The sequence below is a fragment of the Cucumis sativus genome, chromosome 6, assembly GCF_000004075.3.
Source record: "Cucumis sativus cultivar 9930 chromosome 6, Cucumber_9930_V3, whole genome shotgun sequence".
Taxonomy (NCBI): domain Eukaryota; kingdom Viridiplantae; phylum Streptophyta; class Magnoliopsida; order Cucurbitales; family Cucurbitaceae; genus Cucumis; species Cucumis sativus.
This window is the reverse complement of record NC_026660.2, coordinates 11,786,908-11,890,990: the sequence shown is the minus strand read 5'-3', so window position 1 is coordinate 11,890,990 and position 104,083 is coordinate 11,786,908. Positions and strand designations below refer to the sequence as shown.

The 104,083-nt window shown below is 31.8% G+C and overlaps 7 protein-coding genes, 1 long non-coding RNA gene and 1 pseudogene across 19 annotated transcripts; 5 read left to right on the top strand and 4 right to left on the bottom strand.

Moving 5' to 3' along the window:
- The first annotated feature begins 2,174 nt into the window (after window positions 1-2,174).
- On the top strand, window positions 2,175-4,710 carry LOC101216169 (SWR1 complex subunit 6). Of its 3 annotated transcripts, none has more exons than XM_004143123.3 (5): window positions 2,175-2,366; window positions 2,551-2,682; window positions 2,806-2,908; window positions 4,181-4,284; window positions 4,370-4,710. In XM_004143123.3, the coding sequence occupies exons 2-5, from the start codon at window positions 2,578-2,580 to the stop codon at window positions 4,571-4,573; spliced, it is 516 nt and encodes a 171-aa protein (XP_004143171.1). In that variant the 5' UTR covers window positions 2,175-2,366; window positions 2,551-2,577; the 3' UTR covers window positions 4,574-4,710. The 3 variants fall into 3 exon arrangements, with proteins under 3 accessions (XP_004143171.1, XP_011657114.1, XP_031743058.1); XM_011658812.2 differs by having other exon boundaries at window positions 2,201-2,361; XM_031887198.1 differs by lacking the exon at window positions 2,175-2,366 and adding an exon at window positions 2,406-2,424.
- Window positions 4,711-5,665: 955 nt separating this feature from the next.
- On the bottom strand, window positions 5,666-18,403 carry LOC101216413 (N-terminal acetyltransferase B complex auxiliary subunit NAA25). Of its 3 annotated transcripts, none has more exons than XM_031887195.1 (19): window positions 18,054-18,403; window positions 17,438-17,594; window positions 17,230-17,348; window positions 16,977-17,051; window positions 15,817-15,910; window positions 15,565-15,683; window positions 14,816-14,886; window positions 13,812-13,953; window positions 13,527-13,702; window positions 12,599-12,801; window positions 11,742-11,872; window positions 11,286-11,362; window positions 9,687-9,761; window positions 8,937-9,129; window positions 8,305-8,424; window positions 8,070-8,208; window positions 7,648-7,688; window positions 7,165-7,413; window positions 5,666-6,824 (listed from the first exon to the last, which is right to left on the bottom strand). In XM_031887195.1, the coding sequence occupies exons 1-19, from the start codon at window positions 18,198-18,200 to the stop codon at window positions 6,114-6,116; spliced, it is 3,039 nt and encodes a 1,012-aa protein (XP_031743055.1). In that variant the 5' UTR covers window positions 18,201-18,403; the 3' UTR covers window positions 5,666-6,113. The 3 variants fall into 3 exon arrangements, with proteins under 3 accessions (XP_031743055.1, XP_031743056.1, XP_031743057.1); XM_031887196.1 differs by having other exon boundaries at window positions 6,114-6,824; window positions 17,230-17,345; XM_031887197.1 differs by lacking the exons at window positions 17,438-17,594; window positions 18,054-18,403 and having other exon boundaries at window positions 6,114-6,824; window positions 17,183-17,255.
- Window positions 18,404-19,199: 796 nt separating this feature from the next.
- LOC116404406 lies at window positions 19,200-21,324 on the top strand. Of its 3 annotated transcripts, XR_004217250.1 has the most exons (3): window positions 19,200-19,939; window positions 20,068-20,131; window positions 20,754-21,324. It is a non-coding gene; the product is annotated as an uncharacterized LOC116404406 (long non-coding RNA). The 3 variants fall into 3 exon arrangements; XR_004217249.1 differs by having other exon boundaries at window positions 20,068-21,324; XR_004217251.1 differs by lacking the exon at window positions 20,068-20,131 and having other exon boundaries at window positions 19,201-19,939.
- Window positions 21,325-23,366: 2,042 nt separating this feature from the next.
- Window positions 23,367-25,116, bottom strand: LOC101208400 (GDSL esterase/lipase At2g30310). Its single transcript, XM_004143177.3, has 3 exons — window positions 24,484-25,116; window positions 23,691-23,952; window positions 23,367-23,608 (listed from the first exon to the last, which is right to left on the bottom strand). Exons 1-3 carry the CDS (start codon window positions 25,114-25,116, stop codon window positions 23,418-23,420), a joined length of 1,086 nt encoding a protein of 361 aa, XP_004143225.1. The 3' UTR covers window positions 23,367-23,417.
- Window positions 25,117-29,877: 4,761 nt separating this feature from the next.
- LOC105435995 lies at window positions 29,878-31,645 on the bottom strand (annotated as a pseudogene).
- A 20,770-nt stretch (window positions 31,646-52,415) lies between these two features.
- Window positions 52,416-57,900, top strand: LOC101216657 (mitogen-activated protein kinase 20). 2 transcript variants are annotated; one of them, XM_011658810.2, is made up of 10 exons: window positions 52,416-53,040; window positions 53,544-53,952; window positions 54,193-54,320; window positions 54,460-54,519; window positions 55,099-55,248; window positions 55,404-55,559; window positions 55,752-55,963; window positions 56,072-56,173; window positions 56,744-56,913; window positions 56,991-57,900. In XM_011658810.2, the coding sequence occupies exons 1-10, from the start codon at window positions 53,017-53,019 to the stop codon at window positions 57,437-57,439; spliced, it is 1,860 nt and encodes a 619-aa protein (XP_011657112.1). In that variant the 5' UTR covers window positions 52,416-53,016; the 3' UTR covers window positions 57,440-57,900. The 2 variants fall into 2 exon arrangements, with proteins under 2 accessions (XP_011657112.1, XP_004143173.1); XM_004143125.3 differs by having other exon boundaries at window positions 52,417-53,040; window positions 56,988-57,900.
- A 1,770-nt stretch (window positions 57,901-59,670) lies between these two features.
- Window positions 59,671-61,941, top strand: LOC101216888 (peroxisomal and mitochondrial division factor 2). Of its 2 annotated transcripts, XR_004217672.1 has the most exons (3): window positions 59,671-59,831; window positions 60,104-61,166; window positions 61,485-61,941. XR_004217672.1 is itself a non-coding variant. In XM_004143126.3 (2 exons), the coding sequence occupies exon 2, from the start codon at window positions 60,112-60,114 to the stop codon at window positions 61,102-61,104; it is 993 nt and encodes a 330-aa protein (XP_004143174.1). In that variant the 5' UTR covers window positions 59,671-59,831; window positions 60,104-60,111; the 3' UTR covers window positions 61,105-61,420. The 2 variants fall into 2 exon arrangements, 1 of the variants encoding a protein (XP_004143174.1); XM_004143126.3 differs by lacking the exon at window positions 61,485-61,941 and having other exon boundaries at window positions 60,104-61,420.
- A 2,492-nt stretch (window positions 61,942-64,433) lies between these two features.
- Window positions 64,434-65,744, top strand: LOC101217126 (protodermal factor 1). Its single transcript, XM_004143127.2, has 3 exons — window positions 64,434-64,707; window positions 64,812-65,055; window positions 65,141-65,744. Exons 1-3 carry the CDS (start codon window positions 64,557-64,559, stop codon window positions 65,469-65,471), a joined length of 726 nt encoding a protein of 241 aa, XP_004143175.1. The 5' UTR covers window positions 64,434-64,556; the 3' UTR covers window positions 65,472-65,744.
- Window positions 65,745-66,197: 453 nt separating this feature from the next.
- On the bottom strand, window positions 66,198-68,198 carry LOC101217366. 4 transcript variants are annotated; one of them, XM_031887587.1, is made up of 3 exons: window positions 67,883-68,189; window positions 67,689-67,734; window positions 66,198-67,603 (listed from the first exon to the last, which is right to left on the bottom strand). In XM_031887587.1, the coding sequence occupies exon 3, from the start codon at window positions 67,599-67,601 to the stop codon at window positions 66,561-66,563; it is 1,041 nt and encodes a 346-aa protein (XP_031743447.1). In that variant the 5' UTR covers window positions 67,602-67,603; window positions 67,689-67,734; window positions 67,883-68,189; the 3' UTR covers window positions 66,198-66,560. The 4 variants fall into 4 exon arrangements, with proteins under 4 accessions (XP_031743447.1, XP_004143176.1, XP_031743446.1 ...); XM_004143128.3 differs by lacking the exon at window positions 67,689-67,734 and having other exon boundaries at window positions 68,064-68,198; XM_031887586.1 differs by having other exon boundaries at window positions 67,689-68,189.
- Window positions 68,199-104,083: the final 35,885 nt, after the last annotated feature.

The window sequence follows — 104,083 nt, the reverse complement described above, 5'->3', positions numbered from 1 at the left end:
AAAAATCTTCCATCTCGATCTCTCTCTCACTTTCCAATCTCTCTCTCCATCCATTATTTATTTCGTTTTGCATTGTTTTTCATATATTATATCTAATTATAATATATATTGAATAATACAATGTATATTTTACGAATGAAAAGTTCTTATATCAATTTGTTTATAGAAAGTGGACCGATAAGGAAAGAAATCAAGAATTTGGGTTATGGTTTAGATTTTTTTTTTTTAAAAAGGTAAAAGTTTCCTTCTTCAAATATGTTGAATATTGATTCCATTTTCTTCACAAAAGATGTCAAATAATAGAAGATTGAGAGAAGTATAAGCAGTGAAGAAGAACATCGGCGACCAACTGGTACAGTGATCTTTAAAAAAAAATTGGCAAAAATTTTAGGTTAGTAAGAATTTATATTTTGTATTCGAAATACATTAGAGTATATTGAGTATATTGAAGATAACATCATTTATGTATTATTGAATATATGAATTAGTATATATGTAACAAATCACATAAAATATATGTATTATGTAGATACATATATGTAAGAATTAAAAATAAATACTGATCGGATACATAATTTGTGTACATGAAATTACTCGATCTCCGTCAAGGGGGGTTTCACCCTAGCCAATGCGAAGCTCCAACGCCTTGACGCCTGTCGAGTTCAAGAGGTCGAAGAAATTTGGTGGGCGGATTTAGAAGGAGCAGCGATAAGAGTGTGGAGATGGAGATGACGATTGAGAGGAACCAAAATAGAGATGGAGATGGAAATTGAGAGTGCAGTCGAGAGAGATGGAGATGCCGATTGAGAGGGCAACGACTGAGACGGTAAGTTCTGCTTCTTCCTGCGTTTGCATTAAGGGAAAGAACGTGTTTTCATCTTACGGCTTTTGAAGGAATTAACACAATATTTTTTATTTATATACATATTTAATAACACTTGACGTTTTTAAAACATCAAGGAAAATGATCTTACTTGACGTTTTTAAAAAGGTTAAGAAATTTGGAAAATGACTCCTCTCTACCTTTTTTGTAAAATTTCTTGACGTTTAAAAAACGTCAAGAAATCTAAAAAATGGTCACCTCCCCCTTTTCATAAATTTTTTTGACGTTTTATCTTTAAAATCACCTCTTTTTATAGTAGTGAAGATGGCTCATAAAACTTTGGCTTATGTCAATTACTGACAATACAAATAACACAATCCATGCATAGTAACAACAAGGCGCATACACCTATAAGGTAAAAATATACACGATCTTGTAAGAGATGACCAAGGTTTATGCTTCTTTTCTTTGGGAGCGTGAGACATAATGTGAGCATTTTATGTTAATTATTTGAAAGATTTGAAAGTTTTGAGAGGTGTTGGTTTGATTAACAGGTTTGGGGTTATTGTGTGTGTGTGATAGTGTAATTAAATGAGGTGGAAGTATGTGAGGTGATAGAGTTTAGCTATTGTATTGCTATAATCACAAAGATAATTTCTCTTTCTAGTGCTTGAATTTCGTATGTGTAATTCTCTCTTATAATAAAACATATATTAACTTTCTCATAGAAGCAACACCCCGTCCATTAGATTCAGTAAAGCTAAACTTTGTGAACCTAAACCAAACATAAGCAAGTCTAGAAAAGGAGAGAAACATCTTGTAAGAGAAAATAGTGATGAGAGAGTTGTTCTAAAGCCATTGTAAGTTGGTTAGTTAAAAAGGTACTTCTTCTACAAAACAAAGCTAACTCTGCATAGATATCTTATTGGTAAAGATACTTTGATTTGATTCTTATTGGGTTTTACATTAATGTCATTAAGCTCTAGCTCTTCCTTGCAATTACAAGGGTAACATGTAGACCTTGAATATATTTTTTTAAAAGAATAAATAACACTTTTCAAAGTTTATTTTATATATATATTATCAAAAGAGAAAAATGTTCTCTATCCAAGCAAAACATGATCTTATTTTAAAGTATAATTTATGTTTTAAAAATTAAAAAAAAATTGGTATTTTGTATTAGATAATTTATAATACATATTGGTATTTCTTGATGTTTTGTTTTCATTTGATTGGAGATTTTAAAATTTAAAATTCAAAATTTTGATAAACATAGCAAATATAAAATAGTTTTCAAAAATAAAATTGAAGTTAAATGACAAAATGAATAAAAAAACATAAAATGATTATTACTAACAAAAATTAAATTGATAAATTCAGAATTTAATACCGGTGAACTCCACGCTACACTTTGGCACTCGGCCACCGTAGGCCTAACTTTCCAGTTTAAATAACGCCGGTCGCCGGAATTGACAACAGTCAACATTCACCGGAAGTCCATCCACTCTAATTCCCCCACTCTTCTTCTTCTCCGACTCGTAGGGTTTGGAACTTTCTCTCTTTCGCTCATTTCAGTTTCGTTCTTACTGCTCAAAATCAAAGTATTATGCGAAACCTAGGGTTTTTTTTTTTTTTTTTTTCTTTTCTTACTGCAACTCTTCTATTCTGATTTCTTATGAGAATTCTCTAATCGCGCTAATTTTAATCTTTCGTCTTTTCCATTCAAGGATCTGAGTGTGCGGTTGTAGCTATCAATGGATGATGATTCTACGAATCCATTCCGACGTATGTCGAGCCGTACTCGGAAGGTTGCTCCTAAGATGGTTGCTGCCCTAGCCAGCAGCGACAACCGTACGCAGGTTTGTTTGGTGAACTAGATTTTGCTTCTTTGTTGTGAGCTACTGGTGCTGTAATTGATTAGTTTAAGGTTGTACTCTATATTTACAATGTACGTTTTTAATTTTGGTTTTTCTGCTCTTCAGGCAGCACTTGCTCGTCTAGAGGCATTGGAAAATGACAATGCGGGAGTGGAAGTAGTCGAAAACATTGACGATGAGGATGCTTCTCTCGATGATGATGATCAAGGTTATTCATTCATCTTCTTTCAACTTTGGCCTTTTTCTTGTAGAGTGCCCTCTTCAATTACATCAATCAAATGTTAGACATCTAATATTTTCCCATTTTTTTCTGTTGCACTGATTATTCCCATCATCTAATCCAATGTGAAAGTAAGCCAGAATTGCTTTTGGTTCTTCGATTCCTGTTATCTGTTAAGCCTATTGACTTTGGTGTATGGTCGAGAAAATTTTCGTCTTCTCTGTCTTTAGAAATTCTGTAAAAAAACCAAGATGGCCAGCAACAGAACTCAGATATCGCATTGGCCATGGAGTTTTAGTACTCGTTAATTGCCCGATTTTCTGCTATGGTACCTGGATTACAATCAGCCACTGAGGGTGAGATTCCAGGTTCATTCGTATGGAATTTTTTAGGGATTTTACAATTCCTGAGTGTTGGGATGATAAATGGAGAAGGATGGAATCTGCATTTGGCAATGCAGCTTTCAGAACTAGAATTTGGTGATTGGGTTGGGCTTCCTTTCTACAAATTCTTGCCCACCTACTTGGCAAGAAGATAGGTGGAGAAGTAATTTAAAAGACTCTGGTGATATGATTCTCTGAATTCTTGGACAAGTTTCAGCTGATATTCGCTTTCCTTATTAGTCTGAACTGGTGGCTTTTGTGTACGATTGGTGCTGAAAAGACCAAGATCATGTTTTTCCAAGGGGTGCATAGCTTATAATTGTTGCACGGGAGTGTGGTTTGAGTTTGTGTCTTTCTCATAGTTCCTACGACAATATCACCAAGCCAACTGTTGTGTAGTCATCCTATTTGGTGAAGAGCAAAGTTGGTGTGGGCTAATTGCTGTCGACGCTATCCCATAGCATTTTGGGAAGGAATAATCCATAGGATTTTCATAGGAAAGTGTCACAATTTTGGGGAGATATGATATTTCATCAGTTTTTGGTTATCGTCTTGGCGAACTCTAATCGAATCATTTGAAATTGTCCTCTCTTTCTTGTTTTGTTTGTCCAACCCAATTTCTGTTGTTGTTTATAGGCTCCACATGCTTCAAAATCGGTTGATATATCATCTCTTTCATTCCTCCTTTTGTACTCTTGTGTTTAGTTTCGTATAGAGAAATCACTTTAAAATGAAATTCATTTCCAAGGAATAATAGAACCCGTCAACTTCAATTCTTGCATTGATTCAAACAGATTGAATTATACTCTTCTATACCTTAGAGTGTTGTTTGGTATTTAGTGTCACTAATCTTTACCCCTTTTTAACCCCAATGCAGCATACATAAAGCGGCAATCAAAGGGCACTAAACGGAAAACTAGACAGGCAAAAGCACTTGAAGCTAAGAAAGCTCCCAAAACTTTTATGGAGCTTCTGCACGAGGTTTGTATCAGAGCTTCTTCTACTTCGTGGCCTTATTAGATTGCAATAAAAAGTTTGTTTTGATGTTGAGCTACAATAAAAACAGGCAAATTTGGAGTCATTGCCTCCACATGTTCCATCATACTTGAAGGCGGCCGTTGGACCTCCAAGCTCTACCTCACGCCGGCATTTCTGCACAGTTTGCGGTTTTGCTGCGAGCTACACGTGCATAAGGTGTGGAATCCGCTTTTGTTCATCTCGTTGCCAGAATATACATAACGATACTCGTTGTTTGAAATTTGTTGCCTAATAGGTTGATAGCGATAGGCAGGTGGATCCACTCGAATTTTGTAGATTATATTGAACTCACTACTCAAATCTCTGTAAATTATAATGTAGTCTTAATACTCATTTTTCTCTTCATGGTTAAGCCTCACATCTTGTTTCCTTGTGTGTTTGTGGTCCACTACATGAATTATGCTTCTTCTCACGAATCTATTTGGAATGACCTCCTAAGTACTTGGATGCAATCTTGTGCATGCCACATGCCATGATATAAGTCATTTCATGGTGAGCACATGATCAAGAAAGTCGTTTTCCTCTTACTCCTAACAGTTCCCCAATGTTCTATTAAAGAAAAGGTTGGGAACAAAAAATCTAGAATTCTTTGTTTCAATATCCATCTTTGATTCTAATTATCATTTTCAAACAAAAACAGAAATTTTACCACATTTTACGTCTTCCAGAAATAGATATGGAAAATTTTGCTTTCATTGTCATCTTACCTTTGCTTGAACGTCTTTGAGTACTAAAGTTTCATAAATGTATTCTTTCCAAAAGATGAATTTTGCCACTGGCATCATCTCAACTACTCCCTTTCTCGGGGACTTTCTTGATAGGTAAATTTTGATGATTCCGTGAAATTTAATTATTATCATAAAGCTCAAGAATGTGGGAGAAAAGATGCGAATTACTTCAAATTTATATCCAATGGTTATCGACCAATTTTAGGTAAAAATAACAACAAAAAGGTGTATTAGACCAATGCTTCGGGCTCCTTCGCTCAAAAGATTTTCCATCGTGACGCACGGGTGAGGTAGGCTGCAGATTGAATATATAAAGAAGTGCTTGGGTATTCGACCAATGTCAAAAGACCCTCAACTTCTGAGAAGGCCACTCTCTTCGAACTTTCTATTCACATTCATGCTTCAAATGTGAATTTGCGTTCAAGTTTGGCTTTCTAGTCAAGACTGTTTATTTTAGTGAGGTATTCCCCTTTTATGGTTTAAGAATTCATAGCCACCTGAGGTAGGCTAACTTTTGTTTGTTTTGGTAATGATTCAGAGCCACCTGCTTTCACATTGTTCCACACACATTATTTGTAAATATTACATTTTAGGAATTCAGATAACCTTGGCAAGTCCAGTCATTGGCATTTTGGAATCTTTTTCTATACAAAATTAGTAACGGATTATTTCCAAAGCATCCTGCTTCCAATCTCTTATGAGCTGAAACCAAAACCAATGTGACAGACAAATTGGAACTTACAAAACTTAAGCTTCAAATCTCAAAATCTGTACCGAAAAGCTATCAATCAAATCTAAAACTCTCCTCAAATATAAAGCAAGAAAATTTTGTTTATTCGGTTTCAGCCTCTATCAAACTGTGGACGAACAATACAAATTCTTCGTATCAGCAGTCAATCACATCAACCACTTGCATGTTGTCACTGAGCAAAATCTTGATTGAGAAACATAACTCAACTCATCGTCCAATATGCTTCCGCGGACGAAAATTTTGGCTGAACGCAACAAAAGAGATGTGGCATCAATTGGAAATGGTCACCACCTTCAGACTTGAGATATTTGTTGTTTCAATTTCTGAAGTGATTTGAATTTTGATTCACAAATTTTTATAAACTCATTTAACATTACATGTTTTCCGGTAACAAGCTTCCTTGCAACGTCTACAGTATTCCAAGACTTCAATGCTTCGGTAATCCTATGACCAACTTCTGTACTGCTCATGGACGATGTCAAATTTTCGAGTGTGTGGAAAACTTGTCCAGGCCCATCATTCTTTCCATTGTTTCGAATTGATGAAAGTATAGCTTCTAATTTACTTTCCTCCGATTGGTTGACAAGCCCTTTCAACCACTCCAGCAAGACCTCTAGAGTAGTACACAAAGATTGTGTCGAATCCCGTACTGCTACAAATATTGGAGAAGAGAATAGCTCAGCAGCTGATCCTGTTTTCTTCTTTCTTTTACCAGATGGAAGAGAAGATCGAACGCAGGCCTGGAGTATAAGGCCATGCCAAGCTAATGGCTCTGAGACCACCTGCACGAGGGTGCGCATACTATTGTCGTAAGGAGAGAAGATTACGGACTCCAAGGATGCAACTGCTTCCGAGATGTACTTTTTCATAAGAGAATCAACAATATGCCAGGTACGAGACTGATATCCATCAGCATCTTTTCCTCCTAGCTCAGCAGAACAGAAGTTCCATGCACTTAGAAACACAGCAAAACTAAACCAATCAACCAAATTATGGCCAAAATCCTGCAAAATGGAATTCAAAAATGATTAATACGAAATTAACAAAACAAAGCAACTTGCATCAGCCCATGTCAAGATGCATACTTTAGGCATTAACGCCTAATGCTTCTAAACCTGAAGTGAAGACTCAAAAAATTAAAAACGTGATATGCTTATTAACAAAACAAGCAATCAAAAACCAAGAGTCACATAAGCCATCGATTTGAATATTTGCAGATAAGTTGCTGTTTTCATCAATGTCTCAGCGTACACAAAGCAGGCTTTGTAGCTCAAGAACTACCCTAAAAAATTATATTAGTGCAACTATGAATTTTCTCATGTTTAACGACAAACAGGAACATACCTTGTAGGAACTTAGTCCGTTGGAAACCGCTGTAACCAGTTCAACTGCATCCTCAAAAGTAGAATCCAACTTTTTTGCATAGCTCTCAAGCAGAAGTTTTAGCTCAGTGGAGATTTTAAGATCAGATTGGGAGATCTCAAAGTTCTCCTTGATTGATGTTGAAACACTCTGAATAGAAAGGTAAAGCAAGCGAGGAAGAAGGGATCTCCTCTCCACATTTCTCCTAACACCGACTTCCAGATTTTGGTTCTACATCAGTTTATAAAAGTGAGAAAAAGTCATAATTATGGTTTATGGGATACATTCATTTTTGTTAGTTTCACATGTTCTTAAAGTTAGAGATGCAGAACATGGATAGGGGAAGAAAGAAAAAGAAAACTAAAAAGCTGTAGAAAAGCAAGTTGGGGCAAGAATTTCCCTGCACTAGTCAGTTGAGATAATCAAACAAGGGAATATCAACAATGAAACATGGGAGTTCCTTACCAAGTTCTCTTTCGGACAATAGAAAATTCCTTCATAAGGACCTGAGAACAAATAATACCAGTCAACATAATCCAAGAAAATACTATGTGATCAGAAAGGAAACAAGAAAAACAAAGAAATCAGAGTGGGATTGCTTCTAAAATACGTTGTACAAAATTATGAGATTAAGATGGAACATAAATATTCAAGCCTAACAGAATATTCTGTTGCTTCTCTGGGCCTGTAATCAAATTTCAAATTATAACAGCTAACAAGCCTTTACTCCTGAATCAACCAATTTTACTGATGAACTTATCCCTAGAAATTTACCATCAAATTGCGCACCGTATTATAGTTTAAAAAAGGGACAAAACTGAAGTATAGTGCTCTAGCCTACTGACTTGCCTAAACTTAACTTGAATAAAAGATAAAAAAATATCAACCTAAGAGATAGTTTTTTTCTGATGTTGGAGTCCACCAGGGACGTGACTCAAAATCTTCATTGAATTTCAAAGGTTTAGAGGGGATCTCCTTAGAAAGCTCAGCCAAGGGAATCCCGGATTTCAGGTTCTCAAGAGTTACCTAAAAGAACGAAGAAATCTTTAATCAGCATCTCCCAAACACATTAAGACCAAATAAATTTTATATATAAGATGGCATGACTCATGAAAGTACTACCTCCTCTTCTTCAAGGCTATGTGCATGTTGCTTTAACTGTAAAACTTCTTCTTCAACTCTTGCAACTAGATACTGACTAGAGTGTTGCAACCGTTCTTTAAATTGAACAAATTCAATAACCTGAAGTACACAATAGAGAGAGATCTTTACATAACAGACACTAATACTAGATCAAGCGAAGACGAAGCATACAATGATTATTTATATTTTGTACTATGTGCAAAGGCCATGACCAGGAGCAAGACAGCAAGGTTCCAAAAGAAAAATCAGTTTGAATCAATTTTATCCCACAAGTATTGAGTGCATGTCTAAACTGATCATCATGACAGATTCTATTTAGTTTTATTTCTTTACATACATCGTACTATTAAGTTTACAGTGTACCATTGGTGACATTTCTTATCTGCACAAGCTGACAAGAGAAAGGTTGAAAATGCCAAAAAATAATAGCATCTAGCTCAAAGAAAATATAGAAAAACACCAAAACATGGCAACAAGTACATTCTTAGGCATGCAGAACACAGGGAAAGCACATTTTACTAATGTATTTGAGTAAATACCAATAGAGAAAACTGCCGTAGTTCTCACTTGCCAAGTTTTTGAAATATAAAATCAATGTAAGTTTTACTTACTTTTGAATAATTTCTATGGCGATATGCAACAAATGTAAGTTCAGCAGACTCTCTGAAGTGGTCATCCATAAACTTCAGGTAGTCCTTCAAAAGATTGCTTAGATCTACCCAAAGAGGAGAAACCAACATCTGGGGTAACATGTGGTGAGAAACAGTTTCCACCAGGATATTTTTTACATCCAACAATTTGTACCTAGAAGAAGAAATACGGTCAACTCTCTACCTAGCATAGCTAAACAAAGAGGAACTGGATATAAAACAAAAACAAAGAAGGCACTGTATTATTGTATGCAATGTTTAGAAGAGGTTTTTCCTCTTGACGAGGTGAGGGGAGGTGTAAGCCTCAATTTTAATTATAAACATTCTGCAAGTTGTAAATATGAATGGATTGTGTATCGCAAAACATGATAGTTACTTGGAAGTCTTTAACATCACTATTCTCATCACTGATAGGATTCACTTGTTGCATGAACTTGGCTTCAATGCTTTAAAGTCTAAGCAGAAAAAATATTGATAGTTCAAATTGTAGCAACTCAAAATTTTATATTTTAAAAAAGAGGTAAATTAATCTTATTTTCTGGTCATTATACAAGCCGTGGAAACTTTTAAGGTCTAGTGAATTTTCACACAAATGCAAGTCTCCTCCATATTGGACCATGAAGGCAAGACTACAGGCTAACCTTGAGGCAAGGCAAGCCTTCTAAAACATTGATCAGATAATTATAACTTGGTAACAAATGAGATACTGACCATTCAAAAGCTGGCGAAAGGGCACCTAAATAGGAATACAGATGCAACAATAAGATCTTGTACTGCCAAACAGATCTGCCAAAAATGAGAATTAGATTTACAGTTGGATAAGAGAATTAAAATCTGCCAATACATCAGCTTATACTGTGTGTGAGAGAGTGTGTGATTTGAACCGACCAATCATCAAATTATTAATTAGATTTTATTTAATAATTGCGATGTAATTTTAATGTTTTCCAGTTTAATATTTTTTAATAAGATTTAAGTAGGGTAAATTTAGTCTTTTCACAATGCATCAGGGTTTGATTGGGAGGCTGTTTAAGTCTTGCCTTTAAGTTGTTTCAAACTAATTTTTTTGGGGTAATTTCTATCAATAAAAATACTTCGGTAGATGATCGAGCCTCATCACCACCTTTTGCAATTCTTAATTCAGAGTTGCATGCCAAGAACATTAATGGAACACCATAATGTGTTCGTATTTATTGATATCAAACTAAGAAATACAAAGTAATCAAAGGAAACTCAAGAACATATCAATAGAACCCTAACCCTCTGCCCTTCCTTTCTTTCAAGGAATGTTGCAGCCCAATATCTTCACCAAAACCTTCATGCCTTTCTTCCCTCCCCAACTTCCTATTTATAATCATCTATCTACCTATATAACCAACTACCCTTAGCCCTATCTAAATCTAGGTTCTAACAAACATTCAAGTAAGTTCGATCACCTTACTTGTGGAGTGTTCAAACTTGGAATTAGGAACTAATTCTCCTTTATCTCTTGGTTTTCAATCAAAGGGTAATCTAAATCTAATCCATTCTTTGGGTTGTTGTCAAATTGATTTTGGGGTTTTAGAATTTGATATTAGGGGTTCACCAATTGGGTTCCTAATTTTCAAATCCTAGACTTTTCATATCGGAGAGAGAGAGAGAAAGCCCACAAGAATGCACAATCATTATCCTAGTAATTGTAATTGTAAGTAATACCCATGGTTAGGGAGACCGTTAGTATAATTTCAATACGGGTCCTTTCCTTGTTGCCCTCTCGTGTTACTTAAATATTAAAAGGAAAACAAGCCCCTTAGATTTCTTGCGACTGTGGCAGCTGCTTCATAGTGCACTTGAGAACCCAACTCTTAACAATTATTTTATTGGACAAAAACAATATTTGGATGGATGGTTTATCAGTTTTAAAAAACATAAATATATATCTTCACAGAACGATTCAACTTGTTGCCTTTCATGGAAACTTCCATTATGTTCGTTCATAAATATACATATGCATCCATGTATGTATATGTATGAAAGAATATAATAATAGATTTTCAGGTACATCTCTTTTTTTGATAGATTTTTGGATTCGGCTCTTACTAATGCTTTGATTGGTATAAATTTGGGTCTTATAATCTTCTTTTGCACACTATAATCTACCTTTTCTTCTTCTCCATTGAAGAGATTTCTTGTAATCACCTATAAGTGCATGGGTTATCCCTATTTCATTCATTCAATGAAATGTTTATTTATTCCAAAAAAATGTGTGTATGAATGAATGAATTATGATAATAGCTTTATTTGTAGATTCAAATAATAAGAATATCGAACCTTCTGATGGTCAAGCCCCACTCCAAAACCAGAATAGCTTCTATAATGTAGCCACATTTTTGTGTACGCCAAAAGAGCTACACCATTGTAAAACCAATATGTATTATCAATATAGAATATAGTAAACACAATAAAGTAGCTCAACTAAAAGGGTTGATGGCATGGTGATAAATGGTAAGTGGGCATGGGGTTCCCTTGGGCCACCTTACCAAAATAAAATTAAAAGGGTCAAAGACATTATTTCTAAATTTTTCCTGTTGAGCATAAAGTGGCTGGCAGGATTCTCCAAAGTACAAAAACGCAAAAAAAAAAAAAAAAAAAAAAAAAGAGTATTCTTGATTTAGACAAGAAAGCCGATTCATATCTTTGTTAAATTATATTAGTGTTGTACAATATATTGATAATTATCCGATATCACTTAATACATCACTTAATAATATGAACATATAAACAAACCTCAACCAGCAGATTGCATATCAGTGATAAAAGCTCTTCCCCATGCATACTTTCTTGAGGATCTAAATCTTTTGAAAGTGGGAGGTTTTCACAGTAGATCTGTGCCATCTGTACTACACAACGTTCAAGTTCTGGGGATGAACAGCATTATATGTCAATTTTTTTGACATAAACTTCAACTCCGTGATAAAGTTTGCATCAGAAATATGTTATGTGACATACAAAATAGGCCAGATTTTCAAGTGATTCAACATTCTACCACCCTAAAGTACTTCGGATTCATTGAAGAAATGGCATGATATTAAACAAAGTAAAGCTAACTTCTCTCAAGTATTTTATGAATTTGTAAGGCCTCCGATTATTCATACTTATAAGAGAAAGGATAGAAAAGTAATTACACAGCAATCCAATGATGAGGGAATGTCTGCAGAAAAAAATTGTGATTGATGGGGCCCATGGGTAGGAAAGAGAGAGTGCTATAAATGTTTTTATGGGAATTGTGTAGGTAGGGTTTCTTTTATTGAAAAGCTGCAGAGAGGTTTAGGAGAAGAATATCCCAGCCTCCTTGTAAAGGTGCTGGGTAAGCTTTGTTATTTCCCTTTATATTTTGTTGTTGAACTCTAGTGACCTTATATTTGGCTGAAAGTAATGTAAATAACAGAGTGCTGCCTCTGTTTTATCCCTTTTTGTTAGGACTGATTGTGATATTCGAGTTAGAATCCTAACAGAATTATCTTTTCATAATTATACATTGTTAGTGAGCACTGTAGCTCTTAGTGCATTGCTTGTAGGCCTTATCATATAAATACATAACGCAGAGATCACAAGAATCAATGGATTGAAATCAAAGGACGCACCAGAGACTGGAAGATGGAACATATTTCCACTCAGAACTTGAAGTTTTAAAAGTGTTATTGACTGCCCGAGAGCCTTAGTTGAGATGGTAGACGTGGAGGGAGTGATGTCCTTTAACTTCTCAAGTAATTCAGTCTTCTTATCAGGAGCTAACACCTCAAGGAACATTCCAACATCAGAAGGGAAGCAGGCTAGGTGACCAAATCTGAGATCAGATACAAAACATCATTTGTACATGAATAAAAGTAATGATATCATTCATGGATGAAATTAAAAAATAATTGGAAATCCTATAACCTCCTTTTACTCTGTGAGTGTGAGCCCCACCACTGGGTAATAAATATAAGCTTGGTCTCTCAATAAAAGTGCCGTTTCTTACTCCCCGCCCCCCCCCAAAAAAAAAATCCTATAACCTCCTGAATCATGATAACCAACCATCTAACTTTGACCAAATGGTTGAAATTTCACTATCCCTAGGTTGGTTTAACCTTTTCCCTCACGAGTCATGACACATTAAAAAGCAATATTTTGCCATTCAAGTTATTGATATCGTTCCCACAAAAGCAGTTCTTTAATCTTTCTTTCTTTTTCGTGAAACAATAACTTCATTAAGAAAACGGACAAAAGAACAGCCTCAAGGTCAAGGAGTCAAACTCACATACTAGCCTAAACTGAACAGAGAACGTCAAATTTAGAATTATAATATCAGTTCCAAACTTGCAGTATATAAGACTGAAGATCATGTTAGATTCTTTATATCTAAAAAAGATCTAGAATGGGTTGTAACAAAAAGAAGCCCCCCATCAAGAGAGATGCAGTCAGTTGAACAAAGACCTAATAAACAACACACAAAAAAAGAAAAGAAAAAAAAATTAAAAAATAACAATAGAATTTGAAATTTGAACTCTGGAAGTCAAATGTAAAATGTACCTGACATAATAATCAGTAAGAACCCCCAAGAACTTTTCATCATCACCCTTGCCATGCATGTGCTTTCTCCGTTCAATTTCAAGATTGGCCAAGAATGGACCTCTTAATAATTTATTATTACTATCTTCTTGTAATCTTTGTATAAAAGCCGATGCAATTGATATACGAGAGTCAAACTGCTTCACCAAATTTTTTAAATCGAATCAGAAAGAAGGTAGAGCTGCCTATTCTTAAAGCAACATCAATACAATAAGCAGAGAACTTCAGAGAGTTGAGATAATGTACCAATTCGTCTGCCAAAGGTGAAATCTTGCAAAGCACCTTTCTTAGTGGATGAATTGAATCAACACTCTGCTCAGTGCACCAGTTACTATCATCCTCCAGCAGACAGCCTAGATAATGTAGGAAGCCCTCCCAATCATCAGGGCTGTCAAACAGACGAATAATTGTTATGGGTGGTAAATGTAAGCAACGGTAATATTTCTATAAAGAAAGAATTAAGTACAGCAATATGGAGGTAAACCAACACTAGCATTCGTATATGCAGACAGGTACATACGAAAGAATGATCCTGGTTAGGGTTGGGATATGTTAACTGAGAATTTAGCATCACTTTAGAATGCTATGATGGTCTGACAATAATTGGCATCAAATATACTTAAAATGATTATGACAATAATTGGATGACTAATAAAAGCAAAATAATTGCTATCCAAAAATAGAGATGAAGAAAGAACACAAGGTCTATGTGGAAACCCTAGTACAGGGAGAAAAACCACAATATTAATGTTTCTTATTATTTTCTGATGATAATAAAGGTAAAAAGGAGAAATATTTATAAGCAAACAAGCCTAATTAAAATAATAAAAAATTAGAGCAAAGTAAATCTAAACTACCCTTGGACTTTCAACATTACCCAAGCCCGCTATTTCTAACAATTGTCATACTTGGATGAGATTTAGTAGTATATTAAGATGACGATTAATAAAATCAAATAACATAAGTGTTCTACAGTCGGGACATGACAAAACTAAACCACACAATAAGTAAGACCAAGAGAAGTGAGAAACACGTAAATAGCCCAATTTTGGTATCTACAAACTATCATCTTTATCACCAAATATTTCCATAATCAGATTTTATCCAACACGCAAAGCTTTAAGTTTAAACAACAACAAAAGAAGCGAAAACACAAAAATCTTCATTTCTCATTTTTGGGATCTATGAACTACCATCACCATAGTATTTCCATTTAGGTTCGATCAAAACATGTTGATTTGGAAGCATACCGTAATTCTAAGATTTTTTGAAATATATTGGCAGCATCTGCAAAATCACCTGCCCGAGCAAGAAGCCTCCCCTGTCAACTTGAAGCCAAAGTGCACTAATACAAATGAGCTCATTACTTTATGAATGCCTACTAGCATAGATTGCTAATCTTAAGATAATAACAGGTTTCCTTGATTGAATAATGGGGAAAAGGACACTGTGGTGGTTGGTGAGCTGCATTCACTTCATAAACCTTACCGCTTCAACCAAAACCAAGATCAAGACACACACACAAATACATCACAGGGAGAGGACAGGAAGGGGGACAAATCAAAATGCGTCAAAATGAATTCTAGTTCATCAACATCTTCTTGCAATGAATATAAGGGTAACTAAGAGAAAAAAATACCAAGACTCCCATCTAGTGTAGCGAATATATATTCTGCAATACTAGACTAAGCATAATCACACGGTCAATTTTTTTGAAGTGAGTTATCAAATGAAACAAAAAGTTGCCATATTACTGAATAGAACTTATAATCATAATAAATACTTAATGCTTGAGACCCTCTTTTTTTTGGACGGGGGGACTACAACTGATTTAGTTAACTGGTAATCTGCTAAAAACTTCCGAAATCATGAAAATTGGAAATGTTTGAACTGAATAAGTGGGATGGAGAAAGTCCACTATTATTTTTTATTGCATCGTGTTGTTCTCATATTACTTTGTAGCTTAAGGAGGTTGATGGAGAAAAGCTTTAGAAAATACCTGTATGCGCAGTCTATCAACTTCAACCGTTAATAATGAACCCAACTTCCCAGTTAGAACTTCCAAGGCATCTCCATACTTGGCTTGTTGTTCCAATATTGAAATGTAGACCATAATAGCTACAAGGATGGGTGAGAATTAATATGGATGTAAATCACTTTTGATTGTAAAGAAGGCACTTCTGTACAAGTTATTAGTATTAGAACAAGAATGGGAAAAGTAACAAAAAAGAAAAAAATATATATATTGCACCTTCAGGTTCGTGTAAGCTATGAGAGGCAATATGCTTTTTGAGTAAACCCTCAGCTAATAACAACAGCTTTTCCCCACCATTACCACAAAGCACCTGCAGGAATGTCAGTAACTGCAGCATAAGCAAATTGCTTGTGGATGCCATAATCAAGATCTAAGAATCAAATTCGCTTACTCGAGCAAATGATCGTGTTAATCCCCATGTTATAGTAACTGTAGAACAATCTTTTTTCTTTTTATGAAAACAACTTTCATTGAGTAAAAATGAAAGAATACAATGGCATACAAAAAAAAAAGTCAGCCCAACAAAATCACCCCATTAGAAAAAGGGAGACCAACTAACTAAAATATTGCCTACGGAATAATTACAAAAATTATCGAAGCCCAAAGAGACCAAATCTCACTATGCCCCTCTCTCTACCCGAAAACACCCTATCATAAAAGATTATATTGACTGAAACAAAGTGTGAACACTTTGATACAGCAGTCAATAGTATACCTCATATGTTTTAACTATAACAACTAACAAGTTTTTAATGTCACAAAATTGCAATGCTTCAAGAAGTCAGCACACTCAATATTCATCAGGGCTTTGACATAGGAATCAGACTAGTACTGATCCGTGACTTAACCTGGAAGCTCCAGCGTCCAAGAAACTAAAGTTTTAAGTCAGATACCAGGAAAAACAATCGGTGATAAGGCATGTGGGTTTATATATATGACCCCACCTAATGTGGAGCGATGAATTTCTAATGCCCTTTCTATTTCCTCTGTAATAATAATAATATGCAATAATCTGATCATGTATTCCACAGCCATGTACTTGTAAAATATCCTAAATCTTCCAATTGTACTTTCTAATGTGGAGCGATGAATTTCTGACGTCCTTTCTATTTCCTCTGTAAGAATAATAGTATGCAATAGTCTGATCATGTACTCCACAGCCATGTACTTGTAAAATATCCTAAATCTTCCAAATGTACCCTCCTACAACATATCTCTACAATTTGTTCGTGAATTTGTCCAGAATTCATTTGCACTTTCTAGTTTTCTGCCCCTTATTTATATTGTCATTTCTATTTTATAAGGAATAAGGATTAGGCTTTTTCTATTTTATTGAATAGAAGTAAATGCAAGAAGTAACAAACAGCCAGTAGAACCTGCAATTGGATGCTACAAACTGCCCAAAGCAAGAATCTTTCTTCACCTCCAAGTTTATACATCTTGATGGCTGTCTGCGGATGTAGAGAAAAAAAAGGTAAAATCAATTTTAAAAAAAGAACAACAAACTTAATACAAGAGAAAGGAGCACTCTGGTTGTTCAAGCATCAATAAAGAAATGACGTCGACAAATAAACCAACGTACAAATAAACTTTGGGGTTTGGAAAAGGTTGCAAGTGTGGGACAAGAACCTGCTGCTGTTTAACAAACGAATACTCGCGAAGATAGCAGTTGAAAAGCCCCGTCATCAGGTCAAGGTGATTTGGAAATTTTCCACATGCATATTCATAACAGCTAGTTGCCAAGTCCACTGATTGCACGTAGAACAATGAGATAACTCACAGTGAAGAACATGAAACCATGGATATACATCAACTGAATTAGGTGAATTCTACTAACTGTGGTCAAGTCGCTGGAAAACAATTTGTAACGTGCTCAGAGTAAGATCATCCATCAAGATAGAATCATTAGTATACAATAGCTCTTTGGCACTTAAACAGACAGATAAAGCTTCCTCAGCCTTTCCCATTCTTTCCAAAACCATCGCTTTAAGTGCCTGAAAAAATAAATTCAAGTAGCTCCATTACCTACGAACCTACTAGATAACAAAAGCTTCATTCATGGCCTCACATTCTATATTTCTAGTGCAGTAAGGAGTCCAATCAAGGAAACCTACAATCTCCTACATGCTTAAAGAACCTTATCAAGAATACTTAAAGAAGCAGCCTAAAATCTTATCAGAGTGATTTTCTTTTCATTTCTCGTATTGTGGCAGTGGACATAGTAGAAATAAGTAGCTTCCTAAGCTGTAGACGTAATCTAACGTACGTATTGAAACAATGCTAGTTACAGACAGAAATGGAAACAAAAAAGAAAGGATAAAACCGCTGAATACGCTTAAAGCTATTGAGAAATGTGAAACAAGAAAGCAAGAAATAACCATTAAGATACAAAAAAATTGAAATCAGAGGGATTCAGAATCAGGTGCAGAAAAAGAAGGGTTGTATTTCGTTACCAGAGCGTAAGGCGCATTCGGATACTTAGAAAGAAGAGTTGTTACAGCTTTGAGAGCGTTCTTGAACTGCCTTGAATCTATAGCATCCCATATGGGACGGACACGACGCTCCGGCAACCCGCCGGCCAAACCGAACTTGGAGGCCATTGAAAGGCGTGGAGAAAGGGGAAAGCGATGATCTACAGCGGAAATCGAGTGGGGAAATGGAATCTTGTCTGTTGTTGCAGCAGAATTGAGTTGAAACTTGGAAGTTGGAGAAGAATCGAGGAGGGGCTGGTTAATGGTAAACCTATTTTGAGCGTTTGGAAGTAGAGTGGCGCCCGCCCATAAAATAAAACTATTCCAACCAAATGATATACCTCTAGCTCTCTAGCTATCCATTGGCCACTCCAATCAGGTTTGTTGGGTCACCCTTAACCATACCCGACCCGCCAAACCTTGGCCCATCTATACTTTCTTTTCCATATGTAAAGTGAAAATTCACCTTTCTATTTAAGTTGAAATGGTATCTAATAATAATTAAAAATATAGCCACATTTGAAAAGAAATTGTAAATATAACGAAACTATGGATGATAGATTTGAATTATCTATCTAATATTTACAACATGGTCTGTCGGTCATATTTTATCATTGATAGAATTTGACAAATTTTGCTATATTTGTAAATTTTTTTAAGTATTGCTATATATTAAATTATTTTAAATTTAATGGGTAAATTTGCAACTATCCGTATGATTGGATAAAATGGCAATTTGGTTAAAACAAAGTTGTATCAACATAAATTTGATAAAAAAACAACATCAACACTTATGCAAGAGTAGTTGTATCTTCGTCAACACAATTTCATCAACACTTATGCAGCCATAGTCGTGTATCTTCGTCAACACAATTCCATTTTAGCCAAATGTCCTCTCACTTAGGTATACTTTTCTTATTCGTTCCAAACCCAACCTTTTTTATAAAATTATTGTAAAAATAGTGGTATTTTGAGGTATGAATAACATATTTTTTTTTAGATATAATTTTTAACATTTTAAAAAGTTCAATGAAACAATTTTGTAATTGCAATTACCACTAAGTGGTTTTTGCAATTTATTCAAAACCATGATTATCTAAAAAAGAAAAAAGAAATACAAACAAAAACAACAAAGCCATAAGAATGTGAGATAACTTTATTCATCAATCCATTTCATCATATCATGCAACATTGACCTGTCCAGTCAATTAGAACTTGAAACAAAAATTACATCAATTGTGGTTAGCTTTATAATTTATAAATATATCGAAGAAAAGAAAAGATCCTGCAGATATAATTCTAGTTTTCTAAATCAGAAATAAACTCTAGCGATTCTAATTAAGACGATCGACAAATTGCTTGAGAAGCGATTCCGTGATGAAATTGTAAGCTGCTTCAATGGGATGAACGCTATCCCAAAACATAAATTTTGATGGGTTTTCACATATTGCACTTGTTTTACTGTTACATAGAGGTCCTGCTTCCGCCATCCCAGTACCACAGCAGCCTACGTTAACGTGCTCAAAACCTGTTCGAGAAAATGTCCCAACGAGAAAATTCAGGTAAGGATGCGATTCGATACTTGGTTGTGTCCTTAAATGATTTATTGGCTTACCGTAATTGTGAGGATTATTGACCATGTCGATGAGGGGAGTGTAAATGTCACCATATAGAATTGTGCTTCCAGGAAGCTGTGGCTGTAAATTGCTAAGCAGATGTGCAAGCTTCTGATTGTAGGCTTTGAAATCTGAGTTTTGTTCTTCCAAACATTTTCGATCTTGGGGTTTTTGAAATGCTATGCTCTCTTGAATGGGAAGGCAACCAACTGGAGGAAGCCCAGCTACCACTATAGTGCGACATCCAAGTTGGTAAATTTCCTGTCCAATTTTCGAACAAAAAATGAGTTGAAAAGTGTTCTACATTCATGGGTTTGGTGGTAGAACTATAAAGAACCATGTTTAAACTAAAAATCTAACCTTTTTCTTCGTCTATGAAGCACAAACACTTCATATTGGGCAAAGTGTTCGTGTCAAACACATACATGTCCGGACATGCTTCGGGTACGTGCCCGACAAGCAAATTTGTGTGTCCTATTATTTATTTATTAATTTCATACGCGTGGGACATATTTAGGATAGGCCAACTTTTCATGTTAGACTCAAGTTTAAAGCTCAAATCAATAATATGTTAAATTTAAGGTAACCCCATTTCTTTTAACCAAAAAAAGAAAAGTAAATTTGAAACCTAAACATTTCATCTCCTATAATTATTGATTAACTTGGCATTTTATGATTTTTTAAGTGGAGTTGCATTTAGTATTTTATATGCTAAATTTATATACATGCTAAAAAAGTAACAATAAAAAGAGTCGTGTCCATGTTTGTGCATCTTAGTCGTTCTTTATTTTTATGTCAAATATTGATTTAGAACTATGGAGAATGCCTATCATATAACTTACCTTGATCAAGCTTTGTAGTCTGTTCTGTACAAAATCTTGGTAACCACTAATATTATACTGTAGCTGCCTTATGGGAAGGTCATAGAAATTGATGTTTACGTCATTGGTTCCTGCACTAATAACAACCAAAGCACTATTAAGGATTTTCCTACTTTCATCCACGCCTACTATCCCTTGAAGCCTTCGAGTGTAATTCTTGAACATATCAATTTGCTTCATCACAGAAATTACATTGGATACAGAAGCAGTGAGTTCGTCGAATCCCGAGCCGGCAGATGCAAAACCGACTCGGTTTTCACATCGTTGTCCACAATTTAGGATCTAAAAATGGAGGAACAAGCTCCTTTATCCCTAATTTAGAGGCCACCATATCAGGAATGAGTTTTCCATCGCTGAACCTTCTAGTAGCAACATGGCCAGGAAAATCTGTGCCATATGGAGAGTAATTGGCCTTAAAAATTGTTGAAATGAAGTTATTATTTCCAGTATCTACTGTGGAATCACCAAATATGAGAATGGAAAGAAAAGATCGAGTAATTTTTGGCTCTAAAGCAGTGCATGGTTTGCTAAGAAATAGCAGCCAAATCATGTGGAGTGATAGAGAAGCAATATGGTAAGTTGCTTTTGCCATTGTTGGTGTTCTTCAAGTTATTGTGTTTGATATATTCATGTTGCACACTGGTTGATGTATTTATAATGTTTGAAGGACATATGACTAAGCTCATTGTGATTTTTACAAAGAAACTGTTGAAACGAATGATAATTCTTTTACTAAAAGGCTGAGTTATTCTATAACTGCTAACCATTTATGGGATTTTAAAGCCGATGAAAGCCAATGTTTGAACGTAGGTTATTGTTGAAGCAAATTATGTTTATTTGGATTTTGTTTTTTTTCCACTACTGATTTAATTTTATTTGTTAATCCTGCCTTGCTCTAAATATTTCAACATTGTCAACAAACCCTTATAGCTAATTATGACATTCATATACATGTTTTAAGTGTTTTAAGATGGATATATAAGATAAGGTGAGTAGAACTTAGGGTGTTTTTAAAATAATATGTTTTCACCTTGCATCCATGTCAAACTTGAAATGTCTAATTTCAAATTAACTTTAAGTATGTTTTTGGTGATCTTTCGGTGGTTTTTACACTTGTTTTAAGGTGTTTGTTACTTTAGTGTGTTGTATCTCACACCCAGCTCACAACTTCCAAATATAAAATAATTTCTAACCCTAAATCAATTTTTTATTGTTTTAGGTGATCTTCCGTGGTTTTACTCATGTTTAGGCTTAAATTTGTATGCATTTAAACATAAGTTTGTATGCATTTTTTTGGGAGAGATCTTGCAACTTCCAAACTTGAAATATCCAAGACCAATTCCATTCCATATATAATTGCTTTAGGTGATCATTTAGGATTATTTTTCACATGTTTTAAGGAGTTTTGTAATTGACGTTTTTCTATTTCGAAGTATCTCACAAAAACCTCGAAATACTCAACTCTAAATCCTTTTTATGTAGTTTTTAGGTATTAATTTACATCTCGCACAAATATCTCACGATTTTAAAACACGAAATACAAAACTCCAAATTAATTTTATACTTATTTTAGGTGATTTATGGTGATTTTACACATGTTTATTATAAAATTTTGTAGTTGTTTTTTATATTGCAAATATCGAGCAACTTCAAATGTTGACATACCCAACTCCAAACCAATTATATACTTATTTTTTTTAGGTAATTTAGGGGTGATTTTACAACTTTTTTAAAGAGTACATTTTGTAGTTACGTTGGTGGTTTTTTATCTCGCAAACTTTCTCACATGCATCTCGGAAACATCTCAAAATTTCAAGACTCTTCAAATCTATTATAGACTTCTTTTAGGTGATTTAGGGTGACGTGTTTCATGGAGTATTCCAAATTTGAACACGGCAAGATATTTACGAAATATGTGCCAAATGCTTGTAAGAGATTAAAAACACAACCTATAACAAACTTTTCATCAAACACATTAAATGACCTAAAACAAATATATAATTAATTTGGAGTTTAGTATTTCAAATTTGGACAGTGCGAGTTATTTGTAAAATTTAAAATATAACTTAAAAAAAACTCATCAAACATATTATAACTAAATCATCTTGAATCACATAAAACAAGTATATAATTGATTTGATGTTCGGTTTTCAAGTTTAGACATTGTTAGATATTTGCAAGATGTATGTGCAAAGATGTTTGCAAGATTAAAAACATAGCTAAAAAGAACTCCATCAAACATGTTATAAAATCACTCTAAATCACCTAAAACAAGTATACAATTAATTTGAAGTTAGTATTTCAAGTTAGGATGTCGTGAGATATTTGTGTGATGTGTGCGAGATTGAAAAACAAAAAAGCTAAACTCCATCGAACATGTAAAACCACCCCAAATCATCCAAATCACTTAAACCAAGTATAAAATTAATTTTGGAGTTAGTATTTTAAATCCAGAGATAGTAAGATATTTGTATAATATGTGGGAGAGATACAAAAGTAGTAACTAAAAAGATCCCTAAAATATGTGTAGAAGTAGCTTATATAGCTCGTTTGTCCCAAAGCTCAATCTTTTAAAAAACAATATAAATTTGGAGTTTGATAACCTAATAGTTGTACTAAAGACAGGCATGTTTGGGTAAAATAAAGTAAAATAACTATTTTGATAATGTCCACCATCTTATTTCACGTAATTAGCGAAATACATGCAACTTTTTCCCTTCAATTTGAACTCTATAGATTATGACTAATTTAAAAAGAAATATTGGGCATACAATGAAGAACAAGTTAAATAAAAACTTTTAAGCCTTCAGAGGCAAAAACTGAGCTCAAAATCCTTCACTTGATCCAATTCAATTCAACCTATCGAAAAATTGATTGAGAAGCGACTCTGTGACAAACTTGTAGGTTGCTTCACTCGGATGTATGCTATCCCAAAACATAAATTTTGATGGGTCTTCACACGTTGGAGTTATTTTATTACATAGAGGTCCTGCTTCAACCAATCCAGTTCCACAGCAACCGATGTTCGTCTGCTCAAAACCTGTTCAACCAAATTTTAGCTTAATGATTTTTTCTTTTTCATAACTTGAGATTTTCATTAATTTTTTTTTTTACTGGCTTACCATATTTTTGAGGATTATTGATCATGTCCATGAGAGGAGTGTAAATGTCAGCATACAAAATTTGACTTCCTGGGAGTTGTGGTTGTAAACTACCTAACAACTTCGAAAGTTTCTGATTGTAGGCTTCGGCATCTTTGTTTTGATATTCCAAACATCTTCGATTTAGAGGAATCGGGGATGATATGGTCTCTTGAATGGGAAGACAACCAATTGGAGGGAGGCCAGCAACCACTATAGTGCGACATCCAAGCTGGTAAATTTCCTGTTCATTGTAATAACAGAGTTAAACAAGTGTTTATTTCAAGTACGAAGTAGTTGATAATTTTATTAGAACAAATAATCCAACGTTGAAGGTTATAAAGCTTTTCAAGAATAGAATTAAGCCAAGATTTTCAAGAATAGCATAATCCTATTCTTGAAAAGCTTACCAAAATGAAGATGTGGAACTTATCATTGAAGCATGACTGATTATTGCGTCTAAGGCTAAATTATAAACAATACTCCCCTTTACTCTTTCAAGAGTTGCTATATTATCTTTGAACTTTCATGAACATTTCAAAACTATTCAATGAAAATCATTACCTGAAATATGTAAAAATAAAAAAAATTGTTTTGAAACCCGGTGATGTCCAACTTGTAAAGAATTTCTAGTTTTGAAATGTTAATGTAAGGTCAAATATAATGCTGCAACTTTCGAAAAAGTAAAGATATTTTTGAAACCAAGAACAAGTATTTTTTTTATAAGTATAATTTATTGGTTAAGATTAATGAGTGGATATTGTATATCATTTACCTTGATCAAGCTTTGTAGCCTATTCTGTAGAAATTCTTGGTAACCGCTAATATTGTATTGCAATTGCCTGGTTGGGATATCGTAGAAATTGAAGGTTAAGTCATTGGTTCCTACACTAATGACAGCCAAAGCACTGCCAATAATCCTCTTACTTTCATCCACACCCACAATTCTTTGAAGCCTTTGAATGTAATTCTTGAACATATCAATCTGTTTCATCGCAGGAATGACTTTAGATATAGCAGCTGTCAGGTCATCGACTCCCGTCCCGGCGGATGCAAAACTGACCCCTGTTTTCACATCATCATCCGATAGTTCAGGATCCAGAAATGGAGGAACAAGCTCCTTTATCCCCAACTTAGATGCCACCATGTCAGGAATGAGTTTTCCATCACTGAACCTTCCAGTGGCAACATGACCAGGGAAGTCTTTTCCGTATGGCCAGTAATTAGCCTTGAAAATAGTGGGGATGAAGTTGTTATTCCCAGTATCAACCGTAGAATCACCGAATATGAGAACGGAGGAAAAAGATCGAGACGTTTTAGGTGCCAGAGCACTGCATGGTTTGCTAAGAAATAGCAGCCAAATTATGTGGATTGATAGAGCAGCAATGAGGTAATTAGCTCGTGCCATTGCAGGTATTGTTCAAAACTCTTGTGGTTCTTTGGTATTCATCTTTGCCAAATTTGTGCATGAATTTATAGGGAGCTGATGAATGTTAACACAAATCTTGTTAGTGTTTTTGCATTTATAACGAAATGAAAACGTTCCAAGGAAGAACGCTTTGTATTTTGATGAGTTATAGTATATAGAGACTAGAGAGAGTGAGCTGTTTATGCCTTTATCACCTCCAAAACGCCAGGAACTGAAAGCAAGTGTTTGAATGAACGTATGAAAGTGTATAATTGGCTGGAATAATTATGCTTACTTCGGTTTTACCCATCACCAATACATAGCAGGATTCATTATGACAGGAGCTTTTCCCCATGGAGCTATATTTTTTTATTAGAGATTACCATCCACGACACAATGAGGATAATGTATTGGCAAGAATGTTAGACTATAAACAAGCTATCACATTGCCATTCTAAATTTATAGAAATCATTCTATTACTATATTTTAATATTTGATTGTAACGAAATCTTTCATAATTTTATTTCGAGTTATCTTAATTTACTAAACAAAAAATTTCTAAAAAAATTAACTCATCTTGTTAGTCATCTTATGAGGTTGTAGTTTGTATCAAATGACGAAGATTTTGTTATTGTCTTTTTTAGTACAAAAAAAAAATTGAACTCTAATCTCTAAATCAAATTGCTAGCTGGATGGTTAGACGTAGAGTTAGGGTGCGTTTACCCTTAGGTCAAGGAAATTCGAACTCCATTCAATTTCAATGTGTTTTTATACTATAAAACAAAGTCACATTAATAGAAATCAAAATGAAATCTTTGACTTAGAGCTAGAGGGATGTTTTGAGCAATGTCTTAGAATGCATTTTCTCCATCTCTCCACCATTTTTTTGTGGCAGAGAGATTAAAAGAACTTGAGATTGTTACACCCAAGTTTTTTTATGTTGTTTTTTAGTGTTCAAAATGGAGTGGTTTGATTTCTTGCCCATGTAATTCTTTTAAATTCTTTTCTTGTTTTGTTATATTATTTTATTTATCATAGGCATATTTGTTAAAGTTTATGCACTAGTCAATTTTAAATTTAAGTTATCCCTAAAAAAAATTAAAATATGTGAATTAAGCGAGAAATTGAACCTTAAACTTAAAATTATCATACATACTTATAATATGTGGTTATTATACTTTGTGTTATAGTAGTTTATGAGTTATTATAATTTGTGTTTGGGGATAGATTATTATAGTTTGAGTTATTATAATCTATGTTTGGAAAGTAAGGAATAGTGAAATAAGAGAGTGAGGAATAGTGATATACATAACAGATGAGAGGTGAGGAATTGTGATAATCCTTGGGATTCATAATGTAGGGTCAAACGACCCCTTAATGTCACTCGAACTATACTCATTTTAGTTTTTATAGTAAAAAGTTGCATTAATTAAATTTATAATAAGCTTTTTTACTCCTTTTAATATTTCTATTAAGATTTTAACTATGCTCTCGAGAAAAGAAAATCTAGATCACCACAATTGTTACTACTACCATAATTTGTTGGGGAGACAAGTCATACCAAAAGAAATCGTAAATACAATAGTGATCAATAATTATATTTAAAAAATCAATTAATCGGTCCAACAGTTTATATATAAAGTATGAATTAAATTAGTACAATTTATCTCGAAAAAAAATGATGAAAGAAAATTATTGGTAGAAGTTTATCAATGTTTCAAGTCTCGTGAAAATCATTTTGATTTTTTTCGGAAAGATAGCTGATTATTGCATATATAAAAAAATCAATTATTATACCAAATAATCAATTAGCTAAGAGGATTTAGGGCATAAATCTCAACAATCTCTCACTTACATTGAAGCTTATAAGTGACGTGTATCCTAGAGCATACTCTACACTCATCATTATGTGTCGGGTCTAAATAGCATTTGACGTATGATTTTATCACGTAATCAGTATCTTATAATTTGAGTTGATGCTTAAGTTTACCATCATTCGATTACTTAGAATCACTACTACCTTTTTATCATTTTCCAATACTAGTAGATCATTTGTGAGGGATTATTGTTGGGAATGCCCCACGCATGTATACAATAGTGCCATTAGAGATGTCCACGGGGTTGGGAATGCCCCACACATGTACACAATAGTGCCATTAGAGATGTCCACGGGGCGGGGTTAGGGATAACACTCCCCGTCCCCGCCCCCTATCCCATTCTCCATCCCCACCAATTTTCCTATGAGGAACGGGGTGGAGATTTTATGCAGGAATTACACGGAAATCGGGTTCTCGCGAGGTCCATTTTTTTTAAAGTTTAATTTTCATTTTCCAATTCACATTTACTTAAATGTATATATATTTTCAATGTTGTTTTATTTTCGATAGAATATTATCAATTTTCTTATTTAAAATCATTAAAATGTCAAATTCTAACTCTTTGTTTATAAAAATAAAAATTCAATTATTAGAAAATACAATTAAAAATCCATCCATAAACTTAAAAAATTCACAAAAAAAAAAATCAATATAAGTATTCTAACAAAGCCTTCATTTACATCTTTAGACACAACAATATATTTTTTTAAGAAAAGTTTACAAATCACAAGTCGATGCACAATATATACTACGACATAAAAATTGGAATTAGAAAAAAAAAAAAGAATAGATAAAAGAAGGAAATGAAGAATATCAAAATATGTTTTTTTAAAATCTTTTACATATTGTTAATTAAATAAATATTTATGTATACATATACATTTAATTAATTATATTTTTAATCGGGGTGGGGATGGAAACAGGGTTGGGGCTGGGAATGTATTCCCCGTCCCCGGCCATGTGTTACCAACGGGGAAAAAGAAATTTCCACTCCCTCCCCCATTTCCCGTATATCTGGGGATTTTCTATCCCGCGGGTTAAATGAACATCTCTAAGTGCCATGACCCACGAGATAATCTAGTCACATAAAGAGCTTTCATATTTCAATTGTCTTACATCGGAGAATTCAAAAGTAATCGGCGAATATAAATGTGTGAGAGCATACTTAGGGACTTGCAAAAATGAAGATAGTGGAAGTAAATGGTCTTTTCTCGCTATTTGGGCGGGCATGGGCAACCATACTCGCTCTAAAGAAAAAAAATAACTTTAATTAATCTTTTTGTTTAACAACTCCATTCATCTTCTTGGTCTTCTTCTTTAAAAGACCAAAGAGCTACCGGATGATTATGACCAAACATTTTCTTTTGTTTTGATTCTAATTGACATTCATTCGATGAGTGCACATCTAAATGTGGGTATTGTGTAACTTTGGGGATCAACTAGAAATAATAATTCACACCTAAGTAATGTTGAATTTGGTTTCAAGGTAGTAGTTAATTTTTTTGGCACAATGAATTAACTTTAGATGTGATGACATATCACGATACAAAGTCTACGTCATAAAATAATAATAAATACGATGAACTAAATTAATTAAAAATCGAAAATAGATGGACTAAATAATTATAGACAAAGTAGATCAAATTTTTACTTCTACACAAGATTAGAGATGGTAAAGTGTTAAAAAAAGTTGGGAAACAAAAATAATAGAAATATGGTCAGAAAATTCTAAAATAAAAGGTCCAAACGAAAATTGGATACTTTTTTAAAACCAATAAAAAATGGTCTTTTACTTTTGCTTTTGTCCGGTAAAATTATCACTTTAACATTAAATACTTTCTATTCTTTGTTCTTTTTTCGTTTTCCTCTTCCTTTCTTCTTCATATTTTTTAACGATATTTTGTTTGCTTTTTATTTATTTTGCATTATCTTCTTTCGTTTTTATACATTTTTCTTTTGTATTTTATTGTCTCTAAATTTCTTCTTCCATTTTTCTATTGTTTTTATGCTTGTATGCACGTAATAGTAGAGGTTATCATGTGTTGAGTGGTCCGCTTGGTAGAAAGATTTTTGAATGTATCGTGTGGTCTATGTTCAAGTCAATAGCCCGAGTTGAATGAGAGTTTGTAGGGATATTAATGACGAAGTTGTAATCATCCGTTGAGGAAGTTGAATTTCTAGACGTTAACAAATAAATAGAGGCTAATGTAGTTATTCTTTTGTTTACCGTGTAGTGAGCTGTTAATAAGTTGTTTAAATAAGAAAGTTTTTATTATATGAAATTGTATTCTCCAAGTCTTATTTCTAAATTCTTGTCTTTTAAGTTTCCTCTCTCCAAGTTAAGCAAAGAAGTTTCAACCGACAAGGCGAGAGGAGGCTGTTGGAGATTGTCCTACTGCATACTAGAAACTTTCACCAATATTGTTAGTAAAAGGTTTTTTTTTCCCATACGCACGTCGAGAAACAAGAATCGAAAATCATTTTTCGACGAATTTGGAGGGTGGTGGACTGAATGAAAATTTGCGATCAAGCAATTGAGCCAGTGGCAGATCCATAAATTTTAGATAGGGGAACTACCACTGCACCAGACACGATATAGTAAATTAAAGTATTATTTAATATATAGTGATATGACACTTTAAAATTAATATTAAAATACCAAAATCGAGAATGGGAGGGCACGTGTCCTCTAGCCAAGCCTTTAGCCTTTAATAAATCTGCCCATGAATGAATCTCCTTTTGTCAAAGAAGTCTACCTTTACTTCCTGATAACTAATCTCCACCCCTTCCTTTCTAAAAATTTTCATTGATATTTTACTGTTTATGATTCAAGAACAACATTTTTTCACAAGAACTGACAAATCTCAAACATATTTCAAATGTCAACTCTTCGATGCCTTAGTGGGTAATGTTTAAACTATTTACATAAACGACTGAGGGAGAAGATGGATTCTAAATCAGATACGACCCTAGTTGCTTGACAATGTTGTCGTAGATGAAATTGTAGGCTGATTCAGTAGGATGAATGCTATCCCAAATCAAATATTTCTTAGACTTCTCACATGTTGGTGTCTTTGGATTACACAAAGGTCATGTTTCCCCCAAACCAGTCCCGCAACACCCTTTTGTCATATGTATGAAACCTGTTCGATGAAATGCGTCAAAAAATACTAGGTGAAGTTTACTAATGATAATGATAAGCGGGAATTTTGGGTTAGGTGAGGTAGCGTAGTTCCATCACTTACCGTATTTTTGTGGATTATTGATCATGTCGATCACTAGATTGTAAATGTCAATGTAGTGAATTTTGCTTCCGGGAAGTAGTTCTTGTAAATCGTGCAGTAACTTACTGAGGTTGTGATTGTAGTTTTGGGAATCTGAGTTTTGATTTTGAAGATATTTTCAATCTTTAGGATCCTGGAATGCTAGAGTCTCTTGAATAGGTATGCAACCAATTGGAGGAACCCCTGCTACAATGATGTTGCGACATCCGAGTTGATACAATCCCTATCCAATCTCCCAATAAATACTTAGCTGCTTAACTACACACAACTTGAAGCTCCTACTTACCTTTTGTTTTGGCTTAGTCATGTGCAGCCTGTTTTATTCCCTCCACTTGGTAAACTGGACGAAAGTTCACTAACACACTTTAGCCTTCTTGTTTAATTTTGGTAACATTTTGGTCCCATCATAATGGAAAATCGGCAGTCGGTACTAAAAGGCTAAAAAATCAAACTTGAGAGGTTTGAGGTTGAAACTCAAGGACTAAACTGCTACCAATTTCAGACTTGAAGGACAAAAGGTGTAAGTTTTTCTTGTTTATATTGACTGTTTATTATGCTTATATTGAAGAAAGATGTCAAGTCTACTGATAGGTCGATCATAAAGAATAATTAGAAACTTCTATCTATTTGTGTGAAGTTATATTTTCTCCGGAAATAATTTAGAAAGGTAAAAAATTGATGAGTGACAAATGGGTATGATAAGTGCTTATACTTGATGTGACTACAACTTTACTTCTCTCCTATCACAATGGAACTCTATTTGTAATCTTTCACAGCTGTTTTAGCCTTTTTATGATTTCATACCATCAATAAAATTCTAATTGAATGTAAGTTCTTATAATTGATGTTAACATTAGATATGCCCTGGTAATTAAATGCGTGGTATGCCCTTCAATTTTGGTAGACTGAACTTATTAAAATTTTGCACTATCATGGATATGATTGCATTTAAAAATTTGCATCAGTTGCGGTACCTGGATAAAACTTTGTAGCCTATCTGCACAAAGGCTTGGTAACCATTGATATTGTACTCCAATGAACTTCTAGGAATGCCATAGGAATTAAATAGGAAGTCATTAGTTCCTACACTCACAACAGTCAAACCATCACTGAGAATCTTTTTAGCCTCCTCTTCATCCACAATTCTTTCTAGTTTTTTAATGTAATTCTCAAAAAGATCAATCTACTTTAGCACTGGAATGACACCATATATAGTAGTAGTAAGATCATCATAACTTGACCCTGCTGACCCAAAACTGACACTGGTTCTTAGGTCATCGTCAAATAGATTAGGATCCAAAAAAAGCATGAACAAGCTCCTTTATCCCCAATCTTGATGCCAGGAGATCAGGAACGAGTTTTCCATTGCACCCCAAATTTAACGTTCAGCTTGAAGGCCTAAAAAAAAGAGGTTTACTTCATTTTTAGAGAAAAAAAGATAATGTTCGTTGCAGCAAGTATCGTAAAAAAGGTCACAATTGTAGGTCTTGTAAAGAACCCATACAACATTAAGTTCTCGTTTTAGCATTTCCCTTGGTTCTTAGTTATCATTTTTAAGTACTGGATTTTGTTATAAAATTGTTAATTCTTCATAGTATTCTCTATTATTATTGGATTTGATTGGTTGTATGAAAAAAAATATGTGCTTATGTTCACTGAAATACACAGTATTTCATATATTTTACAGTCACATAAGGATATTGACTTTGCAATTATACTCTATTATAGGTTATTTGTATTAAATTCAAGTATCGTTCTTTTCAAATTAGATATATTCAGGTTGTCATAATCGGAAATTCATGTTATATGTTATCATTTTGGGTCAAGATACATTATGTATAGTTTGTAACAGTAGTTGCCTTACGAAGTATTTGTCTTTTTTGTATTTGTTCATTCAATTATTGTAAATCTAACATATTGGTTATTTCGAACAGGAAGATTATATGTTGGTACCTGCGCAATGTGTTGGAATTTAACATTGTTAAATACATCCTCATTGTCACACCCTGATCTGCAAGGCAACTAAAATACAGGAAGTTGATAGAACTAAGTCATGCACAGCGGAAAAAGAATCGAATTTCTACCCTAATTGCCACAATTAACATGTAACTATAAACTAATCAAATTAGGGTTTTAAGAAGTATTACCTTTGAAGCTTTCAAAAGGTTTGATGTCTTCTTACCAATTCTACCCGAGACCACCACTAGTACTCAACTGCTATCCTCTAGACAAAGAACCGGGTTGTGGGACCCAATTTTGGTGTAGAAAGTAATGGAGATAAAATGAGATTGGAAGCTTTTTTTTTTCTTTTGTTGAGATGATGAAAATGATAAAAGAGGCAAAAGTCCTTCAACATTTGAAAACATCTCTATTTATAGCCTAATTACATGCAAAAATGCATGCAATTCAATTGCCAAATCTCAACACCTAATATTCCACTAACAATTAGTGGAACTTAGTGGGCTAGGTGTCTATATCTCATATAGCCACATATCCCACTAAGAGTTAGTGGGATTATCCAACAAAATGTTGGATTTTCCCACTAACTTAGTCCAAGGGTAAAATGGTCATTAGATTTTTCTAGTCAAAAGTCAAACTTTGACTTTTCTAAGTCAAAAGTCAATATTTTGACTTTTTACCATTTGTCCGTCTTGACTAATTCCAACCTCCCGAGCATGAATCCGCATTCATTTTTCCAAAATTCAAATCACATTTGAATATAAGGCCGGTCAAAGTTTGACTTTTCAAAGTCAAAAGTCAACATTTTGACTTTTTACTATTTTTGACCAATTCCGAGCTTCTTAGTATGAATCCGCATTCATACTTATAGTATGTAAAACATAAAGCTCTATTTCTAATTAGAAGACCGACGACTATATCACTATATTTGTCGGTTTCCCTTTCTTCTCCCAATTCGAACAATTCGACTTATTTCATCACACTGTTCTAAGTTTAATCCATATGAGCTAGCAGAGGAACCTAATGGACCTATAGATCATGGGCTCCAACGATTCAAGATTAACTAGCTAAACTCTTTTAAACCGAGTTAATCAACATTCGTTAACTAACGGGTCATTCCACTAAAGTCCCGTAGTTGCACTCCCCTCACTATAGATATATTTGTGTCCATTTGATAAAACCATAATCAGTAAGTTAATCCTTCACAGGTTGCTCGTAACCTTTGGCGTGGTCAAAATACCGTTTTACCCCCAAGATTACATCTTGCTCCTTAAGTCCCACTAATCCACTATTGAACAATTGGTTTAAGGTTCAACCTATAAACTTAATCCCTCTCGGGCCAATGAGAGGGTGGGGCCCCTTGTTCAAGACTTGGATTCAGTGCTTAAGAGAGCAACCTATCTACTAACCCTAAAGCGGGTAGGAGTGAATTCCATCTTGTACCCTATGTTCCCAGCTATCCACCCGATCTTACCCCTGAAATGGGAGGCTTATTGGGCCAACGCTGATGAGCTTGCCCTCACCTATGCAGATCTAAGGATAATCTCGTATGAACAGGAGTTCATAGTTAACTCAGGATTAAGACTAAGTTACCTAGGTCATCAATAATTGAGATAGTCAGTTTTAAACAGTAAACGGTGTTATAACGTAAAAATGACTAATTCATGGTTCAGTCTTATGTAAACATTTTACATAGGATGCCCCCACTTTCATGTCTCTACATGAACGATTAGGATCACATCGTTTGTACTACAAAGTGGGCCGCATCCATAGTCTCTCAAAATAAGGCGCCCAACCTTTATTTCATATACTATAGACTATTTAGGCTATATACTCGAACTTGATCCACGTTTATGTTTACACATAAAGTTCAAGTTTATTCAAAAAATAGCCTTGGAACTTTGATTTATTGGATTTAAGATTATAATATTTAATTTCTCAATAACAACTTTATTGAATAGAATATGATTTACAAACTACGAGTTTTAGGACAAAAAATTCCAACAAACTCCCACTTGGACTAAAATTCCTAGTGGTATGAGAGATGTGGTGTGAGAGAATATATATGAAACTAGGGCACATGGCCAATAAGTCTCCCACTTGTCCTAGTTTACAAACATCGTACACCTAAACTGTGTAGGTGACCCTCAAACACTTTAGCCGTGAGGGCTTTTGTAAAATGATCAGCTTCCATTGTGGAATCAGCTATACAAGTTTGCTTTATGCTTCTCCAAACTACTGCTCCTCCATTTAGAGTAAATACTGATTCTGATGTAGACTTTCTAACATCTTTATTAGTTTGGAAATCCGAATCAGTGTATCCAGTAAGGATCATATCCTTTGTACGATACATGAGCATGTAGAATGTTTTTAACGGCTGTCCAGTGATCACGTCCATGATTGGATTGATACCTACTGACCATCCCTACTGAGTAGCAAATGTCAGGTCTAGTACATAACATTGCATACATTAAACTTCCAACAGCGGAAGCATAGGGAATATTTCTCATATCCTCAACTTCTTGAGGTGTCTTAGGACATTGTTCCTTTGACAAATGAATTCCATATCTGTACGGCAGCAGACCCTTTTTGGAATTCTGCATTTTATATCTAGACAACATTTTGTCTATGTAAGATGCTTGAGACATGGCTAGTGTTTTGTTCTTACGGTTTCGAACAATTTGGATTCCGAGAACGTATTGTGCATCTCCCAGATCTTTCATTTGAAATTGCATAGCTAGCCATTTCTTGATATCAGTAAGATATCCTAGTCATTTCCAATAAGTAGAATATCATCTACATATAAGACTAAAAAATGCTATAATGGAATTGACGACCTTTTGTAAACACAAGGCTCGTCAACATTTTGTTCAAAGCCATAAGATTTTGATCGCAATATCAAATCTTATATTCCAGGATCTAGAAGCTTGTTTTAATCCATAAATGGATTTTTTAAGCTTACAACTTAAACCTTTTGTTCTTGATCTTGTTTTATAAACCCCTCTGGTTGAGACATATAGATACTCTCTTCAAGATTACCGTTCAAAAAAGCTGTCTTGACATCCATCTGCCAAATTTCATAATCATAAAAAGTGGCGATGGATAAGAGTATTCTAATTGACTTTAACATGGCAACGGGAGAGAAAGTTTCCTCTAGTCTACTCCCTCTCTCTAGGTATAACCCTTTGCCACAAGTCGAGCCTTGAAAGTCTGTACTTTACCGGCATGGTCTCGTTTTCTCTTGTAGATCCATTTACAACCAATAGGTTTTACGTCATTTGGTTGATCTACTAGAGTCCAGAAAGAATTAAAGTACATAGACTCCATTTCGAGGTCCATGGCTTTGATCCATTGGTCACGATCTACATCTTTCATTGCCTGTTTATAGGTTTAATGGATCCTCTATGTCATCGTCAGGTATGACGACTTGAGTTTCAATTAAACCCAAATAGCGATCAGGCTGATGAACAACCCTCCCACTACGTCGAGGCTCTCTCAACTGTTGAGAAGGATGTGATTGACCAGATTTCCTAGTCTTATCAACTACTTTAGTGGATGAACTAGGTTTTATCTATAGCACTTTTGGAAATTTCTTTAAATACTAGTTTACTACGAGGTTGATGATCCCTGATGTGGTATTTTATTTTCTTGAGGATCATAAAACAAACCACCTCTTGATTCTTTTGGATAACCTATAAAAAAAGCATAATTTTGAACGATGTTCCAATTTCTTTGGATTTTGTACCAACACATGTGCTGGACAACCCCAAATTCTAAAATGACGTAAACTGCCTTTACGCCCTTTCCATAGCTCATAAGGTGTTTCTGAAACACTTTTAGAGGGAACATTATTCAAAATATAAGCAGCTGTTTCTAAAGCATATCCCCAAAAAGAATCTGACATCTGAGAAAAACTCATCATAGAGCGAACCATGTCTAACAAGGTCCAGTTTCTTCTTTCTGATACACCGTTCTGTTGAGGTGTACTAGGTGCCAGAGAGTTGTGACTGGATTCCATTTTCTATTAAATAGTCTCGGAATCGTAAGTCCATATACTCTCCACCTCGATCTGATCGAAGTATTTTTATTGTTTTACCTAATTCGTTTTCTACTTCAGCCTTATATTCTTTGAACTTTTCAAGACTATTAGACTTATGATGTATTAGGTAAATATGACCATACCTTGAATAATCATCAATGAAGCTAATGAAATATTCATATCCACCTCGAGCTTTGACATTCATTGGTCCACAAAGGTCCGAATGTACGAGCTCTAAGGGTCCTTTGGCTCTTAGACCTTTTCCAGTAAAAGATCTCTTGGTCATTTTTCCTTCAAGACAAGATTCACAAGGAGGTAAAGAGTTATCTTCTAACGGACTTAGAAGCCCACTTTTAACCAATCTCCCAATCCTATTGAGATTTATGTGACCAAGTCTTAAGTGCCATAAATAGGCATTAGAAGAAACTTTTTGTCTTTTATTCTGAGTTTTCAGCTGTTCTGAATATTTCAGTATTTAAGACAAAATTTGCTCTAGTTGGTCTTAACTTATATAAGTTGTCTTCAAGTATAGCAGAACAAACTAGAATACCTTTATAGAAAACGAACGCTTCATTAATTTCAAAAGATATTCTATACATTTGTTCCAAAATACAAGAGATAGATATTAAATTTCTTTTCATTTGAGGTACATATAAGACATTCTTAAGTATGACATATCTATCTCTAAAAAACAACTTTAAATCTCCCACTGCTGAAGCTGAGACCATCTCTCCTGTTCCAACCTTGAGAGTGATCTCGCCTTCTGAAAGCTTTTTCCAAGAACTATTTTCCTGAAATGAGAAGCAAATATGGTTAGTGGCTCCTGAATCTAGTATCCAGGTAGAATTTTCATATTCCACTAAACATGTTTCTACAACTAGTAAATCATATTTACCTTGTGTTTCCTTCTCTGCCTTTTTTTCTGCAAGGTATTTTGGGCAGTTTCTTAACCAGTGCCCGTTTTGGCCACAATGGTAACACTTACCTTTTTCTGCAGCTTTCTTACCCTTGTTCTGTTTGGGAGTCTTTCCCTTTCCCTTCTTTTTTATTTGAGCATTAGGTTTTGAGGGTCCAGCTTTGGTTTTAGAGGACGATCCTCTTATAAATTTTCTTTTTGTGGTAGCAACATTTGCTTCCACTTGTTTTCCTTTACCCATAGTTAGGTTTTGGAATCGCTGGAGTTCATTCAGAAGGGTTGTCAAGTTAAATTCTATCTTGTTCAAAGACGCATTCGTTTGGAATGGAATGAAGCTCTTCGGAAGAGACTCTAAGATAAAACTAACTTGATTAACCTCTTCGATGGGACCACCATTCACTTCAGCGATGTTGAAGTGCATCATCATGTCCAGAACATGTTCTCTAACAGAGGTCCCTTCCTTCATACGCTTAGTGTAAATGTATTTGACTGCCTCGTGTCTTAAGGACCATTCTGGTTGCCCAAACATTCCCCTTAATGAATCCATAATCTCTTTAGCCGTGGCTAAGGATTCATGTTTCTTTGCCAATACATCAGACATGCTGGCAAGAATGTAAACACGGGCTTTTTCATTAGCTTTTATCCATCGATCATATGCATCCCGACTAGTTCGGTTAGCATTAGAGGCAGGGTTTTGAGGACATTCCTCAGTTAAGACAAATCTTAAATCGTCAACCACTAGTATTGTGTTAAGATTTGATTTCCAAGCCGCATAATTATCCTTCTTTTCTTAAAACCTCATCGCGAACTAAATTCTTAATAGCAAAACTTAACTATATAAATTTTTATCACTCAATCATTTATGCAGATTGATTCAAATGTCAACTTCTTATCGCGAAGTCTTACTTCAAAACGCCTCCTCTTATCCAAAATGCAAATTTCAAAATACTTAGCAGATTTGATGTAAACGGTAGACATGCGCAGTGAAATTAGAATCAAATTTTTACTATAATTGCAACTAAATAAGTTTTGTGATTAACATGCATAAAAAACCCTATAATAACAATTTGAAGTCAGCACAACCACTAGAGTTTTTCCGCTATTTCTCCGAACTTGGAACCAAGTTGTGGGACTAAAAAATGGTGGAGGAAATAGAGAGAGATGATATCCATGGGAGGAACCTAACATTTTGGTTTTTTTTTTTATGTTGAGAGTCTCAAATGAAAAGAGTTCTTGGTTTTGTTTTGTAATTCTAAATTAAAAATTAATTTTCAATTTCAAATCCAAGAGTCATTTCACCTTTATATAAAACTTGTTTACAAGAAAACTACATGCAAGAGCTTCCCTATCTCATCACATGGAATTCTTAGCAGGTTAGGTGTCTGGCATACAATAAGCCACTTGCATATCACATGCAAGTGATAAGCTTGTCAAATCTCAACGAGTGTTATTATTTAAATTAGTTTAAGGGTAATATGGTAATTCAACATTTAAATCAAATTCAAAGTTTGACTTTTACAAGTCCAAAGTCAACATTTTGACTTTTAACCATTTTGTCCGTCTTGACCAATTTCAACCTCCCAAGCATGAATCCTTATTCATTTCTCCAAAATTCAAATCACATTTGAATATAAAGTCAGTCAAAGTTTGATTTTTCAAAGTCGAAAGTCAACATTTTGACTTTTTATATCTTTGACCTTTTTCATCAATTCCGAGCTTCCAAATATGAATCCATATTCATATTTAAATCACATTTAAATATGAAGCTCTATCTTAAGTTATAACCGATGACTATATCAGATATATTTGTCATTTCTCTCTCTTTACCTAATTCGAACAATCTGAATTATTCCATCATAATGTTCTAAGTTGATTCCTTGTGAGCTAGCAGGAGAACCTAATGGACCTATAGATCATGGACTCCAACGATCTGAGATTAACTGGCTAAACTTTTTAGACTGAGTTAATCAACTACGGGACTTCAGTTGAATGACCCGTTAGTTAACGAAGGTTGATTAACTCAGTCTAAAGAGTTTAGCCAGCTAATCAACCTTCGTTAACTAACGAGTCATTCCACTAAAGTTCCGTAGTTGCACTCTCCTTACTATAGATATATTTGTGTCCATGTGATATGACCATGATAAGTAAGTTAATCCTTCATAGGTTGTTCATAATCTCGGTTGGGTCAAAGTACCGTTTTACCCCCGAGATTATATCTTTTTTCTCCTTAAATTCCACTTATCCACTATTGAACAATTGGTTTAAGGTCCAACCTTTAAACCGAATCTCTGAGCCAATGAGAGGGTGAAACCTCTTATTCAAAACTTGGATTCAACCCTTAAGGGAACAACTTATCTACTAACCCTAGAATAGGTAGGAGTGAATTCCATCTTGCACACTATGTTCCTAGCAATCCATCTGATCTTACCCTTAACATGGGAGGTTTATTGGGCCAATGCCATTGAGCTGCCCTCACCATGCAGATCTAAAAATAATTTTGTGTGAACAGAAGTTCATAGTTAGCTCACAATTAAGATTAAGTTACATTGGATATCTATAAACGTAATTGTTAGTTTTACAAAGTTAACGGTGTTATAACTTAAAAGTGACTATTTTATGGTTCCAGTCTTATGTAAACTCTTTACATATGATGTCCCCACTTTCATGTCTCTAAATGAACGACTTAGGATCACATCGTTTGTACTAACTATAAAGCGGGTCGCATCCGTAATGTCCCCAAAATAAGGTGCCCAATCGTATTCGTATACTATAGATTATTTACTCGAACATGATCTACGTTTATATCTCTACATAAAGTTCAAGTTTACTTAATAACAGTCTTGGGACTTTAGTTTATTGCCTTTAAGATTATAGTATCAATAACGACTTATCGAATAGAATATGATTACAAATTTTAGGACATAAATTCCAACAAGATTTTACTTCTTATACTAAAATTAGAAACATGTCTCACACTCATTATTTGGAATAAGTTGGGATCTGCTTTTGATTACAGTGTAGTTTCGAGAACAACTTGTCATGGGCATGATTTAATTATATTAATTCTGACTACGCCCCTCATTATAGGATAATTCGTAGATTTAAAGTACATAACATGAGGCAGGATATCATGCATTTGAGAAAGACGATGTATTTTACAAACAACCTTCAACTTTAGTAAATTCTAACTAAATTTGGGATTTTGTTTCTCAAGAAGATTGCAGCAACCTTTCTAATAATAATGGAACTTCAACTTTAGTAAATTCTAACTAAATTTGGGATTTTGTTTCTCAAGAAGATTGCAGCAACCTTTCTAATAATAATGGAACTTCAACTTTAGTAAATTCTAACTAAATTTGGGATTTTGTTTCTCAAGAAGATTGCAGCAACCTTTCTAATAATAATGGTAAATATATGAAGATTTGGTTTGTTATATTTTAAATCATTTATTAACAATATCGATAATTATAATTAAATAATACATAATATATTTTTTTAATAACAATTTGAAATTATATTTTAGATTAGATTCCATAAATTAAGTGCAACTTGCGTTTATTAAATTTTTTATTCTTTTTTACTTTTAAAACTTCCATTTTGGTGGTTGTTATATCTATCATAAAAAACAAATAAAAAATATATATTAAATATATATGTAGAATACATTTATTATTTTAAAATGTATGATATTTATATCTATCTTTAATAAATATTAAAAAAAATATGTATGTTTTTACAATATTTTGAAATACCATTATTCATGTTATTTGCTTTTATTATTCTAAATGTTGTTTTTTAGGGTTGTTATCAAGCATCAATTTCATTGAGCATTAGGAACTCAAATGAACGAAAGAAGAATGAGGAAAAACAAATCTAAGAAGAAAAACATGATTGTTTCTCTGCCTTACTCCGAATATATGAAGAGTTTGAAGAGGACGAAGCTGGAATCGTTTCTACTGATGACGAAGCTGAAATCGTTTCTGCTGATGACGAAGCTGGAATCGTTTCGGGTTTAAAGAATATTTTTTGATGAACCTCTTTTCGCTGAACATTCGAATGCTTGAAGGGTTTGAAAGGTGTGAAGAATTTGAAGGGTTTGATAATGTATGTTTTTTTATATATTTTTATTTTGTTATTTATCAATTTAAATAAAAAATTTCTATTTATCCAAAGTAAATTTTCAATTTTTGTTAATCTTCTAGTCAACCCTTTTTTTAAGTACAAATTGGAATGGTGGCTTGAACTCAAGATCTTTTGTCCTATAATATATATGAGATACATTTTAAACTTAAATCTAAATCTAAAGTAGGAGTTTAACTTTTTGTTAGTTCTATAATACAATGGTACTTGTTTTGTTCTTAATTTGGCATCTATTTAAATTTTCCTCAACCAAAAGTACAAAAGTATATACAACAGAACATGATGGAAATAAAAGAAGAAAAAAAAAAGCTATGCAATGTGGGTTGTCTGTACTACTTGTCTCATAATAATTCTTTGAAATTTCACAGTTCTTTTATACATTTTGTCGAACATTGTCCAAGGCAAGATCCAAAATCCACTGGTGATTTTAAGCCAAAGATTAACAAGAAAATACAAAAGAAATGTGCGTTCTTGAAGTGAAATGTTAGTACCTCTAAATTTAGGATGAGTGTCGATACATATATACTAGTAGAAAAATTAAACAGGTCGAGACTGAACCGATACATTACCACCTTGAACCACAAGAAAATCTCCAATACCTCCACAAGCAACCGTAGGCATGTGAAAAAGGGTTTTACTTATAAATAGCTAACCTCCTCTGTGTTTATTTTCTCGCTTAACTGAATTAACCACCCCAGGGGTGAGAAGGTGTGGAATAAAGTTGGAAAGCATAGGAATTAAACAGACAAATATATTTAATTACATAGCATTAGCTCACTAGAGATAAACGGGTTGGATTGGGTTAGGAAACATTATCCACCCAATCAAATTGGTTGGGTTGGCAACCCAAAAATCAAATTAATTTTTCAACCCAACCTGTAAAATATGGGTTTCGTTGGGTTGGGTTTAGGATTGTATTGGTTTTTTTAATCATAATGTTTGTAAAGCTTAAAATTGTTACAATTACTCAACAGTCATAACTATGTTTGATTGTGCATGAAATATTATACAACCTCCTACACGATCATTTAGCTTTCTATACGATTGTTTAACCTTTTACACCATCGTTTAGTTTTCTATTACACGATCGTTTAACAAATGGTCCAAACTTTACTTTTATTAAATAAATAATAAAATATATATTTATATACATAATTAATTGAGGTAAGATTCAATTCAACCTAAAAAAATTAAAAAATTTAACTCGGGTGGAATTGAGATTTAACTTTACACCCGTAGGAGTGAGGTTAAGGTTAAATGTGATTGAATAATATTTTGGAAGTTGAGAGGGCCCAAATTTAAGATGAGATGAGCTGGATACTTAGGGTTTTGTCCATTAGGTGGAACCAAACCGACACATCCGCATGTGGGGCCTTCCTCTTCCACGTCCACAGGTTCAACTTCAGAAAATCCCCACCACGTGGCCACGTGGGCCTACAGTGGCCACACACAAGCAAAGCCAAATAGGAAGCCAAGTATATTCCTTGTTTGTCCCTTTTCTCTTTTTCGCCACCATACATGGGGGGAAGGGTAATTTCGTGAATGCGTCCTCTCTCCGTTTTGCCTTTACCCTTGCCCTTACCCTTGCCATTACACTGCTTTTCTTCTTCTATCAATCTATCACTTTATAAATACCTTAAAAAAGAAAAAATTGTTCTTTTTTTTCTTTCTAATTCACTCATTTTCATCATCACACTTTCCTAATATATTCTTTTCTTTGGTTTAAAGTTTTCAACTTTTGATTCTATTCTCTTGTATATAAAGAAGCATCCTTTTTAACATTTCTATCTCAATTAATTAAATAAAATAAACCTTATAGTTATGTGACAAAAAGTTAAAAAGATGATAACAAAAGAAAATCATCCCAAACTGACTATAAAGCCAAGTCCACAGAAGAGTTTGTATGAATCCTCTTAGTGGAAGTGTCTGATATGAGCACTATTAACATAAGGATTATGTGTCACCAAGATTATAGAGTAAGAATCTATTTCGTATTTATACTTACTTTGAAGGGATCAATTTTATAATTTCAAATAAAAATGAAATTGGTAAAAATAATAAAATAAAAGGGATCACAGAGCTTCAATTATTCATAATTGATGGTCCCACTTCAAGTGTTTGTTTTACTAAATTACTTTGTTTAAGATGATTAGTTTAGTTTTGAATGAGAAAAATTGATTGATTATTATTATTATTATTATTATTATTATTATTATAATGTTGTTTATCAGTCAAATCCAATGGTTGTCATTTTCTACACATATGCTCTCTCTGCATATAATGATTGCTGAGTGGAGTATCCACAATAAGCCCAAAAAGTATATTATATTATAGTTATATCTTTTACTTAAGTACTATTATATTTCTTCATTTATATTATTTTATAATATCAAGTGTTGCTTCTCTATGTTTTAGAAAAATAATGTTTCTATTGCAAAATCTTCCACTCACCATTCTTATCTTCTGCCTCTGCTTCCCTTTACATGATCAAACCCAGCTTTTAGGGTTGTTTGGTTTATTAATCTATAGTTCTATTCATTTAAATTCTTTTATGGTATATATCTCTCAATTTTATTATTTTATGTCCAATAAATTCATGGTTTATTTATAACATACATTTTAATGGACCATTTAACGAAAGGAAAGGAATAAGAAAAAATAAATAAAAAAATGGACGATTAAGTGGAGGAAATGATTATTATAATCTTTGTTTTGGGGAATGATTAAGTGAAATGAACATGAGGGATTATTTATAATTTTTGAAAGGTTTATGAAGATTATTATAATTTTTGTCTATGGGATGGATTATGAATGTATTTTTTATGTCATTTTTTTTATTTGTATATTAACCCTAACATGAGAAAAGATATATAATTTGTTTTTTTTCTGGAAATGAAATTATTTTTTTTTTCGCGAATCTAATACAAAATGAAAAATGTGATAATATTTTTTGCATTTTTGTAAATTGTTCGTACCATAAAACATCTACAACCAAGAATTGTATTCAAATTCATTTTTTTAATTAGGTTGTACCGTAATCCAACCGTTCACAAAAAAATTGTATTGATTTTCTTTTGTTGATTTTGTATAAATATTTTTTTTACTTGTAACGTACACCTAATATATTTTCAAAAGCAGAGTATTTTTTCTTTCTTTTTTAACATTAAATCAAGTGCATGGAATAAGGTATATTAATTTTTTTTTTTTTTGTGTAAAATATGTTTATGAAATTTATATCGTAAATTCAATTCACACAGAAATTGTATTATTTAATTTTTCATTTGTAGTTCAATTTGATCCGTAAATTCAATATATTAAAAAAGTATGCTATTTTTTTAATTTATGACAAATATTTGTTTTTCTACCGCAACACATATGTGAAAGAAATTGAATTACATTTTTTTCAACGTGTAAAAAATGCTTATGGAATGTTTTTTTAAACAAAATACAAACAAAAGTTGTATTTTTTTTTTTTTTTTTTGCGTTTGCCTAAACTTATTTATTTTGTTCGTAATGTTTTTCAAAACGACGAAAAATTATATTAAAATAGTGTTTATACTGTAACCCCAACACACAAAAAAATATGTATTAATTTTTAAATTTATTTTGTATAAAAAAAAATTGGATCATACACACAATACATAATACAAACAAATTGTATTTTTTTTTTTCATTTATGAAAAATATGTTTATTCAAATTGTACCGTAAATATAATACAAAAAATAAATTTTATATTTTAAATTTGAATCATCAATCCTATACAATAAAAAACTATATTATGTTGTTTTTATTTTTTCTTTCATTTTTAATACTTTTTCTTTTGTTTTTAATATTTTTTCTTTATGAGAACGATAAGCAACATACGAGAAGATGACTAATTTGTAATTCGTTTGACATAGAGAGAATGAAGAAGAGAGGTGAGTTAATTTGTTTAGGAAAGAGAATAAATAAAATGATTAATTTTGGAGAGAAAAATAAATAATGGAGGAAAAAGAAGAAGAAATAAATGAGAAAAGAGAAGAAGAAGAAAGAGAATGATTATATTGGAAAATGGAAGGATAATATTGAAAACTGAAATGATTAAGTGGGAAAAGTCGGATAATAAATGAGAAAAGAGAAAGAATAAGGGGACTAAGGATATTCATTTTCCTCCCCTTAATCCATGAGCCAAACAAGGAAATGACTGTCCTTTCATCTACTTTCCTTCCCAACGGCCTCTAAAAGAACAAGGGCCGTTTGATCAAGGATTATCATCGTTGGATTAAGGTTATGGTAAGCCCACACTTATTGAGAGGATTTAGGTTTATCATAACCCTCTTTCCTCTCTCTCTCTTCTTTGTGAATTCATTTTCAACTCTTCATAATTCTACATTTTCAAGTTTTACTACTTTTTTTTTTTAATTTACTATTTTATTTATAAAATGTCATTTTGTTTTTAATTAATTTAATAATTATAGAAGAATATTGTTTTTAATTTATTTTATTTGTGAAATTAATTTTAATTAAATACTAATTATGATGGAACATTTTAAGAATAGCAAAATAAATTTAAATAATTACAAGATATTGTAGAATTTTGGATTCTATCACTGATAGTCTTCTATAGCTATTATATATCAATGACTATCAGAGATAGAATTTGCCATAGGTTGTAAATATTTGGTAAAATTTGTTGTTTTTAAAAATTCTCCAATTATGATTAATTTACGTATTTAGCACTCATATTTAACTCTCTTTTTTAATTTCATCACTTCATGTGTTTTATTTATTTTTCTTTTTTTATTCGTTTTTCACCTCTCAAATATTTTTTCTAAACTATTTCTGATAAATTTAAGTTAAATAAATTTCTAAAAAAATGAATATTATTAAATTTATAAAAAATGTCAAAACAAAATCAAATTAGACAATTTAATATTAAATTAAATAACTTTTGAATTCATAAATAAACTAATATATATTTTTTAAAAAAAATTATTTAAATTTTAAATGTATAAGAATTTTCTTTTAAAAAATTAAATTTAATGGCAAGATTTGATTTAAGATTTATTTCAACTAAATTTTAAATCTAAATTTTTTACCAAATTATGCTCATTCTTTCCAAAATGTACTTTTTTTTTCTTTTTCTTCTTTTTTATTTTTATATCTTTCTTGATTTGTTATGATTTTTTTTATCATTTTCGTTGATCCATGGAAAAACTAAATATTGAGCCATTTAAAAAAAGAAAAAAAAATATAATATTTAGATAAAAAGAAAACTGAGATTGTTTTATCATTAAAAGAAAAAACAGTAATTTATTCAACAGTAATTTATTCAACCGTAATGATTACTTAAAAAAATGTTAAAAATTTTATTTCATATTTTAAAGAAATTAAGGCAAATTTTTCTGCAAAAACTAGGACAATTTGGTAAATTAAATATACAAAACTTGTGTATTGGAGTTATAATATGATTTTTTTAAAAAATAATAATTTATTTGCACGTAACAATTGTGTCAAAAAGTTAAAAATTGACGTTGTATTTAAAAAAATGACTAAAAATGTCTTAGGACATTTTGAAAAATTAATTATACAAAAGATGTGGATTGAATTTAAAATACAAATTTCTTTAAAAATCAATAAATTATTCGCACGTAACAATTACGTAAAAAAAGTTGGAAATATACATAACATTTAAAGAAGTTACTAAAAATTAAATGTACAAAATTTGTGTTGGATTTGCAATACGAATTTTTAAAAAAATGTATACAAAAATAAATTTTATGACACTACCTACGTAACTCTTTCTCAAGCACATATTATCATACCCACCACATAACTCTTTTTACATGACTATTCCCCAAACACATATTATCATAACACTAACCCTCTAAAACTCAACTCTTCCTCCAAACACACCCTAACAATTACATATTGGTTGGTCGTTAACGCTCTTTACTTATGTCAACATGTCGTTTTCTTTCTTTTCTAAAAAGCCAAATAAAATCGAAAAAGTTGTTGGTAGGCAGCAAATAATTATTTTTCTTTTAAAACTCACTTACCAATTTTACATAAAATAAAAAAATCTTTTTTTGATAGAAAAAAATTGAGTTTGTTATCAACCTATTTGACATTGAAGTCATACTAGTCTAGATTCATATTTGATACAAAATTAGAAATTTAGTTTTTTTTCATAAAATACTAGTTTATAAATTACATCCTTTCAGTTAATCTAAATTTTAATATTACTCCAAATTGAAGGGGTTTGTTTTATAAGATAATCATATTTTAGCTTATAATGTGAATAACATTAAATAGTTATTGAGTAATAGAGATAGAAATTTAAAGCATCCATTTAAAATGAATTAGCACGTTCACATGTTTGGTAGTTCATGTAGACTTTATTCAATGATAAATCACTATTATTATTTTTTATTTTTTTTTTAAAAACAAACTTAAAAATAGATAGAAAGGAAGATTTGATTTGTAAAAGATTGAAAGAAAAAAGCACCAAATAGTGTGACCAATAATGAAATATTTGAATTCTAAACATATGAAAATTAAAGATGCAAAACCAACACCAATCACATGGTCAATTATCATATACGTACACATGCCTTTAAGGTAATCAAAGCATTTGTTTATAATATATGATTCTTTTATGCGTATTATATGCTTCGATAACGTATGAATTATTGACAAATATCTATTGACATTTTAAAAACTTTGCTTCATACAAATTCTTACAATTAATTAACATATAAATGCTTTTGAAGTTAGAATGAATTATGAGCCACTAATAAAATTGGCATGGCGCATGCAACAAGCAAACGGAAGAGCCAATAATTTTAAAATTTAATGAACTAATTAACTATCCATTTAACACTAACTTTCATAAATCAATAAATTTATACCACTCATTAATGAGCTACTACTATTTTTACTCCTCTCATTTTAAAAACAACTCTAAAATCACCTAAATAAAGGTTATTTCTTTGTCAAAATAATAATTGCAATAATAAGGTTAAAAAAAAAAAAGGTTATTTCTCATTATATAAATGTGGATTACGAAAGAGAATGTCTAAATAGATCATCAATTATGAAAGCTTACTCCTTGTTGAATAACACTTGGGTGTATTTGTTAACATTTTGATTTTTAGTTTTGTTTATTTTTTTTTTTTAATTTTAAGATATTATTGGATATCTATTTGGTTTCTAATTTTTAATTTTTAAAATTAAGTTTTTCTTATTTTGTCTTTTTAGGTTGTTTTTCTTGAAAAAAAACTTATTTTATCTCCACTTGCATTTTTCTTTTCCTAAAATAATTAGCAAATAATGATAATAACAATAATAACACATAATACATAACACGTAAATGAATAAAAAACATGAAGATGGCGACTCATCTATATTTTTTAATAATAATAACAACATATAATACATAACACGTTTTTATAAAAAGAAATTTAATTACGATAATAACATGAACAACATCATTGCTATAGGTAAATATATATTATTTATTTACTTAAGATCATATCCAGATTCAACTTAAGAATGTACTGACAATAGTTTTCAATTTCTACTATTACCAAGATACGTAAAAAATCTACACAACAGAACATATAAACTATGACTTAATAAACAAAAGTGGTGTTATAGGTTTATTGATCAATTAAATTTTGGCAAAGGATCTGCAGTTTTAGCCAAAATTTAAAAATATTGTTATTTTTTCTTTTTTAATTTTCCAGTGTTAGGTTTGAAGCTTGAAATTATGGTTGAAGTTAAACCATGATGGCGGTTTGTTAATCTCATACATGTTCCTTGTTGTTGCATTGTGAGTTTTAGTTTGCTTTCTTCTTATTTGTTCCATTTTCATTTTGTTCTAGTTGGGTGAAAAATCATTACATTAATGTGATGTTGAACCTATCACACTCCAACGCCTAATTAGTTGGTATAAGGAGTAGCTTCGTAAGTCTACAATAAGCACAAAGTTTTTTGAACATAATAATATAAATTCCTTTTTCTTTCTCTCGAATAAGAATGTTAAACTAGCCATTTGAACATAAGCATAGCTATCAATAAGGCATATTCCTAAATGACTATTTTCACATTAAACCTTAATTTTAGTAGGTGAGTTGGATGGATTGATCAAATATTATTCTTTAAAGAACGAAAAATGGCTATTTAATAATAAAAAAAATACAATAAACGAAAAAGTAGGTCTGATTTTAACAAAATAGTTGAAGAGCAAACGTTTTAGGTTAAGTTCAATAAATTAATTGATTGCAAACACGTTTAAAATTAATTAGATATTTTTTTAGTAAGTCGAGATTCATTTTCGATTTTGATTTTTTCCCATTTGTAATTCTGTTGTTATTTTCTTTTAAAAATTTTAGTTAATGTTTTATTTATTCCTATATTTTTCACCAACCGAATGTGTGAAAAAACTTTTTAGATGGACATTTTATGAACCTTTGTACGTGTAAATTGAAATTAATGAGCATATTGTAGTTAATAAGTATAGAATTTTTTAGATGACATTAAACTCCACCAGGAATGACTTCTGATTTGATTGAATAGAGAAGACTGAAATATTAGCTAATAAACGAAATAAAATCCATCCATCAACCAACCTGCCATATAAAGTAGATAAATAAATACACAAAATAAAATTCCCTTAAATATTCTATTCAATATCATAAATTACTATAAATAACTCCAACTATTTAAATTATCCATATTCCGAAACTTTATAGGTTTTTTTTTTTCGATTAATAACGTAAATTAACGGAGGAAAAAAAAAAGGAAGAGAGAGTTAAAAATACAAAGGTGTCGGCAATTAGGTTTAGAATTAAAAGCGCTAAATTATGTCATAAAAAAAAGGAAGGATTAATATTAATTAAATTATAAGAAAAGGAGCGTTGATAGTATTATAAGTTTAATTACTAAAAGGCCCATTAGCACGATGGATGAAACGTCAACATTTCGAATTAGGTGTTGCAGCTACCTGGTTTCTATCTATGGATGCTTCTTCAATATCTTTGTCAATAAATAAAAAATATTGTTTAACAAAATCAATATATATACATTTACTTCTTTTTTTTTATTATTATTGTTATTATTTCCTTTTTGCTACCGACAATCTGGGAATAAATTTAAAATTATTAAATTTGTTACGTTTGGGATTTTATTATATTTCTGACAGTTGCAGCAGGCTTCATTTAGTTTTTAGTTTCTTTTCTAACGGTTTCATATTTAATATATGTTGTTGTTGTTATTATTATTAAAGAAAAATGTTTATATTATTGGGGATTTTTACAGGAAACACAATTGTAATGCCCCCCAACCTTTATTGAATCTACATATGCTTCACGTGTCAACTTTACCTAAAAATACCTTTTTTAATACGTGGAGTAAGGACCGAATACATACTTAACCTCATTAACCACAGTTAAAACGGTATGTTCATGTTATTTTTTAATGAACCTGGGCTCCATTTTTAAAATAAGCCATCTTACAAGAAAAAAAAATTACAATCACTTGTAATAGCACTTCACTTCAAATGTGTTTTAAAATGTAATACCTTAAATAAAAACAACATTTTAGGATATATTTTTAAAATCAATTCAAACATATCACTAATTTCATTAGATTGGAATGTTAAATGGTTATAAGAAAATAATAAAAGATGTCTAGGTACATGTATTTTAATAAGTTTTGACAAGATTCATTTTTATTTTTATTTTTATATTTCATTTGTTTGTTAGTCTACTCATGTTGAATTATAATTTTTTTGTAGTGGAAATCTCTCGGGAGTCATGGGAGTGCAAGTTGAGGTACGTTTGTCATTAATCAATTATAAAAAAGAGAGAGAGAGAGAGAGAGAGAATTTGATGGGTGAAAGGAGGATTTAATTAAGTGGAAGGCGTTGTTGTAATTAATTAGAGAAAAATAAGAATAGTTATTTGTATAAAGATTAAAAGAAGAAAAGAAAGAAAAAGAAAAGGAAATAAAAAATTGGGTAGGAGTTGGGAGAAGAGAAAGTGTATTGACAGGTGAACGTCCAAAGTGGGGCCAGGAGGAAGGACTGAGCAACGACTATTTATATTTAGAAATAGAACACGTGTCAGAATGACGTGGTAATAACAAAAGGCCGTAGCCCCTACTTCCCCAACCCCATCTGCACCTAAATCTGGGAACACCCATCGGTACCTCAATGGAATCGCACAATACATTACAATCTCCCTTCTCCCTTGGCTTTTCTCACTCAAAATTAACAAAATTAAATTAATACCCATTCTTCCCAAAAAATAACCCTACTTTCTCCTCATATTACAATCATGCCCTCCCCCTTCCTTTCCTTTTCCCCCTTTTTAACATGCATGGTGCGTGCCTTTCGTAATATTCAAATTTACAGGTATAAATAATAAAATAAAACCATTTACTTCAAAAATACTCTTACTTTTTCTTTTTAAATTATGTATAATACTAAACATTTCAACTTATCATTTATACAAAAATATGTTTATACAAATTCAGAACTAAAATGGTGGGACAATAATATCACATAGAAATTAAAATCGTCCCACATATACAATAATATGTATTATGTCTCAAAATTAATTACCCATTGGACAATTTATTTCTTTTATAAAGATTATGAGATTTTTTTTACTCTTTTTTTTTAATCATTTGGTTTTGAGGAGTAAGAATCATTTTTTTTCTTCAAATTTTTAGTATCAATTACTCAAATTTTAGAACACAAGACACAAAGTTTAAATTACTATTATATGTTTAGTTTTTAAAATTCGACTTAATTTTTAAAAATTCAATTAAATCAAAGTTAATTTTGAGAAGAGATGAAAGATAATATCAATCACGGTTAATATTGAGAGGTGGATGAAAGGTAAGCAATATTAATTTTTTTTTAAGAATATATAAATATATTTTAAATTAATGACGAAGTTGAAGTGTATTTTATAAAAATTAAATTTAGTCCTCCTAAAAAGAAAAAAGTATATATAAATTAAAAAAGGAAAAAAAGAAAAAAGAAAGAAAAAAATCGGCCAAGGCTCCTTATATGCTCCATTACTAATAGATTTATTCCTTTCTACACCTCCGGATTTTCCTCCTCCCATTTCCTCTTTCTCTCTTCCCATTTTTTTGTCGGTGCGGTGCAGATCTCGGAGCTTCCTTTTCATCGACGGATTCCGAGTTATTACGCCGCTCTAATCTAATTTCAAAGGGAATCTGAGATTGAGGGGGATTGAGGCTATTTTTTTCTTTTGGATTTTGGATAGGTTTGGTTTTACTAGCTGCTGGAATTTGGAAGATATATATTTCTTCTTTTTAGTTCTTTCTAGATCTGTGTTGATTATTTTATGTCCACTGTTACAGGAGGTGTAGATTTCTAGGTGTCATTGGTATTTCTTTTTGTGAAAATAGAAGGGGAGAGGGATCGATTTGCTTTAGGTTTATTGGGTTTTGGTTTCATGGAGGATTGGGGAAGATTAATGGAAAAACGGGCTTCTAGACTTGTGATCCGGTAGGTAGACGGGCAACAGCAGCACAAATGTGGGTGGGTTTTTGATAACCAATCGGTTTCCTGCTTCGTCGTTTAGTGACTATTTTTCCCTTTTTCTCAAAATCTTTTGAAACTGTTCTTGCTTCATAAATTTGGACTTCCCTCACATTTTTGCTCAGAATGCAGCAAGATCAAAGCAAAAAGGTGATTCTCTCTCTGGGCTGGCTAATTGATGAAACCCCTTTAGTTTCTTGTTACCACAAGGCTTTTTGGTTTGTGGGTTTCTGCATGATTTTTGTAGATTTAGCCACAAGGGTGAACTTTAGTTAGTTATTTATTCATCTTTATCGTTTTTGTTAACGTGAAATTACATCACATTTATATGAAGTTTGTCCGGATTCAGATGTGCAATGGAAATGTTAACTGGTAAATGGGATCTGTTTTAGTCGTGCCTTAGTTGGTAATGAAATTGATTTTTTCGTTCTATCTTTAATTTCATTGATTGATTAGTGCTCACGGTCATAATGAGCAAATTCGTTATCTGATATGTACCGTTATGAATTCTGGCTTGGAGTTTTGTCCTGTTGTAGAAGACACGAGCGTTTCCTTCTTTTCTGTAACTTTATTCATCATGGCTAGACTATAGTGTATATGCATTTCCCAAACAGTTGGGTATTCTTATCTAATATAATTAGTTTATGCAACAGAATTCAACCGAAGTGGAGTTCTTTTCTGATTATGGTGATGCCAGTAGATACAAAATTCAGGAAGTAATTGGCAAAGGAAGCTATGGGGTTGTCTGTTCTGCAATTGACACCCGCACCGGTGACAAGGTTGCAATAAAGAAGATTCACAATATCTTTGAGCATATATCTGATGCGGTTAGAATTCTTCGTGAGATAAAGCTGCTTAGACTTCTTCGCCATCCTGATATTGTTGAAATTAAACACATTATGCTGCCACCTTCAAGGAGGGATTTCAAAGACATCTATGTTGTTTTTGAGCTGATGGAATCAGATCTCCACCAAGTTATTAAAGCAAACGATGATCTGACTCGAGAACATTATCAGTTTTTCCTTTACCAACTTCTTCGTGCATTAAAATATATCCATACAGGTGATTTGTTTTAGTACTTTAATATGTGGGTTGACTTTCCAAAATATTGTTAATGCATTTAAGATACCATTTTAATTTTGTTTTGATCTTATCGTCTTAAGCTAATTACTTTCATCCTCTTTACGTATTTCTTTACATCATTTCCATGATCTTATACCATGAGACTTGAGAACTGTGACTGTTTTAAGGTTTCATAAGATCTTATGGTGATCACATCTGACTCAAAGCTTTATTTTGCAGCTAATGTCTACCACCGTGATTTAAAACCAAAGAATATATTAGCAAATGCAAATTGTAAACTTAAAATTTGTGATTTTGGATTGGCAAGAGTTGCGTTCAGTGACACACCAACAACAATTTTCTGGACGGTATGCCATTTTTTCAAAGATTTACCACGCTTCAAATATTATTTATATTGTCCAATGCTCATCCATATAAATTAACCAGCCATCTCGTTTTCTTGGTTTGAATAATGAGAACTAAAGCATTTTTCTGATGGAAACACAGGATTATGTTGCTACTAGATGGTACCGAGCTCCGGAGCTATGTGGTTCATTTTTCTCGAAGGTATGCTTTATGTAGAGTTTTTTTTTTCTTTTGTAATTGACTAAATAAGTCACGAGACAGACTGTCACTTGCCTAGTGGATATCTTGCATGTGCTGATTTGCTTGAACTTCGTTTGTGTATGTTCATTGCTATTGAAGAGTTTGTATGAAAGTCTGTAACATGCTCTGCTACTATAATAGTATAATATCCTTTTGGGAGTTTAAATTAACATTTTGTAAGCTCCTTTGAAGAAAGGTATCCACCACACATATGTACCAAGACAGCTGTGAGTTGAAGCTCTGTATTGTAATTAGCAAGTGGGTTGTTTCTTAAAAGGCAGGTGTGGGATTAGTAATGTTGGGTTTTTTTCCCTTTTGGGTATAGGTGCTGGAGACAGAATGCTAGATATTACAATTGATTTATGAAAAGTGAGACCACTATTCAGTGCTTTTTTTTTTGTTATATGCTCAAGTTTCATTACTGGTGACTTGGTTTCTGTCTTTAATTTTTTAATTTCTTTTCTGGAGGATTAGTGTACGTTTAGAGTTAGTTTGATTTTTGTTCTTCTTTAGAACTCATTATTTGTTATTTATATACAGTATACACCTGCAATTGATATATGGAGTATTGGTTGCATATTTGCCGAAGTATTGATGGGGAAACCACTTTTTCCTGGTAAAAACGTTGTACACCAGCTCGATTTAATGACGGATCTCCTTGGAACTCCTTCATTAGATACAATTTCCAGGGTAGGCAAAATTTTCAATTCCCAACACTATCTTGTCAAAGAGATTCATTGTTTTGATCAAAATCTTCTTTTCTTCCTTTCTAATTTTGTATTCATTCATGATTATTGTCATGCAATGGTGTTTTGTAGTTAACCAGATTCTTCTGTGGAATGTAGGTACGTAATGACAAGGCTAGAAGATATTTAACTACTATGAGAAAAAAGCAGCCGGTGCCATTTTCTCAAAAGTTCCCTAATGCAGATCCTTTAGCACTGAGGCTACTGGAAAGACTGCTTGCTTTTGATCCAAAAGATAGACCAACTGCTGAAGAGGTCTTGCATTTTCCTATAAATCTTTATTCTAGTTCCTCTGCATTCATTATCGTTTTACTTCTACAGCACTTCCTCTCATAATGCCAATGCATGATGCTTAGCCTTGCAGACCTTTTTGAATATGCTTATTTGGAAAGTGATTTTTATGACTATATTGGGAAAGTTGAAACATTAGCCCTGTCTTCCTGTCAGGCACTGGCTGATCCATACTTCAAGGGGTTGGCAAAAATTGAGAGGGAACCTTCCTGCCAGCCAATCACAAAAATGGAATTTGAATTTGAGAGACGGAGGGTCACTAAAGAAGACATTCAGGAGCTAATCTTCCGGGAGATACTAGAATATCATCCTCAGCTACTAAAAGACTACATGAATGGGACTGAGAGAACAAATTTTCTATATCCAAGGTTAAAATTGTCATAGTAACAACTTTTTTCTTGGTGGGGTGGTTTAGTCCCTCTAAATTACTTCTTAGTATTCATGGCACTAATGATTTATTGCAAATATATATGCAGTGCTGTCGATCAATTTAGAAAGCAGTTTGCTCATCTGGAGGAAAATGGTGGTAAAAGTGCACCGGTAATTCCTCTTGACAGAAAGCATGTGTCCCTTCCAAGGTAAATATGATTATTTTTATCTTGGGATTTTTGTGCATGTCTTCTTATCAATGAGAAAACCAGGCATTGCATCAACATTCTCTAATACTTCCGATGCTGTTTAGATGTAATCTATATCGATTTGCTAGCGTTAAAATTTCAGGATCTGTGCTTTTGTATGAATCATGTGTTTTATAAGTGCAAACATGAAACAAAATATCGAATGAATATCGTACCCCGGTGAGTGATGGATCTCAATAAGTACATCCTAAACACATGCCATCACAATTCACTTTAATATCCTTTTTCACTAATGCATATAGTCTTATTCCAACCATGAAACAACATGCCATCACAATTCATTTGACCATCCTTCTTCACTAATGTATATTCTTATTCCAATCATTTTGTACCTTGATTTGGTTAGATACTCTATTAGGTCTGCAAATAACATGCTTTTGCTGCCCTGACTTCTTACGCTTGGATTAGTCAATCATCTTTAACTATGATTATTGTTTTGTATCGATTCTCATGTACTGCATGGCTGTTTCCTTAGTTTGATGTATATACATGTACATATGATATAACCAGGTCAACAGTTGTTCACTCGAACCCAGTCTATTCTAAGGACCAAGTAAACAATATACCTCTCCAAGATGGCAAGATCTCTGAAGACGCATACAGCAAAAATTCCCGAGATAGTGAAGGACGGCTAACAAATATATCGAGGACCATGCAGGCACCACAAAAAATCCCGTTTGGTACCTGCTGTGCAACTTTTCTTGTCTTTTACATGAATATCAGATTTACTGATTCCATAATTGTTTAACTTCAGCAGCTAAGCCTGGAAGAGTGGTTGGACCGGTTATAGCAGACGAGAATGGGAGGCTAGTTAAGGAACCATATGATCCAAGAACGTTGATCAGAGGTGCCATTCTTCCTCCTGCATATCACTACCACCAAAAACCTATTGTTGGAAATCAAGAAAGATCTGCAGCAGAAACAAAACTTGATATTTCTTTAAGGGCCGCTAAGCAAGCTTCCCAGTGCGGCATGGCTTCGAAATTAGGATCAGATATAGCCATCAGCATTGACTCAAACCCTTTTTACATGACACGTGCCGGAGTGAACAAGGTCGAACTCAAGGACCAAATATCCATCAATGCAAACTTTCTGCAGGCCAAAGCCGCCCAATACGGTGGTCTTAGTGCAGCAACAGCCACCACCACATCGGTTGCTCACAGAAAGGTGGTTGCTGGTCAGTTTAACATGACAAAGATGTACTAGTAAGTGTATAAGATGGTCAGTGACGGATTCTCCGGCAAGTAATCCTTCCTCAATACAGATTAGGAAAGCCATGGATGAAACAAGAACTCAGTGGAAGAGGAAGGTGGGTGTGGCCGTCGGAGATGGAAAAGAGGCTAGTGGCCTCACTCATGAAATTAGATTTATCAGGTTATATTAAATGCACAGTTAGCTTGTAATAAGAAAAAACTGTATTTTAGAAACCAAAAAAAAAAGAGATAAAAAGGAACGTACGCAGGACAAGGAAAACTGTGAGTAGTAAGCCCCCCCACCCCCCTAGTCTCTTGCTTTGTCTATAGCTCCCCACCCCCTTCAAAGCAGAAAGGTGACACCTTATCTAAAACCCAATACAGAAACAAAGTCAATGATCTCTGATATTATGAATTCATGTTTTATTTCTCATTCGGCAATAAGAAAGTATCTCACTCTAGTATCTTTGTTCAGTGTTAGTGCATCAGCAAGTTGTTTGGCTTCTGTAAGTTCTATATGTCTGTTTAATGAGTGAGTTTACTTTTTTTCTTTTTTTAACGTTACCACCATTTTCTTGGTTTATCAAAGTGGATGAAATTACTTCATGATCAATCTAAAGAGTAATCTAAATTACTCTTTGGGTCATCTGGTTTAGTTAAGTTGAGCTAAGATTTGAAAGGCTGGACAACTTGGATTATCCAATCCGAATTATCCAACCTATATAATATGGACACGGATTACCCAACCTATATAATATGGACAACCCGGATTACCCAAGTTTTTTTTTTACTACTCAATTTTTAGAGATCTTATATTATTATTTCTTAAATTTAATTCACTACTCAATTTTTAGAGATCTTATATTATTATTTCTTAAATTTAATGGGTGAATTAGTAGAGTTAAAATTGCACAAGATCCATGGATAAAAACGAAAAAAAGGGAAATCAAGAATGAACTAACTAGAAAAATAGCAGATTTAAATGTTTACTTTGGATAAATGATAAAATAACAACGTACAAAATGTAAAAAATATTGCTAAGAAATTGCCTTAAATGACCTTACCCTGAGTAAAAAACATCTTCCAAATTTAATGATTCTCAAAACTCAAAATACACCCTAATTGAATCACGCTTTCCAAAACTAAATCAAATAAACTTTACACCGACTCTTCACTGAAGAAATGCATGCTCCAACATCCCAAGGCAAACTGAACAAAGGCAATGGAAAGGCGTGCTTCGACGATGTTCACTGTTGCCTCACCGACATTCACCGGAGGAGAGGATGAATACTACTTTTGGGTGGAGGAGAAGAAATCACAAACGGAAAATGTCAAATTCTTTTTTTTTTTACTTTTACAGGAGAGAAGAAATCGTGAGGAGAAGAACGGTTGAAACTTTTTATAGGTTATGTTTTAGGTTAAGGAGAAGGGAAATTTGATTGAGGACATAATTGACTTTTCACTATCAATTTGTCCTAAATCTCAACTTTTTTTTTTTTTTTTTTCAAACCCAATCCTAACAGTTATTAATCCCTCCCAGATTAGCCTATTTTGGAAAATTTTCTAAATATTTTGGTATTTGAAAAAAGAATGAAAAAATTACTAAAGATAAATATAGTTAATTTAATACAAATTGAAAATAATAAAAAAGAATAAAATAAACAAACTTATTATTAGAAATACATATTTTGGAAATCTTATTAAAACTATATATTTATAACTATTCAGTTAAAATAAAATCCAATAAACGAGTTTGAAAAATACATTATGTTTTGCAAATCCGACATTTAAAATATATTATACGTGGAAATCGTGAAATACCACAAAATAAGAGACGAAATGAGAATTACTTGAAAGTCATAAATGGGTGAATCAATAGGAAAATAAAAATTAGCAAAAAGTCTTTTTTTTAAAGCTAAAATTATGATAATTTTAGGAATAATAATTAAGGATATAGTATCATTTTTAAAAAATTATAAATATAGCAAAATATTGTTGATAGTTTATTACTCAATTGGGGCTATCCCATAATTTTTTCATTTCATCCCGTTACCCACGAAAGATTCTGATATGGGTCAGTCAAACAAAGAACTGAGGCCCAGTAATATTGATGAGCCCAAGTAAAGATTGTTTTTCATTCGGCTCAACCCATAGTTAAAAATAGTGGTGAGTGCGCCGTGCCTCGCACTGTGACCACTACATTTTTGCTTCGACCATTCTCAGCCGTCCATTTGACGAGATCAGATTTGGTTAGCCCTTTCTTCAATTTCCATTTCCACACTTTTTTTCTCCTCTTCCCAGAAAATTTGGGAAAGCAAAGAAAAGCTTCAGATATTTATTGTCGCTTGAAAAATCCCAAACCCTATTCCCAATTCTGCAGGCCGCCAAGCCAGAGAAATCAAAAGGTATAATCCAAAGTCATTTCTAGTCTTTTCTTTCTGTTTTTCCTCTTCGAATCGTTAGTTTTTCACTTCGTTCTTTGTTCTACTTTGCTTTGGCTGCCTTTATTTTCCTTTGATTTCTAATCCATTTAACCTCATTCCTAAGTATGCCCTGTTTTTCTCTTTGATTCGATTTTGTTTACAACTTTCTTTTTTGAATTGTTTGGATCTAGATGGGGATTCTTTGTGCATTTTCTAGGATTGTTTATTTAGATTTTTCCTCCCTCTGAACATAGGATTATTAATGGAGAAGGAGATTAATATCGTCAATGATGGGGCGTCGGGGGACGATCAGAACCCGGAGGATTTTTATGATGTCGACCAGCGGGAGAATGATGCAAAGGTCGCGGAGCTGAATCAGAGGATTGAAGTTTTGGAGCGTGAAAAGAAAAAGTTGGTTGACGAGAATGAACAAATTAAAGATAGGATTGAAATATTGTCAGCGGAGATTGAAGGGTTGAAGAGTGAGGAAGGGACGCTAAAAGAACGACTGAAAGAAATGGAGAAACAAGTTAAAAGCGCCGAAGAGGGAAATAAGGTATTAGAGTCTGTTGCCGCAAGGGCACTGGAGCTTGAGACTGAAGTCGCAAGGCTACAACATGATTTGATATCTACGATGAATGGAGCCGATGATGCGAATGCTGAAGTTGAAAGGTTGAGGAAAAGTTTGGGGGAAAAAGCAGTGAACGTTACAGCTGTGGAGGAAGAGTTGGAAGCCCTGAAGAAAGCAAAGGCAGAAGGTGAAAGGAAAGTCAGAGAATTGGAGAGGAAAGTTGGTGTTTTGGAGGTCAAGGAGATAGAGGAGAAGAGTAAAAAAGTTAGGGTGGAGGAGGAAATGAGAGACAGAATCGAGGAGAAGGAGATGGAAATCACCAGTTTTAAGAAAACTATCATGGATTTGGAATCAGTGATTACGAAGAACGGGCTGGAATTAGATAGGTGGATCAAGGAGAAACTTAAGGTGGAAGAGTTGTTGAAAGAGTCCGAGGAGAAAACGAAAATGGTAGAGTCCAAAATGGTTCAGTTGCAGAAGGAAGTTGAGGAAGCACACAAAGTCATTTGTGGGTTAAAGGAGAAAGCAGTGAATGCTTTGAATGGAACTGCAGAGGAACTCAAGTCGGCATTCAAAGGTGCAGAGAAGGAGTTGAACTTGAACTGGCCTATAATTGCAGGTTCGACTGGAGTTGTTGCTGCCGTAGCTGCACTGGCCTTCGTTTTATATGGAAGGCAAAGATGAATCATGACGCCAAGAAGCTAGATATTTGAGATGGAGACTTGACTCAGAATATAGCCAAAAGGGTAGGATTCATGAACTGCAAATCTGTTTCAGTTTTGTTAGATATGTTTGTTTATTTGGTGTTTTCCAAGCCAATAAATACTGGTTGGCACTAAATTTTTGCTTCTAATGTTGTTATGAAGCGAAGTCTTGTTTGTTAATTAATTTAGTTGATATATTTTGAGGAATCACTGCAGTAAAGTTTAATCCCACTGTTATAGATTCATCCAGACAAAATATTTCAGCTATACTTGATTTTGACCTTGGGTTGATTGCACTTCTTGAGTTTCCTTCTTCTAACTTTCTCCATTCTCCCAACTGATATTATTTTACCATGGAAGGGTTGGGTATGGTTCCACCATTGATGGAGACGGATCAGCCCTCATAAATTCATGGGTGAAACTCACAGCTAACACTTCCCCAAAACAATGGCAGCAGCTTGTGGTGCAGTTGTAAATTTGTACGGCGGCATTTGCAAGCTGTTGTGTTTAGATCTGGTAGTAATATAATTGCATTTGTTGCTATTATTTTGCAGCTAGCACCAATTATATCTTAGAATTTTCAACTTCTTAATTCTGGACAGCTCATCTCTGTGTTGCTTCACTCTTCTTTCTTCTGCTGTCTCAACTACTTCTCTGTTTCTCTTTTAAGCCAATTGTGTATCCTCAAGTTGGTTGGTTGGTTTGTTTTGTTGTTTGACTGGTCTTTGCTACACTCTGTTGTACATTTGGGAATACTGTGGACTTGTGTAATGATCAATTTATGGGCATTAACAACAATACTTAATGGAAAAGAAAAGGAAAGGACACTGCTTCATAATTGCTTGCTCTTGCTTTCTCCTACAACGAATTTAGTTTGCTCTTGTTTGCATTGCCATGGTGGCGTTTACAGCTCAAGCTTAATCTTGAATGATGCTTTGTAATGTTTGTGATCTCTACTCTATTGTTTCTTCTATTTCGGTTTCTTTAAATTCTATACGTGTACGGTGTACTTAGAATATAGTGTCATTCATATGATGGAGATCGGATATTTGTTATTAGGGAGGTGGTGCTTCGATGACTACATCTATTTCACCAGTTATTCAATTAAAACTTTTCATGTCACAGATGTATATATATATATATATTTAATTTTTTATAAAACGAATTATTATTATATTACCATGTGATAAAGATAGCTATATTAAGATAGGTGTACAAAACTACATCTAATCATTACTCATTGATTTAAGAGAAGGCATATCTATTTAATTTCTTTAAGACTTTGAACTCTCGGCATAACTGAATTGGAAGACCAATCCCATCAAACTGAAAAACTTCTAAGCTCTACAATCTTAAACTCTACAATCTTCTTCTGACGAATGACAAAAATTAAGTCGTAAACATTGCTATATTGTGAATTAAGTCATAAACATTGCTACATTGTTTTAAGACCTTCATTTGTCATATTTTGTAGTAACCATATTTATAGTTACTACTATGCACTCGTTGAGATATTTATTTTCATATGAAACTGAAAGAGGAAATTTTCTTAAACAAAGGGCAAAGTGTGTAGGTCTATATATGTGTGTGTATATTTATTGTAGCCTATTTAATTTTCACCAATAACAATCTTCATTTTTGCCGATGCGGAAACTAACTTGGGTATAAGGCAGTAATTATTTGCTCTAACTAATACAACGTAGCTGTCATCACTATTAAATTGCATGAGAGAGAGGGGACTAGAAAATAAACTTTAAATGCTAAGGCTCTCTTTGTAGGAAAATCCAAATTAAGTCTTAAGTCGATTTAATCAAGAATTCAGATTTTATTTTATGTTTTCCAGAGTTCATTGTATATGTGTTTGACGAATAATTTTTTTTTCAGATTATGTGATCTAAGTTTGAAAGCAACTTTTTTTATGTTTTCATAAATTTGAGTTTTACATTTTAAAAGAAAAAATTATATTAAATACATAAAAAAACATTTAGAAATACACTGTATTAAATTATAAATTCCAACTCAGTTTTTTTATATAATATGTATTACGCACTGTATTATTAATTATACAATAATTATTATAATATAAATTAATAATTATATAAATTTTTAGATTTAAATTATAAATGTGGTCCCTATGACTTTAAAATGATAGAATTTAACCTTTAAATCATAAAAAAATTCATAAAAAATAATATCACTTGTAAAGACTATTTATGAAAAATTATCAAATCATGAAAACTATATATGAGATTTTATCAAAACTATAGGTTAAACCCTAACCTTCTCCAAACAATAGAAATTAATTTTTTAAATATAAATTATATTCATAAATAAGCTAATAATAGTTTATTGTGAGCTAAATCTTAATACATAAATAATAAATAAGACTAATACATGAATAATAAATAAGACTAGTTTTATGATTTATAAATATATAGTATAAAACGTAACTAAACATTTTTTTTAAAAAAATTAGTATCCAATTCTTGAATCTACCACTAAACACATCTAAAAATATAAAATACAACTATATTTTTCTTGTTTTTAAATTTCTATTTTCAAATTCTCTACCAAGTAAATCCTAAATTTTTAAATACAAAATTTGAGCTCGAAATCTCTTATCTCGAGTTACATACAGGTGTGAATTGAGTTAAAAACTCTTTAGTTCATTTTGATCTTTATACACCTAACTTTGGTTCATTTGATCTATGCACCTTTAAATCAAAGTATTTGCATCTTAATCCTTGTAATTTCAATTTTGGATCTTACACTCCCAAAAAGTAATATAGATTGCTTGAAAAGGAAAAAAAGAAGTCAAGAGAATAAAATATAAGAAACTGAAATGAACATTTTGAAAATAGCAAAACCAAGTTTTTAAAAATACAAAGGAACAAAATGTACAAATACTAAAATAAACCTTTTAAAAGTATAAGGGACCAAAATGAAACTTTTAATGCAAAGTTAGAAAAATGAAGACCAAAATAATCATTCTGAAAATATATAGACAGAAATGAACCAGAACCAAAATGGCCCAGAGTAGCATTACAATTTTGAATTATATATCATAATAGCTATACTATGGAGACTATATCTAATAAATTTATCAGGAGAAATGTGAGGTTCAAAATTTCAAAGGCATGCATGTGATTTCACCTCCCCCCCCCAATGAATTCATCCCTGGAAAATTTGAACATTATTTGAAACAATTAAAAGCAGCAAGCAATATGAATAAATGCACCAATAAAACAGCAACTAACCACATACTCTTCCACCTGTAAGAAGTAACTTCACTTTCCCTCATCCCCCCCTTCTATATATTCCCCCATTTGTTCTAAACATTCCATCCATCACCATTACCATTCCTTCCCTTCTTTCCCATCTCTAATCCCTTTGCTCCCAATCAGAAAAACAACCAACCGAAGAAACACAACCATGAGAAGCAAACAAGTTTCTGCTCTCGTTTTCACTTTGCTTGCTGGGCTGCTTTCTCAAAGCCTACTCATCCCTGTATTGTCCACCTCCATTGCTGATCAGAAAAGCTACTACTCTCCTCCAGACCCACATTCTGGATCTCCTCCATCAGGTTATTGCACATTCACAATGAATCTCACACATTCAGTACCAGTATTAGTAGTAATGGTAGTGATTAGTAGGCTTACAGCATTATATGTTTACTTTGCATTGCAGGTTCACATAGCAGCCCTATGCCACCATCACATGGTAGTGGAGGAACGCCACATTACTCCACACCAACTCCTTCCACACCATCAAATCCGCCGTCTGGTGGTGGTGGATACTACAACCCTCCGTCTTCTGGTGGTAGCCCACCAAGCACCCCTGTAGATCCAGGCACTCCTAGCACTCCAAGCACTCCTAGTGTTCCTAGCACACCAACCACACCTACCATTCCCACTATTCCATTCACCTGCACGTAAGTCAAGGGTTTTTAGTAACTGTTTTCCATGGAGAAGAGAACATATTTGTTTATAAAAATGTGTTTGTTACTTTGTTTGCAGTTATTGGCTGAATCATCCAGGATTGATATGGGGAGTATTGGGATGGTGGGGAACATTAGGAAATGCCTTCGGAGCAACCAACGTCCCAGGGTTTGGAACAAATCTCAACTTGCTCCAAGCACTATCTAACACAAGGAATGATGGGTATGGGGCTCTTTTGAGAGAAGGAACTGCTTCGTACCTCAACTCTCTTGCTAGTAACAGATTCCCCTACACAACTAAGCAAGTTAGGACAAGTTTCGTCTCGGCACTCAGCTCCAACAAAGCAGCAGGCAATCAGGCCAACACGTTCAAGTTAGCCAACGAGGGCAAAATTAAACCCAGAGCTTGATTTCCCCCCTTTTTCCTACCATTTACCATCTTAATAACTAATGAGTGTGCCTTAGCAGTTAGTAGTGAGACAGTGAGACCAATTTACCATTGCATGTGTTTTGTTTTATTTTGTTTTTGTTTCTAGTTTCTTGCAATCTCTTTTGTTCATGTATTTGAACATAGAGATGCTCAGTCTTTGTTATCCAAATTCATTGTGAAATCAAGATTTGTTTCAAGTACTTAAATTTATTTAATCATATTATCCAAAAGGGGGTTGAAAATTAAAAGTTCAGATGCTTGTTATCTACACTAATCTATTGTTTCTATCACTATGCTTTAAAAGGATAGTAAAATCCATGCAGAGTTTGTATTTATGGCGCATTAATGAGGAAATGCACTACATTCAATAAGGTTAACCTACAAAAGAACAAACAACTTGGGATGCCCTTGGGTTGGATTTAAAGACCAGAGCTTGATTTTGTGAACAGTATAAATGCTAAATCTGAAATATCAACGGTGTAAAAGGGAGACATAATAGAGTAAGTGCAGTAAACAAACTCATATAGATGAAAAAAGCCAACAGCCATTAGGAAACGTCTGGTCCGGTGCTCTGAGAAGGTGGGTCCGCGTAGTTAAGAACTCCCATTAAGCCAACCACCCAAGATATTTTACCTTGAAAAACAGCAGGAAAAGTAATAATAGAAACATAAACTCATATGTCCTTAACAAAAAGTTCAGTAGTTCATAGCCATAAATTTAGTTTGATAATCTTCTTGCGCCAATGGAGATTCAATTGTTCCTTGGATGGAAGAACAATATGACAGTATTTCAAATAAAGTACCAAACAACATTTCACATTGAAGATTAAATTGTAGACCACCAAGCACCAGCCAGAACAAAATGGGAGTTGAACTTTATCATTTATTCACGTTATTACTTCAACTTTCTTAACTGAACAGTGAAGAAATGGATACTAAACCATCGCCACTAGCATTACAAAAAATGTGGATGAAAAATCTGTTATCTGTACATTTTCTTCAAGTGCGTGTGCTTGGAAAGGTGTTTGTCCTAAGAACCTGGATTTTCTTTAAATGTTGATAGAATCAACTCAAGTAAAGTGAGATTCAAACCATGTGAAGATCTTGTCAGCCTCTAAGCTAGTCATTTCGTGGTATGCAAAGGCAAGATTCAACTCTTCTTGAATGTGATTGGTTAAACTATTATCAGGTAAACTAATCCCACTGGCCTTCAGGGCTTCTTTCCACCGTGTTGCGCGTCCATCTTTGAGCATCTTTCCATTTCCATCTACAAAGCCCTTGGCTTGGAAAAGCTCAAACAACTTTGCAGAAACACTCTTGTCAAGTCCTGGGATTCGGTCAGCCAAAAAATGTGGCGACAGAGCAAACTCTAAGCATTCAATCTCAGCAACATCAATTCCTTTACCTTTCAAAAACTCCATATTTTCATTGATTTTTTGTTGCCTAAAATGATCTTTAGGCATGTGTACAAACAGAGTAGGTGGGTATCTCTCTGTTACCTCCATTTGTTCATACAACCCTTCAGCAATCATCAACGTAATGCTATCAAATTTGAACTTAGTGGCAAGTACCGAAAGAAAATACCCACCAGAGGAGGCACCTAAACCCACAAGAGGAAGTTTCTCAAGTTTGTTCTTTTCAACCCACCAACGTATGATGTCTTTAACAACTGCCAATTCCTTCCCCAATGTCCAACATTTCTGTGAGCTTGATATTGTAAGAACTGCAAAATGTTTGCTGAGAGCATGAAGGACAATCAACCGTTCTTCAGGCAGACCGACACAAGAAGGACATTCAGGAGATCTGTCCCAGAAGTTGACAGCTTTACCATTGCAGCCATGAGCAAAGAACAAAACAGACTTTGGAGAATCAGGAATTTGCGATATTATATCAGTTCCATTGCGAAACTCTCTATTTGGATTAAATTGCACAAGAGAGTTAAAGCTATCCCATTTCTGCTTTGGAGTCGCCTCAACTAAAATATCATGTTCTTGAGACTCCTTGCGAAATAACATCATCAATACAAAAAGGATAAGAAAAGCAGACACGATAAGAATCGAGATTTTCTGCTGTTTGTACCATGCCTTTGACTTGTTTCCATGCTTCACCATACCTGAAGAAAGAAAGACGTCGCATTCTATTAAGATCATCATAAATAATTTCAAACCTACAAGTGATGCGATCAGTTAGATTAGAACCTCATAGAAGAATCACATTCAGTATAGCACATCCCATTCCTTCCTCCTCACAAAACGAAAAAAAATGATACAACATCTAAACACAGGGCTTAATTTTTTTTTTTTTGACGGAAACATGTTCAATTAACATAATTACAATCGGTGTCAATAATTAGAAAGAATTAAGCAAAGCAATTTGAGGAGCTAATTCTTACTGATTCAGAAACATTGCAACGTGGGATTGCACGCAATGATCACAAAACAAAAGATGAAGACGACCAATGTTCATTTCTCTTCACCCATTTAAACCCCTTTCGTTCTCCAACAAAACAAACGCATAATTTCTGAAGTTGGATCGAGGAATGACACAAATTAAATGAACAGAGAGAATGTTACCTTGGCTTGGGTTATGAATTCAAAAAGACAAATCTGACGTTTGAACTCAGCTGCGAGTGTTGAAAAAAACTCTCCCACCCCAACCGCCAAAATAGAAAAAGGAAAAAGAAAAGCTAACACACACAATCGAAGTTGATCTTCTTTCCGGTCTCCACTTTCTAGCGATAATAATGATCTGTTTTTGGAAATTTGGGCTTATGTTTTGGGCTGCTTGTATTTTGGGCTTACTGGGCTGGGCTTAGTATCTTCTCATTGAGTAAATTCTAGTCCATCAATAGCAAAAAATAATTTATAATTGCAATAATGTATGACATAAAAATTTCTTCAAAAACATCCCAACATTAGAAAATTCGTCATTAACAAAAAGCTCCATCTCACGCCACAAATATATATTACTTCCTTCTTTCATTAACCCTAAACAAAACCATTTGAAACCTTTCATTTTCTTACGGATCACTTTTGGCTCAATAACTCACTTTTGACCATTCCAAATCTCTTCCTATTTCATTCGAACGTTTTTTTTTTCATCTTCTTAAAATCTTTGCAAGTAATATATTTTTTTTTTTCATTTGGACTTCGCCAACTTACTTCCTTCTGTTCCTCTTTCATTCAGACACTTTTTTTCATTCAAAATACTAGAGAAAACCATTTGAAACCATTAAGATGCTTTTTTTTTTTTTTTGAATAAAAATTTCGAATATGGCCATTGCTGTGGTCTCTGTAACTTTGGAAGGTTCGAAAGAGAAGCATAGTTTGAATAAAAATTTGTTATTTTTTTATAAAATAAAATGTAGAACAATTATCTCCTCCATTTTAGGAGAAAACAAAGGGATTGGTTTGTATTATGTGTTGAAAAATTGCATAGAATATCATTTTGAGAATATGATATAGCAATTATAGCACATTGCTTTAGAATTTTGCAAATATAGCAAAATTTTCACTTCTCAATCTTAAATTTGATATTATTCCTAAACTACCATTCGTATAACTTATTTCTCTTCTTCTTAATGTCCTATTCATTATTTATTTATGCTCATATTTTTTAAGGCCCTAATTATATGTTTATTCTTATACTATCAAAATTATTTATTCTTTGTCTTAATCTTAATTTTAAAATATCAATAGTACAATAATTGCAATATGAAATATTATATAATAGTTGTTGATAGGAGTAATTTAACTATATTTGTGATTTTTTTTTTTACTTTCTTTAATGTGTATTTTGAGTTAAATCTAATTCCAAATGATTTTGTTTTATTTTTTATATTTTACTTTGTTTCAGTTTCGTATATCAGTGTTGTGATATACTTATATTATATATATTAGTTGGTTAACATACTTACTACGTGATTTTTTATTTTTCAAATTTTATGCAGTTCATTAGAGTATTATTAAGTATCTGAATGATGTAACTCACTGTATCATTATCAAGTATATTAACAATATATTGTTAAAGAATATCAGTAAAGTGAATCATTATCAAGTGTATGAATCAAGTTTACAAGTGCATGTCAATAGTATATCAAATGTATAAATAAGACTTCAAGCATATCAAGTGCATTTAATCAATCAATTGTAAAGTGAAGAATACAAAATGTATCTGCAGTGTATCAGGTGTATCAAAAATATATTAGTAATGTTTCGGTATTGAATGTATCAAAGAGTATCAAGTGCATTAAGTGTATCAATCAAATTTATCGGGTGTATCAATTGGTGTATTAGGTGTATCAAACGTATATTAGTAACGAGGACAATTGTGGCATTTTACTTCTTGATGTGTGGGTTGGGTTTCGTTTTTGCCATTTTTGCAAATAATAAAATGTGTATGATATGAACTTAATTATTATAACTTATTTTGTCATTTTTGCAAGTGTCGCTTATTTGTTTATGTTTTAAACGTTTATTATTTTATAAATATTCAACCAGCAGGTGCAAAATCAACAATCACACCTAAATCATTATTGGAAAATTCTCACATAACCAACATATAACCAACATAAGCCAATACACGTCATTGTCTTCAACCATCCGAATAAGATTTGCATTGTTACATCCGTCCCAATGAAGAGTAACCCGACACACAGAAAGATCTGAAGATGGAAAAAGTGTATAATAAAGTCAAATTTGTTGTAAAAGAAATTCAAGTGCAAACACTAAATTATTCCTAGTAGTGAAACTAAAATCGAATATTAGTGTAATTCACAATAAAAACGTCACACAAAAATTATTGATACAATTAAATAATTTTTTTAGATAAAAATCACACTGTTACCATGGTTTTCATGGGATCTTGACATTTACAATCAAAATTTTAGTATTTTGGTGGTTTCTAATCAAATTTTAAAATACAATTTATGGAATATATACAAAGGATATTAACAATATTATCCTAAAATTTTGAAATTAGGTTTGCTATTAATTTAGAAGATCAATCAAGAATAAGGTGTTTATGGATGATAAAAATTTTCTTAAAAGAATAATATGCATGTTAAATGCATAATAATTATAAGATAAAATAAAACCATTTTATGGAAAAATTGTTAAATGGACTATTTTATAGAAATTTTAATTTCAATTTATTAGTATGTTAAATGAACAATTTTATGAAAGAATGGTTAAATGCATAGTTACAGGAAAAATAAAATTTTAATATGAAGTTGTTATTATATCAATGGCACGATTTTGAGGAAAGATAAAATTATAAATTCAAAATCTAGAGATATTTCAACTAAACCTTCAAGTTCAAACAATAAAATAAATATTTATAAACATTGAATTATAAATATGAAAATGGTGTATTATGTATGATATAATAAAACGTTATTAAATATTAACCAAACCTTATTAAACGGATCTTAATGTATAATGAATAAATTATATTATCAATTATTCTATAGATAGAAAAAAGAATATGAATTAAATAGTTATTAGTATTATATATATATATTATGTATTATATAAATAAATTTTTAAATAGTTGATTTGAAACCTATAAATCTATAAATCTAGTGGATGTTGATCCATCTCAAAAATAAATATTTATTTAATAATTTAAAAAAATAGATTGATTCGCAAATATAGTGTATCGATCAAAAATCAATTTCTCTATAAACGAGTAGAATTGCCTTAAAAGTTTAAAAAATATCTACATGAGCCGATTTTTCTATAAATCAATTTTTTTTTTTAAATTTACTATTTTTCAAATTGTTATCTATTATTGAATTTTTCTCTAAATTCTAAATTTACACCCTTGTATTTTTTAATTAGCTTTTAACTCATATTTTTCTCATTTCCTTTCAGAATCTTTTTTTTTTCTTTTCTGAGTGAGAAAATAAACTTAGACACTAAATTTTAAAGCCATGAATACATAATTTTAATATGGTCTGTAAAGATTATGATTATTAACAATGGGAGTAGTTTTTCATGTTCTCTTCTACTTCTATTTTTCTCCCCTCGCTTTGGTTGTATACTAATTTTGTTTTTTGTTACTTAGTTTTTTAGTAAAAGAAAATGCACTTATTTAAGTGATATTTTAATTCACTTTGAATGAAATGAAATGAAAAAAGTTGTAAATTAGTAATAAAAGTAAAGATTTTATTTGATGTGCGTAATTAATTAAAAATAATAGGAAGTTAGATTTGAGTTATTATGGTTATAGATAGGAATAACTTAGAAAACAGCATTTAAACTAATTTATTGAGGTATAAAGAGAGAAATTGATGAAACATAATGTTTAGGGTTTCATAGTACATATAATTTAAGAAAAGAAAAAATAGGAAAGAGAATAGAATAAAGGAAATGTGAAAAGAGGGAATAGAGTTTGAGTGAGAATGAGGCACGTGTAAATAGATCCGAAGATGAGGTTGATTGCATAACTTTTGTTTTCAAAGGGAATTAGTTTAAGGGCATGTTAGTTGCCTACCATTTTGGCCGACAACCGGATTGGCTTCTTTCCTCTCTCTCTCTCTCTCTCACTCAATTACCACGTCATCATTTGCCACGTAATCCCCAAATCTAATTAATCTCCACGTGGTCACCAGCATCCCCATCTTACACCCTCAGATTACGTTATTTAGGGGAAATTGTTATGTAAAAGCAAAAAGGGCGACTCTTCTTTTTTAACTTTATAATTCATTCTTACCCTTCTCTTATTTTTCCACCGACGCTGATTCCATGCTCCCACAATTATTCCATGCTATACACATAACACACTCTCCTATTCACAAGTTAGTATCAGGGTTTTGATGAGTGACTTTGGACACAATAGAAATACTCAAAAAATTCACATACCTCTCACCAATCTTATTTGTTCTTTATGCAGGACTATGGAGGGTTTATACGCTATCACCACCTGAGATAACAATCGGTGTTTTTAGCTGCATCACCCTCTTAATTCCTTAATGATTCTTCAAAACATCCATCCATAATTTAGAAGATTTCAAAATCAACTACTCTATCCTCTTCTCAAAATTCTCTAAACACCTTCCTGGATCTTGAAGAGATCATTCGTAGACCTCTTTCTAAGCTTCCTCTAGATTCTGTTACGAGTGTCTTATAAGCTTCCTTTAGGTACAAAAATCAATTAAGACTAAAAAAATTCAAAGTTGACAATTTTATTACAAACTTTAAACGTTGGTTTGCAATTTCTAAATTAATTTTAAAATTATTATTATTACTATTGCTATGACTTTTATGATGGTTAAAATTAAAATTAAAAGTTTATGTCTGTATATAATAGGTTTTATGTTAACTTTAAAGGTGTAACAAATATGTTTTAAAGCTTTGAATTTTATATGTATAATAGATGGATGATAATACCCAATAAAATCTGTATGTAAATGAAGAAAAAGACAACCAAAAGTGTACTAAGAAAGTATTAAGTATTTAATTTAGTATGTTGTTAGATACATTCACAAAATTTTATTATTGCAAGAGGATGCTGAAAGTGGTACACACCCATGTCACTCGAAGTGACATTAATTAATAAGTGAAAGACACATGCCAAAGTGAAGTTTTGTCTAGTGAACCAAAGCAGCTAATAAAGTATGCCGGAGACATTACTCTAAATAAAATTCATAAGAATTCATACTAATTACCCAATCTGAAAACCTTAAGCAAAGGTGGATACTGTTCTAAGTATATATGAAATATCTATATATATGTTTACTATTATGAAATTTTAGGACTAAATAGAAATTAAATTGAAACAGCTTCACTGACAAAAAAAAAGGAGAAAAAGTAATGTAATAAAACTCACATTTTGAATAATAATATAATAACATGTGAAAAAGTTGATCCGTATGTCTTCCAAATCCAAATTTTAGCGTAACTTTTTATTTACTTAAATTGATAAGTACTATTGTTTTAGATGGATAAAGTTAGTTTAAAGAGATGGGTTAAAAGAACACAACAAAAAAAATTGAAGAGGTTGATCAATCCACCCGATGTGTAAAATTTATAAGCTTGGGTTGGTTTCAAACTCATCTAAAAAACTAGTTTAGGGTATATAACCCAAATTTAATATTAAATTTCAAAATTATTTTTTCAAGCTTCTATATGGATGCCTTATTTTACCACACAACTCTTAAAATAGACTTAAAATCGAATTCCATATATATTTACACAATTATTTAACTTTTTCTAGAATCAAATTTTCAAATAAATGATCCCAACAACTTAAACAAGTTCAAACTATATATATATATATATATATATATATATATATATTTGATTAGATTTAGGGTTATATAATTGGTTAAGTAGTAAGCTTTTGAAAAAAAAATAGGGTAAAAAATGAGAATTTTTTAAACAAAGTAGCTAAATAAGGTGGATGTTTTGTTTTATACGAGTGTCTCCTTTGTAGTATTAAATTTCCATCGACATGTTGATTATTTCAACTGATATTTCTACGTTTCTATGTATTTAATATCGATATAAGGGGTGAATCGCTATTTTCCATTATACTATAAAAAAATTCACGAAATATACAAAATAAACATCCAAATATAAATAATAGACATATCTTCTATGATTCATTGCTTGGGAGAATACATTTTAGAGTTTACCATTTGCATTATGTCTCTAACATCTTGGTATTGGGTCAACATAAACTATCATCCTTGGAATATTCATTGTTTAATAAATATTTTATGGTTATGGGGTATTATGTGTGTCTCAGTTCAATTCAATCCAACTATATTATGAACACCGATAAAGAATTTATACATAAAATATCTCAAGTGGAAAGATATTCTCTTTATTAACAGAGAAAAATAAAATCTCATTGTAATGTAAACACAAGGAAAGATTAGATTAGATGTTTTCACAATGGTATGGTTGGTGAGGGCCAGCTTTAAATCAAAATGGTACTTTGGATAATGTAATTAGGACATGGAGGACATGGACATGGTTGTGACATATACATATGTATATGATGAACAATTCAATATCAAATTTGAAAATATTGAACACTCATGTTTTAAAATATTGTCTATTTTAATATGAGTGAAGTGATGAACACGACAATCTTCATGAATATTAAACGTATTCATTAAGAAATTATAAATACATAAAATTGGAAGACTTCTATTCTAAACTATTATCAAATTAAATATTGATTTTCATATCATGTCCTCCATATAATAATTTCATTATTTAATCAATCAAATTTGTTTGTCTCTCTCTCTCTCTCTCTTTTTATTAGTATTATTTGTTTAGCTGTTTTGCCCTTCGAACTTGGATAATGGAAGTTACCCTAAAACTTTTTGCCCCCACCATTTACAAGCATGAGGGCCATCATTCCCTCTCAAACACAACATGAAATGAAGTTGTATTAGCAGCACACATATTGTTATAATTATATACAAAAAAGAAAAGAAAAAACATTCTTTGATACATTTTATTATTATTATTTTTTGGAGTTGTTCATTCTTAATTTTATTGGTAGGGAAATATGATAGTGGTAGAAGGTGAGTGTGGGAGCCAGAAAGTAGTGTCAATTATTAAATTTAGTTAATACCAACAAATAAATTTCAACTTTAGTACTATTCTCAATTTCAATCAAAAGTAAAATCAGAGTTGATAGATTCCTCTTCATCTCTTTGTATCCATTTTACCTTATTTAATAACATTTCTTTTCTCTCAACTGTTTGATTGATTGATTATATATATATATATATTCAATTGAAAAGAAAGCATTTCAATATTTTAGTTAAACTCCCAAAATAAGAATAAGCTTTCAAAAACTCTTTTGTCAAATAATTTTGTAATTTTTAATTGCATTTTCAAGTGATTAAATTAAAAATAATAAGTTGTTTTGAAAAAAAGTTATGTATTTGACAACTACCTAAAATGAATTTATAAAATAATACAATTTGAGATACTTAAGATTAATTTTAGAAAAATGAAATTTGAGAGTTTAATGGTTAATCTTCCCGATATGTATGAAACACTCAAGCTAACATCTTCAGTTATCCTCACTAACCAAACCCTTCGACAACCATCTTCGTTGACTGTCACCAACCAACATTCAACTATCGTCTTTGAACCTCTGACCATTGCTTTTATGCGATCGTTGAAAACCAATTTTCGTCTATCGTTTCTTCACAATCACTTTCGGCTAACCACTAACGATTACTTTTTGACAATTTTAGGCTTTTAGCTGGCCAAACTTCAAATGGTCATTTTCGAGTGACTGTCGCAAGACAACTATCGACCACCATTAATTGTAGTTGGCAAACCTCTTGTCACAATTTTTTTCGCTATTGTTTTTTGTCAACCTTTGGTGAACAACTTTCGTCTACCAACAACTGCTATCAGTTGATCTTAAAACATTTCTTTTCGACAACCATCATTAGTTAACTTTTAAAGAACATTTTAAAAGTAGATTTTTTGTCAACTGCTAATGGTCAACTTTCATGTATCATTGTTCTTGCAATTTTTGTTGGCCAACCTCCGACAACTTTTGATTGTTATTTTTCAATGTTGTTTGTTGATAAACTTTCAATAACTACTTTCGTGATCAGTGTCACATCCCACTCCAAATGTCACACCGCACGATCAAATGGAGGGTGTGCCGCCTAGACATTCAACACATACTTTCGACGAGACGCGTTAAACGCCTAGTGAGCATAACAACTTTTCTTTTCGTCTCTTCATGAAGCTCTTTCACTTGAGCTTTAGAGACCTTTACAACTTTTTGCAACGGAAACAACTCAAGAACTTATATAGCGGAAATAATTTAAAACTCCTCTTTATTAGTTTAATGCTTACTGAAGTACAAATTTACAAGTTACATCTTTTCTTTATGAAAAATAAACTAACTTTGATATTCTCACATCCTTCTTCTTCCCACCAAGGTGCATCACACTTTCCTTCCTTCATCATTGATACTCAGTATACCCACTTTAATTGTTGTCCTTTCTCTTCTTTGTCGCTTCAATTGATTCCTTGAGGTGGGTGCTTAGAAGTGTGAAGCTTCTCTTTCTCTTCATTATCTCGCTCACCTAACAGCCTCAAGTTAGAAGACACAATATTTAGGGCTTCCTTTCTCTGTCTTAGCTTTTCTGAATTCTCATGTCTCTGTTCCCTACTTAGCTGAGGTTTGGGCGTTAAGGAGCGACAACCTTACCAACCAGCTCCTTGAATGTATTATGACAAAGATGTCGCTAGCACACCCACATACGACTACAGACTAACTTTGCCTTCCTTAACTAGGCTACATCGCCTCAAAACTAGCCTTTGCATGGTCTCAACGTCTGATAACCTAGGGAGAGGAAACACTTAAAACTTAAGTCAAACAAAATTAGTGAGCAACGAGTTTTAAGAAAAACCTTTTGGAAAATCACAAGGAATCCACATATTAATAAACAATAAGCCACAATACATAAAGTTCATCACAACGAACAATTAGCACACATTGCATAACCACTACCAATCAATAACCACATAACTAGTTACCAACTAGTACAACAATCACAATCGCAAGCTCATATTGAGACTTGAGAAAATTTCCCATTGCTGACCCGGGATTCACTTTTGCCAAGATCACGCGAGTTACTTGAGATATCCAACAACGTCTCGCCATATTCACATTCTTAGACCTGATAGTTACACTCCACCAGCGTGTCATCAACATCTTTCTCTCAACAAGCGCTACAACACCATACGTTGGAATCGTTTCACAGTAAGTCATTCTGAGACTTGGAAATCTCCCCTCATTAGAATCATTTCACAACAAGTCCATTCTAAGACTTGGAAATCTCCCCTTATTAGAATCATTTCACAGCAAGTCCATTCATACTCAACCAACGTCAAACAATACGTCTTATCTTCTCTTGATTTGCAACCATTATGAACGGTAAATAAAAAGGCTAGTCTTTCCATCTTATTTTTCTTACATAATACCGCACTAGTAACAATATTATATATTAAGCATTGAAGAAGAAATACTTTTAGATAATCATTCGACCGAATACCTTTTTCACGCATCAAGTTTACAAACACCACATTAACCATTTATGTAAGTCATCCACAAACCTTTCCTCTTTTGATGAAAGATGTCACACCCTAAACCACAATATGGCCAAAAGGCCGAAGTAATAGGAATATGATGCGATTTAGTTACAACTTTGAAATTTTCTTATCGACTAATTCAACCTCAATTCCTTTTAAACTACCAAGAGAAAACATAACACAACAAAAGTTGTACCGAATGCCAAACACATTCAAAGACATTCTTAATGCAAAAAACTTAACGCGATCAATTCAACTAAAACTTACACTTTGTTAATAACATGTGTTTGGATGAACATAACTTACAACACTTTGACCTAAAGTTACATTAAATAAGCTCTTAAACGCCTAGTTAGGGGTGTAATCAAATTGGGTAGAGAGACATTCTCAATCCAACCCATATTTTTGGGTTATTTGGGTTGGCAAACCGAATAACCAAAATTTAATTTCCAACCCAACCCGTAAAATATGGGTTGGGTTGGGTTGAGTTGTCAGGTTGTATAGAGTATTTTTGTTTTTAGTTTCTAATGTTTGTAAAAGTTCAAAATCTTAGGGATAATGATATGAGATTTTCTAATAGTTTTCTTTTGTTTCTAGTTTTTAGTTTAATTTCTAGTTTATAATGATTTGAGAGATCTGAGATCTGGCGAAGATCAGAGACGAAGAAGATTCAAAGACGAAGGAGATGTCAGAGGAGACAAAGGAGATCTGAGACTGAAGGAGACAAAGGGATTGAGATCTGAGATCAGCCTGCGAAGGAGATAGATGGACGAGTCTCGGGTTGGATCTGAGATGTCGGAGGAGACAGACGGATGAGTCTTAGGTTAGATATGAGATGTCAGAGGAGATAGATGGAGCTGAGATGGAGGAAACGCTGAAGATGTTGCGACGCGCGAGGGAGAGCATTGAGGGAGAAAGAAACATAATTTCTTTTTTTATTATTTAAATAATATATATATATATATATATATATATATATATATATATATATATTATATTAATTTAGGTTGGGTTGGGTTGAACCGAGTTTTTTATCCCTCCAACCGAGACCCAACCTAACCTAAAAAACTAATTTTTTTTAAGCCAACACAAACCACATTTTAACTTAACCCAACCCAACCCTTATAATATGGGTTGAGTAGTCTGAGTTATTCGAGTTCAACCCATATTTTTATACCCCACACCTAGTAACTTTCTCATATCGCTGCAAATCCTTCAACCTTCTTCTCTACTTGGCCTAAACGCCTGATCCTAGAATATAGATTTTGAAAACGTCAGTCGAAAGACTCATTGAGGTTTTATGAAAACCTTTCACAATACATTTTCATAATCATTTCGCAAAAATAATATCAGATCATTTAAACACACCAACAAATCATTTCATTTCGCACAAACCTTTCTTTATGCTTAACAGATCATTTCACAATCATTTCATTTCGACAAGGATCCTGAATCACTCTCAACGCTAGGTCAGGTAACTTCATGTTTAGACTACTGAATCATCAGCATCCGAGAGTATCTTGATTTGTCGTTGTTGCTCAGGCCGCTAAGCATTATACGTTCCTTTCAACGCATAAGTCAGCTTCATCACCACGTAGTCCCGTACACTCATGGTGGCCTTTAACTCTTTATGTGCACATAAAAGTTAGCTTATTCAAAGGAAGTAACTAATGGTTTGCAAACTATATCACAAACAATAAGATCAAATTATACTTTGAACATCATAACAATTTTCATAGAAATCTCTTTTAGAAATCATTAACTCAAATCAATAGAGATTTATAAGGAAATATTTGAAAACACTCACAAAACTTTGAAAGAAAAGCACTCACTCTTTAACTTTCCTCTTCTCACAAAGTTTTTCTCGTGGAAACCAAGTGGCAGCACTTTAGCATTTCAACAAAGCTCCCATCATCTCCTACTTAGTTACCCAAATCCCCTCCTTATACTACTCTTTTAATATAGATTAGTCATCTTTAGTTCTTTATCTGATTGCTAGCTCTTACTTCAACCTTACACTTGTAAATTTTTTATTTATTTTAGCCATGATTAAAACCTTAATCTTACACATTAACCCTTGTCAAATCAGATTTGACATCTTCTCGCCAAACCTTTCTTCTCGCCTAATACCATTATGCGAATAACTTCAACCACTTAACAACTTCCCAAGGTCTTATTGCATAACTTCTCTCACAAACTACCAACTTTTCTCACGAAGACTTTTTCTCTTGCGAGCGTTTTAGACATATAGGTCTTATTGCAAATCCTTCTCGTGGACTGTCTTACCTTAAGCTCTTGACACGTACTGAAACTAAAACGCTTTCTTGTCCAAAACACCAAGTTACATACTTAGTCAAAATTTTGCCTGTTAACTTTTAATTTATGTTTAGGTCTTACAAAAGATTCACATATATTCTATCTATAAGGAATACTCAGAAATAAACATTCATCAAAAGTATACTCGTTTGGGTTTAGGACGAATCATTCTCAATATTTATGCATAATTTGTAAACAACCCCAAAAAATAATTAAAAGTAAATAACAACTCAGAAATCATGTCAAATCTTGTTATGTAACTCACACATATACTTAGCCTCAACTCTTTTCTTCTCTACTTTTAGATTTCTCGTCTCGCCTAGTGGTTCCCTTGATTAGTCGTTTAGCATTATGAATCTCTCATTTCCATTTTATCTGAAAATCTAGCTTTCCGAGTAAAAAAAAAAAAAGCTCTATAGAGAAGTGTATAAATGGAAATGCATTTTTGAAAAACATTATTTTAAGTTGTTCCAAACAAGTTCTATGCATAGTCCAGTTGTTATTTAATAAAAAATTGTCATGTGATTTTTTTTAAAAAAACAATTTTAAATATCCTTTTGTCGAGTAAAGAAAAATGAAGAATATTAGCAGATGTATCTCATGTACTTTATATTTAGTATATCAATCAATTGATACTTTTGTATGGCTTTATATCAATAATTCATATATTTTACACAAAATATGTCATTTATGCAATTAATATTTCATGGTTTTGCTTTTCAAAAAATGATCCATGATTTTAGTTGCTCTCAGTCACTTATTTTAAATTCATTTTCAAATTTAACTTGGATGTATCAACAATTTATCAATTTTCTCATAAAAAATAATTAGATATCAAAATTGCATTCATTCTAAATTATTATAATATATCAGTTTCAAATAACCATTCATCCAAAATTAATTAATTTTAAATATAACATTGGTGTATCAATAGTTTATCAATGCATACATTATTGGTTATCAACCACACAATAAATAAATAAAAGCATTGTAAAGAGATGAAGTTTTACTAGAAGTTAGTACTCTGAAATAAATTAATAAATATTCAAACAGAACTTATTTGCCTCGTAAATGTAAAATATATTTGACCACATATAGAATATGTAAGTTACCTAATATATCAAATATAAAATATATAAGATATATACTACAAATATATATAAATGATTTACAAAGAAATGAAAGAAATTGAATAATAAAATATACTACTAATGTATAGCTGATATAAAATAGATTCAATATTGTTTTATTCTATTTGTAAATTAATATATATTTGTCATTCTTGCAATTGTTCATATAGAAAGAAAATAGATAGGATAAACTAAAACAAACATATATTTCAAAATAAAAAGATTAAAAATATAACTTTCCTTAATCTTATTGATAAATTCAAAAGATTCGAGTACATCACTCTATCAAATGTCCACATATATTATATAATATAACTGCACTAAAATAATATTAACTTTTTCATTGGTTTTATTCCAAAACCACATCCTTTTGTTATTTACATCAAATTATAAAATTTTGTTTTATTTGCTTATCTCAATCATTAGTTTTTCTTCCAATTTTTTATTCACATTTGGACACATCTATATGACTTTTGTTAAATAAGACGAAGTTTAGTTTTAAAAGATTTGTATGATTCATTGTCTTAACGTTCAGTAACCTATATATCATTCTGACTACATGGATTTAAGATACTTTTGTAATGACAAATTTACTATTGAAAATGTCCATAAGCTGTGTATACTTCACAAGGTGGATGCCTCTCAATCAGACCCTACTCAATTTTTGAAATGGTAGAATTGTGTTTGAAATTCTAATCTACTCATTTTTTGAAATCCTCTAGAAAGCTTTCAATCGCATTCTTCCAACCAAATAAATTTTGTAAAAATGAGAGTTTGCGATGACAATAAATGTGTATGTTGCGGTACAAAGAAGGAATATGAGACTCATGTTTGTTTTTTGAAATGAAAAAGAGCAAAGATGTTATGGTTAAAGGTGTTACTTGTTGTCGAAGATGTTGAACATTGTTGTTGCACTTCGATGGAACTAAGCGTCGTAGTAGAAAAACATGCAAAACAAAATCACATTAACAAAACGTCTTCCATAGTGACAATAATTTAGAATATTATAAAGTAACCATTGATTTTGAACTTTACCTCTAACAACATTGCACACACAATATTATTTAAGTGAAGTTCTAAATGGTCGTGCTTTAAGGCCTTGCATGTATATTATAGTTTAGTGGATGCTCTAGAGAATTTGCCTAAAATTCTATAGGAAGTGGTCCTCACTTCCACATCCACAAAAATGAATCTATCAAGAGTACTTATGTAGCTAGATACCTTACTTGACATCAAGTATAGAAGTCATTAAGAACTAAGTTCAGCCTTTTCATCGCTTCAGGATGTCATGCTAATCATTGTGTCATAAGAATGAAACTCCTAGGTGTTTTAACACGATTCTCTTCATTCAATTGTGATAAGTTATTATCCAATGAACTTGTTTATTGAGATCTCGAGTCTTTCAAGTTGAGTTTACCTCACAGGTGATTCAGTTATCTATAGGGTTGAGTCTTCTTTTTCTAAGGTTTTGAAAACCTTCTTTCTAGCTATTACTTTTGATGAAAGGATTGTGGCTCACCTTTTGTCAAAAGATCAGCCAAGTTATAATCAGTTCATGCGTGATCTACTATTACTGCACAAGTAGTGATAAATTCTCTAATTGTATTGTGTTTACGATGTATTTGTCATGACTTGCCATTGTAATAACGGTTCTAAACTTTTGAGATAGTTATAGTATTATCGCAATGGATCAGTAAGTTGGTACCAGTTTTTCTCATGTGGGAATCTCTAATAGCAAAACTTGCTTTTTACTAGCAGTAGCTAGTGCTATAATTTTTTTACTTCATCGTTGACTCGACTAAAATAATGTGTTTCTTGGATTTCTAAGCAACAGACTGTCCTGCTATATTAAAAATATAGTCACTTGTAACCTTTGAGTCATTTGAGAGGAAGTTTCAATCAACATCGTTATAACCTTCTAAGATAGTGGGAAACCTTTAGTAATGTAATCCTAGGTTCTAGGTTTTCTTAAAGGTATCTCATTATGTTTTCTACAACAATCCAATGTTCTAAGTTAGATCTGCTAGTAAACCTACATAGTAACCCTACAGTATAAGCTATATCTAGCGTAATGCAATCATCAACATATCTCAAACTGCCTATGATGCTCGCATACTCAGATCGGTTAACATTATCATCAATGTTCTTGAATAACTTAACACTAGGATTGTAGGATGTACATATTGGTTTACTATCAAGGTAATTGTATTTCTTTAGAATCTTTTCTATGTAATAGGATTGATCGAAATAAATTTCCTTTTTAGTCCTGGTGATTTTGATACCTAGGATTACATTAGCTTCCTCTAATTCTTTCATGTCAAAATTTGCACCCTACATTGATTTTATGTCATTTATGACCTGTAAATTTGATCCAAAGATCAACATGTCATCTACATATAAGTATACGATAGTGCATAAGTCATTCTCAGACTCATAGTAGATGCATTTGTCACTTTCATTTACTTCAAACCCTTTAACATGATTAGATTATCAAACTTTTTATATCATTACTTAGAAGCTTGGTTTAGGTCATATTTAGCTAACAGAATTTAGATTCTTGACCATGAACTATGAAACCTTCAAGTTTTTCAATATATATCTCTCATTCTAAGTCACCGTTTAGGAATGCAGTCTTAACATCAATCTAATGTACTAAGAGATTGTTCAGGACAACTATAGAAATAAACACTCTAATTGAGGTGATTCTAGTATCTGGGGAGAAAGTGTAAAATCTTTTGCTACCAGTCTAGCCTTATACTTATCTACTGACCCATCAGGTTTGAGTTTCTTCTTTAAAACCCATTTACAGCCTGTTGCTTTGTAGCTAGGAGGTAGATCAACTAGATGTCAAGTCCTATTTAATTCAAGAGAATACATTTCATCATTGATAGCTTCTTGCCATAAGTTGGCATCTACTGTGGATAAAGCTTTTGTTGGATCTTTAGGATCTTCTTCTACATTATTCATTTCCAAGTCTTCTCCAAAGTCTTTTGTGTTTCTCACTCTCTTTCTTCTTCAAGGTTTAGGATCTACTTCCTTATCTTGGGTTTGGATCCTAACTAAAGGTAAGCTACTAGAACTTGAGTCCGCACTAGTTTGACTATTCAGGCCCCCATTATTTCTAGATTTATAAGAAAATTTATCTTCAAAGAAGTCTGCATCGTTTGATTCTATGATTACATTATTTTCTAAGTCATAGAACCTATAGAGTTTACTATTTCAGACATATCCTATAAAAAAACACTCATAAGCTTTACTGTCTTACTTTCCTCTCTTAGAATCAAGAATCTTAACTTTTCTTCTCTTAGGATCAAAAATTCTAATATAGGCTAGGCAATCCTAATTTCTAAGATAAGACAAATTTGATATTTTATTCTTAAAGACTTCGTAAGGTGAAGTTGTGTTGTTTGATTTAGAAATCCTATTAAAGACATAGTTTAATTGTCTTAATTAATTCACCCTACCAAGATGGTGCTACTCCCGAATCTAGATAGCAACTACTAATTCAATTAGAGTTCTATTATTTCTTTTAACTTTTCCATTCATTTCAAGAGAATAATGTGAAGGTTTTTCATGTATTATTCATTTTGAGTTATAAAACTCATTAAAAGCAATAGAATCATATTTAGTTCTTCTACCATCACAAAGTCTCTTAATCCTTTTATTAAACTAATTTTCGACTTTAGTTACAAACACCATAAACATGTCAAAAACATCACTTTTATTTTCAAGCAAGTAAATAAAAGTAAAATAAGAACAATCATTTATAATGGTTATAAAATATTGTTTACTATTTATAGTTAACATGTCATCAAATTCACATGAATCAAGATCAATTCATTCTAGAGGCTCAGTTTCTCTAGTTACAGACTTACGTGAAGTCTCAATTATCTTAGCTTGACTACAACATGCACATTTTTCAAATTCATGTAAGGATAACTTAGAAATCATGTTTAACCCACTCATATTGCTCATTAATATTTTATTTACGTAACAAAGCCTAGCATGCCAAATATTAAAAGAAGACAACATATAAGCAGAAAACAAGTTCTTATTCATTTCTAAGTTCAATTTAAACATGCCATCAGTTGCATATCCCTTCCCCACAAATACATTGTTTTTAGTAAAGATAAAGAGATATGATCCTATTGTTTGACTGAAGTTCGCTTTGTTGAGGAGACAACTCGAGATGAAATTCTTTCGAATTTCAGGAGTGTGCAGGACTTTCTTCAAGATGAGTGTGCCAGATGTGAACTTCAACTCCATTTTCCCAATGACAGTTACTTTGTTTCTATGGTGATCCCCCGTAAGAATGTTCTTGACCTTAGTTTCATTAGATTTTTTAAACAAAATAAGGTCATCATAGACATGGCATGATGCACAAGTGTCTAGCCACCAACTTTCAAACTCCCCCGATTACATTTACCTTTGTGATTATAACTACTAAATCCTCTTCTATTAGGCTCGCTTGCGCAACAAGATGATTCCCGTTTCTACAGTTTCTAGCTAAATTTTTAGTTTATTACAATTATAACACACAATATGTACCGTACTTTTGGAATGGAGTTTATGAGAATTCTTCTTGTTGTTGGGACCTTAGTTCTTAACCTTCATTTTGTTTCCTTTTGGTTTTAGGTCTAGTTTCAGAACAACAGTGGGCTTCTTCCTGGGGATAACATCCACTTCCTACTTTTGGTAACGCTTACAAGTTTCTTTCTAAATCCTCAACTGGGTGATCAGACACTCTAGTGAGAATTCCTTCGCCTTATGCCTTAGAGTATTCTTAAAATCCTTCCATATTGAAGGTCACTTGTCAATAATAACAACTTGAAACTGCTAATTAAGTGGCACACCTTCATTAATTATTCCAGGAGCAATTTTTTGCAACTTATGTGATTACGCCTCCACAAATCTATGGTTAGTAATTTGTTATCACAAATATCAACTTATTGCATACTTCTTGCACCCTGCCTCTTTGGTGTTAGTACTTCTTTTGCAATACATTCCAAATTTCTTTCGCGGTGGACATGGTACTGTAGTGGTCATAAAGCTCATCAATAAGTTCATTCAAAATTAAATTCTTACATATGAAATCTGACTCTGTCCATTCATCACGAATCCAAATCTCCTCCTCAGTTGGATTTTTGGTTGGAATTGTTGATTCTTCAGTAGTGCAAGCGACAACTACTTTTTTCAAGGTTACCAAAAATAACATCATTTGTTTCAAGTGCTTGAAATGAACTCCTTCGAAGAGGTTGATGTGCTTTTTTTCCTCTTCTTCCCATTTTTTTTTTTTTTGGGTTATGATTCATTGTGGAAAAAATTGTTACAATTTTGTAGAGTTTATTTTACCTCGTCATAGATGTTAAACACCAAGACGTCGATTCTATTTTATTTTTTTAATCTACGTAATGTCGTTTTTCTAATTGCTTCAAGATTTCAATTTAAAAAAAAAAAAATAAATGGTGGGGAGCCGGGAGAAGATATGAGAGATTTAAGTGTTGGAGAAAAAGAACATAATTAGTTTGAGTTTATTTAATTCAAGTGTGTTAATTATATTTTTATGGTTGCACAAAAGATTTAAAGAATAAATTAGTAAGATTTCTTAATTATTTATGAATTTAATTAATACATTGAATCGAGAGGCTAATCATCAAATAAAAAAGTCACATCATCATTTAGTTAAAAAGTTAGCCGAATTCTAATGGCAAAGATGAAAATGAGTTTTTCTCAAAAGTTTGGAAGACCAAAATAGATACTTTTAAAAATTGAAGGATCAAAATAGAATAAGAGAAAAAGATTAGAAACCAAAATAAAATTTTAACAAAATAATAAATAAATAATGGCAAAAAAAAAAAAAAGTTTGGATACATTAATTTTATTATGTTTGTTTGGTAAGAGTATGTGTGACAAATGACCACGTATTAGTATATCATAAAGTCAAGAAAATGGACAAGTGGAGTCCATGTATTTAATGAATTTGAATGCCCTTAATTAATACGTAATTATTAAACCTTCTAAATATATAATAAATGATAAAAACCAACTCTAATAGCTTTGAGGGTTGGACTGTGTGAATGAGAATTTACATATATGCATCCAGTTTTATGGAATTTTTTTAAAAACACGAGAAAGTACAAAAATATTTATATCGTATAGAATAATTTTGAAAAGGAAAAAGTTTAAAAGCTTATAACATGAAATAACAAAAATACCTTTCAATTAATTAGATACATACGAGTGAAACGATTTTTTACCAAGTCCAAACAATCTCGTACGCTTGTACCAAGCCTAAACGATCTCGTATCCTTGTACTCAAACTAAACGATCTTAGTACATGATCTTGTACCCCTCGTACCCAGTCTAAACAATCTTGTACCCAATCTAAATAATCTTGTTCAAAATCTAAATGATTTATTAGTGATAGCGGTCTATCTCTATCTATTTGAGATAGATAATTTGTCATTTAGATATTGGTACATGATCGTGTAGCAAAACAAGAAGAAGAAAAAAGAAGAATAAGGACACAATACATGATAATGAAAAAATGATAAGAAAAAAATATTGTTTTTATGAAAAAGATGACGCCAAAGATGAGATACAACGAAAAATGAATAAATTCTGGAAGAGAGGATGAAGAAGTCACATACATATGAAGAAGATGAAGAGTGAGAGAAGTAATAATACGAAGAAGATGCGCAAATATTCAACATCAAATTCAAAACCAATAAGAATAAATATGGAATTTGTGAAACTACAATCGTACTTCATGAGTTTTTATTTTTTTGTTAGTAAATCTTTTTGGGTTTTGTTGTTGGTGGTCAATTTTAAGGCATAATTTAAATTAAAAAAAACCATTTTTAGGGGTTATATTTTGAATTTAGTTTTAATATTTTATATTACCATCCCATTAGAGATATATATAAGAACTATTGAAACTATTTATGGGATTTATAGGAATTATTAACACCAGTTATTAGTATTAATAAAAAGTTAATAAAGTAGTTATCATCTTACGATTTTCTATTTCAATTTAAGAGTGATAGAAAACTAGTGAAACTATTTTAATTATTTTAAATTAAATAATGCAAATGAAAAAGACCTAAAGTACTTATTTAATGAAAAGTTAAGGGTAGAAGTGTGTAAACCGATCACTTGTAGAGGTTAATAAGAACAATACTCATGACTTATGGACTTAATTTTTTTTATAAAAAATCAAAGAAACGAAATAGTTAACAAACAGAGTCTTCGGGGTGTTTGGACCCTAAATTTGCAAGGAATGCTCCTTCGAGCCCAAATTATAGGCTTTCCATATAATCCTCTTATTTCCTCAACTCTTCCATAGTCATTTTCCTATTTCCTCTCAACCATTCCCATAATTCAGTTGATCACTCCCTTTCTCAATCCTTCCTGGTTTTGGGCGTAATCTTTCTCCTTCTTTGCATAATCCTTCTCACTTCTCCCTCCTTCTCGTGTTCTTTATCTTTTTTCATCGTTTTTCTTTCCATTTTCCTCTTTGAATCTCATATCTTTATCGTTTTCCTCTCTGAATCTTAGATCTCTGTCATTGGTTTCGTTGAATGGTCTGTTTTCAACCCCCAACCTCTGGTTCCCTTCTCCTTCTGTGTCAATGGTCTTTTGTTATAGGCTAGGTTTCCAGATTCTGTCTCCGAAACCTTAATCGTTGTTTGTCGTTGGTTTTATTGACGACTTTGTTTCAACGCTTTGCCTCTGAAACCCTTCTCCTTCTCCCTCTTTGGTTTTGTTGAATGACTGGATTTTCACCCCTTGCCGCTGAAACCCTTCCTTGCATGTTCAACCATGTTTGAAAAGGCTTCTCGGTGAACATGCAAGGATCTCTTCCTTGCCACTCAGACTTTTCCTTTGTTGCTTCTACTTGTACCCCAAATTTGAAGTTTATTAAACACTTCTTAGTTTAAATTTGTCACGACAGTCCTCGAGTTGAAAATAAAAGCATTTAGGTTAGCTATTTCCAGGCCATCGTGGCCTTGAGATACACTGAGATGAAAAACAAAAGAAATTATGTCAATTAAGTTGCCTCGAGATGGCCCCAAGCTAAAGAACATAAGAAATTATGTTAATGATCCTGGACTAAAGTTGCCTCGAGATGCGTCTAAACTAAAGTTGCCATGAGATGGCCATGAGTTAAAGAACATAACCAATTATGTCAATGATTCTGGACCAATGTTGTCTCAAGCTAAAAAAACATAAATATTATGTAATATGATCTCACGCTAAGGTTGCCTTGAATGTCCCTGAGTTTAAAAATAAAAGCTAAAATGGAAACTAATAACTAAGACTTAGACAGTTTTTAGTTGTTTTAAGGAAAATATCTTGGCCATAAATTAAAGAAGATGACCAACGTGGAAGCCCCTCCATCAATTTTTATTTTATGTATCATATATATGCATGCAAAAAAAAGAGTAGTGAAAAAGCAAGATTGAAACTAAATTTATCAAACAAACACCGCAATCAACAAGATTAAATAAAATTGTTTCAAGAAATTTTTTTATTTGATGTACCATATATATGCATACATGCATGCATGCAAAAAAAAAAAAAAGTAGTGAAAAAGGAAGATTGAAGATAAATTTACGAAATAAACAACGTAATAAACAAGATTAAATAAAATCATTTGAAGAAATTTTTTTATTTGATGTACCATATATATGCGCTTGCAAAAAAGAAAAGAAAAGAAAAAAGCAGTAAAAAAATCAAGATTGGGGCTAAATTTATTAAATAAATATATTAATTAAAAAATATAATAAAGTCAATTTAAGGAAAATATGTATTTCATCTTAAATATATATGTAGAAAAAAAAAGAGTAGTAAAAAATCCAAATTATAACCGTCTCCACTTCAAACATAATTAATATAATAATACAGATTATCATAATCTACACCTCAAATACAACATTTAATAACACAAACTATAATAGTCTGAACTCCAAACACAGACGATAAAGTTTGTATAACACCCAAACTATTATAATACTTAAACTGTTATAAATCATTCTTGACCTTAAACACTTCTTTAGAGTTTAAATTATTCAAAGAGTTTAAATTATTGAAAAGGTCCTTACAATTTGTTGGATAACTAAATTATTTAGCAACCAAATAATCTAAAAATACAAGTCACTAAATCATATTATTAAATAACTGCAATTTGTTGGGTAATTAAACTATTTAATAATTGCTAATAAAGCTTTTCTAGAGTTTAAAAAGATTCAAAATAGGAATAATATTCAAAACTAAGAAGAAAATAGGATTTAAATTTAATTTTGATTTTTAAAAAAATTAATTAACATATATAAGTATTAGTGTAACTTTTGTAAGACTTTACAAATAAGTCCGGAAAGAATCTATAAATACAATAAACAATGTTTTTAGGTTGTCGGAAATTTATTCTCACACTTTCCTAAATCTCAACATTATTATTATTATCTTTTCTATTATTATTATTATCTTTTCTATTATTATTATTATTGTTTAAAAATATTTATGGAACAAAAGGACAAATTTTTGAACATATTCACAAACACACATAATCTTAACAAAGTAAGGAAACTTCATAGGTTAAGTCGAATAACAAACAAAAATGAGTTAAATGAAATGAAAATTTATTTTTATTAGCATATAGATTTGGTAGGTGAATCCCTAATTCTCTACATTCATAACTCCACCATGTTCAGTCAAATTTGAAGAAACTACTATAGCTTATAACTTCACCATTCTCACCTTCTCGTTTCGCATGTCTCATCTCTTCTTCTCCATTCTTCTTCTTCGTAGTTGATAACTTGTAGAATTACTAAGTTATTAGAGTCCCTTTTATTAGAATAACGAGGTCAAAACGCATAATAAGTGGATAAAAAAACATAACTTATATTGTAAACTCATAAGTATTCAGAAATATACTTTAAATAAGCATTATGCATGTTTTATTTAATTTTTCAGTGTCTAAACACAGGTCTATGAACAAAAGAAGAAGTTAGCAAATCACGGAGCCTCTCACAAGAAGAATAGGCGAGAAGACCAAATTACAATGCGAGAAGCAATTTGCTAAAGGACAAGAATGGTAGTTGGAGATGACGTGACATGCCATAGAAACCTTTCGACGTACAATGCTAAAATGTTCAAAAGAACATAAGTTTTTCCGACAAAAGTTGTCTATAAAAAGTCTCATTGTTCACCAAAGAAAAGGAGGTTTGTATTGGCTAAGACGACCAAACATTTGAATAGACCGACCAATCCCTAAAGAGTGGAGGAAAGGAATAGCCTTTCCGCCTGTAAAAGTTTTCTTCTTCTTCTCCAATCATTTAAAAAAATGAGAGCTTGGCTTATGAGTACAGAAGAATCCATACTCCAGTTGTCTCCTAACTTGTAATATTTTCCATTCTTTTTTCTCTCCATTTTTATACTTCTTTGTAATATATGTTGTTCAATTGTATAATGGCCTAATGCCTGCATTTTTTTATATATATTACATGTTTATACCTTTTCAATCCATCATTTCTTGACTTCTCACTTGTCAATGTGTTATTAGTAGTTAGGTTTGTGATAAGCTATGGATAAGAAGTTTAACTTATAATTCTTGTTGCATTAGTACTTGAGCTAGGTTCATCGCTTGGCCAGCATATATTGCCAACTACCCGAAAGGGCAAGTAGCAAGGATAAGGATAACGTGTGTAAGGAGGAGTTTGGACAAACTCCACCTTGCGAGATAAGTTCCACCATTTGTGTCCCGAAAGGTGAACACGTGTGAACATTAGGTGCCAAGAGGTTGTTGTTCTTAATCATGAAGTTATGTTTGGGTAAATTTGTGGAAGTCACATTTGGGTGAATGAATGAAATTGTTTGCGAAAGTGTTTGATTTTCTGTTTAATTATGTTTAGGTTAGTTGGTTTGGATTTTAGTTCGACCAAGTAACGTAGCTAAACTTAAGGTAAGAGATTTCTACCACTGGACTCCAAATTAAGTTGAGATGTATCGTATGAGACGACTTGACTAATTGTGCGTAGTGTGAATTTTCATATCTTGATTAGTTATGCTCAAGTTTGGATGTATTGATGACTTGCTACATTGATGATTGAATATGTACTAGCATGATTAATTTGACTGCTTATGTATTAAATTAAAATATTTTGGATAAGTTGGATTGTATTTTTGAGTTTACTATATTGGATTGTTTAGACTTGTATGAATTTATATGGACTAAGGGGAAATTGTTAGCTTTAGCTTTGGGGTAGTGTACCTTGCAGACACAATACTTTTGAACTTTTATTTTTGTTTGAAATAGAGCTCGAATTAAACTTTCTTTGATGTCTATTTTTAAAAAAGTAGATTTTACAATCTTTTGTGTTTAAACGAAGTGTCTTTGGGTTAAATTAATGACATCAGCTTAGTTTAGAAAGTTAGGTTGTTACAACCAATCTAGAAGAAACATTCATATGAGTGCTATATAGCATCTTACAATATTGTACACATTTGAATCTTAATAAAATCTCTTCATCTGCGTAAAAACTCTCTAGAAGTAGGTGATACTCACCGAACTAAATTATCAAAGTTATTGTGTTCATTTTTCTCACTGTTCCCTTAGCTAACAAGCTAGCCTTTGACTAAAGTAACAACTTAAAAGTAGAATAATTTATTTTACTTTTTCATAAGAGACGTTTACAAAAATAGCAAAAACAAATTATGATAATAAGGTCCATGTCACTACATGTTCTAAATTGCAAAAGTAGAAAATTTAAAAGTGGATAGCATTCTGATAGCTACCTGATATATCTAATTACTTATCATATTTCTCATATTTGTAATATGCAAAAAAAAGGTGATATGGGCTATTTTTTTCTAATTTTTTTTGTCGTATGATGAAATTTTCCTTTTCATAATATGTAACAACAAGATGTATCATTCACTACAAGAAACTGAGTTTTGTCGACGTCAATATTACTGACGCCTAAAAAACGTTGGTATAGGGCACTAATGCCAACACGAAAACTATGGGTCAACATATAGAGGACTATCCTGACGCCATAATAATTTGGCATCAAGTTAAAGGGCTATCCCGACACCATTAAAAATAAATGTTGGGGTATTGAGTTTTGTCCGATGCCGTTTTATGGTGTCGAAAAAGACCCAATTTTTAAATCCCTAAATCTATCCCCAAATTCATTATTTTGTCTTTTGTCGCTACGAGCCCTTCAACCACCCCTACACAATTTTCATCTCCAACCTGTCGCGTCCCTCTCATCACCTTCGATCAACCCTCTCCTTTGCATGCCCTTTCTCTTTTGCTTTCTATCATTGTTGCTCAAGATTCCTCCTCGCTCGCCTCCTACTTCATCGTCGCTATACCATTTTCACGTTGGTAAGCTCAATCATAAACTCACCAAGAGGGAACGTCAAAATAGGTATGTTTTAAAATACATTTTTTTATATGTAAAAATAGGATACATAAGAGTTAGGTTTGAGAATTTTTTTTTGTTACATATAAAAATCAGATATATTAATGTTGTTATAAGTTGAAAATTGTTTTGGTTAAGTTTTAATCATGAAGTGAGATGTGTAGTTGTTTTGAACGTGAGTGGTTCCTATATTATATTTTTGAGTTTTGAGTTAATAATGTTTACGAATGTTCTTCTATTGGATGTGTGTTAAAAGAAAAGTTAGTTAATGATTTTTTTATTGTTGGCTATTTTTTTGAATATGAGTTAATTATTTTTGTCTTATTATTGTGCTTTTCCATGTGTTATTGAAATATGAGTTAAAACCTTGTGTTTTTATTGTTGTTTTGAATGTTGAATTAAGAATTATGAACTAGTGATGCTTGGATTGTTCTTGTGGACAAATGTGGGATAAACAATTAAGTCTTGTTTTTTATTTTTTATTATGGTTTTTTACAGATGTGTTATATATATATATAAGTTAAACTTTAGATTTATTGTTTGTTTTTTACATGGAGTTGTGTTCGTGACTTTTCAACCGAACAAGAATCAAATATTTTTTCTATTGTCAAAGTGTATGCTCTATTGAACATAAGTGTCTTTTTTTGTTAAAAGGTTTGTTGAATAATATGCTTTGCTCTCTTAGCAAATATATGTTATTTTGTTCTAAGATTTTTGTAAGGATACTTATGACTATTTAAATTAAATTTTAATTCTTTTTAAATATTTTGCTTTATATAGATCATTTGGAAGTATTTTATCAGAAAATTTAGCTACAACTAAAACCTAAGAGAATTATATTGCTTTTAAAAATAAAATATTTTTTTTCAAAAAAATGAAGCAATGTCGACGCTTTAGATATATACTTCTTTTTAGTTAATTAAATGAAATATTGATATTGTCAATGGTAGATACATACTTCTTTTGATCCCTAGTCTGTTGCACTAAGAAAAATATAAATCTCATATTTCATCTAAAGGTTTTGTGAGGAGTTTAAACTTTTGTCAGCCCTCGTCGTTGGTCATTGTTGTTTGTTGCCATTTTTCTTATGTTGCCCATTCTAAAAGGAAGTCGAGTTTTTCGATTTACAAAACCCTAAAATTTAGTGTCCATCTGAGCAGCCTATGAAGCTTAGGTGTTTTCCTATTGGCCCATCTGTCATGCGATCCACACACCAGTGCGTGCAAGCGCATATGTGGTGCTCTTCCCTGCTCATCTTTCATGGGTTTGATCAAAATATTCTCTTTTGTGTAGTGGTTTGTTTGTTTGGACTATATAATCACTAGTTTGTGGGAGGTAAAGTGTGAGGCCCTGATTACGTACCGCCAACGTGATAAAGACTCTACATCAAGGATGCTGAGAGAAGAGATTTCTGAATGCAGAACATGTATTCCACTAAAAGGAATATGTGTGACGACGACCAAAGAAAGGAAGTTTGATTGAGAAAAATCATTGTGGAGAAATATTTTGGATAAGAGTGTAGTGCATGCACGAGGAAGTGCACAAAAAGGGAAAAAATGTGATGTAAAGAGAAATGCCTACCTAAGTTCCATCGAGCCGAAGTAAGCAATGTGATAAGGATGAGTGACAAGAAGAGGCTTATTTAGTAAGAGTTAGGCATTTAGCAAAGTAACCTGAGAAAAGGTGCCTACGCCTAGAAAAAAGGCGAGGAAGTGTCTTTTCAAGATGACTTGACCAATTGCTAGGGGAAGTAAATGTTTGCGGCTTTCCAAGGAGATAAAGATAGTAAGATTATTCAAGGAAGTTTGACTTTCCAAGAAGATGAGGTGTGCGTCTCAATGAGAAGTTAAATCACCACTAATGTTCTGACCATGTGTCATGTGTGGGATTGGCTACATGACGGGGCAAAATGGCAAGAAGACACGTGTAAAGCATGGAAGTGATCTTTGGGACGAGAATGTCATTATAAATTGAGCTAAAAATCAAAGGAAAAGGTAAAATCAGGAAGAGAAGAAAAGAGTGAGATTTTCTCAGAAAATGACCAGAGGAGGTTTGGAGGGTGAAACGACAAAATGAGAGAACCACTGGGGAGGAGAGGCATCGAAGAACAAAAACAAAAGATATTGAAATTGAGTCTATATATGTTGTTAGACGTTAAAGTCATGCAAAGTAAAGTTCTAAGGTTGTATAGCCAAGCTAAGGAAAGAAGAAAGAATGTCTCTATAGTCTTACATGGGGCGTTGGCCATGAAAGTTTCTATTACTCCCAAGGGGTCGATTGTTAAGCAAATCGTCCCTTAGTGCAGGTGGCCCGACTCAGAAGGCAGGCGAGTGCAATACCCAGGATGGTGAAATACTAATGTTGTGAGCCAGAGAGCTAAGAAGCTGAGTTAGGAGGAGAGTAACCCTGGTGCTGTGTACTAACACTACTACAAAAATTGAATTACTTGACATTAATACAGTGTCATGTAAATCTATACTTGACGTTTTAAAAAGCGTCAAGTAATCGACTGTCAAGTATAGTTCTATTACTTGACACTAAAAAAACGTCAAGTACTCTATTGCTTGACATCATTTTTGTGTCAAGTAAGATAGTATACTTGACAATATTTACACGTCGAGTAAATTATATACTTGACTCTATTTACCTGTCAAGTGAGATAGTATACTTGACACTATTTACAAGTCGAGTAAGATATATATTTGACTCTATTTACCTGTCAAGTGAGATAGTATATTTGACATTATGTATATGTCAAGTAAAATTTTATAGTTGACACTATATATCCATCAAGTAAAATAGTATATTTGACTCAAATAAGATAGTATATGTGACATGTATTTAATGTCATGTATACCATTTATTAATATATTAAATATACTAAATTTTTCTTTTTTCATTTTTTATTTCCTGCATTACATACATTTACTTCAATAAGACATATCCATAAACAAAACAAATTCTCCAACGAACAATTACACAACAAAAAAAAGGACAAAAAGTTTAGTATAATATGTAAACCAACAATAATTTCATTATTCTCAACAATGTCATCAACAATTACACAATTCCAATCCAATATAGCCAACTAAAATTTCCTATATGTGTCCTATTCCAAAATATTAAATGATAATAGTTGTCTTATATAATCAAAATTGAAGCCTATCCCCATATATCTTTTGCCCTCATAATGGCTATGAACAAAACGTTTCCACAAAAAAGGTTATGAGCATTCCCATATCTTAGCCATTTACAAAATTAACATGATCATATCTAGGTGTGTCTATCATATGTACCGAGCTAAAAATCCAGCCCACTCCCCTCGTCTATCCAATTCAAGCTGTGTGTATGGGCTTCTTGTATCAATCTATAAAACATAAAAAGTAGAATACACTTTGTAAAATATTTGAGTTAGTCATAATATACTATCTATAACTTTACAATGTAAATAGTTTAAAAACATACCGCACCAGTGATAATATTTGTGTCCTAAGTCACAATTTCTTGCATGTATCTCATGACATAATATCCACATTCAACCGTACCTACTTGTAAAGAACACTATAACACAACCAATTAACAATGCATATATATTATATTATGTGCTAGATTAAAATAAAAATTATTTTATAAATATATTTACATTTACCAATATATGCATGATTGGCTACCACAGCAAGATAGCCACACATAATACAACTTAAAATATACAATAACGGTGTAATATATACATGATTGGCTACCAATGCTACGGGGCTACCAAGGCTACAGGATAGCCACAAGACCAAGGCTATGGGGCTACCAAGGCTACAGGATAGCCACAAGACCAAGGCTATGGGGCTACCAAGGCTACAGGATAACCACAAGATAGTATGACTCAAAATATACAATAAGTGTGTAGTATTTGCATGATTTCCAAATGAGAAGGATGATTACATACCTCAATCATATTGTATACTTTTTCTTTCAACTCAGTCGGCACCAGCTTCCAAGATGCATGTGTAATTGGGATATGATGATGCACACAAGATCAATTCATTACTCATTACTATAAAAAAAAATGGCATTCAAAAGTATGAATCTTACCAAGAGTAAATATACCAATTCATTACTCATTACTATAAACAAATCAATATGATAATTATAACTATAACGACAACAAATTAATTACGGTCTAAAACATCCAAGAGTCACCCTTAATTTTTCATTACTCATTCTTGTAAAAAAAACAACAATAAAGAAAAATGATGGTCTTCTCTATTTGTCAATTAGATTATACCATTTGTTTACCAATTTGAACATAAACAACATAAACATATAACACAAATAAATATAAATATACGAGAGTCATTCTCAATTTTCTTCTCTTTGTGTTTTTCTCACATTGGGTTTACAATATCATCCTTAATTACAAGATATAAATCAAATTCAAGGGAGCATTATTCATTGAAAAATGTTAAATACAATAAGAATGAGGAGCATAAAAACCTTTGAACGCGGAAGCAGTTCGCCGTGCGGAAGATGTTCGCAGTCGTGGAAGCCGTTCACTATGGAAGTTGTTCGCTGCGTGGAAGCCGTTCGTCGGGTTGAAGCTGTTCGCAACGGGTTGAAGCTGTTCGCAACGGGTTGAAGCTGTTCGCTGGGTGGAAGCTGTTCGCAGGGTGGAAGCTGTTCGCAGGGTGGAAGCGTTCGTCGTGTGGAAGCCATTCCCCGTTTGCCACTCTGTGTTGTGTGGAAGTCGTCCGTCGATTCGAAGAAGTGGTCATTCGCCTGTGTTGTGTGGAAGCGTGAGAATAGGGTTTCATCGTGGAGACGTGAGGGATTACTAAAAATAGGGAAATAAAAGATTTTAATATATTTACTTGATATTTTTAATTAAATGAATTTAATAAATTTAATTAAAATATTTCAATAAATATATTTGATAAACTTTTCAAAAAATTATTTTTTTTCATATATAAATATAAAATAAAACAAGCTTTTTTAACAATATATAAATATAAATTTTTTCCATATATATTGTTTTAAGGTTAAAACTTGAAAAGCAATAAATTTTTCTTCTTTTCATTGGATACCTTTTTTAACACTATATAAAAGGAAAGAAGTGTTATTGAGGAAGTTGAAAAAAAAGCCCACTAATCATTTTTAATAATCAACATGAAAATTTCTATAGAAAAAAATGAAAGAAACATTAAAAAGGAAAGAAAATTACATGAGTTTTTGTTAACTTTTGAGGAAGATCCATGGATTGATCATGAGAATATAAAGATTTGAGATGATGAATATTTTTTGAATTAGGAAAGAAGGTTTTTATAGGAGAAATTAGGAATTGATAATAGAAAATAAGTTGAAAGGGTGAAAATTAGAAAACAATGGATTTGTACCTTGTTTTCAATTTGTTATTATTATTATTTTTCTTTATTTCTTAGTTTTTGATAATATTTTTTTTAATTATATCATTTTAAAAAAAAATTAAATAGAGCGGTTTGTGAGTTTTTGTTTCAATTTATTTGTTTTTATTAATTTATTCTTAATTTTCGCTATCATTAAACAATTTTCTTAAATTATGTTTTAGGTTTCCAAGATCTTCAATCTTTCCATAAAAAGAAACAAAAAAAGAAAAAAGAAACCCTAAATTATTTTGATTTTAATTTTTTTGGTAAATAACTGAATTGAGTTATATATGCTCACTTTAATAAAATGATTTTTTTATTAAACAAAACTTCATAAAATCAAGTTGATGTGCGAGAACTTAATATTATATCACTTACCAACACAATATTTAGATATGCATCTCCTGGATATCACCTATTTTTGTCTATCAAATTGTCTAATCATGTCACAAAATTTGTAATTTTTTTTATGTGAGTAGTGATAAATGATGTGTAAAAGTAAATAATTATGGAGATATACCAATAAATTGGATCTATTATTAATCTACACTACAAACTAAAAACTAAACAATGGAAAAAGTTGATCCATTTAAAATTTATTAAAATGTTTCAATAAATTTCATTAATAATCATTTCAATAAAATATTTTAATGAATTTCTTTGATGAAATATTTAAATAAATTTATTTAGTGAAACAGTTCAACAAATCTGTTTTGGTAAAATATTTTAATGAAAGATTTCAATAAATTTATTTAATTATTTTTATTAATTTTTTTAATAAATTTATTTCATAATATTTTCGTTAAAGTTTTTAACAAATACATTTAATAATGTTTTCATTAAAATATTTTAATATTTATTAAATAAGCATTTCATCAAAATACTTTGATAAATTTACTTAATGAAAGATTTCATTAAAATATATAAATTTATTTATAAATTTTGTATAAAATATTTTAATAAAATATTTTTAATAAAATTGTTTAAAGGAAAGATTCAATAAACTTATTTTAATGAATTCAAAAAATTATTTTAGTGATAAGTTTCAAAAAATTTATTTAACAATTTTTTTATTAAAGTATTTTAATAAATTTATTTAATAAACTTTTCATTAAAATGTTTTAATAAATTTATTTAAAGAAATGGTTTCAATAAATTTATTTAAATAAAATATTTTCAATAGGTTTATTTAAAAGAAAGATTTTAATAAATTTAATTTAAGTAAAGATTTCAACAAATTTATTTTAGTCAAAGATTTGTAAAAGTTTGTTTTAGTGAAAGATTTCAAAAAATTTATTTAATAATATTTTATTAAAATATTTTAATAAATTTATTTAATGAGTTTTTCATTAAAATATCTTAATAAATCTATTTAAGGAAATATTTTCAATAATTTTATTTAAAGAAAAATTTTCAACAAATTTATTTTAACGAGAGATTTTAGTAAATTTAATTTAATGAGAGATTTCAAATTATTTAAGTGAAAATTTCAAAAGATTTATTTTCATAAGTTGATTTTAAAAAAATTATTTTAATAAGTTGATTTTAAAAAATTATTTTAATAAGTTGATTTTTATACTTTTTATTTTCATATTTTTAAACGTTTTATATTTGACATTTTGGCAATTGACATTTTAAAAGTGTTAAATAAAAAATGTTAACTATATTTGACGTTGTTTTCGCGTCAAGTAAATGTCCACTATACGTGACACGAAAAAAACGTCAAGTAAAATCTCCACTATATTTGACGCGAATAAACTGTCAAATAAATCTCCACTATATTTGACGCGAAAACCATGTCATATAAAAGTTAACGTAAAAATTTTCTTTTTTAAAACCATACCTGACATGTTTTTTGTGTCAAGTAAATGTTCACTACTTTTAACTCGAATAAAATGTCAAGTAAAATCTACTTTATACTTGACGCAAAAAAAAAAAAAAAAAAAACGTCAAATAAAGCTAACATAAAATAATTAAAAAAAATTCGTGAAAACTTCATATTTTTTAAGACTATACTTGACGTTTTTTCTTTAACATAGTTCATACTTGACGTTTTTTTAATAAAAACGTCAAGTATGTAAAAGTTGCTAGCGTCAAGTAAACTCATTTTTGTAGTAGTGTAAAAGAGGTGGTTGGGAAACCTAGGCAGAGGAGGAAATGCCACCTTTACACCTTTAGGTACCCTTTACAAAGAGCAACATTAGTGGTGAAAAGAAAAAAAGAAGAGGAACGATAAGATGCCGACTCTGATCTCAGAAAGAAAAAGAGTTGAAGAGTCAATTCAAAGAAGAGAATGTCTTATGCGTATAAGTAATTGTTTCAAGAAATAACAATAGGTGGTAGGCGAGGAAAGACAGAGGTATTATTAGATAGTTGGTAGGCAAGTCTAAGAAAATCATATTTGTAATTCATAAATATTGTTAAAGCGTTAAGCTAATAAAGAAGTTTTGTATTCTTACCGCTGTGTTATTTGTGTCTATCATATAATTAATTACAAAGTTAAAAGATAACGCAGTATCATGGACACGTTAGTTAAGGGTAAGTTATCATGTGTCCTTGTGAAAAGAAAATAACATCTAAGTTGTGGGTAAAAGGAGTTAAATTATTTCGCTTATCCGTTTAGCGCGTTACCCCATTAGGAGTATGAGATGAAGGTCTAGGTGACATGTCTCCACTTGGTTGTGAAGTGCGAATTTAAGGCGGAGTAGGACCTAAAGTCTCTTCGGTGCCTTAGGGTTTGATTTGCTGTATAGATTTTTCTGATTTTAATATGTTTTTTAAGGTTATAGTTGACAAGAAATCAAGTAGGACATGTCCAAGATAATTATGATGCTGTTAAAAGTAATCCAACACAAGTTGAATTGATTTCACTATTATTAACGATGGTCGAATGTCCTGAGATGGCTGCTCATATAAATAAGGAGCCACCGACTTTTCCTACTCAAAATATTTGGTTAAGGAATTGGTCCAAGAAAGCTTCTCCAAATCAAGAATTCTATTGAGCATGAAATTGTTGGATTAGTTAATCACTTAGTATATGTTAAAGACCTATTGACATATTTGGATTCTCTTTATTCTTGGAAAGAGGACATCCAATAGAGTGTTTGAAGAGTGTGCAAGACTTTGTATCAACTTGACCAAGGTGAGACGTTTCTTACAAGTTAATTTTGTGGAGGTGAAAAATAGTACATGTGCATAATTCAATGCCTTAAAGTCAATTAGCACCTATTCTAAAATTTTGGTAGCTTAATGTGAAAAACGATTTATCATGATTTGGGGTTGCAACTAAATATGAGATGACTAAAGGTCAAGTTTTGTTAAGCTTTGATACCATCTTAAATTATCCATCGATAAAAAAAAAAACTAGACGAAGTCAAATTTAATATTATATTATTCAATCGAAAAATAATTTTATGATTTAACTAATAATTGTTTATAGTCTTAAAATTATACTCTTAACTTACCTACTTATTATCTCTCTGTTCAGCCATCATTGTCATGATCATTATAATTTGTCAATGGTTTGCTTTGATCATACATTTCCAAGTAAAAATTTTCCAATAATTTGAATGGCAAAAATAAAAGCAAAACATTATTGAGAAATAGAGAGTGAGACCAACACATTAAAAGTTATTTGAAATAAACAAAGAATTAATAATTATAAGATAGGGATGAAGAAAATAGAAAGGAAAAAGAAAAGAAAATTAGATTGTCTATAGTATAGGCTAAGATTATTTTCATAAATAAAATCATAAGAAGGAAGTTGGTGTCACATCAAACTATGATTCTGAAGTCAAAATATTTTGCATGCATGATGGCAACAGCTGCTCCCAATTTCCAAATATATCTATCAATACAATTTTTAATTTTAATTTTAATGTTGACTTATTAATAAAGAAGCTAAATAGATAACTAATTATAATTAATGAGGGAAAATAACAGTTAATATTAAAATAAAAACAAAGTAATTACAGTCTGGCGAGGTATAATTTCAACCATTACACTTGATTATAGATTCAATGGACGTCCTTGTAGAAATAAGTTCCAAAATAGTTTGTTTTCCTTCAAAATAAATTCAATTCAATTCAATTATAAATCTTTCTTTTTATTTGTTAATCCTTATTTACTATTGCTATCTTTTCAAATTTAATAAAAAGTCTTGGAATATTTCATAAAATACCATTGTTAACTACTTTTTTTTCTTTTTTCTTTGTTTGCAATTTTCTTAAATTTTTATTTACTTTTTTATTTATAATTATATTATAAATAAAATAATATCTTGGCAGTAAAGCTAAGATTCGTCGAATTTAATATTTTGATAAGGGTTAGTTTCAAATTCCTACATTAAGAAAAAGTATATAATCAAATTATTATTTAACATTGAATTTTCATTAAAATGGAGTATAATGATTGGTTTGATCAAATTTGACATGTTCTTTAATGGTAAAATTCTTACAAATTTGTAGCATGCAACGATTTGGGTAAAAGATAAACTATATGAACTCTATGGATGTTTTAATTTCAACCGTATCACTAATTTAAATTCATTTATTTCATACTTAATTCAATATAAATAATCTTACTTTAAATTGCCAATCTATAATAATGGATAATAGTATGACAAAAATTAAATACATATATTTATTGGGACAACATAATAATATTCTTCTACCCAAAAAGCTACTTATTCAAAATATAGGAATAAAACCCGAAAAGCAATAATAATGATGATGATTAATATGATTATAATAGAGTTTTTGTCTTTAATCCGTACTTAATTAAGCATAAATCTCAAACAATTAATATTAGCAATATAAGTAAATATGTATAGGATCCATTGGTTAGAACACATAAAATAATTTTGGTTCTAAAATGTTAGGACAGTTGCACTTTTGATTTGGTATTGTCTAATTTTAGCAAAGGATCGGACGTCACTTAATTTCTCTTATTTGATTTCTTTAAGACTATTAATTATTATTTGTCTAAAAATCAATATTTACTCATCAACTCATATTAATCTTCACTATACTCTTTTAACTTATGTATTTAAGACCTAGTTAAATGTTACAATTTTATCTTGTATACTCTCCTCTTTCACTAATTCATATCTATTTTTTTAAAAAGAAAATTAAACATTTTGTAATTTTAATATACTCAAGTTTTGAAAAAAAAAATATATATATAAATAAGTTTTAGAATAAGCTCTAGTGTTGCTTTTCCTTGAATTTCTATCATCATTT

What these genes read in the sequence shown, in the direction of transcription:
- LOC101216413 (XM_031887195.1), bottom strand. Translation starts at nt 18,200, where the DNA reads ATGGCCTCCAAGTTCGGTTTGGCCGGCGGGTTGCCGGAGCGTCGTGTC. An exon ending in TATGCAATCTGCTGGTTGAG is followed by an intron (nt 11,363 to 11,741) that starts GTTTGTTTATAT and finishes ACAATGGTGTAG; the next exon opens with CTCTTTTGGCGTACACAAAA. An exon ending in AGAAAAAAACTATCTCTTAG is followed by an intron (nt 7,689 to 8,069) that starts GTTGATATTTTT and finishes ATTTGTTCTCAG; the next exon opens with GTCCTTATGAAGGAATTTTC.
- LOC101216169 (XM_004143123.3), top strand. Translation starts at nt 2,578, where the DNA reads ATGGATGATGATTCTACGAATCCATTCCGACGTATGTCGAGCCGTACT. An exon ending in TCTCGATGATGATGATCAAG is followed by an intron (nt 2,909 to 4,180) that starts GTTATTCATTCA and finishes ACCCCAATGCAG; the next exon opens with CATACATAAAGCGGCAATCA. An exon ending in TTATGGAGCTTCTGCACGAG is followed by an intron (nt 4,285 to 4,369) that starts GTTTGTATCAGA and finishes CAATAAAAACAG; the next exon opens with GCAAATTTGGAGTCATTGCC.
- LOC101208400 (XM_004143177.3), bottom strand. Translation starts at nt 25,116, where the DNA reads ATGGCACGAGCTAATTACCTCATTGCTGCTCTATCAATCCACATAATT. An exon ending in GGCTACAAAGCTTGATCAAG is followed by an intron (nt 23,953 to 24,483) that starts GTAAATGATATA and finishes TACAATGAACAG; the next exon opens with GAAATTTACCAGCTTGGATG. An exon ending in CAATAATCCTCAAAAATATG is followed by an intron (nt 23,609 to 23,690) that starts GTAAGCCAGTAA and finishes TTGGTTGAACAG; the next exon opens with GTTTTGAGCAGACGAACATC.
- LOC101217126 (XM_004143127.2), top strand. Translation starts at nt 64,557, where the DNA reads ATGAGAAGCAAACAAGTTTCTGCTCTCGTTTTCACTTTGCTTGCTGGG. An exon ending in TTCTGGATCTCCTCCATCAG is followed by an intron (nt 64,708 to 64,811) that starts GTTATTGCACAT and finishes TTTGCATTGCAG; the next exon opens with GTTCACATAGCAGCCCTATG. An exon ending in ACTATTCCATTCACCTGCAC is followed by an intron (nt 65,056 to 65,140) that starts GTAAGTCAAGGG and finishes CTTTGTTTGCAG; the next exon opens with TTATTGGCTGAATCATCCAG.
- LOC101216657 (XM_004143125.3), top strand. Translation starts at nt 53,017, where the DNA reads ATGCAGCAAGATCAAAGCAAAAAG. An exon ending in CAACAACAATTTTCTGGACG is followed by an intron (nt 54,321 to 54,459) that starts GTATGCCATTTT and finishes ATGGAAACACAG; the next exon opens with GATTATGTTGCTACTAGATG. An exon ending in ACAAATTTTCTATATCCAAG is followed by an intron (nt 55,964 to 56,071) that starts GTTAAAATTGTC and finishes ATATATATGCAG; the next exon opens with TGCTGTCGATCAATTTAGAA.
- LOC101217366 (XM_004143128.3), bottom strand. Translation starts at nt 67,601, where the DNA reads ATGGTGAAGCATGGAAACAAGTCAAAGGCATGGTACAAACAGCAGAAA.
- LOC101216888 (XM_004143126.3), top strand. Translation starts at nt 60,112, where the DNA reads ATGGAGAAGGAGATTAATATCGTCAATGATGGGGCGTCGGGGGACGAT.